The sequence below is a fragment of the Dasypus novemcinctus genome, chromosome 3 (genome assembly GCF_030445035.2).
Source record: "Dasypus novemcinctus isolate mDasNov1 chromosome 3, mDasNov1.1.hap2, whole genome shotgun sequence".
NCBI lineage: Eukaryota > Metazoa > Chordata > Mammalia > Cingulata > Dasypodidae > Dasypus > Dasypus novemcinctus.
This window is the reverse complement of record NC_080675.1, coordinates 45,905,823-46,021,881: the sequence shown is the minus strand read 5'-3', so window position 1 is coordinate 46,021,881 and position 116,059 is coordinate 45,905,823. Positions and strand designations below refer to the sequence as shown.

Sequence of the window (116,059 nt, the reverse complement as noted above, 5' to 3'; positions counted from 1 at the left end):
AATGTGCCACACTGATGAAAGAGGTTGTTGCTGTGGGAGTGGGGGGTGGGGAGTGGGGTATATGGGAACCTCTTATATATTTTTTTTTAAATTTATCCCCCTCCCCATTGTCTACTCTCTGTGTCCATTCACTGTGTGTTCTTCTGTGTCCATTTGCTTTCTTGTCAGCAGCACTAGGAATCTGTGTCTCTTTTTGTTACGTCATCTTGCTGCATTAGCTCTCTGTGTGTGCAGCTCCACTCCTGGGCAGGTTGTACTTTTTCCGCATGGGGCGGCTCTCCTTATGGGGCACACTCCTTGTGCGTGGGGCTCCCCTACGTGGTGAACACCCCTGCGTGGCACAGCACTCCTTGCACGTATCAGCACTGCCTGTGGGCCAGCTCACCACATGGGTCAGGAGGCCCTGGGTTTGAACCCTGGACCTCCCATGTGGTAAGCGGACGCTCTATCAGTTGAGCCAAATCCGCTTCCCTATTTTTTAATGTAACATTATGTGTGATCTACATCTTTAAAAAAAAGATAATAGCTGGCCCATGCGCAGTGCTGATGCGCGCAAGGAGTGCCGTGCCACACAGGGGTGTCCCCCGCGTAGGGGAGCCCCACGCGCAAGGAGTGCACCCATAAGGAGAGCCGCCCAGCGCAAAGGAGGGAGCAGCCTGCCGAGGAATGGCGCCGCCCACACTTCCCGTGCCGCTGACGACAACAGAAGCGGACAAAGAAACAAGACGCAGCAAAAAGACACAGAAAACAGACAACCGGGGGAGGGAAGGGGAATTAAAATAAATAAAAATAAATCTTTAAAAAAAATAAATGAATAAAATAAAATAAAAAAAAGATAATAAAAAATAATAAAATAAATAAACTTAAAAATAGACCTGATCTTTTGTGCACAGAGAGGTGTTTCTTTCTATGTTGTTGCTTGATTCGATGAGCCTAACCACAGAAAGGAATTGTTTTCTTCTCCATTATTCAACCCCCTCCTTTGTTGGTAATTACAGCCAGAAAAAGAACTTCTCCAAGTAATTCATACAGCTTTTGAAGACTCTCTAGTGCTGTCCCGTATACCAAGATCCCTGCATTCCACCTCCCACTCTTTTCTTTTTACAACTCCACATACAATATTCTTTCTGTTCACACAGTTTGCTAGCTAACCTCTCCGTGAGGGGTCTGTCCATGTTCAGGCCAGGTTGTGTCTTCAACCTGCTCCAACGTATTCTACCATCCACCACCTATAACTAAGAGAATAGCTGCCTTTTAATGACATTGGCTTTTACAGTTAACAAAGTCCTTGGATAACCACATGATGCTTCGTTTAAACACCAACTCTGTGAGGCTGGGGTTATCCCCATTTTGCAGTTGGGAAACTTGAGTTCTCCAGGTTCTTACTCACAGGAACACAGGTTATCTGATTTTCTGTAGATCCATGCCTGTCTCCCCTCAGGTGACTTATTTCCTACCTTCCTAATCTTGGGTCTTGGAATGTCCCCATTCTTTCACTGCTAGTATTTCATAGACTATCCCAACCTGCCCAGCCCTTCCTTACACATCCCACCTCAACCAACCCCACACCATTGTCTAAAATACCGTCCAAGGGAGAAAATTCTTGACAGGCTTCTTAGCTTCTTTAGTTCCATGCACCTAAAAATATTTTTGGCCCTACAATACATTTGTCCTTTTGTAATAAGTGAGACTGATCTTACCCAAGTGTATTTATCTCCTTATGAGAATGCCCCTTAATGCTTTAAGGGGCATTGTACCTGAGGCACAAGGAAATATAAGCATATTTGCTCTCACATGATGGTGGAGATGGTTGTTGGTGGTGAAAATGATGAGGATGAGGATGAAATATCTACCATTCAATCAGCAATTTCTTGTAAATCCTTTGCCTGCATTATCTCATTTAAACCTCAAAACAATCTTACAAGGTAGATTCTATTTATATTCCCATTTTATATATGAGAAGATTGAGTCTTAGAGAGGTTAAGTCACTTGCCCAACATCACACAGCTAGTAAGTAGCAGACAGTTCAGACCAGATCCATTTGGCTCCCCAGGCCAGTCTCTGAAATGCTGATCTCCCTAAGGCTTTCTACTCTAGTTGAGGAGAGAAGAAAAATGCATAAGAAATGACCTACACTACTGTGACAACTGGCAAGTGACAAATGAAATGGAGATTGAGAGGTTTGTGGACATTCAGAGGATAAGAAGTTACTTCCCTGTGTGCTTGGGTACTTCTTGGAGTTATTTACTGTAACTCCCAGAGCACCTTACCTGAGCTGACCGAATTTCAGACACCGAGGTCTATGATTATCCCTGGGACCTCGTGTGAATTCTAAAGTCCCCATGCCCAGCCTTGCATCCTTTCCTCAGAGTCCATCATTCATCCACTCTGGCGCTGTGGAACCTGCATCCAGAGCACCTATAGTCTGGACACTAAGACTCCATGTGCTCTGCCTTTCAACCTTACCTTGAGGTTGGAGGGAAAGTACAGGACTTCTAGAGGCAGGATGGACAACACAAGTGCACCAGAACCAGCAGCTTCGAAGAGCCTGCAGTGGGGATGGAGCCCAGACTTGGGGTCAGCCCAACCACTTGCCCACTGTGTGTCCTTGAACACTTTCTTAACCTCTTTGATCTTTATAAAAGGTAAATAATGCAAGAATCTTGCCTATAGTATTGTGAGGATTCAAATAAATTAATTATAAAGTGCCTGTGACATTAAAAATTCTCAAAGAAGAGTAACTTTAAAACAACTAGCTTTCCTTGGGGAAAAGGGTCTCATAGATGTAAGGAAGTCTTGGCCTACAGGAGGACAAGGAGCAGGTTTCCTGATTAGGGATGTGTGGGCTCGGAAAGCGGAGGCAGCAGAGGAATACCCTGCATGGACGTAGCCTGGAAACTGAGTCAGAGAAAGATCCCCCTAGCATCTGATCCAGTTGTAAGAGAAATTTACACGTTCTTGGATCAGAAAGATCACCTGGCTCACTTGTTTAAAATACAGATTCCCAGGTTTCATCCTTTCCCACCCCCTCCAGCAGGTTCTCAACTATTCTCAGGTCTGGGGTGCAGGGTTCAGCTCAATTTGAGTAGTATCTTTCCCTCTGGGGAAGTATGTAAACACTATAAATCAAGTCTTTCTTTTTTGTTGTTGTTTTTTGTCAGGTTTTTTTTGTTGTGGTGGTTTTGTTTCTTCTTCTAGTCGTCTAATCCCATAGTTTTTCTTTTCCTTCAGTTTCTTTTAATTTTTTTTTTAAATTAGAGACATTGTAGGTTTACAGGGAAATCATGCCTAAAATAGTTTCCATATACCACCCTATTATCACACCTTGCATTAGAGTGGTGTATTTGTTACAATTCATGAAAGGAAACTTTTATAATTGTATTCAAAATATGTGTGTGTGTGTGTATACATATATATATATATATATATTTTTTTTTTGAGAAGCACTTTAGCTGCAGGAGCTCAGAAACATGTTTTCCACAACATACTTGGTAATTTTTTTTTTTTTAAGATTTATTTTTTCTTTATTTCTCTCCCCTTTCCCCCTCCCCATTATCTGCTCTCTGTGTCCATTTGCTGTGCGTTCTGTATCCACTTGCATTCTTGTCAGCAGCACTAGGAATCTGTATCTCTTTTTGCTGCATCATCGTCACACGTCAGCTCTCCATGTGTGAGGCACCACTCCTGGGTGGGCTGTGCTTTTTTTGCACGGGGCAGCTCTCCTTGCAGGGTGCACCCCTTGCACGTGGGGCTCCCCGACACAGGGGACACCCCTGTATGGCACAGCATTCCTTGTGCGCATCAGCACTGCACGGGGGTCAGCTCACCACACAGGTCAGGAGGTCCTGCGTTTGAACCCTGGACCTCCTATATGGTAGGCAGATGCTCTATCATTGAGCCAAATCTGCTTCCCCCTACTGGGTAATTTTAAGATCAGGGAAGTTTGGGGAATACTGTTTTAAGGTTTTAAATGTGCTTATACATCTACTATACAATTGAATCTACGCTGTGCTAAGAGGCAGGGCAGGTCTCTCTTCCCATTTTACAGGAAAAGTAAAGCTTAACAAGGCTCAGTGGTGTGCAGGAGCTGTTTGCACTGGCTCTGAGAGCCAGTTGTTAAATATTCAGGGAATTTGCAATCCAGTTATTAAATGGCCATGCTGGCCAGAGAGAAGCTAAAGGGTACAAAGGTCTGTTTTCTTTGAAATAGTACAGGGCATTGATTGAACACTTCTCAACTGTTCTCTGGTTCTATGGCTCAATTTGAACCCATAGAAGGCTTTCTCGTTAAGGAAATTTGTAAACATTAGAAATCAGTTTTTTGGGGTTTTTTTGAGAGCCAGTTTACCAGGACACCACCGAGCAAAAATAAGTAATTTGATTTCCTGTTAATAATACAGCCCAAGTCCAGATGCTTTCGCCTGCATCTATTCTCCTTTATTGTCCCTGGAAGTTCCAGTCCTGTATAGATTTATTAAGGGCTTTAATTCTATAACGGGACAATGGCTTTAGAGTTGGTTCAGATTTTCTAGTCCAGAGAATGTGTTGACTTTACCTGACAAGGCCACAACTCCCTCTAGTGGGTGGAAAGGAAAACGACAAGCCGAATTTGTTTTAAATCAAAAAGCTTTGAATGATTTTTCTGTATATTATGTGTGATACGTGTAATGTGTTAAAAGAGTATATAGTAGCTTGTTCAGCTAATTTCTAAGAGCAGCACAAAAGTTTCCTTCAATATTTCATTAATTTAATATGTATCATTCACTTACTACGTATCAGATGTTGAGGTACAAAGATGAATAAAAACAAATACATAAGTAAGCCCATGTAACTGTAAAAAAGAATGAGAAAACCTGCCACAATTATGCTTATATGGAAAGATTGCCAAAATACATTACGGGGAAAATAGCAGGGCACAGGGCAATAGGAATAATATGTTACAATTTACAAAAGAAGAAGAAAACATATATTCTTATAAAATATCTCCAGAAAAAAACACCCAAAAAACTATTAACTTGGTTTCCTTTCTAGGAGGGGAACAGGGCATCTGGAAAATAGGGACAGAGAGAGTTTACACTGTACTCCTTTTTTTTTAAAATTTGAACCAAGTGAAGGTATTTTCTATTCAAAAGATAAACACTGAAAATTAATAAGACAAAGGTGAATGAGGTAGGACCAGCATTCATTTCCCCGGAGTCTAGAGGAGGCCATACACACAGAGACACAGTGCAGCGTGACCAGTGTCATGACAGACTCCTGTGTGCTACCGAGCGCGCGGAGCAGACACCTGCTCCAACCCTGGTGAGGTCAAGAGGAAGAAAGACAAGCTGGCAAAGAAGAGGGAAAAACGAGCAGGTGCAAAGGAACAGAGAGGAAACCTTGCCCACCACTGACCACACAAGGAGCAAATACAAAGTGTGTTTTATATAACAAATATATTTAGCTAATATATCTTTGAAATGACAAAACTGAAAAGTTTATGTAAAACTATGGTTTACTAGGACTGAAAACAAAGTACCAAAGATGATTGAATTATATTATTATTGTGCATGTCAGCGTGTTCCGTTGATGGACAAATAATAATAACGTAAAAACATACATAATTCACAATTACTCCATAAAATTAAATCTTTGTTTCAAAAATTCACCAATTATTTTGTTATAATTGAATTTTCATATAATTATGATCTGTTATCTAAAGGATTAAATATAAATGTAATTTTTCCAAAAGGATTAAAAAATATGAAAACATTTTTTATCAAAAAAGTAAAGTGCTAAAATAGAAAGGTTAAATTTTTTTAACATGTTTGCAGAAGTTGTTTTTCTTTAAAATATTAAGAGCTGTTTATGCAAATTAAAAGGCAAAATACAAGTCATAATTCATGAAGATTTTATTTAATGATTGATTTTTTAAAGATACTTAGATTATATAAATGTTGCATAAAAAACATAGAGGATTGCCAAATGCCCCGCTCCCCACATCTCCCACACTATCCCACATTAAAAATATCCCTCATAAGTATGGTACATTCATTATAATTGATGAACAAATTTTGGAGCATTGCCACTAAGCATGGATTACAGTTTATATTATAGTTCATACTCTCTTCCATCCAATTCTGTAGATTATGGCAAGATACATAATGGCCTGTATCTGTCATTGCAATGTCATTCAGGACAATTTCCATGTCCAAAAATGCCTCTGTATTACATCTGTTTTTCCCTCTCCCTGCCCTCAGAACCTCCAGTGACCACTGCCTCCACATCAATGATATTTCTTTTTTTTTTTTTTAAGATTTATTTATTTAATTCCCCCCCTCCCCCGGTTATCTGTTCTCTGTGTCTATTTGCTGCGTCTTGTTTCTTTGTCCGCTTCTGTTGTCGTCAGCGGCACAGGAAGTGTGGGCGGCGCCATTCCTGGGCAGGCTGCACTTTCTTTCGCGCTGGGCGGCTCTCCTTATGGGGTACACTCCTTGCATGTGGGGCGCCCCTACGTGGGGGACACCCCTGCATGGCAGGGCACTCCTTGCGCACATCAGCACTGCGCATGGGCCAGCTCCACACGGGTCAAGGAGACCCGGGGTTTGAACCACGGACCTCCCATGTGGTAGACGGACGCCCTAACCACTGGGCCAAGTCCGCTTCCCATTGATATTTCTTCCATTATTAGAATCACAATAAGTCTATAGTAGAAAACCAGTAAATCTACTTTATTTTTTTTTAAAGATTTATTTTTTATTTATCTCTCCCCTTCCCCCCCCACCCCCAGTTGTCTGCTCTCTGTGTCCATTCGCTGTGTGTTCTTCTGTGACCGCTTCTATCCTTATCAGCGGCACCGGGAATCTGTGTTTCTTTTTGTTGCGTCATCTTGTTGTGTCAGCTCTCCATGTGTGCAGCACCCTTCTTGGGCAGGCTGCACTTCCTTTCACGCTGGACGGTTCTTCTTACAGGGCGCACTCCTTGCATGTGGGGCTCCCCTATGCGGGGGACACCCCCGTGTGGCACGGCACTCCTTGCGCGCATCAGCACTGCACATGGGCCAGCTGCACACAGGTCAAGGAGGCCCGGAGTTTGAACTGCGGACCTCCCATGTGGTAGGCGGATGCCCTATCCATTGGGCCAAGTCTGCTTCCCCCAGTAAGTCTACTTTAGTCCAAAGTTTGTTCACCAATTCTGAGGACTCTGGAACAGTGATGTCCACTCCACCAATATCAAGATTTTAAATAAAAATTATTTGAAATTAAATTTTATTCACTACATTTTTTAAAAAAATTAATTATATTGTGTTAAATATTTTATAAAAGTAAAATTAATCACATTTCTGGCATTTAATATTCACCTGGTTGATACAGTGAAGAATCATGCATGTTATGTCTTGACCTACATATATGCAAATTTAAGAGTTAATATGAAGAGCTTACTTTTGCAGAATGTTACTGGCCTGCTATGTGCAACTGTTGCAATACTCTGCTAATTCCTGAGTAGCTCCAGATCCATGCTGCGGAACAGGAAGAAAGCAAGAAAATGGGGACTACTGGGAAAAGACGCTTTATTAAGGAAGAAACAATGTGCATTTTAGTTCTCAGAGAAGAATTAGACAAGTTAATCTGTCTTTTTCAAATCTGTTCTGTCCTTCAAAGTAGTGTCCATCTCTGCCATCAACAGCAGCACAGTCCACAAGCCTTGGTGGGATTTGGACACAGCTGGAATTTGTTTCAAGGACATGGGGCATAGAAAAAGACAAATAAAAGGTTCTTCTATTCTCAGTTTATTGAGACTTCTTGTCAAGAAGGAAGGGTGGATTTTGTCAAATTATTTTTGTGGTCCTGCTGAGATGATGATAATATGTGGTTTTGGCTTTTTTCTTTTTTAAGTTTGTTATTGTGAATTACATTCTTTAGTTTTTTAATGTCAAACCTATTTTGCATTCCTGGGATAAACCCCACTTGGGCATAATGTATTCTCCTTTTTTATATACTGTTAGGTTTGATTTGCTAAAATTTTCTTGAGAACTTTTGCATCTGTGTTTCTGAAGACTTGATTGGTAGTTTTCTCTTCTTGGGGTCTTCAGGTTTTGGTATCAAGGTAATGCTGTCATCCTAGAATGAGTAGGGAAGTATTGTGCTCTTTTCCCCCAACCCCCATCTCAATTTTCTGAAAGAGATTGTGTAAAACTGGTAAAATTTCTCCTTAAACATTTGGTAGAATTCACCACTGAAACCATCTGGGTCTGGGACTTTCTTTGGGGAAGGTTTTTAAGTATAAATTAAATTTACTTAATAGGTATACAGCTTTTCAGGTTATCTTTCTTCTTACATAACTTTTGGTAGTTTGTATCTTTCACGAGATTTGTCCATTTCATATAAGTTATTGACTTTACTGGTATAAAATTGATCATAATATTCCTTTATTATTCTTTTACTATCTGTAGAATCTGTCTGACATCATCTTTTTCATTTTTATATCAATTTTATTGTTCTTTGCAAAGAACCAGTTTTTCAGTTCATTGATTTTCTGTTTTCTATTGTATAAATTTCTGCTCTAATCTTTACTATTTCCTTTCTTCGATTTGTTTTGTGTTTCTCTAGCTCTTCTTTTTCTGTTATCTTAAGGTAGAAGTTGTGGTCATTGATTTGAGATTTTTTTCCTAAATAGGCATTTTAGTGTTATAAATTTCCCTCTAAGTCCTGTTTCAGTGGCATTCTACAAATTTTGATATCTCATGTGTTCATATCAGACTGTTCAGAGAACTTTCTAATTTCTCTTTGGTGTCTTTTTTGACCAATGGGTTTAGTTTCCAAACATTTAGAAAATTTCCAGTTATCTTCTGTTATTGATTAGATATATTTCTATTGATTTCTAAATTAATTCAATTGTGGTGAGAGAACATATTTTGTATGACTTGAATGATTTTAAGTTTATTGAGGAAAATAGTATGGTCTATTTTGTTTAATGTCCTCTGCATACTTGTAAAGAATGAATATTACACTGTTGAGTGAAATGTTCCAGAAATATCAGTTAGATCATGTACAAATATTTGATAACTTCGGTTGAAAATGTTTTTCAGGTCTTCTAAATACTTTCTTCTACATGGTCTACCAATTTTTGAGAAAGAGATATTAAAGTCCCCAGGTATAATTATGGATTTGTTTATTTCTCCTTATGGAATAATCAATTCTTGTTTTATATATTTTGAAGTTCTGTTTGTTTGGTACATAAATTTTAAGGATTGTTATGTACTCTTTATGAAATGACCCACTCATATTATGAAATGGTCTTTTTTACTCCTGGTAATATTCTTTGCTCTGAAATCTACTTTGTCTAACAGCAATATACTTCTTCCAGCTTTCTATTTGATAAGTATTAACATGATATATCTTTCCCATCCTTTTACTTTAATCTATTTGTGCTTTTATATTTAAAGTACTTTTCTTGTAGCCAGTTTTTTTATATATAAGTTGACAATTTCCAGTTTAAATTGAGGGTTTAGACCATTTACATTTAATGTGATCATTGATATGTATCTTAGTTTGCCAGGGCTACTATGACAAATACCATAATTTGGTTGGTTTAAACAACAGGAATTTATTGTCCCATACTTTTGGAGGCTAGCAGTACAAACTGAAGGTATCTTCAGACCATGCTTTCTCTCAGCTTGATCACTGTCACTTGGTGATATCTGTCTCCACTTCCAGTTTCTACTTCTGTGTCCAATTGCCTTTGTTTACAAGGATTTCAGCCATATTGTATTAAGGCCCACCCTCATTCAGTTTGGGCACACCTTAACTAAAAATATCTTCAAAGGCCCTATTTAAAAAGAGTTCATACCCACATTCTGACTCACCTTAGCTAATAAAATATTCAAAGATCATATTTATAAATGGGCTCATACTCACAGAACCAGGAGTTAGGACATAAACATGTCTTTTGCAGAGGATATTATTCAATCCCCAGCAACATGGCTGGGTTTAAATCTACCACTTGCTATTTAATTTTTGTCATGTTTGTGAAATATTTTTATTTTTCCTTTTTTCCTATGTTCTTTTGGATTAATTGAGTACTTTAAATGATTCCATTTTATCTCCTTAGTTGATTTAACAGTTATAACTCTGCTTTCTTATTTTAATGGTTGCATTAGCATTTACAATATACATCTTTAACTTAACAGTCTACATTCAAGTAACATTACATCACTTAGAGTACTAGAGCCTTTCAATAGTATACTATTATTTCTCTCTCTACTCCCACCCCAGCCTTAGTGCTATTGTTGTTACACTCTTTGCTTCTACACACAGTATAAACTTTACACTACACTACATTTTGATTGTTTTATGGTTTGTTAAAAATTCAATTATCTTTTGAAGCAATTTAAATAATAAGAAAAATATTTTATATATTTATACATATAGTTACCATTTCTGTTGTGCAGGTTTATGTACAGATTTCCATCTGGTATCATTTCCTTCTGTCTGAAAAAACTTAAGTTTCTTAGAGTGTAGATAATCAATTACTTTTAGAGTGTAGTTGGTTAATTTTTCAGCCTTTATATGTCTGAAAACCTTTTATTTTACCTTCACTTTACAAAGATATGTTCACTGTGTAAAAAATGCTAGGCTGACAGATTTTTTTTTTTTTTTTTGGTACTTTAAAGATACTGCTCCATTGTCTTCTCAATTGCATTGTATTTGATGAGAAATCTGTTGTCATCCTTATCTTTTTTTTTTTTTTTAAAGATTTATTTATTTATTCAATTTCCCCCCCTCCCCTGGTTGTCTGTTCTTGGTGTCTATTTGCTGCGTCTTGTTGCTTTGTCCGCTTCTGTTGTCGTCAGCAGCACGGGAAGTGTGGGCGGCGCCATTCCTGGGCAGGCTGCTCTTTCTTTTCACGCTGGGCGGCTCTCCTCACGGGGCGCACTCCTTGCACGTGGGGCTCCCCCACGCGGGGGACACCCTTGCGTGGCACGGCACTCCTTGCGCGCATCAGCGCTGCGCATGGCCAGCTCCACACGGGTCAAGGAGGCCCGGGGTTTGAACCGCGGACCTCCCATGTGGTAGACGGACGCCCTAACCACTGGGCCAAAGTCCGTTTCCCTGTCATCCTTATCTTAATCCCTCTGTTCATAATGTTCGTTTTTTTCTAGCTGCTTTTAAGAGTTTCTTTTTATCTCTGAGTATCAGAATTCAACTGGAGAATGAGAACCAGTAAGAGGAATATATGACAAGTTTTACTACAAAGAATTGGCTTACGCAATTGTGGGACCAGCTAGGTGGGCTTGAAATTCACAGGCAGGTCATCAGGAAGGACACTCTGGAGTTCTCATGCATGGGCACAGGCACAGGCTGAGGTTATATTCCACAGGCAGAATTTCCTCTTCAGGGAAACCTCAGCTCTGCTCTTAAAATCTTTCAACTGATTTAATCAGGCCAACCCAGGTTATCCAAAATAATCTCTTTTACTGAAATCACATCCTAAAAATACCTTCATAGCATCACCTAGGTTAATGTTTGATTGAGTACTGGTGACTGTAACCTAGCTAAGTTCATACCTCAAAAAGACCATCACAGAATACCCCTTGTCAACTTGGTGCTTACGACCATCTCCTTAAACCATACATAATCTCCAAATAAAGATAATAACGAAGTCCTAATATGACACAAATATCATGCATACAACCAAAATCACACTGATTTCATTATAATACTCTTTTGTGTAGTTTTCTTCCTGTTTCTTGTCTTTAGGGTTTGTTAAGCTTCTTGGATTCAACCACCATGTCTTAAAAAAATTACAAATTTACTAAATTGCTCGAAGTTGTCCCACATTTCACTAATGCTTTGTTGGTTTTTTTTTTTTCATTTTTTCTGTTTCATTTTGATTAGTCTCTTTTGCTGCATCATGTGGTTCACTCATTAATCCCTCTGCATTATCTAACCTGTAGTTAGTCTTATCCAGTGTATTTTTCATCTCAGAAATTATGATTCTCATCTCCAGAAGTTTAATTAGGGTCTTTTTTGTATCTTCCATGTCTCTCCTCATTATATTCTATTTTTGCTTCAGTGTTTTGCACATATGGGATACATTGTAATTGTTTTAATATTCTCATATGCTAGTTCTACCATTGGTGGCAGTTCCGGGTTGGTTTCAATTTATTTTGCTCCACGGTATGGGTCATATTTTCCTGTTCTTTGCTTGTCTCATTACTTCTGATTGGATGCCTCACATTATGAATAATACCATGTTGGGTGTTAGATATGTTTGTATTCCTAAAAATAACTTTGAACTTTGTTCTAGGATTAATTTAAATTACTTGGAAAGAGTTTTAACCCTTTGGATCTTGCATTGAAGTCTTGCTATATGGGGCCAACACAGCATTTACTTAAGGTTAATCATACTCACTATGAAGAAAAGCCCTTATGAGTACTTTTCCCAGTGTCCTGTGAATTATGAGATTATGAGAACTTCCCAGAAAGAATAGTGGGAGCAGGCACTCTTCCCCAGCTCTGTGAACTCACCAGACACTGTTCCCTCTATTCTTTCAGGTTATTCTTTCCTTTGGCCTTGGGTAGTTTCCTTACATATCTGCCTGATTGGTATTTGGCTGAATACTCAAATGGGGCCCTCTGCAAATTTTCAGAGTACAGCTCTTTACTCTATGGTATTCTTCCCTGCACTCTCTAGCCACTTCGGTATCCCCAGACTCTCAGCTCCATCTTCTCAACTCAGGATTCCACTGATATTTGCCTGGGTTACCCTTCTCATTGTGGCCTGGAAACCCTGCAGGCAATAAATGGGGTAATCATGAGGTTCACCCTGTTTGTTTCCTGTGTTTCTGTCATTGTCTTTTGTAGCCTAATTTCCAATGTCTAGAAAAGTTTCCATTTATTTTGTACTGTTTTAGATGAAAGTGTAAATTATATTTTTATTATTCCATCTTGGAAAGAAGCAGAGCCTGAACTGATTTTTTTCCCAATTGGATTTTGATGAAAAGCAGAATTACAGAGCATTACAAAGAATAACAGCTACTGTTTTAAGAATTAGCTAAAATAAGGACTAACCTACTAAGTATATCCCCAAAATTGTGTTTAATTAAAAACTGATATATAATGAGATTTCAATCAGCAAATTTAAGAAATTCATATCAGATTTTAAATCCAAATTTTTTAAGTTTTATAGAGTTTTATCTCTACTTATACATATCTTACAGCAGTTATGATAAGTTTATGAGAAAAACAGAGATGCCTAGTTATAGCTGAAATTTCAATGGAATGTCCCAGAAAACTTTCAACCTATTAACTATACACAATCCAAGGACATTTACAAATTTTCCATTTAGAGAATCAAGTCTCAGTGTTGCAAATCAGATTTGTTTTGTTAGTTTTGAAAATCTTTTGTCTGAAATGATATTTTGCCATGTCTTAGTAGGTGGTATCACCTGCCTCTGGATCACTTGATGTCCTCCTCCAGAAGGAGATCTAGAATTAGAGAAGCCAGGAGAGTATGGAGGAACTTCCCCTGTTGAGCTGTTTTGGGAAAGGAAACATCTTCAAGTGGACAGTCCCTGGTTGATTTTCACATACATATTCAATCATAGTCCCATTTATCACTTTTGTTCATGGCACTTCACAATATAATTAGTATTTGCACCTTACTATTTTGGTATCACTATTTACAATAGTTACAGTCATCTTCAGTTGCTATTTAATTCACAGTGTCCCACACCTGTAATTAGTATACTAATTACATAAGACATTTAAAGCATTTATTATATTAAGACAATTGAAGATTAATCCTAAAATGTTATTTAGGTATATTATTTGTTGTTCTCCCCATCATCACCACCACCACTATAAGTTTTTGCAGAAAGTGAATTTTGGTTCAGTTTTTATCAGAATGCCATGAATTCTAATGAAATTTAGACTAAATTAAAGATATTTGACCATACTATAGAAATCTCACCCTTGTCTAAGGATGATATCTAAACTGAGTATTTTTTGTTTTGTTTTTAAATTTATTTTTTAATTGTATTTTTTTGAAGAAACCTACATCATAAAAAATGTTACATTAAAAAATATAAGAGGGAAGCGGACTTGGCCCAGCGGTTAGGGCGTCCGCCTACCACATGGGAGGTCCACAGTTCAAACCCCGGGCCTCCTTGACCCGTGTGGAGCTGGCCCATGCGCAGTGCTGATGCGCGCAAGGAGTGCCTGTGCCAAGTAGGGGTGTCCCTGCATAGGGGAGCCCCACCCGCGAGGAGTGTGCCCTGTAAGGAGTGCCGCCCAGTGTGAAAGAAAGTGCAGCCTGCCCAAGAATGGCACCACACACACGGAGCCCTGACACAGCAAGATGACACAACAAAAAAGAAACACAGATTCCCAGTGCCACTGATAAGGATAGAAGTGGTCACAGAAGAACTCACAGCAAATGGACACAGAGAGCAAAGGACTAGGGGGAGGGGGGTTGAAGGGGAGAGAAATTTAAAAAAAAAAAAAATTAAAAAAAAAAATATAAGAGGTTCCCATATATCCCACACCCCACCCCACCCACTCCTCCCACATCAACAACCTCCTTCATCATTGTGGCACATTCATTGCATTTGGTGAATACATTTTGGAGCACTGCAGCACTGCATAGATAATAGTTTACATTGTAGTTTATACTCTTTCCCAGTAAAAGTCCCTCAGAAGCTCTTAAAAAGGGCAAGCCACTCTTATATAATTCTACCTTATGGGTTATGGCAGGGTATATAACGTCTAGCAGATGCAATATCATTTAGGATAACTCCAAGTACCAAAAATGCCCCCACATCCCATCTCTTCTTCCCTCTCCTTGCCCTCAGCAACTACTGTGGCCACTTTCTCCACATCAGTGCTACAAATTCTTCCATTACCAAGTATTTTAAGTAGACAGAAACAGGCTAGGTATAGCCAAGTCTGTGTACATAACACTTTTTGAATTCAGTGTATATATGGAATACAGTCATGGTTGCTGTTAATGTCCTTGTCTGCTAAATCTGTTGGGACCTAAATCATGTTCTTTAATTATACTCTTGGTCTGTATATATAGTCTCATATTCTAACATTTGTGCCTGACTCCGTGTATTTTCATTAAAGCAGTTTATGACATCTACATACTCTTCATAGTTCTAGTCTCAAAGTCTGTCTAGTCTTTCTCGGATACTCCTACACCCTGAAAGCAACAAAAAAAATGAAAAGGTCACATCTATCTTCTGCAGTTTTCATGAGGCAGCATTCTGTCCTGAAAGGATAACACCATTGCTTTATTTTTATAGAAAAGTATCGTGTGATTCAATTACATGCCTGAGTCTATAAATTGCCATTGTTAGCATCTAAGAGGGAGGCCTCATTTGAAGGCCTCTCAAAAAATAACCAACACTAAGGAGGAAATTTTCCTCCAGAGTCAAAGATCATGCCAGTTCAGGGGAAAGTATCTGACAGGGAAAATGGAAGGGAAAAGGACAGACTTCAGGAGCAGTCGAGGTAATTACCTGGTCACATCGCGGAAAGGCGGAACCCTAACAAATTTAGGGCTCCAGCAGCAAAGGAAAAGGAAATGGCTGTTGGGTAAAGAACTGACAATATCTGCCACACTTACAATACCTCCTTGAGATCCAGTCAGGGACTGCCCCTTTAGAATCCCTGCATTTGAATGTCATGTAATAAAGGATGGAGTAACCTTAGTAAGTTTGTACCTCAGCCAGGGGCTATTATAGAAGATCCACAGAAACCCCAAAATAACAGCAATAAAAAGGCAGTGAAATGTTCCAAGATGAAATTAGCATCGTGTGTATTACTAGGGGATTTAATATACAATTCATCATATATTTAATGTACAATTATAGAGACTTCTGATCTAAAGTAGAATTACATAAGAGTGGCTTGCCCTTTTTAAGAGCTTCTGAGGGACTTTTACATACAGAACTTCCATTTGCTTTAGCAAGGCTGAACACAGCAGTATTACATCTTTCTATCTTGCCTCTGTCCTCAGAAGTCCTTATTAAAGGCAACAAAATGGGCATATTGATTTCAAGATCTCATTTACAGTGCATTCAAAACACTTAACAATTGAATCTGTCTGCCCTATTCCTGCTTCCATGTTCCTGATCGTTCTCTGTCAATTACCTAGTATACACTTCCCTGCAAAATGAAGTCATTTTTTGTATTAGATTTTTGCCCACAGTTTTCCAGAATCATTTCAATTTACAGCCATAGAGGGCTTGAGGATGTTAAAATTACAGAGAAAGAATACTGGCTTAGGGATTGGTTTAAAAATAATTATGGAGCCCTATTCACTTAAAAGGGGTTAAGTGATACCAAAGAAAATTATAGTAATGCATTGAATAACTTATATTACTTTATAAAACTCTAACTTAAATTGATGTTTAGGGCCTCTTGACATTTTAAAACTTACTGTCTGATCATAGCTTTTAGAACAATTTTAGAGCAATTTTGCTTTACATTTTAAAAACCTACATTTTTTCCTAGCTTCTACATTCTCTCATTCTGTTACCAGGCATTGCACAATGACATAATCAATGATGATTAACATTAGAGACAAAGTCTCACATATTTCACACGTGTGCTGTGAAATATGTACTAATCCTAAATGTAGTGCAATGCATTATTTATGAAAACACAACTAGAAAGCTATGTAAACAAATTGTATTAGGAAATATAGAACACAGATTTTACCTTGGTCAAAACAACTATATTCATATAGAGAATAAGTGTGTGTAGTGGGGAAAGAGTATGTCATTCCCTCTAACAAAGTAAAAGGATCTTAAAACATAAACTCACAATCTCTGACCATTTATTTCATATTACTGGTTCAATTTATCTATAAGAAACAGATGTGACAATCTTGTCAGAAAGCATTAAGGACAATTTAATTATTAAAGTAATTATTTAAAGCACATTTATATTCCTTTCGATGTTCTTATCATCTTACCTGTGGAATCAAATATAGGGTTGAAAGATCTGTAATTATTCAAAGATAGGTCCATCTGTAAACTGCCTTTGAAATATTAAATTGAGATCTGAGAAAATGGAGTAGATGTACTTCTCCTTATTCCTTCCACAAAGTGCAACTAAAACCCCTGGAAATTTTATACAAAACAAACCTAAGACTTGGATAGGTAGAGAGTAGAAAGCAAACAAGCTAAGGTCATGGGGATCCAAGGAGTTACATGGTGATAATTTCCCTGTCTTTTTGTTGTTTGCGTGTGTTGTGTTGCCTCATATATACCAGACTTGGAGTGGAACAAGGAGGCATTCCAAAAACACCAATAGGTGCAGACTAAATAGAATTTTTAATTTAAAAAATAATAATAAATTTAAAAAACACAAAACAACCTTCTCTGTCTAGAGAAAGGACTAGGAAAGTAGAAGCCTAGCAAGCTAGCAAGACAGAAACCTTTTAAACAATAACAACTCTACTCCACCCAACCACCACTGGGGAAAAAGAAAAGCATTCCTATACCCATACCAGTAAAGGCGAAGTGGGAAGCCTAGACTTCTATAATTGTGAGGCTACCAGGATGGTGTTAGAGGAGAGAAAGTAGGGAACTAGGATTTTCATTCCCACTCACTGCTAATGAGCCCCGCATCTTCATGGGGAATCCGGACTTCCATCCCCATGTGGCAGTAATGAAGCACTGCTCTGTTTTCTCACCAGAGTGTTGTCAGATACAACATAATAAAGAGGCAGGACGTTCACCATCACCCAGCCACATCCACTGCAGTGTACACAAGACCACACAAGGGAGCCAGAACTTCCACCCTGCCCAGCAGTAAGGAGGAGCCTGGCCCGCTCAGGTGTCAATGGCGTCTGAGTGGGGAACCTGGACTTCTATCTCCACCTGGCAATAATTAGGTTACACCCCCTCTTTCCCCCTGTTGGAGCAGTGTCAGAAAAGTCAGCTGAAACAGAAGGTTTAATAGGATTCAAGAGTCTTATAACATAATTTGAAAACATGTAAAGCTTAATCAAAAACCATTCATCACACCAAGAACCAGGAAGATCTCAAACTGAAAAAAAAAAGATGAATAGAGGCCAACCCCAAGATAGTAGAGATGATAGAATTTTCCGACAAAGATTTTAAAGCTGCCATCATAAAAATGTAACAAGCAATAATATATATGCTTGAAACAAATTTTAAAAATAGAAAGCCGGGAAGCTGATGGGGCTCAGGCAAATGGGCTCCCGCCTACCACATGGGAGGTCCTAAAGAAGATAGGCTGGTACGACGAGCTGGCGCAGCAAGATGACACAGTGAGATGATGAAACCAAGAGACACAGAGAGGAAAAACAATGAGAGAAACAAACAAACAAAAAAAAAATCAGGGAGTGAAGGTGGCTCAGGGGATTAGGTGTCTCCTTCCCACATGAGAAGTCCCAGGTTCAGTTCCCTGTGCTTCTGAAAGAAAGAAGACCAGCACACAACAAACAGACACAGCACATGCAAACAGTGGGGGAGGGGGGAATGAATAAGATAAATCTTTAAAAATCAATAGAAAGCCTCAGCAATGAAATAAAATGATGTTTCAGAAAATAAATATAAGCTATAAAGAGAACCAAATAGAAATTTTGTAACTGAAAATACAACAACTGAAATAAAAAACTGGAAGATAGAACAGTCAAAATCACCCAATCTGGGGAAACGGACTTTGGTCCAGTGGTTAGGACGTCCGTCTACCACATGGGAGGCCCGCGGTTCAAGCCCCAGGCCTCCTTGACCCGTGTGGAGCTGGCCCATGCGCAGTGCTGATGCGCGCAAGGAGTGCCGTGCCACACAGGGGTGTCCCCCGTGTAGGGGAGCCCCACGCGCAAGGAGTGCACCCCATCAGCCGACCAGTGCGAAAGAAAGTGCAGCCTGCCCAGGAATGGCGCCGCCCACACTTCCCGTGCCGCTGACGACAACAGAAGCGGACAAAGAAACGAGACGCAGCAAAAAGACACAGAGAACAGACAACCGGGGGAGGGGAGGGGGTAGGGGGGGAGGGGAGGGGGTAGGGGGTAGGGGAGGGGGTAGGGGGGAGGGGAGGGGAATTAAATAAATAAAAATAAATCTTTAAAAAAAAAATCACCCAATCTGAACAAAAAAAGAGAAAATAGACTGAAAAAAGGAATCAGCAGTGCATCAGGGACCTATAGGACTATAATCAAAGATATGAAAGGAGAGGGAAAAGAAGGCAGGACTGAAAAAGTACTCAAAGAAATAATGGCAGAAAAATTCTCAAATTTGGCAAGAGATAAAAAATACAAATTCAAGAATCTAAGTGAACCCCAAACAAGATAAAACCCAAAAATCCATGCCAAGACACAGCACAATTAAACATCTGAAAATTATAGGAAAAAAAATCTAGAAAGCAAAAACAGAAAAATACTGTCTTACCTTTAGGGGAAATAATTTGAAATGGCAGTGGGTTTCTCATCAGAAACCATGCAGGTCAAAGGGAAATAGCACAATACTTTTCAGATGCTGAAAGAAAAGAACTGTTAACCCAAAATCGTATTATCTAGCTAAAAATCCTTCAGTAATAAAGGAGAAATCAAGACCAAATAATCAAGAAATGCATTTGTCAAGTAAACCCTTTAAGTTTAGATAGATAGATAGATATAGATAGATAGATAGATAGATAGATAGATAGATAGATAGATAGATAGATAGGTAGATATCACTCATAAATGAAATTAGGACAAATACTGTGCTATCACAGTAGTTTGCTCTAAGTCACTATTTAGAATTTTTCTTACACATTTAAGAGTTGTAGTCACCAAGCATCTTAGGCTACTGAGTGTGACTGAGACTCTCATTTGCCAATGGACAACAATAAACTCACAGTAATACTAGATAATTTGTATAATCAAAAAATGATTTGGTCAAAGTACCTTAGCAAGACATAAGCCATGAAATAATGCCATCAGCCAACAGAACCTAATCAATATTTATAGAATACTACGCCTAACAAGAGCAGTTTTCAAGTGCCGCTAGAATTTATACCAAGGTATATCCTGGACCACAAAACAAACCTCAACAAATTTAAAAGAAATGAAATTATGCCACGTGTGATATTTGACCACAGTGGAATACAACTAGAAATCAATAAGAGAAAGATAACAAAAAAATCTCTGAACACTTGAAAACTAAACAACATGGATTGAAAACTAAACAACATGGATTGAAAACTAAACAATCCATGGGTCAAAGAAGAAGACTCAAGAGAAATTAAAAATACATGGAGGCAAGCAGACTTGGCCCAATGGAAGCGGATGTGGTTCAACTGATAGAGTGTCCACCTACCATACAGGAGGTCCAGAGTTCAAATCCAGAGCCTCCTGGCCCATGTGGTGAGCTGGCCCACATGCAGTGCTACTGCAGCAAGGAACGGCATGCCATGCAGGGGTGTCCCCTTTGTAGGGGAGTCCCATGAGCAAGAAGTGCACCCCACAAGGAAAGCAGGTCTGCACAAAGAAAGCACAGGCTGCCCAGGAGTGGCGCCGCACACCACCTGGAGAGTTGATGCGGCAAGATGACTCAACAAAAAGAGACACAGATTCCCAGTGCTGCTGAGAATGCAAGCGGGCACAAAAGAACACACAGTGAATGGACACAAGAGAGCAGACAATGGGGTGCGGGGAAGGGGAAAGAAAGAAATAAAATAAATCTTTAAAAAAAAGAAAAGTAATTTTATACAAAATCATATGTACATAATTGGGCCTATAATACATAAAAATGCAAAACATATCATTTGTTTGCCAACAACATCACAAATGAGGTGGGTTAGCAATAAAGCTGTAATGGGCTAAAGAAATTTTAACATATGGTAAAATAATATTAATGTATTATTCAGTTTTTAACATTAATATATAATAGGTATAACAATAACACAAATATGTGGGAAAGGAAATGAGCTATCTAGGAGTAACATTTCTATATATTAATGGAATTAAGCTAGTGTCAATCTGAAGATGATTCTAAGTTAAAATGTATATTGGTGAAACCTAGTGCAACCATTAAAAAAATACAGTGAAAATTCATTAATGAAATTAAAATACTACATTATAAAATATTCACTCAGTGCAATACAAAAACCAATATAAACCTGTAACAAAGAAACTAATAAGTCATTTAAAATCTCCCTGTGAAAGAAAAGCTCAAGCCAGATGACTTCACTAATGATTTCTATCTGATAGTTGAAGAAGAAATATTACCAATTCTTCACAAACTGTTCTAGAAAATAGCAGATGTAAAACACTTCCCAAATCACCCTGCAAAACCTGATAACAAAGCCTGACAAGGATAGCATAAGAAAAGAAAACTACAGACTAATAGCTCATGAATATAGATGTTTTTAAAAATCCTCATCAAAATATTAGTAAAAATAATCAGCAATGTATAAAAAGGATTATACATCATGACCAAGTGTGGTGTGTTCTAGGTATATAAGCTTGTTTCAGTATTTTAAAACCGATTAATGTAATCTACCATATTAATAGTCTGAAGAAGCAAAACAATGTGATCATGTCAATTGATGCAGAAAAAGCAGTTGACAAAATTCAATATCCATCCAAGGTAAAAAATTCAACAAAATATAGAAATAGAAGAGAACTTTCACAACCTGATAAAGGGAATATATATTACAGGTAATATCACACATAATGGTAAAGAGTCAATGCTTTCCCCTTAATTTTGGGAATAAGACAAGGATATCCATTTCTGACACTTCTTTTCAACATTTTACTGGAGGTTCTAACCAGTAAAATAGACACAAATTTAAAAAAAAGAAATTGGGAAGTGGACTTGGCCCAGTGGTTAGGGTGTCCGTCTACCACATGGGAGTCATCGGTTCAAACCCCGGGCCTCCTTGACCCGTGTGGAGCTGGCCCACGCGCAGTGCTGATGCGCGCAAGGAGTGCTGTGCCACGCAGGGGTGTCCCCACGTAGGGGAACCCCATGCACAAGGAGTGCGCCCCATAAGAAGAGCCACCAGCGAGAAAGCAAGTGCAGCCTGCCCAGGAATGATGCTGCACACATGGAGAGCTGATGCAACAAGATGACACAACAAAAAGAAACAGATTCCTGTGCCGCTGACAACAGAAGCGGACAAAGAAGATGTGGCAAATAGACACAGAGAACAGACAACTGAGGCTCGGGGGGAGGAGAGGGAAGAGAAATAAATAAATAAATCTTTAAAAAAAAAAAAACGAAATTAAGGAAATTTAGAATGGAAAAGAAGTAAAACTGTATTTATTCAAAGAAAAACCTGATCCTGTATGGAGAAACTCCTAGAGAATGCATTAAAATGCACATACAAAATCACCAGAACTAAAAAAAAAAGAATTGTTCAGTTAGCTTGTGAGATAGAAGATCAGTGTGTTAGTCAGCCAAGAGGGTGCTGATGCAAAATACCATAAAATTTGTTGGCTTTTATCAAGGGTATTTATTTGGGGTAGAAGCTAGTGACCAGGCCATAAGTTATTTCCCTCACCAAAGTCTATTTCCATGTGTTGGAGCACATGACGTCTATGAGGGTTCAGGCTTCCTGGGTTCCTCTGGGCTCAGTGCCTCTGTTTTCTCCACACGGTCAGCTATAGACTATGAGGCTCTCTAGGCTTTGCCTCTCTCCATAAGGTCAGCTCTATACTATCAGGTGAGTGGCTCTGTCTTTCTCCCTGGGGTTTCTGCCGTGTCTAAGGAGCTGTCTCTATTTCTCTGTATTTTTCTCCTGGCTCAGGTCCTCTCTTCCCAGGGTTTGCTTCACTTTCCTCTGCGTGCTGACTTCCTGGGGCTCCAGCTTAGCATCAAACTCCAACATCAACTCCAACACCAGAAACCTTCAAGTCGTTCTTTGCCATGCCTTTTATCGCCCTAATGATGTGGCCCAACCAAAGCCCTAATCATAACTTAATCACACCCTGGTCCATACCAGATTACAGACATAATCCAATATCTATTTTTGGAATTCATAACTATATCAAACTGCTACAGTCAGTATACAAAAATCAATTATCTTGCTATGTACTAGCAATGAACAATAAGAAAACGACTGTAAGAAAACAATTTCATTCACAATAGCATCAAAAGCAACAAATATCCTGAGGAGCTCTGCTGCATTTCCCAATGGAAGAGCAAAAGTCCCCCAAGTGCAAGGGCAATTACCAGTAAAGAAGAATGGTCCAATGATGGATGCTTGATAATGATGACTATTCTTATGAACATGTTGCACCTGAAATTTCAACTTGGCCTAGTGTTGCAGGGTGCCTAAGAGTTATCTCCTGTTGCTCCATGTTGCTCAAATGTGGCCACTCTCTAAGTCAAACTCAGCATATAAATGCATCACCCTCCCCCCAGCATGGGACATGACTCCCGAAGATAAGCCTCCCAGGTGCCGAGGGATTACTACCAAGCACCAGCTGGTGATGCAACGAGAATAAGACCTGAAATGAAAGGGGAAAATGGTAAAGACAATGAGTTTATATGGCTAAGAGACTTCAAAATGAGTCAGGAGGTCAGCAGAGGGGTCACTCTTATGCATTTCTCGCAGGACCTCAGAGACAGCCAAAGTACAAACCCAGGCAGTGGTGCTCGTGGGGGCTATGGAGACACCCAGGTCCTATGGTCATGGCAGATGGCTCTGGAATTCAGTGCCTTGCCAGTGGGCCCTACTTTGGAATTTGTGCTCCTGAATGTGATGGAGTTGTACTTAGATGTGACTTCTCTACACAAGTCTCTTCTGTCCCTTTTATTGAACCTGTGGTTGGTGCTGGGGTTGGTGCATGCCCAGGTGACTTGAATGTCTGGGTTGTCCATATGCCAGCTGGGCCCTGAGTCTTCATGGTGTTGCAGCACCTACTCTCCAGTTTGTTGGACTTACTCAGGTCAGGTGACAGAGAGGTGAGGATGGACAACCACCTCACCAAGGAATCAAGAGAGCTGCAGGCATGAGAATCCCACCCACCAGCCATGTGGGATCGAAGCCTCCTCTCAACTGAGAGGTGGAGTGGGCATTGCCACCCTAGGATCCTCAGGATGGAGGAATGAAATATGGATTAGAGTGGACTTACTGGTATTCTACCATAGAATTATTGTGATTCTAGAAATGGAAGAAATTGTATCATTGATGTGGAGACAGTGGTCACAGGAATTGCCCAAGGCAGGAAGAGGGAAAAGGAAGTATGGTATGGGGGCATTTTTGGGACTTGGAGTTGTTCTGAATGACATTGCAGGGACAGATGCAGGACATTATATTTCCTGCCATAACCCACTGAATGGAATGGGACAGAGTATAAACTACAATGTAAACTATAATCCATGCTGTGCATAAGTGCTCCAAAATGTATTCATCAATTGCAATGAATGTACCACACTAATGAAAGAAGTTGTTGATGTGGGAAAAGTGGGGTGTGTGGGGTAGGGCATATGGGAACCTCCTATATTTTTTAATGTAACATTTTGCATGATCTATATATCTTTTAAAAATAAATAAAAATCTATTTAAAAAGCAATAAATATTTAGGAACAAATTTTAAAAAACAATATGCAAAACACGTATATTGCAAACTATAAAACATCACTGAACAACCAGCAAGACAGTGGAAGAGCAAGGAGCTCCTAGAGTCAGCTCCTGCTACAGGGCAGTTAGCAAACACCCAGAGCTCTCTGGAGCTAGCTGAAGCACCTGTTTAGGGGCTGCATGAGACCAGAAAAGCATCTTCACATCCTTGAAGGAGTGGAAGGAGGAGACTTCCTATCTGCAGAGAAGACTCTTAAGTAGAACTTCCCATGCCCCGGACGCTGGTGCCCATCCTTAACTGGAGGCATGAGCCGCCTCGGGAGCTGTTCCGTGGCTGGAATTGAAAGCTGCACTTCCCAAAAATGGGGGAGGAAGAGACGGTTGGGCACCAACTTCAGCTACTGATGAAAAAATTCGGCGGACTAAAATAGAATTCTAAGAACAGCTAAGTTTGAGCCTGTCCAAGTCAGAAAGAGGCTGGGAGCTGCCATCTTAACTCTGCACCTGGCACAAGGGGAAGCGGGGTGGACTAAAAATCACAGTGCTGGTGGGGCCTGGCTTCTTTCCATCCTGGTCAGATTGCAGCTCTAGCCTTGGCTCCAGCCCCACCTCTGGCAGGGAGAAGCTGGGGGACATGCACCAGCCTATCCAAGTACTGGCCAAGCTGCAGAGGCCAGTGATTATCCTACTCTGGCAGTGTGAGCTGTCCCAGCAGCTATTCTGTGGCTGGAATTGGAAGTCCCATTTCCCAAAAACAGGGGAAGGAGACTGTTGGCCACCGATTTCGACTACTGATTAGTAGACTAGTTATAACCCTAGGAACAGCTAGGGTGTGAATCTGTCCAAGTTGAAAAGAGTCTAGTGGCCACCATTTTGACTCTCTCCCCAGCATGAAGAGAAGCCCAGGTGACCAAAAATCACAGTGATAATACGAACTGGTTTCTTTCACCCACATCAGCCTGCAGCCCTGGGCTATGCTTCAGCCCCACCTCTGGCAGGCAGGAGGCTGGCAGGCCCTGCCCCAGACTATCCAGGTAACTGAGGTAACTTTGGCTGGCACAAACTGAATAATTAAAAGTCTAGTGGGCAACTGCAGTCATCTTGACCCGCACTGCATAGATTGCTGCCCACACCAGCAGCTCCACCCCCACCCCAGTCAGGGGAGAAAGGGGCATCAAGCTTCATTAGACTCTCTGGGCAACTGCAGTCTAGGCCTACATGACTCGGATTATTCCACACAGCTGTGACTCTGTCCCTACCCCTGGAAAGGAGAAAGTTGGGAGACGCTTCATCTGTCCCTGGGGCAAGGAGGGCAGCTTGAGCCTCTATAACTTATAGCACAAACTACATCCTTGGCACCTACTGCACAACCAGCAAGGAAGAAAGGGCAGGAAGCCCTAATCTAAAGAGAAAAACTGCACCCAGAATAAATACTCTAGTAAGCCAGATGCCAAGACACCAACAAAAAATTGCAATCCACACCAAGAAACAGGAAGAGATGGTGCAGTTAAAGGAACAAGATAAGCCTCAGGTTGACATAAATAAGTTGAGACAACTAATCATAGATGTTCAAACAAATCTCCTTAATAAATTTAATGAGATGGCTAAAGAGATTAAGGATATTAAGGAGACACTGGATGAACACAAAGAAGAATTTGAAAGCATACATAGAAAAATAGCAGATCTTATGGGAATGAAAGGTGCAATAAATGAAATTTTAAAAACATTGGAATCATATAATAGCATATTTGAGGAGGCAGAAGAAAGGATTGGTGAGCTTGAAAAAATGGCCTCTGAAAGTGAACATACAAAAGAACAGATGAAGAAAAGAATGGGAAAAAATGAATAAGATCTCAGGGAACTAAATGGCAGCAAAATGTGTGCAAACATAAGTGTCATGGGTATCCCAGAATGAGAAGAGAAGGAAAAAGGGACAGAAGAAATATTTGGAGAAATAATGGTAGAAAGTTTCCCAAACCTATTAAAGTACATAGATATCCATGTCCAAAAAACACAATGTACTCCCATCCAAAAAAAATCCAAATAGACCAAGACACATACTAATCAGAATGTCAAATGCCAAAGACAAAGAGAGAATTCTGAGAAGAGCAAGAGAAAAGCAATACATACCATATAAGGGATATCCAATAAGATTAAGTACTGATTTCTCACTGGAAACCATGGAGACAAGAAGACAGTGGTCTGATATATTTAAGATACTACAAGAGAAAAACTTCCAGCCAAGAATCTTATATCCAGCAAGAATGTCTTTTAAAAATGAGGGTGAGATTAGAATATTCACAGATAAACAGAAACTGAGAGAAGTGCTAAGCAAGAGACCAGATTTGGAGGAAATACTAAAAGGTGTGCTAGAGTGAAAAGATAAGACAGGAGAGAGAGGCCTGGAAGAGAGTTTAGAAATGAAGATTATATCAATAAAAGTAACTAAAAGAGTGGTGAAAATAAAATATGACAGATAAAACTCAAATAGTCAGGAATAAACTTAATCAAAGATGTAAAGTATTGTATTCAGAAAACTGCAACTCAATGTTAAAAGAAATCAAAAAAGCCCTAAATAACTGGAAGAACATTCCCTGCTCATGGACTGGAAGACTAAATATCAATAAGATGTCAATTCTACTCAAACTGATATACAGATTCAAAGCAATCCCAATAAAAATTTCACCTGCATTTAAAAAAAGAAAAGAAAAGAAAACATGATTATCAAATTTATTTGAAAGGGTAAGGGGTCCTGAATAGCCAGAAACATCATAAAAAGGAAAAGTGAACCCTCTTCTCCAGACTTCAAATCATATTACCTAGATATAGTGGTAAAAACAGCATGGTACTGGCATAAAGACAGGACACATAGACCAATGGAACCAAATTGATGGTTCAGAAACAGACCCTCACATGTATGGTCAAGCGATTTTTGACTAGCCTGCAAAACCCACACAGCTCGGGCAGAGCAGTCCATTCAACAAATGGTGCTGAAAGAACTGAATATCCATAGCCAAAAGAAGAAAAGAGGACCCCTATCTCATACCTTATCCAAAAATGAACGCAAAAATGAATCAAAAACCGAAAAATAAAAGCAAGAACCATAAAACTTCTAGAAGAAGAAATTGTAGGAAAATATCTTCAAGACCTGGAGTTATCTTAAGGAAGATAAGAGGAGGACTGAGATGGACTACTGATGTTTAATGTATGTAGAAGTTTTAATTAGCTTTACTGTAAAAGTGTCGAAATGTTAGAGTGGATGGTAACAAATAGTGAGTAACAGCTAGTTTATAAATGGGGATGTGCTGAAAATGGTAGTCTAGGTATATAAACGTCAATTGACAGAATGCTAGAGAATAATCTAGGAACTGAATAGCACAGTAAACCAAAAGGTGGATGAGAATCATGTTTGATGGTACAGAAGCAAGTGTGTCCTTTGTGAGCTAGAGCAAATGTACATCAGTACTGCAGGATGCTGGGAATGCGGAGAAGCATGGGGAAAATACAGCTGGAGTGACCTATAGACTGTGGTTAGCAGTAATAATATTCTTGCATCTATGCCAAAGATGTACTGTTGATAATGTGGCGGTAAGGAAAACGTGAGCCAAATGTACACTATAGACATGGTAACAATCAGATGATATTATCTTATCTGTAACAAATGTTATACCACAGTGTGTTATGTTGATAGAGGGGAGTTATTTGGGAATTCTGTACTTGTGCGTGATTGTTTTATAAGTTTACAATTTCTGTCATAAAAAATATATTTAAAAAATAATAGGGAAGGCTGGGTGAAAAACACACCAAATTAAGATAAGGACTATAATTAGTAGTAAGATTTTGACAATATTCTTTCATAATTTGTAACAAATGTCTCACAACAATGCAAGGTATTGGTGGAGGGTTGATGTATGGAACTCCTGTATGATGTTATGCATGTTTGCTTTGTAAGTTCACAACTTTTACGATATATTTATTGGTTATGTATGTTCATATATAAATGATATAAAGATAATAATAGGGTGGGTTGGGGGAAAATACTTTGGTTAGTAGTAATATTTTGAGAATGCTCTTTAATCATTAGTTTAAAAAGTTTAACAACAATGAAAGGTATTGGTGGTAGGGTGAGCTATGAGAGTCCTGTATGATGATATATATGTTTGTTTTGTAAGTTCACAACTATTACTATACACTTATTGTTTGTGTATCTTTATGTATGAGTGATATACTTCAATAAATTTAAAAAAATAAACATTGCTGAGAGAAATTAAAGGTGTAAACAAATCGATGAACATTCCTTAGGCCTGGATGGGAAGACTCAGTATTGTCAAGATGGCAATATTCCCACAAAATACCCATTGATTCAGTGCAGTCCCTATCAAATTCCAGCATGATATTTTGTAGAATTCAACAAGCTGATTGTCCATATAAAAAAGCTTATATGAAGAATCAAAGGACCCACAATAATCAAAGGAATTTTGGGGAAAAAAACAAAGTTGGACAACATATACATCCTGATTTCGAACTTTCTAAAAAGCTACAGCAATCAAGACAATGTGGTACTAAGATAAGGATAGACATATGGATCAATGGGACAGAATTAGGAGTCATGATTACAATTATGGTCAAATGATTTTTGACAAAAGTGCTAAAGCAAGTCCATGGCTAAACAATAGTCATTCCAAGAAATGGTGCTGGGACAACTAGATAGCCACATGCAAAAGATTAAGTTGGGACTATAAATCAGCCTGAATCAAGATGGCAAAGTCAGTGAAGCAGACTTGGCCCAATGGATGGGGCGTCCGCCTACCACATGGGAGGTCCGCGGTTCAAACCCAGGGCCTCCTTGACCCGTGTGGAGCTGGCCCACGTGCACTGCTGATGCACGCAAGGAGTGCCCTGCCATAAAGGGGTGTCCCCCGTGTAGGGGAAGCCCTATGTGCAAGAAATGTGCCCTGTAAGGAGAGCCGCCCAATGCGAAAGAAAGTGCAACCTGCCCAAGAATGGCACCACACACACGTAGATCTGACACAACAAGATGACGCAACAAAAAGAAACACAGATTCCCGGTGCTGCTGATAAGGATAGAAGCAGTCACAGAAGAACACACAGCGAATGGACACAGAGAGCAGACAACTGGGGGGGAGGGGGGGAGGGGAGGGGAGAGAAATAAATAAATAATAAATCTTAAAAAAAAATAGTAATAGGAATAAGAATACCAGTACTTAAAATTTTAAAAAAAGATGGCAAAGTGAGATGCTTCAGGCTCCATCCCCTCCTCCCAGAAGCTTTATACAACCAGCAAGAACTGGCAGAAACATCTTTATAAAAGATCCAGTAAGCAGTAACAGTGCAACCACCAAATCAAGGAAAAAGCCACTGAAAAGTGATAATATTTATGGCACCTGACTGGCTCTTTCCCTATTCCCTCATCAGCTTGGCATGAATCCAGCCCACATTCCCAATGTAGATCTTTTGTCCTGGTTTCAGAAGGAGCAAAGTAATCCTCAGGGACATACTGGGAGTATATGCATGTCTGACCCAATCTGCCTGGTGGTGACCTGACGAACCTGCTGTTCCAGAACTTGCCCTGGGTATAGATAGGAGCTCACAGAGCTCTCCTACGGAAAGCTGTGGGAAAGCAGTCAAGCAGCTACCTGGGGCAAGAGATTGCTGGCTGTAAGAAATACAACGCAGTGCCAGGAATTGTGAGAAAATGGTTTCCTAAGGAAGAGGGGACATTTGATTCCATGTGTAGCAGTTTGAGATTATTGTATGAATTCCAAAAAGAGGAAGATTATGTTCCTAAACTAATCTATTCCTCTAGATGTGATACCCTTTGATTGCATTAAATTCAGATGAGATGTCTTCGATTGGATTATTTGATAGGATCGATTTATGGCTTTTTGATTGGTCTATGTCAGTAAGGCAGAACTCAGGTTGGGTCTCCTCCCCCTTGCTGGGTCTGATATTAACAGAAACATAGAGAAAGACTAACTGAGAAAGACACAAGAAGAGAGATCTCTGTCATTTTTTATCCTGTCATGTGATAGAAAGAAGACTCAAACAACCAAGGCCCCAGAGAGAGATGAGTCATTTGTCTGATTGTTTACAACTGAAATAGGGAAGAGAGAGAACAGCGGAGATTGATATAGGAAGCCCTAAGAGACAATCCTATGCCAACTTGGAGGTGAAATTGGGAAGAAACTGGAACAGCTGAGCCACAGAGAGGATGCCAGGAGGGAAAGGAGAGACCAGACAGAGATCACCCACCATCTTGTTTCAACATGTGGCAGTTTACTTTGGTAAGAAAGCACCTCTTACGGTGCCTTGAGTAGACTTCAAAGCCTTGGAACTGTAAGAAATAGATTTCTGGTACTTTGCATCAGCCGCTCTTTGGCAGACTAATACACCATATAAACAGAGGAATTCCTAGGACCACGTGGGCATGCCCAAGACAAGAGGCATGTGCAGAAATGATCAGGTAGGTCCCTCCCCTTTGACCTAAAGCTATTCACCAAACTCACTGCATGGATAAACCCTGACAGAGAGCACTCACACAGGTCAATCTGCAAATACTGGGAAAGGTGTTCTCTTTTTTTCCATCTTTTTGTTGTTGTTGCTCCTGACATTCAAGGAAAGTTCTTTCCTAACACTAGCTGAAAACAAGCTTCAGGAATAGATGCCTCAGTGTCTAAATTCCAGTGATAACCCATTAAAATATCAAAATCCAGGTTTCAACAAAAGATTACAAAACATATAAAGAAACAAGAAGTGATGGCCTACATAAAGGAGAAAATTAAAGCTTCACAAATCATCAAGGATGAGGATCAAACCTCGGACATTCCAAAGACTTGAAAAAAAAGTTCCTAAATATGTTCAAAGACTAAAAGAAAACATGTACAAAAACTAAAGGAAATCAGAAAAACAACAGATGAACAGCCAACCCATTTCTGATATATTGCTTTCAGTAGCCTAGCAAACTAGAACACCCTCTTTCCTGCCATTTGTACCTCCCATCCCCAGGTAATCACTGATCTGCTTTCTATATATTAATTTCATAGATACAGTGTCACTATATATTAGTTTGCATTTTCTAGAATTTTATGTAAAAATAATCATACCGTAAGATGTGTTTTGTCTGGCTTATTTCACTCAACATAGTTATTTTAAGATTCAACCAAGATTTTGTGTATATGAATAGTTTGTTTGCTTTTATTGCTAAATATTCTATAGTATGGATATATGATAATTTGTTTATCAAGTCACCTGTTTATGAATATTTGAGTTGTTTCCAGGTTTTGACTATTACAAATGAAGCTATGTGAACATTTATATACAAATTTTGTATGGGTATGTACTTTTTCTCTTGGGTAAATACTTAGGAATGAAATGGCTAGATCATATGGTGAGTATATAGGAAGTTTCTTTGGTTGTTTGTTTTTAAGGGTTTATTTTATTTGTGTATTTCTCCCTACCCCCTCCCCCACTTGCTGTCTGCTCTCTGTGTCTGTTTGTTGTACCCTCATCTTCTTTTTAGGAGGCACTGGGAACCAAATTCAGGACCTACCACGTGGGAGGGAGGCACCAAATCACTTGAGCTACCTTCACTCCCTACTTGTTGTGTCTCTCATTGTGTTTCCTCGTTGTGTCTCTTCATTACGTCATCTCATTGCATCATCTTGTTGTGTCAGCTCACTGCACCAGCCCGTTGCATCAGCTGTCTTGCTTGTCTTCTTTAGGAGGTACCAGGAACTGAACCTGGGACCTCTGGTGTGGTAGGCAGGTGTCCAACTGCTTGAGTAATATTCACTTGTATTAGTCAGCCAAAGGGGTGCTGATGCAAAATACCAGAAATCTGCTGGCTTTTATCAAGGGTATTTATTTGGGGTAGAAGCTTAGTTACCAGGTCATAAAGCATAAATTACTTTCTTCACCAAAATCTTTTGCCACATGTTGGAGCAAGATGGCTGCCGATGTCAGTCAGGGTTCAGGGCTTCCTGGGTTCTCAGGGTTCATTTCTCTCCAGGATCAGCTTCTCTTGTTTTCTCCACAAGGTCAGCTGTAGACTATGAGGCTCTCTAGGCTTTGCCTCTCTCCACAAGGTCAGCTGTAGATTATCAGGCAAACAGCTCTGTCTCTCTCCCAGGGCTTCTGCAATGTCTAAGGGGCTGTCTCTATTCCTCTGTGTTCTTCTCCTGTGTGTTCACTTCCTGGGCTCCAGCTCAAAGATCCAACATCAAAACTCCAACTCTGTCCTTTGCCATGCTTTTTATCTGAGTCCCCGCCCCTAGCCCTACTGACATGGCCCAATCAAAGCCCTAGTCATAACTTAATCATACCCAGATATAGACCAACTTACAAACATAATCCAATATCTATTTTTGGAATTCATAAGTATATCAAACTGCTACACTGCTTCCCATATCTTTAACATTTTAAGAAACTGCCATACTACTTTCCAAAGTGATTGTACCATTGACAGGCCCACCAGCAGTGAATGAAAGTTCTAGTTCCTGCACATCTGTGCTAGCCATTGGTGTGCTATCTTTTTAATTTTTCCCATTCTATAGGTATACACATGGTATCTCATTGTAGTTTTAATTTGCATTTCCCTAATGACTAATGATGTTGAGAATCTTTTCATATGTTTATTTTCCACATAGACGGTCATATCATCTGTGAATAAAAACAATTTTACTTCCTCCTTTCTAATCTGGATGCCCATTATTCCTTTTCCTTGCCTGATTGTACTAGCTACAACCTCCAGTACAATATAGTGTTGAATAGAGTGGTGAGAACAGATATGCCTGAGCTGTTCCTGATCTTATGGAAAAAAGCATTTAGTCTTTTACCATTAAGTATGATGTTAGTTGTAAGTTTTCCATAAATCCTTTTTTTAAGTTGAGGAAGTTACATTATATTCCCAGTTTGTTGAGAGTTTTTATCAGGAATGAATACTGGATTTTGTCAAATGCTTTCCTTGCATCTAATGAAATAATACAGTTTTTCATTTTTAGTTCATTAACATGATGAATTACATTGAATGATTCTCAATTGTTAATTAAACTTTGCATTCCTGGGATAAACTTCACTTGGTCATAATATATCTTTCCTTTTACATATTGTTTGATTCAGTTTACTAAAGTTTTGTTTAGGGTTTTGCATCTATGTACATAAGGGATATTGTGGGATATTGGTCTGGTGTTTTCTATTTTTATAATGTCTTTGTTAGGGTTTGATGTCAGATTGGTGCTGGTCTCATAGAAAGAAGTGTGAATTATTCTTTCTTTTTAAATATACTTGAAGAGTTTCTGTAGAATTGGTATTTTTTCTTCCTTATATTTTGGGGGGAATATACCATTTCACTTTGTAAATAATTTTCAAAATAATTTATTCAGGAGGTGCCCTCTAACCAAAGCTGAGGCAATTTCAGCATCAAAATAGTGATAGTAATGGATTATAACCCATTGAATAAAGCTAGAATCTATGAATTCATGCTGATAATTAGTAATTAATTGATAATTAATGGAGTAGCATTCTAAGTAATAAATGTAGAATGAATGAGTTATAAAGTCACCATTTTGCCATCATCTCATTATAATTGATCCAGGCAAGATCATCAAATAATTGCTAAAACAATGTATAAAAGTTTGAAGAGGAAAAAGATATTTACATGGTCTAAAAATATCTCCCCCACAGATCACTTATTAATTACAGAGGGAAAATTGAAAATTTTACAGTGGAGAAACCTAGCTGACACCACCTTACCTGAGTAATAAAAGTCAACATCACCAATAGTGGAACAAACTGACATCATGTGCCATCAATGTGATGCATTAAGGAAAAGAATATCATTTATATGGTATTTCTACCAAAACAGCACAATCTGAACTTAATATAAGACAAATTTAATGATTTGTAAAGCAACTGGCTGTACTCTTCAAAACTGGCAATGGCATGGAAGACAAAAAAGGCTGTTGTAGAGGACCAGATTAAAGAAGACTAAAGAGACAAGAAAACTAATGCAAAGTGTAAACCTAGATTAGTTCCTGGGCTGGGGAGAAAGTTGCCAAAAAGGGCATTATTGGGATGTTTTAGTTTGCTAAGCTGCTGAAAACAATATACCAGAAATGGGTTAACTTTTATGTAGGGATTTATTAGCTTACAATCTTACAGCTCTGAGGCCATGAAAATATCCAAATCAAGGCACCATTAGGCAATGCTTTTTCCCGGAAGAACTATTGCCGGTGATCCTGGATTCCTCTGTCACATGGCAAATTAAAGGCAGCGTCTGCTGGTCTCTCCTTCTTTTCTGGGTTTTGTTGCTTTCAGCTTCTGGCTTCTGTGACTTTCTCTCTGTCTCTTTCTATATATATTCATCCCATTTATAAAGGACTCCAGGAAGAAGATTAAGACTCACCCTGGGCCATACCTTAATTGAAGTAACCTAATTAAAAGGCTTTTAACTGGAGTAACTTAATCAAAACTTTCTCTTACAATAGGTTTAAACCCACAGGAATGGATTAACTTTAAGAACATAATTTTCTGGGGTCTATCCAGCTTCAAACTGTCCCATGGGACAATTGACAAAATTTGAATAAGGACCATATATTAAATAACAGTATTGTATCAATGTTAAATTTCCTAAATTTGATGATTATGTGATGGTTATATAAGAGAATATCCTTTTCTTTGGAAATGCACACTGAAACATTAATGTGCAAAGGGTAATGGGGGTGAGGGTGGGCGAAGCAGACTTGGCCCAGTGGTTAGGGTGTCCGTCTACCACATGGGAGGTCCATGGTTCAAACCCCAGGGCTCCTTGACCCATGGGCAGCTGGTCCATGCAAAGCGCTGATGCGCGCAAGGAGTGCCCTGCCACACAGGGGTGTCCCCTGCATAGGGGAGCCCCACGTGCGAGGAGTGTGCCCCGGAAGGAGAGCCACCCAGAGTGAAAGAAAGTGCAGCCTGCCCAGGAATGGCACCACACACAGAGGGCTGACACAACAAGATGACGCAACGAAAAGAAACACAGATTCCCAAGCCGCTGACAACAACAGAAGCGGACAAAGAAGAACACGCAGCAAAATGGACACAGAGAAGAGACAACTGGCGGGGAGGGGAGAGAAATAAATTAAAATAAATCTTTAAAGAAAGGGTAATGACATCTACAAATAGTTCTCAGCTTGTTCAGGAAGAAAAGAAAATACAGTGAATATACATATATAGAGAGAATTATAGAGCAAATATGGTAAAAAATTAAAAATTAGTCAGCCTGGGTAAAGGGTAAGTAGTTGTTTTTTGTATTGTTCTCATTTCTGTAAGATTGAAATTATTTCAAAAGAAAAAAATACGTACATATATATTAGCTGAAAACTACTTTGCGATTTAACCTCCAGAACTATCAGGTTTCAACTCTTCTCCTTATTACTAGTCTAAGGAAAGAAAAATATCTTGTCCACATAAACATAGCTATAGTGCCCTAACAATAGTTTCTATGAAAACCAAACTAAAAAGTTCTAGAACAACGTATTAAATTTCTCTTAGATATGAGACATAAATTCCAATAGGCCAACTCTGATTTAGGACACTGGATCTTACTATCAGTAACTTATTTTTACAAGTTGTTTTAATTCATTTCTATTATCACAGCAGCCCATCTAGCACAATGCAAATATTAGCTCAACATCACATTGCCTAGACTAAGACCACATAGTTACTACTTGAATATGTAATACTTCCCTCCTCTACATCTAGATTTTCCCAAATCTCTCCCTTGTAGCAGTTTCTCTATTTTTTAGGAAGAAATACATAATAATTATTCAGGAATTTCCCAGAAAGAGAAATAGTTATAATAAGAATAAATGGTAAAAAATAAAAACAAACAAACAAAAAGAATAAATGGTGACCAAAAAGACAAAAAAGTAGCTTACTGAGATAATTGTGTTCCTGTGGGGTCAAATAGCAGGTTATGCCAAAATGGAAAAATGACTCATACTGAAACTCAGGTGTTGGTGCTGAAATCATTTAAATTTTTAAAAATAACTTGGATACAAGAAAACATGCAAAAAATGTCACTAATCTGTACTATATTCAGAAAATACCTTTTGTGTGATTATGTATTTTTTAAAAAAGATAATAAACTTGTTACTTATAAAAATAAACTGATAAAAAAGAAAATGCCAAAATAAACAATGGCATTATTTAAATACCTGTTGTGTCAGAAATTAAACCAAAGTATGGCCTAGTATAGTCTATAGATGATCTATTTCGACCAATAGATAAGAAATATTATGAGTTATATGAATGTAAATAGGGGCTTTTAGAAATTAATGGGCTTGAAAATAGTTTTCATAATTTCTTTAAACAAGGTCCCTGCAATGCATTTTTTTTTTTTAATTTCTCTCCACTCCAACCCCCACGAGTTGTCTGCTCTCTGTGTCTATTCACTGTGTGTTCTTCTGTGACCGCTTCCATCCTTATCAGCGGCACCGGGAATCTGTGTTTCTTTTTGTTGTGTCATCTTGTTGTGTCAGCTCTCCGTGTGTGCAGTGTCATTCTTGGGCAGGCTGCACTTTCTTTCACACTGGGCATCTCCTTATGGGGCACACTCCTTGTGCGTGGGGCTCCCCTACACGGGGGACACCCCTGAGTGGCATGGCACTCCTTGCACGCATCAGCACTGCGCATGGGCCAGCTCCACACGGGTCAAGGAGGCCCGGGGTTTGAACTGCGGACCTCCCATGTGGTAGACGGATGCTCTATCCATTGGGCCAAGTCCGCTTCCTCCTGCAATGTTTTTGACAGTTTGGTTTTAAAAGGTGTTCTTTATAAATAATACCTAGAGATAAATTTTAATATTATCCAAATCTGAATTATCCAAGAGGCAGTTTTATTGTAAAGAGGCAGTTTTATTGTAAAGGGGGAAGATGGAGATGCTACCCATTTTAAAAACTGACACTATTTCTAGATATGGGTATTACATTTTAAAACAGACAAAAATTTCTACGACCATTCACATATATGGTCTTTCCTCATTGCTAAAGCAAATACCATGCAATGGGATGGCTTAGACAATGAGAATTTATTGGGTCATGGTTTTGAAGCGAGAAGTACATATCAAGGCATTGCTTTCTTCCAAAAGACTTGTTCTGGGGCTGGCTGCTGGTAACCCTTTATCCTGGGCTTCTCTGTCACATAGCAATGCACACATGGCAGCCTCTCCCCGCATCTCCCTTAATTTCCAGGTGCCGGTGACCTTCAGCTTCTTGCTTCCCTCGGCTTTCTATTTATCTGAATTTCATTCTGCTTGAAAAGGATTCTAGTAATAGGATTAAGATCCATCCTGATTAAGCTGGGACACATCTTAACTGAAGGAACCTCATCAAAGGGTCCTACTTCAATGGGTTCACACCCGAAGAAATGGATTAAGTTTAAGAACAGGTTTTTCTGGAATAAATAGCTCCAAACCACCACAGTACGCATTAAACACAGGAATATGAAGGCTATGCACCTACTCCAGATTCATCACTATCTCTGAAAAGAAGGGAGGGTAGGCTGGGAAGTTCAGCCTGTACTTGAATATGGGTCCAAAAATAGCAGTAATCCTGATATCTTTACCACTCATAACTCCAGACTCTCACTTGGGAAACCCCACAACCCCTACTCTCCAATAATCAAGGCATTTAATGCTCAAAGGCAATGGGCTCCAGGACTCTAGGAGTGGCAAAGACTCTGATCAGTTCCTGATCCTCCCACCTGTTGTTAAATTCTAAATATCATTCATCCCAAGAGAGGGGGGTCAAAGGTAGAAAAATGTCTTCAACTCTTATCAGTGAAGTTTTGGTTCTTAAAAAAGTAAGTGAAGGGAGCAAATGTGGCTCAAGCAGTTGGGTGCCTGTCTCCAGGTCCAGGGTTTGGTTCCCAGTGCCTCATAAAGAAGACTAGCAGATGCCCCCATGAGCAGATGACACAACCAGCAGACAATTCAACCAGCAGGTAATGGAAGTGGCTCCGTTCTTGGTGACTCCTAAAGAAAAGATGAGCAGACAGACAGGGGAGCCACTGGGGAGGTGGGGGGATTTTTTAAAAAATAAGTAAAACAAATTTGAGGGAGAACTGTCAACATTTATTAAATTTGTATGGTGGATAATGGGTATTTTTCTATTTGTTGGAAATTAAATTTAAAAACTATAAACCAAAAGTATAACCAAGTTGAATTTTAAATTAACATAAGAACTCCAAATATAAGATGACGAAAACTATTTCATGTGCTGTATCATAGTTTAATATATATATCTTTTAATAAAACTTGATCTCAAAATAAAACATTAGTTATTTTAACCTGTTGAAATCTTTTTGTATTCTAATCAAAGTTAGGAATTAAATGGGGACAATTGAAATTAAGATTATCATTAATAATTTGTTAATATAAACTTGATAATTTTAAAACTGATATTAAAAGATATTTCTTTACATTTTTATTATATTCTCTACAAAATGGAAAATTATTTTTAAACTTTGAGGGGATGCGTGAGATTTCATTTACTTAAAAGGATATCAAGTACTAAAGAAAGACTGTCATTTTGTATTGTATCATTGACTTTTTAATGTAATACATTTCCTTTCCTAGCCAAAAAACTAAGCTAATAATCATTTAAAGCCACCAGGGAGAGAACATAATCCACTCCCCTAACCACCAATCACATCCTGCAGCTCAGACTTAATCTCCTAGGAGATATAAACTAAAGCCTCGGTGGATCTTTCTAGAGACTTAAAAAATATCAATGGAAGGGGCATCCTCTGATAAAAGAGGATATTCAATTTCCAGAAGGACTCTTATTAGGGTCCAGGCCTGATAAACAAGGCTGTAAACCTAGAGGATAATATGGTACACTAGAAAAAGAATAGGAATTAGACTATTTGGTTCTGCCACTAAATTACTGTGACCTCTCTCTAGTAATTAGTTACCTAATCGGCAAAATGACTGGGTTGGAACAAATTAACTCAAAGTTCCTATTTTTCTATTGTTTTGTGAAATTTCTGAATCACCATAAAGGTGAAAATAACTAAAATTCATTCTGAAGTTTTCTTTAGATTCAAATGTTTGACTGTTTCTTGTTCTAGAGTCAAGAATAAAAAATGAGAGATCATTTGATGTCATCTCTTGCATCTTTTACAGCCAAAGAAATGGTAAAGGCGTTAACAGACAAATGTGCAAACAGAACTGGCCTTTCCCTTCCCTCTAGAACTTAGCCATGTGGGAGACTGTTTCACCACTGCCTTCTAAGAGTGGGGAAAATAATAAAGGCCAGGGTATGTGATTCACCACTGGGCTACTTTTCCAAGATGTGTGAGATGATAGTGTTTGACTTCTGTTAGCATAGCCTCATAGGGCCCTTTGCTGGATCTGAGTGGTTTAAAAATTGAGGGTCCAACAAGCTAGATACACAAGGAGCATGAAATAGGCCTAGAAATGGTGACTCAAGGTGCTTCCAAGGGGAGTTTGCCCACGGCAGTCAGGCAGAGTTACTGAGGTCTGTCCAGCGCCAACAGCAATGTCTTCAAGGAGTATCCACAGTGGTCCCTCGTACTTAGCCAACCTCAGAGGGAGCTGACGGTTGAACATATGCTGCTTGGAGACAAGATGTACCTAGTTTCTAAAGAGAGCATCAGAACACTGTTAAGATTATAACAGATTGAAGCAGCCTGCCAATAGCTATACATGTACATACATACATAATTATACATATGATGTTACACTGAAAAAAGTGCCCACTCGAGGGACACAAATTTGACTCATTTCTTTTGTGATGCATGATACTCATATTCCAAATACAGTCTGTCTCATATTAGGGCACTATTTCTTTATAGTTGAGGAAATTGAGACTTTCAGATATTTGAAACTACCATCAATTGAGTGGATCATATTTCCTTGAAAAGGATATCAGATATTTTTAAGGCAAAACAGGATATTCAAGAAACTCCCAGGAGGGGTAATTGACACACAACCCCCTAGAGTGTATTCTGTGAATTGCAATTCCCAAAATGGGAATAATACAACTAAAAGATGTTCTGAAATATGTCTACTTAAAGAGAAGTCATAATTTACACTACTTACACTCTGAAAACCCAATATACTAGTTTAAATTCATTTGCCAGAATTGTCACAATCACATAGCCCTTGATTTCTTCTTGGCTAGCCAAGGGGAAGTCTGTGCCATAGCAAATACTTTTTGTTGCACCTATATAAATACTCTAGGACAAGCAGAACAGTCTGTGACTCTAATAAAAGTAAAAGCCACCTGGGTCTCCAAAACAGACCCAGCTGTATTCATTGCCTGGATTTTATTGTCTAGACACCTGACTTTAAGAAGTTAATAGAACTATAATTTTGCTTCTGATAATTACCTCTTTGTGTTGGCCCATGTATCTGGTTCTAAGTCTTAAAGCTAATTGTTTTAGTTTCCTAGGCTGCTGAAAGCAGATATCATGGAATAAGTCTTAAGCAATGGGACTTTATTAGCTTCTTCCCAAAGACCAGCTGCCAGTAATCATTGGCTCCTCTGCCACATGACAAGGAACATGGTGGCATCTGCTGGTCTCTCCCTTCTCTTCCATGTTTTATTGCTTTCAGCTTCTTGCCTACATGGTTTTCTCTCTCTGTCTGAATTTTATTGTCTTATAAAGGACTCCAATAGTAGTATTAAGACTCATTCTAAATGAGGTGGGTCACACCTTAACTAAAGTAGCCTTGTTAAAAGGTCCTACTTGCAAAGGGCCCACACCCACAGGAATGGATAAAATTTAAGAACATGTTTTTCTGTGGCACCTATAGCTTCAAACCACCACACTGCTGTACAGCCATTGTCATGTCAAATGATTCAACATCTCATTGTACAACAGAAAAAGAAAGAGAAGTTGACCCTAGTTCAACTACAGACTAAATACTCTTGATCACCTTCTGATTCTGATCAGCAAAGTCTTGACAGTAGTGAGACTCTGGATATCATGGATTATTGTCCTGTGATGGGCAGGACACGCCTGCCCCTTGGCCAAAAAAGTGCCTAAAAAGAGAAAAGCAGCTCCTGACATCTGAGAGCTGTTGTGACATTATCAGCTAGGTCTTAAAATTTTTAGGAGCTAACCTGGCAATTACTAGGCCTTGGCGATTCTTGTTGAACATAAAAATTTTCAAAGAAAACCAATATTGGGCCAGGCCATACTGTAACCATAATGGATCAAGTTTACTGTAATCATGTTTTAACAAAAGCATGAATATTGCTCAAATCACAAAAATGAACAAATATCTCCCTAACCTGGCTAAAAGTGACTATTGCCTGAATAACTAAAGCTTTAGCCTCACTCTGGTCTTCCCTTCTTGATAAAAATTATTCATGCACTCTCCCTTGCTCTCTGAAAGAATTTGACCCAGAGAAAATCTGTTTGCTTACACTCTCCACGAAATCATCTAACATGAGCCCAATCCTATAAGTCCCTTCCAATAACCCTACTGAGATGCCCCATGGTTTGTGATAGCATGTGGTCTCCCCCATGTGTTGCAATGAACATGAAATCCAACTTGTCCAACTACAAGTGTGTTTGCTCACTGGAAGACGTTGACAAACCAAAGAAGAAAATCAAAGAACTTAAGTTTTGGCAGATGAAAATGTAGAAGAAACTTCTCAGTGCTAAAACTGAAAAATTACCAGGACAAAGATCTTTTTCACTTTTTTCTTTCCTTGCCATTTTGTGAATCTTGTGTTCTATTAAAAACTTAATGAGTTGTTTTGTTTTGCTTTTTAGATTTAACCCTCACCCCGTTGTTGTCTGCTCTCTGTGTCCATTTGCTGTGTGTTGTTCTGTGTCGGCTTGTATTCTCATCAGGCAGCACTGGGGATCTGTGTCTCTTTACATTGCATCAGTTCTCCATGTGTGGCACCACTCCTGGGCAGGCTGCAGTTTCGCATGGGGCAGCTCTCCTTGCGCAGGGGCACCTGTATGTGGAGGCATCCCTTTGTGGACTGGCACTCCTTGCACGCAGCAGCACTGCGCGTTGGCCAGCTCACCACAGGAGCCAGGAGGCCGTGGGTACCAAACTCCTGGACCTCCTATAAGGTAGGCAGATGCTCTATTTGTTGAGCCACATCCGCTTCCTACAATTTAATGAGTTTTATTCCTATTGCCTCTAAGAAACATCAAGTTATGGTGGGCCAAAATATATTCCCAGAGGCTTGATCATTTACTTGTAAGTCCTCCAGTATCAGTTCAAGTACCACTTCCACCAAGATGTTTTCCTTGAGTCTGGCAAAGTGAGGATAATCTCTCTCTCTCCTCCTAACTCTTATAGATAGTGTATTAGTCAGCTAAAGGGGTACTGATGCAAAATACCAGAAATTGGTTGGTTTTTACAAAGTATTTGGGGTAGGAGCTTACAGATACCAGGCCATAAAGCATGTTACTTCCCTCACCAAAATCTATTTTCACGTGTTAGAGCAAGATAGCTGCTGATGTCTCTGAGGGTTCAGGCTTCCTGGATTCCTCTAGGCTCAGCGCCTGTTTTCCCCACAAGGTCAGCTGTAGACTATCAGGCAAACAGCTCTGTCTTTCTCCCTGGGGTTCCAGCTTCAGCATCAAACTCCAACATCAAAACTCCAACATTAATGGGAAGTGGATTTGGCCCAATGGATAGGGCATCTGCCTACCACACAGGAGGTCTGCAGTTCAAACCCAGGAGCTCCTCGACCCATGTGGAGCTGGCCCATGCGCAGTGCTGATGCACGCAAGAGGTGCCGTGCCATGCAGGAGTGTCCCCCGCATAGGGGAGCCCCACGCGCAAGGAGTACGCCTCGTAAGGAGAGCCGCCCAGCGTGAAAGGAAGTCCAGCCTGCCCAGGAGTGGCGCCACACACACAGAGAGCTGATACAGCAAGATGACACGACAAAAAGAGACACAGATTCCCATGCTGCTGACAAGAATAGAAGTGGACACAGAAGAACACAGCGAATAGGCACAGAGAGCAGACAGCTGGGGAAGGGAGGAGAAGGGGAAAAAAAGTGGGTTTTGTCAAGCACTATGACAGCATTAAGAAAATGATCCCACGAAAAGTAAAAATTACTCTAGCAAATGTGAAAATCATTTTTTGGGTCATTTTTATGTGAAATTCTTAGGACACGTCAAATTTTGGCTCTTCAGCACATACTTACCCCTTCAGGAAAGAAACAGAAATGAGAATTCCATTGTCTATTCCTAAACAAAAGATTATTATCTGAAAATTTGGGATTCTAACTCCAGGAAATCCTTTTACAGCAGGGAAAGTATGTCCCAATTATATATTAGCAATAACAGAATCAACAGGAAGAAATCATCTAGTTGTTCTCAACCTGTTCTGCATGTTAGAATCTCAAAGATAACTTAAACACACACACACACACACACAGCTTCCCAGACCCCACCCTGAGAACTGACTGATCTTAATTGATCTAGGGGGGAGCGTAGGCATTTTTTTAGGAGGTACCGGCGATTGAATACAGGACGTTGCACATGGGAAGCAGGTGCTCAACCACTTGAGCTACAGTTGCTCCCCTAGGCATATTTTTTAAAAGCTGCCCACATAATTATAATGTGAGGATAGGATTGAGAGCATCTGTTCAGCTATTTTATGTGCGATAAAATTCAGGCAGAGAGAAATTAAGTGATTTTTTTCAGGAATGAGGGTCAAAGTTATCAACTAAACCTACAGAATGTAATATTTGTGAAGAACTGTATCTGTTATTTATTGCTGCTTAAGAAATTACCCCCAAAACTTACAGGCTTAAAACAACAAACATTTATTATTTAACAGGAATTCAAGAGTGTCTTAGTTGAGGGGTCTGGCCCAGGGTCTCTCACGAGGTTGCAGTCAAAGTTGTTGGCCAGGGATGCAGACATCTGAAGGCTTCACCGAGGCTGAAAGATCTGCTTCAAAGATAGCTCACACAAGTGGTGTTTTGCGGGAGGCCTCAGTTCCTTCCTGGCTGTTGGGCATAGTACTTCTAGATGTGTCCTCCTCACTTGGCAGCTGGTTGACCCCAGAGTGAGGGATCCAAGAGAGAGAGCAAGAAGGAAGTAATGATGGCTTTTACAACCCATTCATTTCAGCTATATTCTACTTGTTCAAAATGAGTCACTAAATCCAGCCCATATGCAAGAGGAAGACAACTAAGTTATACCTTTTGAAGGGAAAGTATTAAAGAACTTGTGGGGAAACGGACTTGGCCCAGCGGTTAGGGCGTCCGTCTACCACATGGGAGGTCCACAGCTCAAACCCCGGACCTCCTTGACCTGTGTGGAGCTGGCCCATGCGCAGTGCTGATGCGCACAAGGAGTGCTGTGCCATGCAGGGGTGTCCCCCGCATAAGGGAGCCCCACACACAAGGAGTGCGCCCCATAAGGAGAGCCGCCCAGTGTGAAAGAAAGTGCAGCCTGCCCAGGAATGGCGCCGCCCACACTTCCTGTGCCGCTGACAACCACAGAAGCGGACAAAGAAACAAGACGCAGCAAACAGACACAGAGAACAGACAACCGGGGGGTGGGGGTGGGGGGTTAAATAAATAAATAAATCTTTAAATCTTTAAAAATAAATAAATAACTTGTGGATTTATTTTTTAAAGTATCACAGGAATACTATTTATTTTCCCTACGATAATGAATTTTAAAATTATATTCCCTAGCCCTGGGTATATAAGGATGAATGAGAGGCAAAACTCTTATACAGCTTGTCTCCTACTGTTATAGCACAGATAGTAAACAAGTACTAACAAAAATTAATAAAATACCTTTAAAAAGTGATGTGGTATGGATAAAATAGGGTTCAGTAAGAGTGACCAAGGAAGGTAAAGAAGGGAACAACTTTTGATAGTATGATGAGAAAAGGCTTTCTATGGATATATTAACATTAACATAAATGGGATACCATACATTCTATTAGATAACCTGCTTCATCATTTAACAAAGGTCTCTTTCCTATCTCTACTTCTATATTTACCTTTCCTTTAACAGCTGCATCATCTTGATGGGGATTTGTATTAATTTTTACAATTGTAAACAATGCAGTGATAAACACTCTTACACATACATGCTGTGTACATACATAAATATTTCTGTAGGATAAACTCCCACAGGTGCTGGTCAAAGGAAGCATAGGCTTAAATTTTACATAACAAACTGCTCTTCAAAAAGATTTTAAAAATTTACACTCCTGTAAAAAGGAGGAAACACTTTCTTTCTGTATTGTGAGTTTGAATAAACGTTTCTATTCCCTTAGAAATGGACCATTATCGGTCTTTATTTTACTTGACCAATTTGCAACACTTGACATGAATTACCCCTTCTTCAATGAAACATTTTCTTCACTTGTCTTCTAAGGCAGCAAGCTCTCCTGGTTTTCCTCAAAGCCTCACTGGACTTTCCTTTTCAACCTACCCTCCTTGTTTCTCATCAACTTGAATTCTAAACATTCAAGTGTCCTAGGGATCAGACTTTTATCTTCTTCTCTAGCTACACCCATTCCCTTTGGCAGGACCTCATCCAGTCTCATGGATGAGATATATCCACTTGGATGTCTAACAGGCATCTAAAAACATCTAAAACTGAATTCACAATCCTACCGCCAAAATGTTACCCTTCCATAGTGTTACCCTAGAGAAGCCTCTCTTACCACACTTCTAAAACAGCACTTGTCCCTCTCCTATCACCACTTCCTATCCTTTTAGAGGGGCTATTTTTAAAAAATAGCATGTATCAATGTCTAAAATTATAGTATATATTTCTGTACTTGATAATTTCTCTACCACCAGGATATTAGCGGAGGGCAGGAACTTTGTTGGTTCACTTTGATTACCTGTAATAGCTATAGTTGTGCTGTTGACACACAGTGGCCACTCAATAATTATTAGCTCTACGAATGAATGAATTGTACAGGTCATTCATAGATACCATAGTTGAAAATTAGGCTGTCGAGGTGGCAAAGGTAATATATTAATTTAGAGATGAAACACCCAGGTTTGGGGCCTAGCCCAAGCGCAGCTAACACATTTAAGCAAGTTGTCCTTCAAAGTCTATTTCCCAATCAATCAAGTGGGGTTTTTGCCACTTCCCCAGCAAACAAGACAGTTGAAATACTCAATATCTTTTTGGTATTACAAGTCAGGAAAGTTTAACTACCTGCAACTTACCAGGAATATCTGCTTCAATCTCCCCTTCATTTCTCCTGTGTGGGTATCACGCAATTTAAGTGTACATCTTCAGAAGCCCTTTAGGTTAAGTTATGCCTCTAATGAGCCTACTTATACAAATATTGAGAATGATCAACTAATGGCAATTACCAGAAAAAGAAAATGACCAAAGATTCTAATTATGGTGCTGGTTGCACAACTCTCAATATTCTAAAAAATCATTGAATTATACACTTAAAAGGGGGGATTCATGGTATATAAATTATATTTCAGGAAAGTGAACTTGGCCCAATGGATAGGGCATTCGCCTACCACATGGGAGGTCCGCGGTTCAAACCCCAGGCCTCCTTGACCCGTGTGGAGCTGGCCAATGCGCAGTGCTGATAAGAGTGCCCTGCCATGCAGGGGTGTCCCCCACTTAGGGGAGCCCCACGCGCAAGGAGTGTGCCCCGTAAGAAGAGCCGCCCAGTGTGAAAGAAGGTGCAGCCTGCCCAAAAATGGCGCTGCACACACGGAGAGCTGACGCAGCAAGATGATGCAACCAAAAGAAACACAGATTCCCAGTGCCACTGATAAGGATAGATGCGGTCACAGAAGAACACACAGCAAATGGACACAGCAGACAACTGGGGGATGGGGGAAAGGGAGAAAAATAAATAAAAATTAAATCTTTAAAAAATTATACTTCAATAGAACTATTAATAAAAAGTGAGATTCTCTAATTCCATATACAGGGCTCTAAGATAACCTGAGATTTAGGAATAAGGTAAAAGCCACCTACCAAAAGCCCAAAAATGAACCAAATTTAATAGAGGAGCTCTTCCATTAGCTAAAATAGGTCATACAAAGAAAGAGTTTCTGAAAGAAACCCAGATTTTTGTCAGCATCCAAGTCCAAAGTGACCAGAACTTATCTTCAGAACTCTATTGGGATGACTGTTTGGAAACAGCTGAGCACTTTAAGAATCCAGCCAGGTTCTACTGAAAGAATTATCCCTTGAGCAGAGAAAGCTGTTTTCCGCCTCAGCACCCTGCTTTACCAGTCCTCACAAGTATCCGGGCTGCCTCTGTCCTCCTGTCATGGTTCCCAAGCAAATGCCCAATCCAGTTTCTTCTTCAAGTGGGCGCGTACGGAAACGGAGTGCCCGCCCTTACTGGGTAACAGCCAACGCATCGGGTGCCTCCAAAACTTGGGTCAACTGGCATCTATTTGGTAAGGCCCGGGTCTGTTCTCCAACCCCCAATCTGTAAAGGATCTGACAGATTACAAAGCTCCAGCTTTTAACATTCCTCCCAGCTCAAAAGGGTGTAAAACAGTAGCCTTCAGCCTTGATCGAGAATCAGATTCTCCAGAGGGGATTTTAAATGCAATTATGGGCATATCGTCCCAAACACTCCGAATTAGAACCGGCGTGGGGAGCCCCGACTCAAGGTGACTGCGCCGGTGTGTGAGAAAGCTGAGCCCGAAGCTGTCCCTCACGCTCCACACTTGGCATCTAGAGCTCAGTGAGCGCCTTCACCAAGCTCCGCGGGGGAATTTGGCCGGAACTCGCCCCGGACAGCTGTCACAGTTCCTTCCCACCCTCTTGCCGGGATCCGCCCCTAACTTCCCCCGCGAGACCTCCCGCCCCAGCTCCGCCCCCCCCGCTCTGCTCCCTGATTGGCTGGGATCGCCCCCGCACCTGGCGTCTACCCAGACTCATTCTTTAGAGGAGGATTCGCTGCCGACCCAAAAACCCTAACTGGAATGGCTCTTCTCACTAGCCAATTACACCCGCCAGCCAATTACCTCCGACTTCCTTCACGTTTCCTTCGCCTTCTCCCGCCCACAGCGTCAACCCTCTCTATTAGGCACCGGTGTGTACGGCTAGCCCAGCCTGGCTGTGCGCAGTCGCAGTAGGACGAACTTGCTGGGCGGAGGCTACGCCCTAGAGTTGGACTGTCCCTGGAGGCAGGGGAGGGAATAGCATCTGCAGTTTTGGCTGCGTTCTCTGGCGAAGTCCAGAATGGGAATTCTGAAGGTGAAAGTGGTCTCCGTGTCAGCAGCTTCCGTGCCGCTAGAGTGTCTTGGGTCGCAGGCGAGGGCTCCCAGTAGGGTGTGCAGGCCCCAAATGTTCCTTTTCTGTGGAAGGGGACCTTTGCAGGGGAAGAGCGGAGCTGAATGGGTGGGGAGGGAAAGGTAGAAATCTTAAGTCTATTACACCTGACGACATGTACTGTGCACTCAAGGAGACCCGGGCAAGATTAGTGTTTGCCGGTGGACTGCCTCGTGGTGTGCCTGCTGGCTCCTGTCCCAGAAGGGGCAACAAACTCCTTTATCGGGCCCGTAAATATTTCTGCCAGGGTGTTGGGGCTGCATGGACCACCATTGTTGGAACTCAGAAGTCCAGGACAACACTCTTCCTCTATTTATTTTAGATGAAATTCACGATAAAAACACAACTCACCAACAATGAAAAAGACAAACAATCCAATTTAAAAGTGGGCAAAATACTTGAATAGACATTTCTCCAAATATGTTATACATAGGGCCAATAAGCACACGAAAAGATGCTCACCATCATTAGTCAGGGAAATGCAAATTAAAAAGGGGAATGGGTCAGGGGAGCCAATGTGGCTCAGTGGTTGAGCACTGGCTTCCCACTTACGAGGTCTGGGGTTCAATCCCTGCTCCTGTACCTGAAACAAAAGGCGGGTGGGGGAGGGAGGAAGTGGTAAAAATACTGATAACTGAAAAGGGGGAATGAGGGAAAGGGACTTGGCCCAGTGGTTAGGGCGTCCGTCTACCACATGGAAGGTCCGTGGTTCAAACCCCAGGCCTCCCTGACCGGTGTGGAGCTGGCCCATGCGCAAGTGCTGATGCACACAAGGGTGTCCCGCGTAGGGGAGCCCCACACGCAAGGAGTGCACCCCATAAGGAGAGCCGCCCAGCGTGAAAGAAAGTGCAGCCTGCCCAGGAATGGTGCGGAACACACCGAGAGCTGACACAACAAGATGACTCAAAAAAAAAAGAGACACAGATTCCTGTGCCGCTGACAACTGCAGGAGCGGACAAAGAAACAAGACACAGCAAATAGACCCAAAAACAGACACAACGAGGGGGGGAGGGAGGGAGGGGAGAGAAATAAATCTTTAAAAAAAAAAAGGAATGAGGATTTAATGTTTAATCGATGCAGAGTTTATGTTTGGGGTAATGGATGGTGGTGATTGTAGCACAATGCTTGAAAGTGGTTAAAATGGGAAATTTTTATGTTGTATATATGTTACCAAAATAATTTTTAAAATTCACATGAAATTAACCATTTTAAAGTGAACAGTCCAGTGGCAAATAGTACCATCATAATATTGTGCAATCACCACGTCTATATAGTTCCAAAACATTTTCATCACCCCAAAAGGAACAAGATTGGAGGCATCTGGGAATGAACCCAGAAAGTTGAGAAGCAGGTGCTCAACCACTGAGCTACACCCACTCTCCCCTTTGTTCTTAAAGACTTTTAATTTTTTAATGTCTTCATGAGGTAGTTCTTTCAGAAACTGCTGCACCCTGGCACCTTGACCTTAATGGTAGAGCTTGACTCCAGGAGCTGGTATACATGCTTGCAGTTCCTCAGAGGGGAAGCCCTGGAAGGCAGACAGCCTGCCAGGCTCATGGAGTTAGCCCTGTCCGCCTAGCTCCTGTGTACTGAGGCTGCAGCAGGTAAAAGCTGGCCCTTGGGCTGTGGCCCTGGGAGAATTCTGAATAAGAAAGTGGTTCTTAGAACTTAAACAGGTTAGGCTGCAGGTGGGGACTCTGGCAGGGTCCTTTTTTGCCAGTCCAAGGACACTTTTTAAGAGGAAAGGTAAGTGAGCTTCTTTCACTTGCAGCAGGGATCTGGAGTCTGGGGAAAGTGTCCCTTCATTCCCTACATTTGCAGTTCAACTTCCTTGGTATTGAACTACTGGGCATCTTGGTGACAAATTTACATATCCTAAGGAACACTCAGTAATTTCTATCACAAAGAGATGCCATCAGAAGGAATAAAGAACAATCTAACCCTGAAACTGTAAACTACCTGGAGCTAGTAGTTCATGCACTTTCCTAACAGATGACAAGTATCATTGTGTTTCCCTCTAAAACTAGAAATATTCCATGGCATGCCTATGAGATCATGACAGTACACCTGGGTACCTCAGCACACGGTTTAGGAACCATGACTGTGACCATTTAAAAGGTAACTCTCATTGTGTCCTTACTTCTGTAAGGACCAATGTAACCTGACCCCTTCCCTGAGAACCCCTGAAAAACTAGGCACAACAGGAGACATTTTAAATGACCACAGCTGGCACTGTGTCCCCACAAGCCTGATCTGTTCCGACAGAAGACATCTTGGGTAAATTTTTAAAGTGAATAGCTTTCTATTTTAATAGAAAAAAATAGAAAGAGAGCTGTTTTCTATTTTATATGAAATAAATTAGAAAATATACTATTTTTTAATTATTTCATTAACCAAGAGATCAGCCTTCCATTAGGAAAACAGTGGTAGATGTAGTAAACACTAATTAATTTAAAAACAATACAGTATATAGTACATTTACGAGAATTCTCAATGGCTTTTCCACTCCTCAACATTTCATGTCTGATTTCCACAAACTCAATTAAACAGATAAGCTAGTTGCAGAAGCTAGAAGGTACTTTTACATGGATTTCTAAGAGGGATTGCATACCCAATAAACTGTTCATTCTAGAAAAGTTTAACAATGGATGTAATATTCCAACTAAGAACATAAGTTCTAATATCCTGCTTAAAATAATTAAATATGGATATGTATTATATATTAGAGGTAACAATGTAGACTAAACCATAAATAAAATTATAGAAAAAAATATGACAAAGAAAAGTGAAATGCCAAACATTATAGGAGAGAAGAGATTCAAGTGGAAGTTTTCCAATGCACTTTATTACTATTGTAGCCACTTCAAGATGCTGGAGTAAATGTCCATATCTGCTGAGTTCTTGTTGGCTGAATAAAAATGCAGAACTTCTTTATTTGTTTTACTGACCAGTCTCACAATCAGAAGGAAACTTTGATTTGCTAGCTTCTTCATAAGCTTGTATAATAAGCTTTAGTTGATTGATGACTTCATGGTCTGCAGTTTTCATGTTAAATCCCAACATCTTCGTAATGGTTTCTCGAAAGTCAACAAGCTACAAGAACACACCACACACACCAAGACATAGCATAACAATGAAATAGATTTGAGAAAGTTAGTCTTATTAAACATTTCTTTATGAAATGTAGCACATTCTATATACAAACAATATTTTCAAGCTCCTAGGAGAATAATGGTCTCTTCTATTTTTACTTAGAATAAAGAAAGCTTTATTTAAAATTCCCTTTGCATTTTAAGATTTTTTTCCTACTTTTATGAACTAAGCCTAATTTTGTTGCTATTGTTCATCCATAATTACTTTTCTGACTTCTGATTTGTATGCTATTAGCAGTCCCCTAAATACATATCTCTCCACCCGTCCTCCAAAAGCCATAGTGGCTTTCTCAGGTGCTCACTTCCAAGGTGACAAAGGAAAGAATGATCAACAGCTGTGCCAAAAAGGGCCATGGCCACTAGCAACCTATTTGCTGCACAAACTATACCTGCTGCATGCCCAAGAAGAAGGTCATTAAGAAGTTCATCATTTGAAATACAGTAGAGGCTGCAGCTGTCAGGGATATTTCCAAAGTGTCTTCAATGTCCATGTCTTCCCAAGTTAGATTTGAAACACATTACTGTGTGAGTTGTGCCATTCACAGCAAGACAGCCTGGGACCATTCCCATGAAGTACAGAAGGTCCAAACATCCAAACCCCAATATAGTGTTTCCCTAGAGCCTCCACCAAAGCCCATGAAAGGAGCTGAGTCATTAAAGACAAAAGAAAAACTAGTCTCTGGTAAAAAATAATAATAAAATGGAAATTGTTCCTTTTTAGAAAAAAGGGTGCACACTGGAAGGTACAGCTGGTTTCCACTGAGGTAGAACAAGATAACCTTACCCTCCAGAAATGGGAAATCCATAAATGGAGAAAGTCTGAGAATTGGTGGCTAGGAACACTGACGACTAGAAAAGGAAAAGGAATGGATTTGGAAGCATGTGGGACCAGAAATGTCAGTTTCAGAAGGCAAGGTTTCTGTCAGGGGAGGGAGGTACTTGGAAGGGGAAGGTCTTCCTTGGAGATTTGGTGGTAAAGGAAAAGAAAAAGCGAACAGTGGAAATTAAGGGACTTATATACTAACTAGAGAGTATCTTAGAATCAGGCATCACATAAACCTCAACCCCAAAATAAAAGGCTTGCTCTAGTGAACGGTAGAAACTGCACTTTGCTGTGCCAACAGAAGAGGATGATATTGAGAGTTAAACCTAGTAAGCAACCCCTCCCCCACAACTGCGCTGAATAGAAACATTTGAAATTAATTGTAAGACCAGGACAATTCAAAAGATTTCAAAATGATTAGAGAAATGGCAAGCAATAGCCATACAAAATTACCTTAGGAAAAAAAGAGGGCAGTAACCCATGCAATGAGAGAAAATATTTGGAAACCATGTATCTAATAAGATTTTGATTTCCATGCTATATAAAGAGATCATACAACTTAACAATAAAAGAGCAAGCAGGAAAGCAGCTGTGGCTCAAGCAATCGAACTCGTATCTACCATTTGGAGTACCTCCTGGGACCTCCTGGGACCTCCTGGTTAAAAAAGAAAAAAGAAAAGAAAAAAGGTATCGCAGACCTGTGCAGTGAGGCACAGGCCCCCTGCAGGGAAGCAACACACCAAAAAGACAATGACACAACCAAACAGGAAAAAAAAAAAAGAGTAAGCAATCCAATTTTAAAAAGGGCAAAAGACTTAAATAGACATTTCTCCAAAGAGGAAATACAAACGGTGAAAATTCGCATGAAAAAAATGTTCAATATCACTAGCTATTAGAGAAATACAAATCAAAACCACAAACGGTGAAAAATCGCATGAAAAAAATGTTCAATATCACTAGCTATTAGAGAAATACAAATCAAAACCACAATGAGATATCATCTCACACCACACAGAAATGCCACTATTAAAACACACACACACACACACACAACAAGTGCTGGAGAGGATGTGGAGAAATAGGAATATTCCTTCCCTGTTGGTAGGAATGTAGAATGGTACAGCCTCTGTGGAAGACAGTTTTGCAGTTCCTCAGGAGGCTAAATATAGAACTATTGTATGACCTAGCAATCCCTCTACTAGGAATATATCCAGAAGAACCGAAAAGAGTGATACGAACAGACATTTGCACACAAGTGTTCATAGCAGCATTATTCACAATTGCCAAAAGATGGAAATACAATCTCCATCAACTGATGAATGGGTAAACAAAATGTTGTATACATATATGATAGAATACTATGCTGCTGTAAGAAGAAATAAAATTGGGATACAGTGGGACACAATGACAACATGGATGAAACTTGAGGACATTATGCTGAGTGAAATAAGCCAGACACAAAAGGACAAATATTGTATGGTCTCACTAATATGAATTAAATACCATAGGTAAACTCACGGAAGTAAACTCTAGAGTATAGGTTACTAGCAAATAGAAGGTGGGTTGAGAATAGGAGATGATGTTTAATGTCTGTAGAACTATTATTAAGGTTAATTGTAAAAGTTTGGAAATGAATAGAGCTGAGAGTAACACATTATTATAGAACTAACACAGCTGATTTATAAATGTGATTATGGCTGAAAGGGCTAGTCTAGGGATGTAAATGTCAATTGAAAGAAAGCTAGAGAATAATCTAAGGGCCGAATAACAGTGAACTCAGAGGTGGATGAGACATACAAGAATGTTCTATGAACCAGAGCAAATGTACGTCACTATTACAAGGTGGTAAGAATATAGTGATGCTAGTCAATAAAAAATAAAAAAATTAAAAAAAAAAAAAAAAAAAAAAAAGAATATAGTGATGCATGGGAAAAATATAATTATTGTAACTCATGGCTATAGTTAAGACCAATATTGTAATATTCTTGCATCAATGTTAAAGAAGGTAGTATATCAAAGCTAAGGGTCAATAATAGGGGGATATGGAACTTTTTCTATTGGACTAAGAAAAATGTTCAAAAATTTACTGAGGCAATGACTGCACAACTCTGATGAAAGTGAGAGCCACTCCGTGTACACTTTGGATAGCTCGTACAGGCATGGGACTGTAAAACACAGTGCACCACGTGATGGATGATGGACTGTGGCTAACAGTACAAACATGAGAGTGCTCTCTTATGAACTATAATAAATGTACAATACTAATTTAATAATAGGTTTGTATGGAAAAAATATACCAAGTGTAAGCTATGGACCATAGTTAGTGGTAATAGCCTGAAGATATTCTTTCATAATCTGTAACAAATATTCCACCACAATTTAAGGTGTTGGTGGAGGGGTGATGTATGGGAATTCTGCACATTATGCATGATGGTTTGTAAGCTCACAACTTCTCTAATAATATATATATATATTTTTTAAAATAGAGGACAGTATATTCTAACTGTTCAGGTGAGGAATATAGCCCCCATATAAAACAGCCATGAAGCACAGGAAATGTGTTTGACAATACACACTGACATGAATAAATATCAATTAAACAAGGAATGTAGACATGGCGGGGGGATGACAAACTCCTCTCTTTACAATCAGAAATGTAATAATTCAGAAAATAAATGGACAATAAAGACGCCCAAGATGTCTAAGGATATGGATGAGGATGATGTGACAATTGAATTCAGGCAAGAATAAGGCAAAATCTCCTCAGAAATGAAGAATGAATTACAAGGTAGCCAGTGGAGAAGAGATTGACTGAAAACATAAGGGACAAATTGATGACAGAAATAAAAACCACCAAGAAAGTGAACATGAAGGTGTTTAAAAAGAGAGAGAGATAGAAAGAGAAAGTGATAATATCATAACTTTATTTTTTAGGCATGTCTTAAAGTAATTGGTTAAGGTTTCAAATTTCTGAAGCAACTAATATATGGGGATGTGACAAATAATTCTGCAATTGCTTCAAACTGTCAGTTACCTTTTAACAGATTCTCTTAACATACCTGCCTCAAAAGTACAATAAAAAGCTAAGCAAGTTTAGAATTACTAGCCTCTTGTTCTGGAAAGTGACCCAGCCCCAAACAACATGGTTTCCACTGAGTGTCCATTCTCTCACCTGACCTTATGCTCCTGGTGGGTTGTTAGCCAGGTAATATGTACCCAAACTTAAGCTAAAATAGTCATATGTCCCATCATTGACCACTATTTATTAAGCAAGGATAGGCACTTGACCTAAGCTGGGCCATTGAGACCCTTTCTTGAAATTCTCTCTTCAGTCCCTGAAACACTAAATACCAAACTCTGCAGTTGTCAGTGGCCATGTCTCCTGCCATACGAAGAAAAAGAAATTGGCGGGGAGACAGACTGAAGCTGACTCAAAGAGAGACTTCAAGATGGTGAGAAGGGGCCTTAAAAGGTTCCAGGTGCTGATCCTGGGGCCAGGTGCATCTCTGCCTTTACAGAGGTTTTGGATGTTTAACTCGTCTTTGATTTCATAAGTCAATAAATTTCCTTTTGTCTACGTTAGAGTCTTAGTTGAGCTGGGTGTTTATTCCTTCAACTACGAGTCTTAATATAGTAATAAGAAAAAAGAACCTCTTGTTCTCGTCCTGGCACATACTGAAGTGTGCTCTTTGCTGGAGAGAGCACGTGGGTGGCAGCGTTGAGCATCTGCTGGGCAGGCTCTATGTCTGGTTGTGCTTCTTGCTCTTGCTCTGCAGAGTCTAGTGTTGTTTTCAAGTTGTCTGTTTTCATAACTGCCTTCTCTTTCATCATTTCAACCTTTATTAAAGATTGTCTGAGCTTTTCAATTGTTTTTTCCTGTGAGGACACAAGGTCCGGGGAAGGGAGATGACAGATTAGATCTTTTTCTAAGTAAGAAACTGGCAGAACAAGCTCCGCCCCCCCTTGTCTTCCTTCTTCCCTTTCTTTTTTTAAAAGATAGACAATGGAAAAGAAAGGAAACTCCACAATTTCTAAATGAAGAGGGCATTTCTCTACCAACCTACTAATCAATAACAAACATTCACTCAACCGTTTTTCTAAACTGGGCACTTTGGGATTTAAAGAGATTTAAACGTGTTACTCTATGGTCTTAAAAGTCTTACAATCTATGCTAATGAAATACATAAACAGAGAAACTGACTTTGTGGTAAGAGAAATATTGCTGATAAGCTGGCAAATCAGTTAATCAATAAGCACTTAGCCTACCTTTGGCTTACAGCATAAAATACATTTGAAACACTACAACCGAAGCTTGATATGGATAGATTCAAAGAGAAGCAAAAACAGTAGCTGAAGTTTCAAATTATTACCCCTACAATATAAGGCTAAGTGAAGTAAAACTATAATCATAAACTATAGCTTTGTTAGAACTGTAACAAAAAAGCAAAAGAATTATAACCAGGACATTTAGGATACTGATTACCTTTGAAGGGTAGGGTGGAAGATACGTGGGGCTTCAGTGTAATACTTTCTTAAATTGAGTGATGGATTCACAGGTTTTCAATTTTATTCTATATGCTTTAATATTCTATATGTATTCTTTTGTATGTATGTAAAGTAGTTTCAATATATTTTTTAAAGGCCAATAAGAAACATGGAACCAAAATAGTAATAGACAAAAGTGTAAGTGAATTTTTGAAAGTCTCCCTTCATCTACTTACTTTAAGGACATTTACTTTTGTCAGTTGAGTTTTCATATTTTTATTTGACAATTTCAAATCGGTGAGCTGCTTCTGAAGTTTTTTTATTTTCTCCTCCAATATTTGAGTTGTAGTGGTCTGCAAATTTTGCTGTATATTCAAAGATAGTTGTTGCATGTCTTTTTCTGGCTGTTTGAACTTCTTGTCATTCTCAGCTATTTGGGAATTTTTAGTGTTGGAATTTTCCTTTGTAGAAATCAAGGGTATTGAAATAAAGAGGCTGTACTTTAAGATGGCATTTGACACGAGCAGAAGACCAGATCTACTCTAGGCTAAAAATTTCAGGCTTAGCAAATATTTACACAAGTAAAATATTTTTTTCACCGGAAACACGTATTATTAAAATAATTTGAAAAATAAAATAATACTAAGAGCAATAACTTAGTGCTGATTAGGGCACAGCTAAGCAGACAATTTTACAAACGCCAGGAGGTAGCATAAATTAGCCTGAATGTTCTGGAAACAATTTAGCAATCTATGTGAAAAACTTTAAGGAGCTCACATTCTTTGACTAGTGCTCCACTTCTAGGAATGTATTATTAAAAAAATAGTTAAAGATTTTGATAAAGATTCATGCAGAAAGATATTCTTTACAACATATATATAAGAGGAAAAATAGAAACAATGCAAATGTGAAAAAATAAATTACATATAGATTATTATACATTAACTAGAAACCAACTTTTCAAAAATATCGATAGAGAGAAAACACTAATATTATAGTTAAAGAAAGAAGCAGGATTACAGAAAACTATGCCTATCTCATTATGTTAAAAAATTCATAGGAAAATAATTAGAAGGAAATATACCTACATGTTAACACTGGTTATCTCACAAGTGGTAAGATAACTGGTGATTTCAATTTTATTCTTATTTAATTATTTTATTATATAATCAATATATAATAAATTATTTTAACATTCTGTACTTTAATTTTCGTAATGCACATGAACTAATTTTATGGTGAGAAAAATAAGTTATTCTAAATGTTATAACAAAAATTTTTATGACAAATGTTGTAATCCAATGGGAAATAAAATAGGTAATGTATTATTTATTACTTATTACCTGGGCATGATTAAGTTATGATTAGGGCTTTGATTGGGCCATGTCATTAGGGCATTGAGTCCCCACTACTTGGTGGGTAGGGACTCACAGATAAAAGGCATGGCAAAGGACAGAGTTGAGGATTCTTAATGTTTGAGTTTTCATGTTGGAACAAGGATCAGAATAGCTCCATTTTTCTCAGTCACAATACTGGGAACTAGAAGATAATGGAATAATGCCTTTAAACTTCTGTGTAAAAATAAATTCTAAACCCAACTATCAATTAAGTGTGAGAACTTTTTAAAAAGCCACCATTCATGCAAGTACTCAGGAAACGTGTATCACTCTAAGGTACCATTTCTTGGGAACTTATTGAAGGATATACTCCACCAGAAAAAAAAGTAAGCCAAAAAAGAGGAAGACATGAGATTCAGGAAAGTGTAACCCAAGTACAATATTTGAGAAGAAAAGTCACAGGATCACAGCTGTGCCCAGGTACTTAGAGCAACCAGTCTAGACTGAAAAAGAAAATAATAATAACTGAATAAATATGTATTTTAAATTTGGATACTCTCAGATTGGATTACAAAATAAAACACAATATATACTGTCCATAAGTGACACTTTAATGACAAAAACAGAGAAAGGCAGAAAATAAAAGGCTGAAGAGATACATCAGGCAAATATGAACCAATGGAAAATTATACTAGCAATCATGATATCCGTAAATAGAGAATTTCAAGCAAAATATTACAGGGGACAAAAAATGCTTATAGTGGTTAAAAGAACAAAACAGAAAAAAGATGTAAGTATCATAAATTCATATACCCCAGCAACCTCTAAAGGCACAACTGACAGATCTGCAGGCACAAATGGATGAATCAACATCACACTTAAAAATTTAACATCTTTTTCAGAATCAAGCAAACAAAAATAATCAAATATACTGAAAATCTGAACAAGGTGAATTCAGTGCTCTAGCGCTTTGTATAGAACGTAACACCCAACTGAGAACAGTCTTTACAAGCAGACATGGAACAGTTACCAAAATAGACCATGCACTAGACCACGTAGAAAGCCTCAGTAAACTCCCAAGGTCATAGGTCTTCCACCATAATGTAATAAAATATTACATAATGTAATAAAAAATTATTACCAAAAATAGCTTTTTTTTTGCATTTGGAAACTTAAATATATGTTACTAAATAATCAGGTTAAAAAGAACTTATAAATGGGAAGCGGACTTGGCGCAATGGATAGGGTGTCCACCTACCACATGGGAGGTCCACGGTTCAAACCCCGGGCCTCCTTGACCCATGTGCAGCTGCGCCATGCGCAGTGCTGATGCGCGCAAGGAGTGTTGTGCCATGCAGGGGTGTCCCCCACATAGGGGAGCCCCACATGCAAGGAGTGCACCCCATAAGGAGAGCCGCCCAGCGTGGCAGAAAATGCAACCTGCCCAGGAATGGTGCCACACACATGGAGAGCTAACACAACAAGATGACGCAACAAAAAGAGACACAGATTCCTGGTGCCGCTAATAAGAATAGAGGTGGTCACAGAAGAACACACAGTGAATGGACACAAAGAGCGGACAACTAGGGGTGGGGGTGGGAAGTGGGAGGATAGGAGGGTGGGGGGAAGGGGAAGGGAAGAGAAATAAATAAAAAAATAAATCTTTAAAAAAAAGAATTCATAAAGGAAATTAAGAAATAATTAAAATGAAAGATAAGGGAAACAGTACATGTCAATATTTGTGGACTAGAGCTACAAAAGTTCTTGAGAGAAAAACTATAGTTTAAATAAATGCATTTATCAGGAAACTTGAAAGGTTAAGCATAAGCCAGCTACTCCTCTTCTTTCTCTTCCTATTCTTTTTCCTTGCCTTCCTTTTCCTTTCTGCACAATTCAGTCCCAACAAGGTAGACATCTGTACCAGAATGAGAAGGGAAATGCTGTGGCTCAGAGCAGGCTGTCAGAGGCCAAGCAAGACAGAAAAAGTATCTGTATAGGAAGGTCACCCTGCGGAAGGACTCAAAACCTGGGCAGGGAGAAGGCACCACACACATGGACGACTAGAAGTCAACAAGAGGAGACAGGAATCCAATAAGAAACATGGGTAATGAAAACCAACAGGTGGTGTATTGAAGAGGAAAGTCAAAAGACTGAAAAGCATAAAGGAAATCCTCCAACTCAGCAAAAGAGAAATGCAAATTAAATGAGCCATCACTGTATACCCGATGGAATAGCAAAAATCGGAAAGCTGGTTAATGTCAAGAAATTGCATGGATGTGGAAACCCGAGATCCCTCATGCATCCCTGGTGGAATGTGGACTGATGTGACCATTCTATGAAACTATCTGGTAGTACTTGGTCAAATTAGGGGTATGAATACCTTAGGAGTCACCAATTCCTGAACGCATATCCCTGAGAAAGTCTCCTACAGGTACAAGGATGTTCATAGCAATGTTTCCTGTGATGGATGTAACCTGCGTATTCATCACTAAAGGAGTGAACAGGCAAAATGCAGCAGATACGCACACTATTGAATTCCATGCATAATTAGACGCAATGAAATAGATGAAAAAATAACAATATAAGATGAATATTTAAAATACAACGCTGAGTAATAGAATGAGATGTTTAATACAATAGCAATTAGGCAAATTAAAAATATATGCAAAAAAATCACATTTAAAAGAACACACATAAACTGAAGCATGCACATTAAGCACATTAGACTGATTGCCTTTGGAGAGAAGGGAATGGAAAATGGGGCTAAAAAGGAATAAATAAATAAGAGATGGAGCTTCCATAGCTCATGTGTTACAAACTAAATAGTTGGATTAACTCAGCCTTCTGCAGCTGACTTCTGAATTGTGACAGGGAAACAATTCACAGACAAAGAAATCCAAGTGGTCAACAGCAAAAAAAAAAAAAAAAAGCTCAATCTCCCTAGTAGTCAGGTAAATATGAACAATTTATCATTTCACCCCAACACATACATACACACACTCAAGAATGACTACATCCATTGCCTGCTAGGATATGAAAAGGAGACAGGCACTCTCATATTGCTATTGGGAAAGTGAACTCTTTCCTGCCTTTTGGAAGGTAGTATTCTGGCAATAGCTATTAAAATTTAAAATATTTATACACTGTAACTGCACATTTAAAACTCAACACATAAGGAGAAAAGAAGCACCCAATATGGAAAGATAAATATATTTTTTAAGTACTTAGTGCTTTATTATTTGTATTGGCATGAAAATACAAATAATTTGATAGTCCACCAATAGAGAACTGACTGAGTAAATTGTTATATAAATATTGTAGAATACCCTGGAGCTATTAAAGGAATGAGTTAAATCTATATTTTCTGACCTAGAGGATGCCCAGTAGGTGCTTAGTTCTTACTAAGTAAGAAGAAGAAGTTGAAGAGTATTTTAACTAGTATGGCCCCAGTTTTGTAAAAATACCACATCACATATATGTATTTGTATATTTTCATAATCATTATAATAGTTGTGAAAGATAAACACATTGATTACTGAGGTAAGATAAAATGTTGGGGAAGATTATTATTGTTTTCTTCAAACCTTTTATCATGGTTTCAAGGGTTGTAGAAAGCATATATTACTTATATATTCTTCGAATTTAATATAGGACTTAAAAAATTTGCTTGGAAACTAATCATTATCATTTACAAATTCATGAGCAGAGGTAGACATTGGATTCATCTTGGACTCTGGAGCACATTGTTGACATCATTTCATTAATTGCTAAAAGTTTTTTTTTTTAACTGGATGCTCAATAAATAATGAATAAATGAACTGAAATGAATGAATGAGAAGTAGGAATATACTTTGGCCCATAACAATAATAGAAATATTATAACACAGGTTTGAGTTTGACAGGCAATTCTAAGAAGTAGAGAAATAGAATCAAGATCTCCTGAAAACAGTTTTGCATCTTACCTATTTCCATCTCACTTTTAGGATCAGCTTTGTTCTTACTGATACAGGGAAACAAAGTTGAAAACGTAATGGTCTGTGTACTGATTATTGAGGAATATCATCAATGATCCCCTCCCTAAATACCCATCTTATCTAGCTTTTAGTGCCTGAAATTCCACCACTGGGGATTCATTCCTTTGAGTTCCTTTCCAGCTAATTCTTTTTTGAAAGGACGTTAAGGAATACATTAACAAATGCCCTCACAATAAATAGAAAATATGTACACAAGAGAGAAATGTAAGACATATAAAGAGAAGAGGCTTTTTGTTAAAAATCAGAAGCATAACTTTAAGGATTTGAAGCAAACTTTCCTCCTTTTACCAATGTTAAGAAAAGTATAAATAATATTAACTTTACACATTAGGTAAAGTTAAAGTTATTAAGATTATAATAAAATATGATTATTTTTATTGTCTAAGAAGCACCTATACTTTAGGCAAGTCTTACTTTGTTCTTGTCGAAGTCTAATGTTCCTTGAAAAAAGTCATTAATATCAATTTTTCCTTCCAGACATTTCAAGGATTTTTTTTGTTCCCTATATTTTTCTTCAGCTTGGGATGATTGAACAGTTTCTTCATAAAGATGATGTAGCTCTTCCAGTTGTTTAGTGAGAATCTGAATTTCCTGCTGCAGATCTTCAGTTTTCTGTAGGAAAAAAAAAAATATATATATATATGTATGTATATATGTATGTATGTATGTGTATATAACTTCCTGGTGGTTTAAGTTTCTACTTCATTTTCAAAACCATATGTCTGTTCTATTTATATTGACATTGTAGTGACTTTAAGTTACTAAACAAATTAGGAAAGACTTTTAAGAAGATTTGACATATTAAAGTTGATGTTAAAAGAACAGAAAGCTTTGATATACAAAACTAAGAAATTTTTGTTAGTGCTGAGAAATTAGGTTGTGTAATGAATTTTAACAGAGCAAAGGTGAAAAAAATAATTGGAACTCTACAATGAACAGACTTACTGTGTACCAGGTTTCACTAACACACGGAATCTATCAATACTTATCTTCATTTGAATTTTAGGGTGAGGAGTCATGAAATTTTACGAAATTATTTGGACACACTAGGTGGACATGTATCCAATTAAGCCTGCTGATTGAATCATTTGATAGACTTGACAAGTAAATTCAAACAACTTGATTGAATTCATTTTATTGCACAGACTGAACTGACCAGTGTTTGCTTATCAAACACTATCTTCCCCATAACATCATTTTTAAGCTAACAGTCAGTGAGTTTACTCTGCACTGTCTAAGCACTTATCATGTGTTAACCAGTTTAATCCTTACAACCCCATGTGAGAAAGAAACTGTACCATGGGTCCCTGTCCCCCATTTTATAAACAAAACCAAACTAGAAAGAAATAACCCGCCTAAAAGCACACAGCAGGCAGAACTAGAATGCACACTCTGTGCTCTCGACTGCTACATTATGCTACGGTTACAACAATGGATAACCTCTTCTTTCAAGACTGTAGTAATAAAAATAAATTCAAGTTTAAAATTCAGAGTCACAGAGTTTACTGAGTTGAATAATAGCAAAATCTACATTAAAAACAAACAATTTGAAAGGATAACTTTTCTGTCAATATACTTACAGACTTCCAAGATTGCTCATTTGCACCAATTTCCTGAATCTTCTCTTTCACAGCTTCCTCTGTGGCTGGTACTAGGCCAACACTATAGCTCAGAAGAGTAGCCAACTGGTTGAGGAGAGTCTGATATTGGGATTGTGAAGCTTTGGTTTCCCAGATGAAAGAATATGGAGGTCGTTCTAATTCAAATATTTGTTTTTCCTTACAGATCAAATCTTGTTGACATTTATCCCCAAATTTCTGTTTACCCTTTGGTCCATCAGAGTGAAAAATATTATCTTTCTCAAAGTTCTTATCCAAGATAGCTTCATCCTTATCCTAAAAATGCCAATAAACATATTAAACATCCCATTTGAAATTTATATGAAGATATCTACTTTCCTTATTTTGAAATACAAATAGAGTCATAACGTGAAATCTTAGTAGAAAAGGCTCTCAAGTAGAAAGAAAATGTTATAGTTAAGAGAAACAAGGGCATATTCAAAGAACAATATGGAACAGCAAAAGATGTTGAAATGATGACATAGAGAAGTTATTTTTAGAACATAGGTAATTTAGCTTAGAAAAGCAGCTAACCAAACAGCTGCAGCTAATGAGGGTAAATTCATTACAGAAAAATGTGAGCTGATAAATGTAGAAAGAATGATAGAATTTTAAGATGCAACATATTGCAACTCCTAATGAATTAATTGATTCAGACAAGGATCATCAATGAACGCTAAAACCATTACATGAAAGGTTGGCAAGAAACTGAATATATTCGTAAAGACTTAATTATGGTTAAAGAACTTCATTTAATGATAATCATGATAATGTAAAACTATAAATGAAAGAAATCAGGGAGTAGATGACAGTAAGAATGGTAAAAAGAAGAGGGAAGAGAATACAATCCTCATTTTATAAAACAAAATTGTATCATTAATCAAGAAAGAAATTTTAGTATAGTAATTCAAGCCACAAAGATAATTTGTGGGAGGAACTATAAATAATATACCTATACTGTGAGGATAAGAAAAAGGAGATAGAGGACTGGTTTGGGTGAGCTGAATCTTAATCTGCCAGACTAGGAAGTCTATCATTTCTAAAATTAATGAATGCCCCTCTCAATTAGAGGTGGAGTGGACATCATCATCCCATAATCCTCAGGTTTGGGGAATGAACAATGGACTAGAGTAGACTTAATGGTTTTCTACTATAGACTTATTGTGATTCTAGTAATGGAAGAACCTATGTCATTGTTGTGGAGGCAGTGGCCACTGGAGGTTCTGAGGGGAGGGTGAGGGTAAAAAGGTATACTATGCGGGTATTTGGGGGACTTTGGTATTATCCTGAATAACATTGCAATGACAGATACAGGCCATTATATATCTGGCCATAACTACAAGATTTTGTGGTAAAGAGTGTAAATTACAATGTAAACTATAATCCATGCTTAGTGACAATACTCCAAAATGTGTTCATCTATTGTAATAAATGTACCACACTAGTGATGAATGTTGTTGATGTGGGAAAATGTGGGAGGGGTAGGGAGCAGGGCATATGGGAATCCCCTATATTTTTTATGTAATCTGAGTACTTTTGAAAAAATTTTAAAAGTATATTAAAAAAATATGGGAAACGGACTTTGGCCCAGTGGTTAGGGCGTCCGTCTACCATATGGGAGGTCCGCGGTTCAAGCCCCGGGCCTCCTTGACCCGTGTGGAGCTGGCCATGCGCAGTGCTGATGCGCGCAAGGAGTGCCGTGCCACGCAAGGGTGTCCCCCGCGTGGGGGAGCCCTACGCGCAAGGAGTGCGCCCGTGAGGAGAGCCGCCCAGCGTGAAAAGAAAGAGCAGCCTGCCCAGGAATGGCGCCGCCCACACTTCCCGTGCCGCTGACGACAACAGAAGCGGACAAAAGAAACAAGACGCAGCAAATAGACACCAAGAACAGACAACCAGGGGAGGGGGGGAAATTAAATAAATAAATAAATCTTTAAAAAAAATAAATAAATAATAATAAAGTTAATGAATAAAAAAATAATAGTATAACTATACTCACAAAAGAAAAATAGAAAATTGACATAGGAATAAGGCTAATCATTGCAGCCCCATTTATAATAGCAAAACAAACAAAACAAAAAACAGTACTGGAAACAACCCAATTTTCATAGTAGATAACTTGCTGAATAAACTGTGATACATCCATATACAAGGGAGTACTGTGCATTTGTAAAGTTAATAACAAACATCTCAATGTATCTCCAGGATATAATGCCTAGTGAAAAAAAACCAAAGTGTAAAAGAGTAAAGTATGTTATGTTTTGTGGTGTTGGGGGAGTGAGTAAAAGTACATAAGTACTTATATATATATTTGCTTATATATTTTTAAAAGACAATGGAAGGATAAACTAAAAACAATTTTTAAGAAGTTACCCAACATGTACCCAACTTATACACCAATGTCCATAGCAGCATTATTCACATTAGCCAAAAGGTAGAAACACCCAGGTGTCCATCATCAGATAAGTGGATAAACAAAATGTAGTATATACATACAATGAAATCTTATTCAGTCGTTAAAAGAAATGTAATTCTAATACCACAACATGGATGAAACTTGAAAACATGCTCAGTGAAATAAGCCAGACCTAAAAGGACAGCATTGTATGATTCCACTTATGTGAAATATCTAGAATAAGCAAACTCATAACGACATAAAATACATTAGACATTATGGGGGTAGGGAGAGGAGGAATGGGGAGTTTGTACTTAATGGGTATAGAGTTTCTATTTGGGGTAATGAAAAAGTTGGGGTAACGGGTTGTGGAGATGGTAACACAACATTGTAAATATAATTAATATCACTGAACTGTATACTTATAAAATGGCTAAAATGCAAATTTTGTGTTACATATATATATGTTACTATAATAAAAAAAACTTAAATACCCATAGGGAAATGGAGCAAACAGAGAAAACAAAACAAAACAAAAAAGTTAGATCCCTCTAGATGTATCATGTTTTATATTTTAGACTTTGCAATGTTTTACACTTTAAACACACAAACTAAAACCCAATTGTATATGACATAACTATGAAGAAGAATTATTTCAAGTAAATCTACAATGTAATGTTTTCACTATACACTCCTGTAATAAATTCTAGGGACAAAAAGACCCCTAGGATAACCTTTAACAGTACTCAGTGAGTCTATTGTTAGCATGGATATTGGTATTATAATTTTGAAAGTATTATATATGTGTGTGACAGTTTGAGATTATTTTTGTGAATCCAAAAAAAAGAGAAGGATTATGTTTGTAAACTGGTCTGTTCCTCTGGGTTTGTAAACTGGTCTGTTCCTCTGATCCCTTTGATTGTAATAGATTCAGCTGAGATGTCTTTGATTAAATTACTGTTAAGATTAGGGTTTTGATTCAACCATGTCAGTAGGGCATGACTCAGGGTTGAGTTCCTGCCCCCTTGGTGGGTCGATATAAATGGACACTTACTCAAGGCAGCACCCAGAAAAGGAGAGAACTTAGTTATTTCTGTCCTGCCACGTGACAGAAAGGAGAAGGGTCAAACAGCTAAAGCTCCAGTAAGAGAGAGAAGCTATTTGCCTGACAGTTTGCAGCCAAAGAGAACACAGCAACTGAGTAGCTGAGAAGGCCCAAAAGACCAGGCAGAGCTCGCCCACCACCTTACTTCAACATGTTGCAACAGACTTTGGTGAGAAAGCAGCCTTGAATTTAGGGCCTTGTAACTATTAAGTTTTTTTTTGGTTTTTTTTTTTATATTTGATTATGTTTGTTTTTTTGTTTGTTTGTTTTTAAGATTTATTTATTTATTTATTTAATTCCCCCCCTCCCCCGGTTGTCTGTTCTCTGTGCCTGTTTGCTGCGTCTTGTTTCTTTGTCCGCTTCTGTTGTCCTCAGCTGCACGGGAAGTGTGGGCGATGCCATTCCTGGGCAGGCTGCACTTTCTTTCACTCTGGGCGGCTCTCCTTATGGGCGCACTCCTTGCGCGTGGGGCTCCCCTACGCGGGGCACACGCCAGCATGGCACGGCACTCCTTGAGCGCATCAGCACTGCGCATGGGCCAGCTCCACACGGGTCAGGGAGGCCTGGGGTTTGAACTGCGGACCTCCCATGTGGTAGACGGATGCCCTAACCACTGGGCCAAGTCCGTTTCCCACTATTAAGTTTTTACCCCTAATAAATACCCTTTATAAAAGCCAACAGATTTCTGGTACTTTGCATGAGCACCCCTTTGGCTGACTAATACAATATGTTACAGAGTAAAGCAAATTACTGATTAAGTCAAGTCATTAGGAAGCAAAAGTATAACAAAATATACATATATGAAATTAAATTTTTTTCTATATCTAAAAAATATGTATTTCCTAGCATTGTTCACTGAAAAGACCTAGAAGCAATGATGGCCAGTAATAATAAACACCAGAATGTGGTCTCTAAATACCATTTTCCACTAAAAGGAATAAGTGTCCTTGGACAAATGACCAATTTCAGGTCTGGGGTAAGTGGTCATAGAACAGCTTATCAGGACCAAAAGAAAAAAATGTTCAGATTTTGTGGGGTTTATGTCAGAAGGACATAGGCACTAACTTAAATGGGGCTCCGAGTCTGGACAATTTGTGCATCAAAAAGAATAATGACATGTATGAATATAACACTTCTGAAACTATTTTGTGTATATTTTAGGACTGAGTCAATGAATAGATAAATGTTGTAGGCAGTTAGGGTTCTCACTGCGGAAGAAGAGAGAGACAAAGAGGGAAGGGGGAAGGGAAGAAATAACATTGAGTTAGATTGGAAATGGGATGATCAATATAAACTTAATTTTCTAATATATATAATACAAATAAACATACATTTTATTTCCTAGCTCTCTTGGCTGAAACCACCTTAAAGTAATAACATCTCAGTAGCAAAGTGCACAGGTAGCTTCCAGAGCTTTGTGTATAAATTGCACTCCCCACTAAAAGTACCAGGACTTAGAGAAATGATTGATCCCAGGGATGGGATAAAGAAGGTACAAGGATGAGTATAGAACATCTTGTGCCAGAAAGGAAGTGATCAAAATTCAATAGGGATCTAACAAAAGGACATAATAATCAGCCTGAAGGGGTGCCTACCAGGCAAATCTGTGAAGAATTGAGCATAAAAATATCTTTATGAAGTAACATCTATTAAAATATTACATAAATATTTCCAAAATTTACCCTGTTAATTTTGTATTATTATCTTTAAAATACTGTTGGATTCTTTATTTTGCTGTATCTTTATTTAAGGATGTTTCATCAATATTCACAATTGTTGTATCCACAGTGCTGTATGTTCATTTAGTTCCTGTGTTTGACCTGCTCTACAGAAGTTCATAGCATACTTCAGCATCCCCTACTTATCTCTTCCCCTGTGGTCCCAAACCTCAGTGTTAAGTATCAACGGGGAAATTGTTAGAACTGCATACATTTAGCCCCACTCAAGGGGGAAAAAATAGTAATGGATTATAACTCATTGACTAAATAATTTACATATGCATACTGATAGCTATCTAGACAAATAAATGGGGGAGAAAGGAAAGCTCTTTGTAGAGTAAAATGTCAGCTAAAAATAGAGAAGAAATAAAAGAGTGAGAAATCACAAGTTTACAACAATGATAGTAAACCATGATTCAGGCAAAAATCATCAATGGATGCTAAATACATGAGGAGAATTTTGATAAGAAAGAATATTCCCCCCACTTTGGCACTTTGGGCCAAAGTGTCTCTTCACAAATATTTCATTAATTGAAAAAGGAAAAACAGTAACTATACACTGGAGAAATCTGGCCACACCTTAAGCAAGTGATCAAACTTAGCATCAACAATAAGGAACAAATAGACAGGACATGCATCTGAATAAGACACCCTGAGTGGATGTGTCATGATGATGGGAACGAGTGTTGCTGGGGGGGGCAGAGGTGGGGGGGGGTGGGGTTGAATGGGACCTCATATATATATTTTTAATGTAATATTATTACAAAGTCAATTAAAAAAAATAAAAATAAAATAAAATAAAAAATAAAAAAAAAGACACCCTGAGAAAGATAAAACATTATTTGTGTGGTATTCCATCCAAACATGAAAAACCTGTATCTAATTATGAGGAAACAAAATATCGAAAACCAGACTGAGGGACATTCTGTAAAACAACTGACCTCTTTTTTTCAAAATGACAATATCATGAAAGAAAGGCTAAGAAACTAATATAGATGACAGAAATCGTAAATGACATGACAACTAAATGTAAAAAAATATTGTCTTAAATTTCAAAATGTATGTAAGAATCCTAGAATCACTTTTAAATGAATGTGTAACCATTAGCTGCCTAAAAGACAAGAGTGTCTTCTGCTCCCACATCCATCAACCAAGATACCTTTTTTATTCTTTTTTGCTCTTTGTTTTATCTCATCAATGCTTCACATTTCTTTCCCTCAACCTTTCCCTTGTCCCAATAATCATGAGCATCCATTGTAAATACAGCAGGAGAAAATAAAAGCTAATACTTTTAATTCTCCTTCCCTTATCTCCCGAGGGAGAACTCTACCTTTTATAAATTCTACCTAGTCCTATTCCTACCTTTTTGCCACCTTCAGCTCTGGGAGCTGAGTAAACAAGTTCAGTTTCTGGGCCTCTTTTCATATGAAATTTCATATGAAATTGGGAAATAGAAGGACAGCAGGATTTGTTGAGTAATGACGTATTTGTATCACTAAAAGCCTTTTTTTAAAAAAGTCAGAATAAAAGAGAAGAAGGAAAGTTCAGAGCTGCATGGGCTCTAGATCTGGGAGTTTTAGAAGAGAGTTAAGTGAAGGAAATGGGGGGGGGGGAATGGAAAATGTTACTGTAAATTGCTTGAGAGAGGCAAATTAGGATTGGAATTGTTTTCAACTCTTCGAAAGTAGTTGCTTAGTTTTTTAACAGAACCCCACACATAAATTGGATTATGTAGGGCCTTGCTTTACAATCAGATTATATAACAAACTGTTACAGACTATAGATTTTGAAAAAAACACTTTCACCATATCCTTGACAACAGTCTACCTCCCACCCTAATTCACCAGGCTTCTATAAAAACTTCTACTCGCATTTTAATTGCTATCTATCGGGGACCAGGCTTGCCTTTTCCCAAACAATGCCAAATCATAGATTTCAAAGGCCAATGTAGATGACCCATCCAACAATTTAACTTTCTGAATTCTGTGCCTCCATAGTTCAAATGATTTTTACCTACATTCCTCTTCAACCATCCATATGCAGATCTAAGGACCTAGATTTTGTCACTAACATGAACCAATCTATATCAGAAATTTAAGCTCCAATATTTCACTCTACTCCCTCTCCTCCCACTCTCTCACAGCCCCATTCACTCTTTACCTTTTCTTTGATATGACAGAGACCTTCTGACTCTCATTGCACTTTCTCTCCATGCATCTAAAAAGGTTTCCCAGTGAACCATGCTGTACTGCTTCTGTTGATTCTTCATTTAGAATAGGACCAACAAACTACTCAACATTTACCAGTTATCTCCTGGAATAACACAATAAAAATCCTATTTCTTCAAAAACCTAAAGAAACGTAAAAGAGATACCACTTCACAATCCCACTAGAATGATTATTGGGGCAGTCTGAGATTATTTTATGAATCCCAAACAGAGAAAGATTATGTTTATATACTAATATATTCCTCTGGGTGTGATACCCTTTGATTGTATTAAATTCAAGGGAGGAGCCTTTGACTAGGTTACCTGTTAAGATTGCTTTAGGGGTTTTGATTCACCTATGTCAGTAAGGCCACTTGCTGGGTCTGATATAAACAGACTCACATGGACAGACACACAAGAGAGAGTGCTGTAATTCTTTGATCTTGCCGAGTGAGAGAAAGGAGAACAGCTGAGGCCCTGGTGAGAGATAAGCCATTTGCCTGATAGCTTACAGCTGAAATTGGGAAGTGAGAAGAGTAGTCAGGACTGATACAGAAGGCCTGGAAAGAAACAAGTCCTATGCCAGGAAAGAGAGGATTACAGGATCACTTAAGCACAAAGCTTCAAGAGGCTGGGCCCATGGAGCTCAAGAGGAAAGGGTGAGCCAAGAGGGGAAGGCTGAAACCTGTGCAGAGATCAGCAGCCATCTTGCTTCAACACAGGCAGCTGACTTTAGTGAGAAAGCAGCTCTTATGGTGCCTTGAGTTGGACTTTTCATAGCCTTGGAACTGTAAGATTTACCCCAAATAAACCCCTTTTTAAAAAGTCAACAGGTTTCTGGTACTTTTCATTGGCACCCCTTTGGCAAACGAATACAGCTATTATTTAAAAAAAAAAAGAAAAGAAAAGAATGTGTGGATGACAATGTGTAGAAATTGGAACATATAAAATGTTGGTGGGGATGTAAAAACCTCTGTGGAAAAGTCTGGTGGTTCCTCAGGAAGTTAAACATTGAAATATCATATGAACTGGCAAATATACTTTTAGGTATCTATTCAAAAGAATTGAAGGTAGGACTTAAATATCTGAAGACACTATTATTCACAATAGCCAAAAAGTGGAAGCAATCAAGTGTCCATCAACATATATGTGGATAAACAAAATGTGGTATATACATACAAAGAAATATTAGTCAGCCATAAAAAGTAATGAAGTTCTGATACATGTGACAACAACCTTGAAAACATTATGCTAAGTGAAATAAGCCAGATACAAAAGGACAAATATATCTTATATGAAATACTTAGAATAAGCAAATTCATAGAGACAGAAAGCAGAAGAATGGTTACCGGGGGTGGGGAAAGGGAGGAATGGAGAATTATTGCTTGATGAGCATGCATTTCTATTTGGGATGATGAAAATGTTCTGGAAATAGTGGTCAAAGTTACATAATATTATCAGTGTACTTAATATTACAGAATTGTTCACTCAAAACGATTAAAATGATCTTTATATTGTGCATATTTTACTACTATAAAAGAACTTTAAAAAATCAATCAAAACTTGTTCTTACCTTCATTGTAAACATATTAATGAAATCTTCTGGTCCTTTCATATTCATACAAGAGGGGAATCTGTTAGCACCTGCTAACTTTGTTTCCAAAAGATCTGATTTATGTTCTGCTTTTTTCCTTTCAACAAGGAGTATCCTGTGTAAGATAACAGTAGGTCACACTATCATGAAACAAATCAACCAATATTCAATTTCAACTAAAAATAATAAAAAGAAATATTCCTCATTTAAAATATACTAAACATATGTATCAAGTCAACATGTATATCTTATGAAAATAGCTATCCAGTTATCCAACTATTTCTAAAGAGAGATGGAATGGCAGAGAAATGGAAAGAAAAACAATCCAGTGTTAAGTATTTCCCCTATAGGACGTCAGTTTTGAAACTAACCTTTTCAAGGGGAAATTTGGGTATGAATTATCTGCCTAGCATTATGGTGATAATCACGAGGTTCTACATGTATATAAGTTCTAAGCACTTTTATTTTAACAGTAAGGAATTTAACAGTGAAATTCTTCAATGAAAATTTGATGAAGAGAAAAGGAATTATATATCATGATACAGTGATAGAGAATAGTATATGCAAAACTTGTTTTATCATTGGATATATTTTTTAAAAGGCTAATTGCTTGTTTCTTGTATTGATTATTGTGATCGTTTGACCCCCAGACAATCAGACCCCCAGAAAAATATGTTCTTAAAGTTAATCCAAACTTGGGTGTGAGCCCATTGTAAGTAGGAACTTTTGGTGAGTAGGATCTTAAGCTATGGCCCACCTCATTCAAGATGGGTCTTAATCCCCTTCCTGGAGTCCTATGTAAAAGAATGAAATTCAGATGAAAAGATACATATGGAAGCAAGAAGCTGGAAGCAACAAAACCAGAAAAGAAGGGAGAGAGAAGCAGATGCTGCCATGTGCCTTGTCATGTGACAGAGTAGTAGCTGATCCTCAGGAAGAAAGCATTGCCTGATGATGCCTTGATTTGATATTTTTCTCAGCCTCAAAACTGTAAGCTTGTAAATTAATAAACTCCCATTGTTAAAGCCAATGCAGACTTCCAGGAAGATGGAGTATTAGAGAGGCACAGGAGTAATTTCTCTCCCAGAAAAATATCTAGAGAACAGGCAGAAACTGTCTAGAAAACTGCTCTAGGGCTCTGGACACCAGAGGAAGGCTGGACATCCCCCAGAAGAGAGACAGATGAAGAAAAGGAGATTCAGCAGGGAAGATCCATGAGTAAATCTGCAGCTGCAGCAGCTGATGCCCATCTCCCCACACCCCCAGAGCAGACAGCAGTGGGTCCTCCCGCCACTGACTGGCAGATACAGACTGAGGGGGACACAGGGATCCACTTCCCCAGGAAAGAGGAGAGGAAGCATCTCAGCCTATGACTGATCCAGCTTTAGGCCAGCAAACTTGTTCTGCAGCATCCCATGGGTCATGCCCTTTCAGGCCAGGTGGGCCTGCAACATTGCTCTCTCTGGGAGCCAGCAGGGAAGCAAAAAGAACCTTCCTTCTCAAACACACTCCCTACTAACCTGGACTGGTTGCTGAGTAGAAATTTAATTTCTCCCAAGGAAAAGGGAGGGTACAGCCAGCCAAGGGAAGAGAGCAGCTTCTGATCAGTAAGTTTGAATTATGAGAATTTGCTCTGAGGGAGAGTTTTCTGGGATATTGATTCTGCAGTGCCCTCCCAGGAGGGGTTCCAGTGAACACATTCACCCTAGGGTTTGAGCAGTGAGGTCTGCTGAAATTACTATCTGCTGACAGGCCAGGAAAGTGCATGCAGAGAAAGAAAAACTAAATAAATTAAAATGACTGTCTGGTACATTTACTGCCCTCTTCCCCAAAGCCCTGGAAACTGGTCTGAATGACACTACTGGGCGCATGGCCCTGGTATGAGCAGTTAAACAGGGGCAATCCTAAAGAACTAGAGCATGCTGAAATAAGAATCAAAGAACATTAGTAATACACACCTACACAGCACTAAATTCCCGGCAAGAGAGACAAACTGATCATCAGAGTAAACTCAATATCATAATCAGATGCCTAGCTACAGCAAAAAATTACAAGCCATACTAACAAAATGGAAGATAAAAGTCAGGCAAAGGAACAAATCAAAGCTCCAGATGAGACACAGGATTTGATGTTCATACAAATCTTCTAAATCAAATTGAGGAGTTGAAGGACATTGTGACTAAAGAGATAAAAGACATTAAAGGAGACACTAGGTGGGCAGCCAATGTTACTCAGTGGTTGAGCGTCAGCTTCCCACATTCCAGCATACGAGGTCATGGGTTCAATCCCCAGCCCCAGTACCTCAAAAAAAAAAAGCACAAAGAAGAATTTGAAAGTTTGAATAGAAAAATAATAAGGCTTATGGGAGTGAAAGACATAAAAGAGATAAAAAAAAAATACATTAGAGGGGAGTGGATGTGGCTGAAGCAGTTGGGCATCTGCTTCCCACATAGGAGGTCCCAGGTTCAGTTCCCAGTGCCTCCCAAAAAAGACAAGCAGATACAATGAGCTGACACAATGAGCAGGGAGCAAATGTGGCTCGAGTGGTTAGGCACCCACCTCCCACATGGAAGGTCCTGGGTTCAATTTCCAGTGCCTCCTAAAGAAGATGAGCAGACAATGAGCAGACACAACAAACAGACAATGAGCAGACAGACAGGGGAGCCATCTGGGGGGTGGGGAATACATTAGAGGCATACAACAACAACAGATTTGAAATCATAGAATAATCAGTGATGTAGGAAAAAAAACAGCTGAAATTGAAAAAAGAGAAGAACAGAGAAAGTAATAGGAGAAAATGGAGCAGGCGCTCAGAGAGTTGAATGGTAGCACAAAGTACAAAAGCATATGTGTCATGCCAGAAGGAGAAGAGAAGGTAAAAGGGGCATAAAGTGTATTTGAAGAAATAATAGCCAAAAATTTCCCAACTCTAATGAAAGACATGAATATACATGTCCAAGAAGCACAGCAGACTCCAATCAGAATAAATGCAAATAGACATACTCCAAGGCACATACTATTCAGAATTGCAAAATCCAGAGATAAAGAGAAAATTCTGAAAGCAGTAAGGGAGAAGCAAAGCATCACATTCAAGGGGCTCTAAATAAGACAGTACAGATTTCTCATGAGAAACCATGGAGGCGAGAAGACAATCATATGATATAATTAAGATACTGAAAGGGGAAAACTGCCAATTCTTTATCCAGCAAAATTATCCTACAAATATGAATGTGAGCTTAAAATATTCAGCGATAAACAGAAAGTAAGGGCATTTGTAAACAAGAATCTGGCTCTGCAAGAAACACTAAAGGGAGTTCTACAGTTCAAAAGTCAGGAGAGAGAAGCTTGGGAAGACTATAGAAATGAAGACTACCAGACAGAGTAATGAAAAGGGTAAAAAGACAGACAAAAACAAAATATGACATATGAAAGCCAAAGGATAAAATGGTTGAAGTAAGGAATGTCTTTACAGTAATAACATTGATTGTTAATGGATTAAAATCCCCAATGAAAAGATATGGGCTGACAGAATGGATAAAGAAACATGAATCATCAATATGTCTTCAAGACACTCACCTAAGACCAAAGGATACAAATAGGCTGAATGTAAAAGGTTGGAAAAAATATTTCATGCAAACAGTAACTATAAAAAAGCAGGAGTAGCTAAATTAATATTGGACAAAACAGACTTTAAAATGCAAAAAGTTATATGAGATGCAGAAGACCATTATATACTAATAAAAGGGACAATCTACTGGGAAGGCGTAACAGTCATAAATATCTATGCATTTAACCAGGGTGCCCCAAAATACATGAGGCAAACTTTGTCAAAACTGAAAGGAGAAATAGACATCTCTACAATAATAGTGGGAGACTTCAACATGCCACTCATGTCAATAGAATAACTAAACAGTAGTAGATCAACAAGGAAACAAAATTTGAACAATATGATAAATGAGCTAGACCTAACAGACATATACAAACATTGCATACCAAATCAGCAGGGTATACATTATTTTCAACTGTTCATAATCTTTCTCCAGGATAGACCACGTGTTGGGTAACAAAACAAGTCTCATAAATATAGAAAGGTTTATATTACACAAAGCACCTCTCTGATCACTATGGGATAAAGCTAGAAATCAACATTAGACAGGAGAGGGAAAAAGTCACAAATATACACAGGCTAAACAACATACTCCTAAATAATCAGTGGGTCAAAGGAGAAATTTCAAGAGAAATTAGTAAATATCTTGAGACAAATGACAATGAGAACACAACTTATCAAAACTTATGGGATATAGCAAAGGCAGTGATGAGAGAAAAATTTACAGCCCTAACACCTGTGTTAAAAAAGAAGAAAGAGCTAAAATCAAAGCTCTGAAGACCTGGAGAAACTAGGGGGAAAAAAACAGCAAACCAATCCCAAAGCAAGCAGAAAGAAAGAAATAACAAAGATTAGAGGAGAATAAATGAAATTGAGAAGAACAACAACAAAGAAAAAAGAGAAAATCAACAAAACCGAAAGCTGGTTCTTTGAGAGCAACAAAATTTACAAACTCTTAGCTAGACTAACAAAGAAAAAAGAGAGATGATACAAATAAATCAGGAATGAAAGGAAGGATGTTACAACTGACCCTACAGAAATAAAAAGGATCATAAGAGGATATTATGAGAAACTGCATGCCAACAAATTAGACAACCTAAATAAAATGGACAAATTCCTAGAAACACACAAACAATGACATCGACTCTACAAGAAATATAGGAACTCAACAAACAAATCACAAGTAAAGAGATTCAATCAGTCATCAAAAATCTTCCAACAAAGAAAAGTCCAGGACCAGATCGCGTCACAGGTGAATTTACCAAGCATTTTAAGAAGAATGAATACCAATCCTGTTTAAGTTCTTCCGAAAAATTGAAGAGGAGGGAAAACTACCCAACACACTTTATGGAGCAAACATCACCCTAATACCAAATTCAGATAAAGATACAAGAAGCAAAGAAAATTACAGACTAATCTTCTAATGAACATAAAAGCAAAATTTTTCCACAAAATACTTGCCAATCAAATCCAACAGCATAGTAAAAGAATTTTTCACCATGATCAAGGGGATTTTATCCCTGGTATGCAAGGGTGGTTCAACACAATAAAGTCAGTCAACATATTACACTACATTAACAAATCAAGGGAAAAAAAACATGATCATCTTGGTCAATGTAGAGAAGGCATTCAGGGAAGCGGATGTGGCTCAACTGATAGAGTGTCACCTACCACATGGGAGGCCCAGGGTTCAAACCCAGGGCCTCCTGACTCTTGTGGTGAGCTGGCCCATGTGCAGTACCGATGCATGCAAGGAGTGCCCTGCCATGCAGGAGTGTCCCCCACATAGGGGGACACAGCAAGATGATGCAACAAAAAGAGACACAGATTCCCCATGCCACTGACAAGAATCCAAGTGGACAGAGAAAGACACACAGTGAATGGACACAGACAGCAGACAATAGGGGGTGGGGGGAAGGGGAGAGAAATAAATAAAAATAAATCTTTAAAAAAAGAGAAAAGGCATTTAACAAAATCTAGCAAAAAGGGGGTGGGGTGTGGGGAGGAGTTGATATAGCTCAACTGGTTGAGTGTCTGCTTCCCACGTACAAGTCCTGGGTTCAATCCCTGGTATCACCTTTTAAAAAGTCCAGCATCATTTCTTGATAAAAACTCTTCAAATTATAAAAGTTGAAGGAAAGTTCCCCATTATGATAAAGGACATATATGAAAAACCCACAACTAACATTATACTCAATGGGACCCAAAAGTTGAAAGTTTTCCCTCTAAGATCAGGAACAAGACAAGGATATCCATTGTCACCACTGTTATTCAACATTATCCTAGAAGTACTAGCTAGAGCAATTAGGCAAGAAAAAAGAAATAAAAGATATCCAAATAGGAAAAGAGGAAGTAAACTCTCACTATTCATAGATAGCATGATCTGATATTTAGAAAACTCTGAAATATCTACAACAAAGCTATTTGAGGTAGAATACCTCAAAGTGGCAGAATACAAGATCAACATGCAAAAATCAGTAGTGTTTCCATACACTAGTAATGGAGGATAATAGCTGAGGAGGAAATGAAGAAAAAAATTCCATTTACAATAGCAACAAAAAGTTTCAAATATCTAGGTATTAATTTAACTAGGGATGTAAAGGACCTGTATTCAGAAAACTACAAAACAGTGCAAAAAGAAAACAAAGAAGACCTTAACAAATGGAAGGACATTCTGTATTCATGGAGCAGAAGACTAAATACCATGAAGATGTCAATTCTACCTAAACTGATTTATAGATTCAACACAATCCCAATAAAAATTCTAATAACCTACTTCTAGGAAATAGGAAAGTCTATTACCAAATTTATTTGGAAGGGAAAGGAGCCCCGAATAGGCAAAAACATTGTAAAAAAGAAAAGCAAAGTCAGAGGGCTCATGCTTCCTAACCTTGAAGTGTAACACATAAGTATAGTGCTCAAAAGAGCATGGCACTAACATAATGATAAACACATTGATCAATCAAAATGAATTGGGTGTTCAGAAATAGACCCTCACTTCTACGGTCAACTGATTTTTGATAAGCCTTCCAAGTCCACTTCAATGGGACAGAACAATCTCTTCAACAAATGGTGTTGGGAGAACTGGATATCCATATCCAAAAGAATGAAAGAGGACTCCTATCTCAGTCCCTATACAAGAATCCATTCAAAATCTATCAAAGACCTAAACATAAATGCCAGGACCATAAAATTCCTAGAAAATAATGTACAGAAACACCTTCAAGATCTTGTGGTAGGTAGGGGTCTCTTGAACCTTACACACACAGCACAAGCAACAAAAGAAAAAAAAAAGGTAAATGGGTCTATCTCGAAATTGAACACTTTTGCACCTCTAGGATTTTGTGAAGAGAGTAAAAAGACAACTTACTCAATGGGAGAAAATATTTGGAAACCACACATCTGACAAGGGCTTATGCATGATATATAAAGAGATCCTACAATGCAACAATAGAAAGACAAATGACCTGATTAAAAAATGGACAAAAGTCTTGAATAGACATTTTTCTAAAGAAGAAATACAATGGTGAAAAAAACACATGAAAAAATGTTCAACATCATTATTAGGGAAATGTAAATTAAAGCTCCAATGAGGTATCATTTCACAGTTAATAGAATGACCACTATTAAAAACAAAACAAAACAGAAAACTCCAAGTGTTTAAGAGGATGTGGAGAGATAGAAACTCTTATTCACTGCTGGTGGGAATATAGAAAGGTAGTCACTGTGGAAGTCTGTTTGGTGGTTCCTAAGGAAGTTAGATATAAATCTGCCATGTGACCCAGCAATACCACTCGCTACCTGATATATACCCAGAAGAACTGAGCAGGGACATGAACAAACATCTGCACACTGATTTTCATAGCAGCATTATTCAAAATTGCCAAAGAATGGAAACAATCCAGGTGTCCATCAACTGATGAATGGATAAACAAATTGTGGTATATATACCCAATGGAATATTATTCAGCTATGAGAAGACATGAAGTAGTGAAGCACGTGACAACATGGATGAACCTGGAGGATATTATGTTGTGTGAAGCAAGCCAGACACAAAAGGACAAATATTGTATGATTTCACTATTATGAAATGAATATAATAAACTCATGGAGTTAAGAGCTAGGCTATAAGTCACCAGAAAATAGAATGAAGTTACAGAATGGAAAGCTGAGGTTTAATCGGTGCAGAATTTTTAAAAAAAGGTTGTTTTTAAATATTGGGAAATGAATGGAAACGGTGAATGCGCATCATAGCATTTGTTTTGCAGTGCTAACACAGGGGTATGATAGTGTTTGAAAGGGAAAATCTAAGGTCATATATATTACTAGGAGGAAAGCTAAAAAAAGGAAATATGAGACTGTATAGCATAGCAAACCATCATGAAAAATGAGTAAGGTTAATAGAGCATATGTAAGAATGTTTTTTCTCTAAAATAGAACAAATGTACATTAATGTTACAAGATGTTAATATCTGAATGGTATTTGGGTGAAAGCAAAACTAAAGCAAACTATGGATAGCAGTGTATAATAATATATTAATAACTTCCATCAATGGTAAAAAAAGGAAGTATACTAAATGAAAGAAACTATTAATAGATAAAAAGTACTACATATTGTTTGACTTCATCTATATAAAATGTAAATACAAATAAATTATAGAGACAAAAATAGTTTAGCAGTTATATATGGCAAGAGAAGGATAAAGATATTGAAAGATGACTGCTTAGGGATAGGGCTTTTTGTTGTTTGTGTTTGTTTTTTGTTGATTTCTTTTCTTTTTCTTTCTTTTTTTTTGGAGTGACAAAAATTCCCTAATATTGACAGAAATGATGAAAGCACAACTCTGTGATTATAACAAATGCCACTGATTATACACTTTAGATGGACTGTACTGTTAATGAATGTGTTGATAAAATTGATTAAAATATTTTTAAAAAGCCAATGCTTAACATGGTATCTGAGGAACTTAGCAAAGTAGAACAATTATCAATTGCTAGATATCGGTACTATTTTCTAACTGGAAGCTGTGTTAAAGCTTTAGTCCTAGTTCCATGCTTTTATGTCCTCTTCTAAAATTGCATCCAACAGAACCAGTGAGTTTACATCAGGTTAAAATAAATTATCCAAATTATCTAAAGAGAACATTTTAATTTAAAAATTATATTAGAGACATGAGGGACATATTCAAAAGATCTAACATACCTGTAATTGCAGTCCTGTAATAAGAGTAGAGACAGAATAAGACAGAAACAATATTTTAAAATGAATAATTCCCCCCAATTTTTCCAAACCTGATAAAAGACATTGAGAAATTCAATACACTCTGTAAATCCCAAGCAGGATAAATACAAAGAAAGCTACACTAAGCTACTTTATATTCAAATTGCTAAGAATTATAAGCAGATAGAGAATAAGCACGTATTATCTTAAGGTATCTTTTGTACCTTAAAAGGTACAAAAATAAGACTGATGGCTGACTTTTCAACAGAAACTAAAGAAGGTAGAAGATAACTAAAAGACAAATTAAAGTGCTGAAAGAAAAAACCATCAACCCAGAATTCTATATTCAGTGAAAATACCTTTCAAAAATAAAGATGAAAGAAATATGGTTTCAGAAAGAAGAAAGTAGAAATTACATCGCCAGAAGAACTGCACTATAGAAACAATACGCAATTTTTTGGAATGAAGGTCAATGACCCCTAGTGGCTGCATAGAGCTGTAGGAAAGAATAAAGAACACCAGAGAGGGTAAAACTAAATAATTTTTAAAATATTAAAACATTAATACAGGAGAAAAATGGAATAATAAAAAACTTGATCATTCCAAAACAAGGAATAAAGTTGAAACATGAAACAACATGGATGAACCTTGAAGACATCATGTTGAGTGAAATAAGCTAGACACAAAAGGACAAATACTGTATAAACTCACTGATATGAAATAATTAGAATAAACAAATTCATAGAGTCTGAAACTACAGTACAGGTTATCAAGGGTCAGGGTGGAGTGGGGTAGGGAATGGGGAGTTATTGTTTGACTACTTACAGAATTTGTTTGGGGTGATGGAAAAGTTTTGGTAATGGATGGTAGTGATGGTAGTGCAACATTGTGAACGTAATTAACACAACTGAATTATATATTTGAATGTGGTTAAGAGAAGAAATTTTAGGCTGCATATCTATTACTAGAATAAAAATTTAAAAACAAAAAACAAAGCATTGTATAGCATAGTTGACCCTAATGTAAACTATGGACTATAGTTAATAGTACAATTATATTCTTTCATTGATTGTGACATAGGTACACACTAATACAAAGTGTTAATAATAAGGAAAACTGTGTGGGGGGGGTGAGTATATGGGAATTTTGTATTTTCTGTATGGCTTTTCTATAAACCTACAATTTCTCTAATATAAAAATATGGGAAATATTAAAATAGGAGAAAAATGGAATAATTAAAAGTTTATTAATCTAAAAGAAAGCAATAAAGGAGATATATAGATTTAGCTATATATCTTAGGGGGAAAAAACAAGAACATGTTCTTTTCTTTTTTTAAAGATTTATTTATTTATTTATTTCTCTCCCCTTCTTCCCCCTTCGCCCCAGTTGTCTGCTCTCTGTGTCCATTCGCTGTGTGATCTTCTGTGACTGCTTCTATCCTTATCAGCGGCACTGGGAATCTGTTTCTTTTTGTTGTGTCATCTTGTGTCAACTCTCCGTGTGTGCAGCGCCATTCTTGAGCAGGCTGCACTTTCTTTCGCACTGGCTGGCAATCCTTAAGGGGTGCACTCCTTGCACGTGGGGCTCCCCTATGCAGGGGACACCCCTGCATGGCAGGGCACTCCTTGTGTGCATCAGCACTGCACATGGGCCAGCTCCACACGGGTCAAGGAGGCCCGAGGTTTGAACCTTGGACCTCCCATGTGGTAGGCGGATGCCCTATCCATTGGGCCAAGTCAGTTTCCCAAGAACATGTTCTTAATCTTAGTCCATGCCTGTGGTTGTGAACCCATTGTAAACTGAACCTTTTTAAGATGTTCTTTTTAGTTAAGGTGTGGCCCAACTGAATGAGGTCAGGCCTTACTACTGGAGGCTTTATGAAGAGAAAGCCACATGGAAGAGAAGGAAGGTGGAAGATAATGGAACCCAAAAGAGAAAGGAGAGGACATCACCATGTGAGAGGAAAGCCAAGGAACCCCAAGGATTGCCAGCCCATTGGAACTGCTGACCCTGGAGGGAAGAAAGCCTTCTAGCCAATGCTTTGATTTGGACTTTAGAACTCTGGCCTCTGAAACTGAGCCAATAAATTCCCATTGTTTAAGCCAATTGTGTGGAGGTTGTTACAGCAGCTGGAAAACTAAGACAGGAATAATAAAGAAACAAAGAAAAGATGGGGAAAATGACCAATCAATAACAATATGGTAGACTTAAATCCAACAATTTCAGTAACTACTTTAGAAGTAGATGGTCAAAACATTCCAATTAAAAGATAAGATTATCACAAAATAAAAAAACTATTGATATATATTTTGGAAGAGACATACTTTAAATATAAGAACACAGAAGGATGTACATTTAAAAAAGGAAAAATATATACCATGCAAACATTAACCGAAAGAAATTTGGGGGAAGCAGATGTGGCTCAACTGATAAAGCAAACGCCTACCATACAGAGGGTCCAGGGTTCGATACCCAGGGCCTCCTGTCCTGTGTGATGAGCTGGCCCATGTGTAGTGCTGCTGCACACAAGGAGTGCGCCCTGCAAGGAGAGCCGCCCTGCATGAAAAAAGCACAGCCCACCCAGGAGTGGTGCCACACACACAGAGAGCTGACGCAGCAAGATGACGCAACAAAAAAGAGGTGCAATTTCCCGGGCCACCGCAGGGGCAAATGGACACAGAAGAATGTATAGTGAGTGAACACAGGGAGCAGACAACGGGCGGCCGGGGGGCTGGGGGGAGGGAGGGAGGAAGGGAGAGGAGGGGAAAGGGGATAGAAATAAATAAATCTTTAAAAAGAAAAAAGTTGATGTAGCTGTGTTAATATCAGACAAAGTAGTATTATAAGCAAGAAGTAATTACAAGTAAAGCAAGAAGAATTATGAGAGATAGAGGGACAGTTCATAATAAAGTGACAGTTCAGCAGTAAGAAATACAAATACTAAATTAGAATGCAAATATTTTCAAAATATTTAAAGTAAAAGTTAATGGAACTAAAAGGACAGAGATACCAACCAGCAATCATGTTTGTAGATTTTAACATACCTCTTTCAGTAACCAATTGAACAAAAGCAAACAGCTTTGGGCATAAAAGTTAGCCCTAACTAATATTAGCTTCCTGTACTAACAGCAGGAGGAGCACAGTTAAAGGACCTGGGATCCAGGCAGGGCCTAAGAAGAATCCTCTGTCTAGAGTCTCTTTCAGAGTTCACTCCATAGGAGCTGCTGCCAGTATTTCTCTTCCCCTTCCAACACAGATAGAACAGTGAAATTCTCTTTCATTAAAAGACAAACACAAAAGGTCCCTAGAAGGAGCAGATGTGGCTCAAATGGTTGAGCTCCTGCCTCCCACACGGGAGGTCCCAGGTTCAGTTCCTGACGCCTCCTGAGAAAAACAGAAAACAAACAAGTAAAACAAAACAAAACAAAAAACAATTCAGGGAAGCCAATGTGGCTCAGTGGTTGAGCGCTTGCTCAGATAGCCAAAACAATCTTGAAAAAGAAGAACAAAGTTGGAGGATCTATACTTTCTGACTTCAAAACTCACCGTTAAGCCACAGTAATCAAAACAGTGTCATACTGGCACAGGTATAGATACATAGACCAATGGAGTTATTGAGAGTCCAAAAATAATACCACACATCTGTGGCCAATTGATTTTCAACAAAGCTGCCAAGACTATTTGATAGGAAAAGAACAGTCTCTTCAACAAGCAATGGTGGGAAAACTAGATTTCCACATGCAAAAAATATTAAATTGGACCCCTACTTCACACTATACACAAAAATTAATTCAAAGTGGATCTATAATCTAAATATAAGAGCTAAAATCATAAAATTCTTAGAAGAAAACATAGAGGAAGATCTTCATGACCTTGGATTTGGCAATGGAGTCTTAGATATGACACCAAAGCACAAGTAACAAAAGAAAAAGAACATCAAAATTAAAAATTTTTGTGCATCAAAGACATTATCAACCATTTCACACACACTATGAGGGCTATAATATTTTTAAAAATAGAAAAGAACAAGTATTGGTGAGGATGCAGAGAAATAGGAACTCTAGTACATTGTCGGTGGGAATATAAAACGGGTAGTCACTGTGGAAGACAGTTTGGCAATTCCACTTCTAGGAATATACCGAAAAGAACTGACTCGAACAGGTATCTGTACACCAATGTTCATAGTAGCACTGTTCGCAATTGCCAAAAGGCCAAAGCAATCCAAGTACCCATCAACTGATGAGTGGATAAATAAAATATGGTGTATATATATATACAATGGAATTTTATTCATCCATATAAAAAATGAAGTTCTGATATAGGCAACAACATAGATATACCTTGAATATAGACGGTTGAGTCGTAAAAGCCAGACATACAAAAAAGACAAGTATTATGATTTCACTTACATGAAATACCTAGAATAAGCAAACTCATCAAGACAGAAAGTAAATTACAGATTACTGGATGCTAGTGGTGGTGGTAATGGGGAATAGGGAGTTACTGTTTAATGGGTACAGAATCTGTTAGGGTAATGAAAAATATTTGATGATGGATTATTGTAGTACAAAATTGTAAATATAATTAATATCACTGAATTGTATACAAGAAAGTGCTTAAAAAGGGAAATTTTGTGTTGTACATATGTTACCACAATAAAAAGAAAAAAAAAAAAGACATCAAGAGAGTGAAAAGACAATCTATAGAATAGTAAAAAAATATTTGGAAATCATATCTGATATCTAGAACATATAAAGAACTAATATAACACAAAAACAAAAAGACAAACCATCCAATTTAAAAATTGTCAAAGCCTTGAATAGATGTTTCTCCAAAGATGATCTACAAATGGCCTATGAGCTATGAAAAGATGCTCAATGTCAACTTTAGTCATTAGGAAAATTCAAATCAAAACAGTTTGGTGGTTCCTCTAAAAGTTAAATAGAAATACCATATGATCCAGTAATCCTACTCCTATGTATATACTCGAAAGACTGAAAACAGGTACTCAAACATGTACATATATACACATATTCAGAGTGGCACTATTCACAATATCAGAAAGTGGAATCAGTCCATGCACCCATCAATGGATGAATGGATAAATTGTGGGATATACACACATTGGAACAGTATTCAACTATAAAAAAGAATGATGCACTGATACATGCTTCAGCTTGAATGAGCCTCAAAAACATGCTAAGTAAAAGAAGCCAGACACGAAAGATCATATATTGTATGACTCCATTTATAAGAAATGTCCAGAATAGGTAAATCTATTCCGACAGAAAACAGATTGATGGTTGCCAGGGGTTGGAGAGAGGGGAAAGGAGGAATAATTGGTTGTGGGTATGGGATTTTGTTTTGGGGGTGATGAAAATGTTTTGGAAATAGAGGTGTACAAAATCGTGAATGTACTAAATACCAATGAATTATTCTCTTTAAAATAGTTAATTTATGCTATTTGAATTTTACCTCAAATTTTTAAAAAAAGGAATGAAGTACTGATACATGCCACAACATGGCTGATCCTTGAAAACATTATGCTAAGTGAAAGAAGCCAGGCTACATATTGTCTAACTCTATATTAATATGAAATGTCCATAATAGCAAATTCAAAGAGACAAACTGTAGATTAGAGGTTGCCTGGCGCTGGGGAGGCAGGAGAATGGGAAGCGACTGCTAACTGGTTTCTTCTGGAGGAAATAAAAAATATTCTGGAATTAGATGACAGTGATGGTTTCATAACCACTGAATTGTATACTTTAATAGGGTAAATTTTATGATGATATGTGAATTATATCACAATAAAAACATTTTTACAAAATATAATAGTGTTGGATCATTTATTAAGTGAAATTCTTCTACATTTAAATTCTGTGATGAATCAGGAGTACAGAGTACATACGCTATTTGCAAGCTGTAATAAGAGGCATATTTGAAAACAAAGTAGAGAATTCCCTACCTTACACGGTTTTCTAGTTCCATAATTCGTTCAGTTAAATCCCAGTTGCCTCTTTCAAGAATCTGAATATTGGTATTTTTCAAAGTCTTAATTCTGATTAGAGAAGCATTAATTTCCTTTAAGTCCTTGATATCATCTTTGAGGGACATTATCTGATAAGATTGTTGTGCATTATTTTCTTTGTAAGTTTTTAGCTCAGACTTCATCTCTTGCAATGAAGTTTCTTTTATGAGAAGTTTGTTTTGAAGATTCCTGACCTAAAGAGAAAGGGAAAATATTACTTAAAATCATTTACAATTTTGATTTTAAAAACTCATAATTTAAAATCATGATGGATGTTTTAAGTTTCGCATTATTATACAATAAAATGAAAACTATCAAATTTAAGTGTCCTCCAAAATTCCAGTACTTGATACATTTTAAAAGTAAAATCAAATTGGCACATAGTGCTGGAATAAGTGATTGATAAATAAATGGTAACAACAGCTATTTCTATAATTTCTAACAGGGAAAATAAACCAAAATACTTGATGCTTTGGGCCATAGACATTTTGCTTCATGATGTGTCCTAAAGGGCAGTGTGCTTCCAATCCTCTCTTCTAAAGAAGCCTGGGTTTATACCACTGGGTTTCTGGCCTTACTTGTGCTCACCAGAGAAATGGGTGAAGAGTCAAGAAAATTAAAGAAGGCTGAAACTGAGTGTGTATTTTTCAAAGGCAAATAAAGGAAAGAAGAGATCCTAAAGTTAGTTGTGAAGGGAAGCAAGAGTGATGGTTTGTAGAAAGGGAAGTGACAGAGGAGAGCAAACACACTCTGCTGTTTGAGGAAGATGCCAAGGAGGAGGCTTGGAAGGACAGGGGCAGTCGCTGCTGTGAGGTGAGGGGTTTATCTTTGGGTAAGCATTTTAAAAGTCCTTGCTCTTATGTCTGTTAAGTGAACACAGCACATTGAGGTACTGCTATATGCAGGAACCCATTAATTATTAACTTTTAATCTAATTTGTTAATCAAATAATTTACTAGGCTGTGTGTGATCCTGAGAGTAGGATCGGAATGAGATTAGGAAAATAAAAAGCAAATTTGATTTTATTGGACATTATAAAAGATCATTAGCTTTATAACCAGAAAAAGGTCAGGGATATTTTGTTACTGAAAGAAATTGCATTAACTAGAAGTACTATAATCCCTAGCAGCAAAGGCAGCATGAAGACTGAGTACTTCGAAATAAGTCTTTAGTCCAGTATGCATATATGGTGCCATTATCTATCTATCTATCTATCTATCTATCTATCATCTATCTATCTATCTATCTATCTATCTATATCTGTCATCTATCTATTATCTATCATCTGCGTCCCCATCTATCTATTTAAAATCCTGTGAAATTAAAACAGTGAATTGAAGTTTTTATGTTCTTACTCAAAGCATACCTTTGTGCCTTATTGGTTTCTATTGCATCGCCATTTAACGCACACAGAGAGTGAATGCAGAGAGTTTACAGATGGAGGATGGCACTGTAGAAAGACTTCATGCTTGGGAGGAACAACACTGACTGTGACCATAGGCAAATCAGTAAAATTTTCTTACCCCCCTTGCAAAGAGGTCGTAAGAATTAAAGATAATATATATCAAGTGCCTAGTCTGGTATCTTGCACAAATTCAACCCTCAAAAAATTGTGCATACAATTAGTACACTAAACTGCAGTTTGCACTCCCTATGAATCTGCAACAAAATCATCCAAAAGCACCCCACAAACTTCCCTAATTAACTGCAAAAGCAACTAAGCCGCTGAGAAGAGAGCTACCTGAAATGGAGCAGGAGTGTTAGAGGGCACAGATAAGGTCCTGAAGAGGAAGTGGGAAGATTTGAGCTCAAGCTAAAAACACGTTTCTCTCCCTCACTGCTGTAGCAAGAGTCCTACATTGAACTTGCATTTAATAGGCTCACTTTCACATATAGAACTCTATGGTACTGCGAGCCATCTCGGTGTAAGGACGGCTTTCCAGGAATGCTCCTGCTATTTCCCTTGCCTTCCCCAGCATTATGCCTGCAGGGGCAGGCCCAGAGGTGACATGGAAACAAGAATGTGTCCTGCACGCACCAGCACTGAAGTATATGAGCCCTGGAGGACAATCACAGTATGACATGGACAGAGCCAGGAGATGGTCTGGATTATTCTTTTCAGTTCTTGACATGTGTGGTATTTATTTAGAATGAAAATTCATACCTAATTTTATATTGCAATATTGTTTTCTCTTCCTTATAGAAGGTCCCGAATTTGTATAAGCTTCTGCCCTGGGCTTTCCTCAGATTTCTTCCCTTGGCTCCCCTCTTTTTTTCCTGTACTTTCCTAAATTGCATTTCCAGATGCCACAACATGGGCTGCTATGTACACAGGCTGAGTCACCTCCCCACGCAGACTTCACTCCTGAATTCCTGACTCACTGTGCAGTTACCTGCTTAAATGTCCACATAGATCACCCACCGGTGTATCCAAACACAAAATGCAAACATTTAAATTCTTTTTCTCCACTCCCCACCCGCAAAAAGATGTTCTTCCTATGTTCCCTCTTTCAATGAATAGTACCGTCCTCATTAGAATCTTTTTTTTGCAATTTTTGTTACTTTTTTTTATGAAAACAAAAACAAGTGCCTCAGAAGAAGCATCCATTATTACCAAAAACATCAAAGAACACTTTCTACTCTTTTTTTTTTTTTGGTTTTGTTGTGGCCAGGCAGCAATAAACAAGACATATGTGTAAATCAATGTGATGACTCATTTTCACTAACTGACATTTACAAAGACATACCAGGGGAAAAAAAGAAGTTTAAGAAAACTTTGTTCACTTGCATGTACATCATACATAAGAGCAACATTTCAAATATCTGTATCTATGAAATCATCCTGAAAGTGTTATGACAATATTGAAGAACAGTGCCAACTGGATTTGATAAATTCTATATTATATTTTGTTTTTCCTTCAACAACACAAAAGATGTAAACATGGTTTCTAAAAAATGCATCTCACAGTTTGGAAATCAGATGAAGTGTCCTTGGGATGAGGAAGTTCTAGAATTCAATGAACTTTTCATGGCCAGGCCCTAGCCTCTGGGTTGCCCTGCCTTCATTGCTCAGAATGCTTTGTAATTCCATTTCCTACACATGACCAATCTTCTTTTTTTTTTTTTAACTTATTGAAATATATCACTCATACATAAACATACATAAACAATAAGTGTATAATAGTTGTGAACTTACAAAACAAACATATATAACATCAAACAAACATATATAACATCTCACCCTACCACCAATAACTTGCATTGTTTTTAAACCTTTTTAACTAATGATTAAAGAGCATTGTCAAAACATTACTACTAAACAAAATATTTTCCCCTAACCAATCCGATTTATTATTATCTTTACATTATTTATTTAGGAACATACAAAAACAATTAAGTATATGGTAAAAGTTGTGAACTTACAAAGCAAACATGCATAACATCATACAGGGGTCCCATCCATCAACCCTCCACCAACACCTTGCATTGTCATGAGATGTTTGTTACAAACTATGAAAGAACACTGTCAAAATCTTACTACTAATCATAGTCCTTATCTTACATTTGGTGTGTTTTTCCCCCAACCCTTCCTATTATTATTTTTTAAATATTTTTTATGACAGATGTTGTAAACTTATGAAACAATCATGCACATGTGCAGAATTCTCAAACGACACCCCTCCATCAACATACCACAAAGTGGTGTGTCATTTGCTACAGATAAAATAATATCTGTGGAAAAATATGGGAAAAATACAGCTGGAGTGACCTATGGACTGTGGCTAGTAGTAATAACATAATCTTGCATCTATGCAAAAGATGTCCTGTGTTGATACTGAGGCAGTATGACCAATCTTCTTTTAAAAATATTGTTCCAGAAATTGGAAGCCACTCAGTACACTGTGGATAGAATGTACAAGGCATGGGACTGTATACTACTGTGAACCATGTGGTAGAAGATGGATTGTGGTTAATAGAACAAATATGAGAGTTTTCTTTCATGAACTATAACAAATGTACACTACTAATACATAATGTTAACAAAACGCGTGTATGGGAAAAAATACCAAGTGTATGCTATGGACCATAGTTAGTGGTAATAGTCTGATCATGTTCTTTCATAATCTGTAACAAGTGTTCCACAACAATAAAAGGTGTTGGTGGAGGGGTGATGTACAGGAATCTGCATGTTATGCATGATTTTTTGTAAGCTCACAACTTCTCTAATTAAAATGTTTTTTTAAAATATTCCATTTCTCCCAAAAAAATGCATATTAACAGCTGCTCCATAGTCTAGACCTTTAAGCAATCTCATAGAGATTGTTACCATAGAGAAAATGGAAATGGTAAATGACTCAATCTGGTCATGTTTTTGAGGACATTCCGGCAAAATTCTGAAGAGAAATTAGTTTCAATGTCTGAACTAGTGTGGACAAAAGACCTTTAAAAATTACAGCATCCAACTACTTAGAATGGACTACAATGATTAGTATCATAAAAAACATAGCCAATTCTCTCTAGAGAAAAGGAATGATATGTTAGAAGATTCTGCCTCATATAATATCATTTGATAACAAAATACTTGGAAATGTTTGAACTTCTGCTCATATATTTTCCCTCTTCTTAACTTTTCATATGAGGGAAACTTTTCATTCTTAGTCTTAGCAATTGTAAAGAAGCTATAAAGTACATCTTGAGCACCTCCAGTCCTTTCCTTCAGGCATTCATTTGTCAGTCTCTAATATTAAATATATGATTTGCCACAGCTGCATATTACAATCTGCTTATTTAATTATAAATTAATTTCATTAGAATAATTGTTGTATATTAAAGTTCTACCTAGAAATACCCTTTAAAAAAGAGATCAGATGTTCTATAAATGGGAAGTTTTAAATTCATTTAACTTTTTTATAAAAAATCAGTCATTCTTGATTCACCTTTTTTCTTATGTTCCCCCTTAAGTCTCTAAGTCTGTTAATAGTATCCCTACTATACTTATTTTATTACTCTTTCCTTCCTTCCCATGCCTGCTGCAATGTTCTCCCTGCCTCCAAACTTGTATGTATCTAAGTCATCTTTTCACTCATTCTACAAATAAGTCTATTTCCTTCTATGTTCCAAGCATGTATTAGGCTCTAAGGAGCCAAAGAAGACTAAGTACTCCCAAGATTTTCCCAGCTTGGTCAGGGAGATCAATTTGAAAACAATCAGAATAAATCCTAACAGGTACAATAATGCTAACATGAACACAATGATGCAAGAGTACTCACAAAGGCTATCTAACTCTGCCTTCAATTGTCATCTCAGATCTTATATCATTCCTCTCCTGTTGCACCATAACCTGAAATCTGCCCACTTCCCTAGCAACAGCTAACAGCACAAGACCACAAGTCCGCCCACAAGTTTCTGCCAATCCCCAGCTGCCCAGTAGCCCTCACTCCTCCTGCTCTACCCCGCCCTCCTCATTCTCTATATAACCCACTGCACTTCCTTAATAAAACGGACTTGCGCACAGACCTGGTCTCCGCGGCTTTCTTCCTCCCCTTGCCGTGCGTCCTCCACACCTGAGAGCCCCTCTGAGGCTGTCTGCCGCAGCCTCAGACGCCGCTGCGGTCTAGCCTGACCCCTCCAGACCCCCCGTCAGCGTCGGGGTTAAACAAACCCCAGCCGCGCTCTCCTCAAATATCCGGGGTGATTCCCCATTGACTACAAACTCATCTAGTTCCTCTAATTGCTCCAACCTACTTTTACAGCCCTAGACTCTTCAACCCCTGTAAAATTCTTTACATCCTTCCAGGTTCACCTTAGCTGCCACTACCTCCAAGAAGCTTATCCTCTACTTAGCGCTCCAGGCAGTCATTACCCGCTTTGTGTTTTCTCTCATTGTTTATGTCTATCTTCTCACTTTCTAATTAAGGACCACTTATTTTTCTATTCCCACCCCCCAAGTGCCTCTTTTTAGTACTTCACACATGGCAGAAACTCAACAAATGTTGGATTAAAATTCTATTTCTGTCAAAAGTACTATGGATCCCAACTTCTGATAGTCACAATCATTGCTCAAGTCCTTCAGCATCACCTTGGGGTGATGCTCGACTTAGGGGACTCTTTGCCCTGCAGTGGTTACTATTCATATGGGAGACATGTAAATAAGGCCCCGTAGAGTTGCAATGCAACGGTCTTACCAGAACTATGCTAACCACTCATTTTTACTTAACCTATTGTGTAATATTAGGTATAGTTAAGACACTCTATTTGTTTCTTGGAGAGCTCTTAAGGAAAGCAGAAGTCTCATAATTAGGTAGAAGACTAGCCACAACATTGACTTCTAGATCTAATTTAATTTTGCTTTTAATGACCACATGTTGTCAATTAGCCTTCCAGAGGACTTGTTCTAGTTTTCTACTTTCTCCTTATTTGCAAACTCTGATTTTAAAACACTCTTGTATTATTTTTTATGTCAAATAATTCAGGTGTTCAATAGTTTGATGTTGGATTTGGAGATAATAATCCAGAAACATGTTCAGCACTTACCTATATTAAGGGTACTTAAAAAACTGAGATGCAGCTTACTCATGAAAATTAATTGTTCAGCTAAGGCTTGTATCCAGGATATGCAAAGAATGCTCTAAACTCAATAGTAAGAAAGCAGACAACCCAATTAGGAAAATGAGCAAAATACTTTAATAGAAATTTTACCATTAATATGGTCTGTGCATGAATTCAAACTTATCTAATTCTATATTCAAGTTTGCCTAGTTTCTGGAAAGCCAATTAAGTGATATAGGCTCTAAAGGGCTTTGAATATTCAGGATGGATGCAGACTGAATGTGTATTCAAAATTACATCCTGACGAAATGTGGGCAATATGTTCATTCAAGCTTACCTGGTATGTGGTCGATATGTCAATCCAAACCTACCTGGTATCCAAACAAACCCCTAAAACTCTAAGAAACTAACAAAGAAAGTCCTTTTTGCATAAAAGCACGCTTGACCCCCTGCTCCTACACCTTCTTATAAAAGGGACCTAGAAATTCTATTCAAGGCTCGGTTTTTTTGGACAGAAGTCTGCTGGGTCCAGCTGGGTATTAAATAAATCTTCCTTCTCAGAGATTTCTCATGTCCTGGCCTTCAATACAACAAACACCCAACTTCTCTCTGCTACAACATCTCTGGGGGCTCATCTGCAAAGGCCAGAGATGGCAAAGTTGAATGCCCTTCTCAGATGCCTCCGAGAAGGCTGGGAGGGCCCAGGTGAACCCCAGCCAGTGAGCCCCTGGACCCCTTTAGTCCAAAAAGAGGTTGTGGACTCTGCCGGCGCTCTTGCAGAAGAAACCGGAGGCACCGGAGAGTTCGAAAGAGACCCTGAGAATGAAGCAAGGAGCTCTGTATGCCAGATGGGTAAGACCCCCGTGGGCATAGTGCAGGAAAAGTCTAACTCTGGAAGTTAGGAAGGGAGCCTGATCAGGTCTCGAGAAGACCCTAGTACTCCTGAGGAGAAGGAAGGAAACCATCTTCTCTAGGTCCAAGAAAGGAAAGAAAAATGGGTGGCCATGTGCGTGTACTGTGGCAAATGAGTGAGATGCAGAGACATACTTCTGTGGGGCAAGAAGAGAGTCCCGATCCGCAGTTCTGTAGTGACCTCATCTGGTCAAGGACAGTGAAGGCACCCTCCAGGGCCCTTCATCCAAGTTGGGGGTTTATACTGACCTGCTAAGGCTAATAGGTGCCGTAAGTTCCCAAGAGGGGGGAGGCTGAGTGAGTGTTGTGCAGTGCTGGTGCAGGGTGGAAACATGGGGATCACACAAAGTAGGACCCCTCTAGGTAGTAGGCTGAAAAACTTACCCCAGGCATTCCATGGAGATTATACGGCATAAAGTTTCAGCCAGGGAAGCTTAGAATGCTTTGTGAATTAGAATGGCTGACTTTCAGCATGGGCTGGCCCCAGGAGGGCATCCTTGACCCCTGGATTATCCATAAAGTCCACAATGTGGTAACCGGAAAACCAGGATACCCTGACCAGTTCTCATGTATTGATGCCTGGCAGGACACCGTGAGTCAAAATCTGCCCTGGTTAAGGAAATGTGCAATTAAAGCAGCCAGGATTTACCTGATACAAAAGCCCAGAGGTGCTTTCCAAGGAACCAGACCAAACAAGCGCCTTGCAAAGGTTCCAGAGAAAGTGAGCTTGAAATCTAGTTCCAACCCACCCATTCTATAAGGGCCAGACAAAAATGACCTCCTGCTGCCCTATGTGGTTGCTCCTACTGTGCCAGTACCAAGAATGGGGACGAGCCACCTTCCCCAAGCAGCGCAGCCTTGCTGCCCCTGCAGCTGCTTTCTCCAAGCAACACAGCCCAGCTGCTCCTGCCTCAGCTCCCACTGCAGCTCCCTCCGCTGTTCCTGCAGCTGCACCTGCACCTGCTGCCACTCCCCCTGAGCAGTGTGACCTTGCTGTTCCCACAGCTGCCCCTGCCACCACCTTCTCCAAGCAACACAGCCCCACCATTCCCACAGCTGTTTTCTCCAAGCAACACAGCCTCTTCATCCCCGCAACTGTTGTCTCTGTCAATCTCGGCCCCTGGCAGCTTAGTGCTGTACTCGCAGGCACAAGTGCCAACCATAAGTCAGGAAGGAGCTCCTGAAAGACAGCAACTCAGATCACAGGTAGTCCCAGGGACAGGTAGAGCAGGGAGAAGGGTCACCCTCCAGCTACCTCTTTGTGGAGCCTGACCTCCAATTTATTATGATGCCTATGGCCAGATCCAAGGAGGAAACAGAATGTTTGTGTACCAACCCTTTGCTACCGTCAAGCTCTTTAACTGGAAAAAGTCACACCCCACCAAACTCAGAGAAGCCTAAGGCCATGATGGACCTCTTCCAGTCCATCATACAACCCACAAACCCACCTGGGCTGACTGTAAACAACTCCTCATGACCTTACTCAACTTCAAGGCAAGAACGCGAGTCACACACGGGGCTCTAATCTGGCTCAAAGAGCACCCACCTGAGGGAACCCTGGACAGTAACCAATACGGTTTCCAGATGAAGACTCCCAATGGGATCCCAATGACATGAGCAGGCTCAACCAACTAGAAACTTTCCATAGGGCCTTAGTCAAAAGGTTCAGAACTAGGAGCTGAAAGGCAGTAAACATGGCAAAGACCACCCAAGTCCTACAGACTCTCAATGAAAGTCCTGCTCAATTCTACAAGCAACTGTGCGAGGCATTTTGTGTATACATGCCCTTTAATCTGGGGCTCCCGAAAGCCAAACAATGGTCAATACAGCATCTGTTGCCCAATCACAGGTTGACACCCAAAGAAAGTTACAGAAGTTAGATGGGTTCACTGGTATGAACATTTCCCAGCTCATGGAGGTAGCCACCAAAGTTTATTTCAACCAAGATGTAAAAACCAGGAGAGAGGAAAACCAGAAAATGAAAAAGTAGACCTCTTCACAGCAGCAAGTGTCGAAAGAAGCAGCAAGTGTACCCCTGCCCCAAGGAGGAGGGGCCCACCCCTAGTGCGAAATCAGTGTGCACACTGCAAGGAGGAAGGGCACTAGAAGCAGGTGTGCCCCAACAGGCCACTCGACCCCATCACCCCCAAGAAGATGCCAAAGCATTAGCCAGTAGAGCAAGAGGGACACCACAAACTAAACCCCGGGTTCGCAAAAATTCCAGAGGAAAACCTGCAAATCTAGACTTGTGGGAATTCAGGGCTTTGTTGAGGACTATTAGAACAAACCAGGCTCCTATTCTCTCAGCCCTGCAGAGCCTGTGGTTGGAGTCCAAATTGGTTGCCACACCATACATAAGATGTTGACACTGGGGCTCAAGACTTTGTAATGACCAGGCCAGTGGAGCCCTTATCAAAAAGACAAGCCACTCCCATAGGGGCAACTGGTACAAGTACCCAGTAGCCCTTTCTCCAAGCCAGGACCTGTAACACTGGGGGTAAAGAAGTTACTCACAAGATCCTGTATCTCCCAGAATGCCCAGTCCCCTTCCTGGGTCAGGACCTGCTGTCTAAACTACAAGCTCAGACTACCTTTTATGTCATGGGGCAATCCGTATTTGAGACCACCAAAGCCTCCAACAGTAGTGCTAACCCCCTCTCTGCAGGAGGAATGGAGATTGTTCTGCCTCAGCAAAGCTGGCCAATTTAAGGCCACATCACTTCTCTTTGAAGATGTGCCCAAAGTATGGGCAGAGGGCAACTCAACAGGGATGGCACACAACATTCCTCCAATTATTGTTGAAATAAAGCCCACAGCTAGTCCAGTGAGCATAAAGCAATGTCCAGTTCCATGTGAAGTGCAAGAAAGAATCCGGTTACATATTCAAAGATTGCTGAATGAAGTGAAGGCATGCTAAAGCCGTGTCAGTCTTCATGGAATACCCCACTCTTCCCAGTTAAAAAGGCCAATGGGGACTACCACCCGGTCCAGGACGTGCAAGTGGTCAACTCAGCGGTAGTGACCCTACACCCTGCAGTCCTCAACACTTACACTCTCCTCAGCTTGATACCCTCATCAGCAGTCTACTCTTCATTCCTGGATCTAAAAGACGCCTTCTTCTGCATTTGAATAGCACCCTGGAGTCAAACAATCTTCATCTTTACATGGGACAATCTGAGCTCTGGTGAAAAGCAACAGCTAACCTGGACATGGGTCCCTCAGGGATTCCAAAATGCACCCACTATTTTTGGACAAGCCCTGGCCAGTGATCTCAAGTCCTTTAAACCAGAAAGCCATAATTGTTTTCTTCTCCAACATGTAGATGACCTCATCCTTGGAAGTCCCACCTACCAAGACTGTGCTAGCAGAACCCATGCCCTCTTAAAACATTTGCAACAAAAGGGTTATCAGGTGTCTAAAAAGGAAGCCCAAATCTGCTTACCTCAGGTCAAGTATCTAGGTTATAAAATAGCACAGGGGCTCTGTGAATTAGGACCTAAAAGCAATCTGTAGCCTCCCTGAGCCCAGCACTTGCAAAAGTTGAGAGAATTCCTCAAAGTGACTGGATTCTGCTGCATTTGGATCCCCAGTTTTGGAGTCCTTATGTACCTTTTGCATGAACCCACAAAGGGGGTAGATTGTGAAACCCTGCTCTGGGAAAACCCACAGAGAGACGCTTTCACTGCTCTAAAACGAGCCCTGATGGATTCACCGAGCCTCAGGCTTCCAGATCTCAGTAAACTGTTCTACTTCTATGTTCATAATTGCCAGGGCATCCCAATAGGAGTACTCACGCAGTACCTGGCTTCCTGGCAAAGACCTATAGCCTACCGATCCAAAACAACTGGACACTGTAGCTCAAGGATGGCCCTTGTGCCTGCAAGCTATAGCCGCTGCAGCAACGCTGACACTAGAAGCCATGAAATTAACTCTTGGGCAGCCTATGATTGCTCAGGTTCTGCATGTGATAGTCACAATCTTAGAAGTCAAAGGAACACACTGGCTTACTAACAGCTGCCTGGTTAAATATCAGATCCTAGTATGTGAAAATCCGTCCATCCAACTGGAAGTCGTAAAAACTCTGAATCTTGCTACCCTGCTGCCTGTTGAGCCAGGGCTTCCAACCCACAACTGCCTGGAGACATTGCAAGAGGTGTATTCCAGCAGGCTGGACCTCCAAGACCAGCCACTACCAAATCCCAACATCGAGTTCTTCACGGATGGGAGTAGCTTTGTTCAGGGCAGTGACTGGCAAGCGGGATATGCTGTGGTGACCTCCGAAACCATAGTAGAAGCCCAGCATCTCCTGGGTAACACATCAGCACAAAAAGCCAAACTCATATCCTCACCTGAGCCCTACAACTTGTGGCTAGAGCCAAGATTACCATCTACACAGACTGCAAATATGCCTTTCTTACCCTCCACGCGCAGGGAGCCTTATACAAACAAAGAGGACCCATTAACTCAGGAGGAAAGGACATTAAATATGGCACACAGATTCTGGAACTACTAGAAGCAGTTTGGGAGCCCCCAAAGTGGCTGTGATGCACTGCAAGGGACACCAGACAAGCCACAGCCCCATTGCTTAAGGAAATTGGAGGGCAGATGCTGAAGCAAAATGAGCCACATGGGAGAGATCCCTATCTGAGGACCTGGTCGCTGCCCTCAGTCCCCAACCTCTTAATTATCAGAAACTCCACTATACGCAGCCTGCTCTCATCCTGCAGCCTCTGAATCACCAGGAGCCATAATATACTCTAGCCGAGAGAGGGTGGATACTCTCTGAGGTGGGACACAAGGAGCAAATAGGTGGTGGACATTGCCAGATCACAGAATAGCTGTGCCTCGAATATTTTAGCCACAGCCATAATAAAGGATTACCACGAAAACACACACTTGGGAAAAACCCATCTTAAAGAAGTGTTAGAAAGATTCTCCTACATCCCAAATCTAGCCGCTATCACCCATGCCATATGTCAGCAGTGCCTGACGTGCAAAACATAACCCTCGCCAGGGACCCACGGGAGCCCCAGGAGTCCAACTAATTGGCAATATGCCTCTCGAAGATCTAGTCATTGATTTCACTAAAATGCCATGATCCAGAGGCTATAGATATTTCCTAGTCCTCATTTGCACCTTTTCTGGCTGGGTGGAAGCCTTCCCCACCCGGACCGAAAAGGCTGAAGAAGTGGCCAAAGTTCTGCTCAGGGAATCATTCCTCCACATGGGCTACCCTTCTCAACTGACTCTGACAACAAGGACCCACCTTTGTTTCCAAAATCACTCAAAATATTGCCAAAGCACTGCACATCCGATGGAAACTGCACACCGCTTACCATCCTCAAAGCTCAGGGAAAATAGAGTGAATGAACCATACAATAAAGACTTACATTGCCAAAATTTGACAACAAACTGGGCTAACATGGGTGCAAGGGCTCCCAAGTATCCTCCTCCAAGTTTGAGCCAGCCCAAGCCAAAAGCTAAGCCTAGCCCCTTATGAAAGCCTCTTTGGGGGCTCCCCTGCCAATCCAAAATATAGAATGGGACCTCAGAGGAAGAGGAACATTATCAATAGCTCAGCAAATGATCAGCTTAGGAAAAAACCTACAAAACCTGCATCACTGGGTCCAAGAAAGGGCTCCCATTAGCTTAAGCATCTCCATACACCCGTACAAACTGGGAGATGCAGTCTGAGTCAAAGACCGGAAATGAGCTCCACTAACCCCTTGATGGTGAGGACCCTATCTTGTCATTTTATCCACCCCCAGTGCAGTTAAAGTAGCTGAAATCACCCCATGGATACACCATAGCTGGGTCAAACAAGCTGCCCCAGAGTCCTAGACCTGTATTCCAGACACCCACAACTCAACCAAACATCTTGCAAAAGCACAAAATGCTGAGCCCTGCTCCAGTCACACCTTGGAAGCTGACTGGTCCACACATGGCTGAAGGTTGAGGATGGAACACCAAGCTCTGTCCCAATCATATCCCAGAAACAGATTGGTCTATGCATGGTCGAAGAGTAGGAATCCGGTTTAATCCCAATTACAATGTCCCTCTGGTTATTTTCCCTACTCCTAGCCCTGACCCTCCCTTGGTTCCAGGTCGGCACCACAGAGTGTGAGCCATGCATCCAAGAAGTGCGAATGGGGCCCGTTTCAATACTATGTTAATATATCACAGCCATTACACCAGCAAGGGCCATATAACCACCTGCCAGGTTCAGGGAATTTCCTATCGTGTCTGTAATGTATCTGGCCAAATAAGCTGCTTTGACCCCAAACCCCCAACAGTATCCTGTCAATGGGAAATAAGAGCGTCTAATCAAGATGGGGAGCTACTTTAACTCCACCCCAGTCACTAGCCAGAACCAACGAGCGTCCCTCCTATTTGATGCACATCAGGTCATAGACTCCGGGATACCATGGAACACAGACTGTGGAGAGCTCAGCTGGGAACAGGAAAATACTCATAACAATAAGCATTTGTGCACTCCAGAAATGAAAAACGCAGCCCTAGGCGGGGGCTCTAGTGCAAATACGTAGGTGTATACTACTGCCCCTGCTAGTCCTGTGTCACCTGGGACACAAATACAACTAGACAAACAGCCGTCCTCACCAAAGGAACGGCCCCAACTAACTGTCTACATGGTCCACATAACCCCTTAAACCTCACCATCCTAAACCCTGAATCCTGGCCGACCCGGGGAGTCCAAATGGGCCTCTGCATTGACAGTAAAGGAGTGGTCCCAGGAGCCTACATCTGGGTCGGGAATCAGGAACACCCACTCACAAGTAAAGCTTACTCTGTGTTCCACTCTTTTTAAGAAGAAATGAAAAAACCCTTTTCCATTCCACAAGTAGCAAAAAACACCTCTTTATAAACCTAACTGAGGTGGTAGGGGCAGCCTTAAATGTCACCTCATGCTTTGTGTGTGGAGGTACTAATATGGGAGAACAATGGCCCTGGGAAACTAAAGAATACAATTACAGTCAACCATATAGTGAAACTGGCCTCCCAGCCATGCCCCAAGATGGTATGTGGCCCCTGCAAACTTCTGTCATAGGAAAATATTGTGCTTCAAGGGTATGCCTAAACTCCTCTATATCTGTTGGAAACCTAACACATATGGGGGAAGATTCCAAAATCACACCACCAAGACAACAGAGCCTTGGGGAACTCACAGTGTGGAACCCCACCGCAAAGGGCCCCTTTGCCGCCCCAAATTGTCTGTACTGGATTTGTGGGAAAGTCGCATTCTGAGAACTTCCCCAAACTTGGTTTGGTGCTTGTATGCTCAGTACAATAAAACCCTCCTTCTTTCTCATTTCCTTAGCAGAAGGGAAACAGCTGAGCCAACCAGTATATCAAAACATAAGAGAAAAAGGGGCTGTCATTACTTGGGCAGATGATGAATGGCCCCCTGAGCATATAGTCCAGTACTATGGGCCAGCAACTTGGGCAGAGGATGGCATGTGGAGTTATCAAACCCCTATCTACATGCTAATCCGAATCATCTGCTTACAAGCCGTGGTAGAAATAACTAATGAAATCGCCCATGCTCTAATCTTACTAGCCCAACAGCAAACTAAATTCAGAAACTCTATCTGTCAAAACCATCTCACCCTAGACTATCTCTTGGCAGCTAAAGGGGGACTTTGTGGAAAGTTCAATCTCTCTAATTGCTGCCTTGAACTAGACAGCACCAGAAAGGTTATCGATGAAATTACAAACAAAATGGTAAAAACTGCACATGTTCCAGTGCAAACCTGGAATGCTTGGAATTTAAGTAGTCCCTTTGGAAACTGGCAGTCAATAGCAGAACATTTCAAACTTCTAGTGGAAACAATTGCCTTCCTCATAGGAGATTGCACCATACTCCCTTGCCTCTTCCCCTTCATCATAAACAGGATATGCACCCTAAGAAATAGTACAGTGAAAACACAAACAGCCGCCCATCTCATGGCTCTGTATACTTAACAGTCAGTCCAGAGAGACTCCGACAATAGTGATACCAAAGCTTAACAACGTAAAGCTTACATCAAAGGGGTGAAATAATATGGCCTGTGCATGAATTCAAACTTACCTAATTCTATATCCAAGGTTGCCTAGTTTCCGGAAAGCCAATTAAGTGATATAGGCTCTACAGGCTTTGAATATTCAGGAAGGATGCAGACTGAATGTTGTCAATATGTTAATCCAAACCTACCTGGTATCCAAACAGACCCTAAAATTCTAAGAAACTAACAAAGAAAGTCCTTTTTGCATAAAAGTGTCGATTGACCCCCCCACACCTACATCCTCTATATAAAAGGGACCTAGAAATCCTATTCAAGGCTTGGTTTTTTTGGACAGAAGACCACCGGGCCCAGCCAGCTGTTAATTAATCTTCCTTCTCAGAGATTTCTCGCATCCTGGCCTTCAATACTGTAATGACCTGACTTCTCTCTGCTACAACACCATAAAGAATATACAGATGGAAAATACCTTTTTATTTTCAGCACACTTCATATTTCAACACAATGTGCTCAACATTGTCAGTCATTAAGGATATGCAAATTAAATCCACAATGAAATATCTCTACACATGTATCAGTATGTTTAAAATAAAAAAATAATGACTATACCAAATGTTGTTTAAGATCTAGAGAAAGTGGATCACACATACATTACTGGTGGGAATGTAAAATCATACAACCATTCTGGAAAACAGTTTGGCAGTGTCTTATAAAACTGAACATGCATACCATATGGCCCAGCAATTGTACCCTTAAGCATTTATCCCAGAGAAATGAAGACTTATGTTCACACCAAAACCTATACATGAATGTTCACAGAGTTTATTTGTAATTATTATTATTTTTTTCTATCTGGTTGCATCATCATCATTTTGGTGTATTGCTTTGCCATGCAGAGGTGCAGGCCCCTGCGTCTCCCTGCACCAGGTAGGGGCTCCGAGCAGGTCTGGGATGCTTTTTATCTTTTTTTACCAGGAGGTCCCAGGGATCCAACCCAGGTCCCCCATATGGTAAATGGGAGCACAATTGTTTGAACCACAGCCACTTCCCATGTAATTATTTTTAATAGCCAAAACTGGACTCAGCCCAGGTATCCATCAACAGGTAAAGAGTTAAACTGTGGTACATCCATACTGTGGAATACTGCTCAACAAAAAAGAAGAATGGACTGTTGATTCACACAACAATTTAGGTAAATCTCCAGGAAGTTATGCTGCGTGAAAAAGCCAGTCCCAAAAGGTTACATATGTATGATTCCACTCATATAATATTTCTTAAGCAGCTTTATTGAGAGATAATTTGTAAGTTCACCCACTTAAAGTATACAGCTGACCACTCAGACTATTCACAGAGTTGTGCAGACATATTACTGCTTTTTTTCCACTTTTGTTTTTTTATATATAATGCATATACCATAAAATTCACCATTTTAAAGTACACAATTAGTGGTTTTAGTATATTCACAAGGTTGTACAACCATCACTATATTATTCCAAAATATTTTCATCACCTCAAAAGAAACCTCATACCCACTAGCAGTTTCTCCCATTCTCCCCTCCCCTTAACTTCTAGAAACCACTAACAAGCTTTTTGTCTGTATTGATTTGCCTATTTGGGACATTTCATATGAATGGACTAATATAATATCTGGCCTTTGTGTCATAGTTTTAGCGTTCATCCATGTTGTAGCACATATCATTCCTTTTTGCTTACCTATATATCAGATGATGGACATTTAGGTTGTTTCCACTTTTTGGCTTTATGAATAATGCCATGAACATTCTTGTACAAGATTTTATGTGAATATGTCTTTTCATTTCTCTTGGGTACATTCATAGGAATGGAATTGCTGGATCACATGGTTACATTTTTGAAATGACAAAATTTTAGAAATGGAAGTGCAAACAGTGGTTGCCTGGGATTAGAGAAGGGAGGGAAATGGGTGTGGATATAAAAGAGCAAAACAAGTGATCCTTGTGGTATTGGAACTGCCAAGTCTTCACTGAAATATGAATATGTGAACCTTTACAGATGATAAAAGTGTATAGAACTTAAACACACAAATGAGTACAACTGAAACTGGGGAAATATGAATAAGATGGATGGTAGCAGTGTCAATTTCCCGGTTGTTATACTAAAGTTTTGCAAACTGGACAAGTGGTTAAGTAATCTCTGTATTATTTCTTACAACTGCCAGTGAATTTATAATTATCTCAATAAATATATCAATTAAAAAATAACAGATTCTGATATATATTTTCTTAGCTGAAAAATTTACATTGTCTCCATTCACTTCCTTCAGAGCTGGCTGCACCTACCTGATTTTTACTATTTGCCCTATTAATAAGCAAAAGGAAGGAAAACATCTTACCTGCATAAATGCAGTCATATTGCCCTCACAAATAAAAGGTTCAATAAAAAACAAATTCAAAAGTACTGAACATATAATAATCCCTTTTATATCAGGCTTGTCCCAAAGAGCTCACTTGCAGATGTTTCTCCACTATTGGAAGAAATACATGATGGCTATTTTTGTACGTCCGACAAAGAGATAAAATCAATTATAAAAAAAAGTTAAAAATATGTGCAGTGAATAGGATAAACTGTCTTATCAAGACAATTGTGTTCCTGTGGGATTAAACAATAGGAAACGGGAAAGATGACTCATGCTGAAGCTCAGGTATTCCATTATTAAGTTAAGAAAAAGTAACTATATAATATAGGGGAATCATGCAATAAACATAACTAATTTGTATTAAATCATAAAATGCCAATATGAATTCTGAAATACTTAAAAAATACATATAGTACCTAAAACCAAGTCACAATATGAACTTGCAGAGCCTTCAGATACCTGCTTTGACTAGCCGACAAAAAGTCTTTATAATTATATTTGCTGTGCATGTAGAGAGTTTCTTTAAAAATTGCTTGCCTAATTTATTTTAAAAAGGAACATTCTACTTTTTTGACAATTTGTTTTTAAAAATTTTTATGAGTTATACAGAGACACAAATTTAACTAAATCTTAAATTATCAAAAATCCCAAACTTGTTAAGTACTAACTCTTCTGAATGTAAAAGAGAAGAAGGATGCTATTTTTTTTGTTTACACCAATAATTTTTAAAACTGCCCGTTTTCAGAGATTGGCTCCATATTTTTCTGGAAGAAAACACAAATGTATGAAATCTCTCAAAGATGTTGTAATATTTACTATATCTATTTAAACTCCATTTAAATTCAAGCTTTACTCACCTCTGTATACTAAATGAGGGTAAACATTAGCATAGATAAAATTGTAAGATATATATTTATTTACCTATATACGTATATTTATTTTTTTTAGATTTTTTTTAAATTTTATTTCTTTCCCCTTCCCTCCCCAGTTGTCTGTTCTCTGTGTCTATTTGCTGCGTCATCTTCTTTGTCCGCTTCTGTTGTTGTCAGCGGCACTATACCTATATTTATATCTATATATCTATAGACATATAGATATAGGACTCAGGCTGGACTCAGGCTATTGATAGCAGATCATGCAGAAAAAAATGTAGTAAGATAGTAGGTAAAAAAGAGGCTCTGGAGAATAAAGCCACCCTAGAAGGCTACTAATGCAACGGGCCAGTCAGGGACCCAAATATGGAAGCACTCCGAGAGGTTTACTGACAGGTCGCATTAAGGCAGTAGAGACAGAAACAGCCACATCATAGTACCCTTAACGGTGACAACTGCCTCTGGGCTTTCAACCTTGGTTACCTATGAGGCTGTCTTTTGCAACAAATGTCCTGAGGATAGTTGGGCTCAACTAAAGAATTTCTACAAAGCACTCCAGTCTTCATTGCATTTCCTACAAATGCTGGTGTCTTTCCTTTTGATCTATTAATGTTACTTAGATCAGGTATTAAATAAGGCTAGCGGGTATGCTAGTGGTCTATTTAAAATGAGAATTCATTCTTTCCATTTAAAAATATTTTTAAAAAAAATTTTTTTTACACGTAACATAAATTTTGAGAGCATCAGTTATTAAGCAATGTTAGCCCACCAGCAAGCAGCAGTCAGTTCAAAGGCATTTAACTATGTCTAAATTAGTGTTCCTCAATGCTGAGAGAGTTAAATATTGATTTTAAAGAACTGAGTTAAGATAATATTTTGAGCCTTTTATTGAGATGCTTCTCTCCCCACTTTCACAAAGGATATAATTTCACATAGTGTTTTATTTTTAGATAATCTATATACCTCAGCCGAAAGATTCTTGTTTCTCACCAACAAACCACCAAGATCAGGATGGCCTGTGTCCGCTGCCTTTTTGCTGTTTGTGATTGGGTTACTGGAGGGAATCACTTCAAGAGGTGGGTCAAAACAAGCCTGCAAAGAGAAATTGCAATTAATTACCTACAAATGTGGTTAAGCAGTCTTATAGCTCAAAATCAAAATGTTTTGACCCACACAAATGGAAATCAAGTTCCTCTAAATAGGATGTAAGCTTGAAATAGTCATTGTGAGGTGCTACTCTAACAAACACAATAGGTCTCAGGGAAATAGCAACCAACATGTTGCTCTAAAAGGCTACTTTAAAAATATATATTAATAATAAAAGACTACTTTACATTTTTTCTAAAAGTTATTACTTACCTGACAAGTTATAACACCAGCTATAAGTAAATGCAGCACATCTAAATAGCCAGTTTCTGCGATATAGGAACCAATAAAACACACATAAGATATCTGAGGAAATGTTACTTCACTTTGAGGAAAGAGTTCCTAGTTTTTGCTTTATTTTTTATTATAAATCAATTCTTATGCACTATATCTTCACACAAATTGATTTCAAAACAAACAAACAAACATGAGTTTAGTAGATCAACATGAATTTTGTTTCAGCTGTACCTAAACTAAAAATGAAAAAAAAAAAAAAATTCACGGATCAAAAGTATCTACCTGAACTACAATATCCCCCCCTATTGTCAAACAGGTGTAATGTTTCAACAAGTTACTAGTATAACTTTCAATACAAAGTTTACATAATTTAAATGAAACCAAGAAAAAAACCATGTTTTTAACCTAGATTGCTAAAAAAAAAAAAAAAAGTATAAATGCATTACATGGTGCATAACGTACTAAAGGCATAAAATATATTTTTTTGAAGGTACAATGTTTTTAAAATAATTTTATGCCTTATGGACAAGGGCTTGCCCAGAAGAATACAAAATTACTATTTAAACATCTAAAGAAATGAAAGAGAACTTTGAAAATACAAATAAGTCACAAGAATCCACAAAGAATAATTAAAAATTTTGGAAAAAGAACCAAATAAAATGTCTAAAAATAATAACTGTAATAATTTATATTCAAAAAATGCAATGGACACATTAAAAAACAGATTAGACCCAGCTGGAGAATGAATGAATTTAGATAAATATGAAGGAATTATCAAGAGAACAGCACAGAGGGAAAAATAAACGTTAAATATGAAGGAGAGGATAAAGACAGAGAATAAGGTGAGAAAGTCTAACATGTAATTGTAGTCAAAGAAGAACATATGGGGATGAGAATGGTATGAAGCAATATTTGAAGAACTAATGTCTGTAATGGTCCAGAATTCTTGAAAGATACCACCTCAGCAGTCTACAAATCCCAAGAAGAATAAAGATAAAGAATTCCTTATCTACACACAATAACGAAACTGCAGAACACCAAAGAAAGAAATCTTAAAAGCTGTCAACAGAAGTGACAGCTCATTAGAAAGAAATGACAATTAGATTGATGGTTGATCTTCTCAACAGCAATACAAAAGCCAGAAAACTGCAGAATTATATCTATAACGTGCAATGAAAAGTATTTCATATATCAATTCTAAAAGGCATATTTTTTTCACATTTTCATATCTCTAAAATTGGGGTACCTCTTAAAACTGATGCCACTTCATATTGTGCCTAGCTTAACTGCAGCACACAATCCATCCCAAGGTGGGGAAGGGGACAAAGGTACCAAAGGGTTTTCAAACTATTATCAGTGAAGTTTTATTTCTTAAAAAAAAAAAGTGAAACAACTTGTGGGGGGATAAATACCAATGCTTATTAAATTTGGGTGGTGGGTAACAGGTAGGAGATATAAACTAAAGCCTTGGTGGATCTTTCTAGTGGCTTAAAAAATATAAATGGAAGGGGCATCCTCTAATCCAAGAGGATATTTAATGTCCAGAAGGATTCTCATTAGGGTCCAGCCCCAATAAAATAAGGCTATAAACCTAGCGGGTAATATGGTATACTAGAAAGAAAATGAAAGTTAGTTCTACCACTAAATTGCTGTGACCTCTGTCTAGTGATTAGTTTCCTAATCCGCAAAATGACTGGGTTAAATCAAATTAACTCAAAGGCCCTTTACAGTATATTTTCTATTGTTTTTTGATTGTGGGTCTCAGTGAAATGTCAGAACCAAAAGAACCAAAATAAATAAAATCCATTTAGATTCAGATGACTCACTGCTGCTTATTTTAGAGTTAAGTCAGGACTGAAAAGAGGTAGGAGCTCTCTCAACTTCACAATTTGTATCATTCACTAGCAAAGAAATGTTAACAGTGTTAGCAGAGACAAACAGCAAACAGAACTGGCCTTTTCCTCCCTCCTACCTCTCAGTTGTGTGGGAGACTGTTTGACGACCACCTTCTAAGAGTGGGGGAAATATGCCAGGGTACATGACTCACCACCGGGCTAGTTTTCCAAGATGTGTGAGATGACAGATGCTTGGCTTTTGATGGTGTATCCTCTTGGGGCCCTTTGCTTTGGATGGTAGCAAGTCTTCCTGGATCTGAGTGGTTTAAAAACTGAGGCTCCGACATGCTAGAGATACAAAGAGCATGAAATAGGCCTAGAAACGGTGACTAAAGGTACTTCCCAGGGGAGTTTGCCCACGGCAGTCAGGCAGAGTTGCTGAGGTCTGCCCAGCGCCAACAGCAATGTCTTCAAGGAGTTTCCACAGTGGTCCGTCGCTGCTTAGCCAGACCTCAGAAGAAGCTGACAGTTGAACATGTGCTGCTTGGAGACAAGATGTACCTGGTTTCTAAAGAGAGCATCAGAACACTGTTTAGATTATGACAGGTTGAAGCGGCCTGCCAGTATTTATGATATCCTCATAATATCATAATTAAATGCGACTTGCTAATCTTTAGATACCTGACTTGTAAGTTTCCTTCATTTTCAATTTCTCAGCCTATCAGAAACACTAACTATATCCCTCAAGATTTAGCCAAAAGATAAAATTAAAATGAGTTAATGTAGCATATGATAGCTCATATCGCTCTTTTTTTCCAGAGAAAGGTAAAATGTAAATTTACGTTATAATTTTTATCAATTCACATTCCCAAGAACTTCAACTGCCTTATCCATTTTCCCTAACCTGTTCAATTCAATAACCATATGGCCTATTAAGCAATAGAATGGAGATTTCCTTTTTTCTTTTTTAAAGATAAAGGAATGTATTTTGGAGAAGAAACAAAAAGCACAGAATTGGTAACAACTGTGAACGGGAAGTGCTATCGTATGTGTTTCCTCTGCTGGATCAAACCATCCCAAAGAATTCTCACAAGAGGGGAAAAAAATCAAGATTGTGAGTTTGAGGAGCATGGAACAAAAAGCATAGAAAAAGGCACTAGATCAAAAATAGATTCAATAACCCTCCAGTCTTTTGGAAATTCCTTCATTACTTCACTCTTTACATTTACAGGTATTGAAGACAACTATTAAAATGCAGACTCTTATGAGTCTTTAGTCTCTTCCTAATTGTCTTTGATACCTAAGATCAGATAATCAAAGAAGAACCTGATAATCAAAGAGCAGCTTAGGTTTTATGGATGCAAAGGCCAAAGAAATTGCCCCTTAGTCCTGGAGAAAAAGATCTTCTTTACTTTTATGTTTATTTCCTTGCCATTTTGTGAGTCTTGTGCTCTATTAAAAACTTTAATGAATTTCATGCATATTACCTCTGAGAAACATCAAGCTATTTTGTGTGGGCCAAAGTGTATCCCAAGAAGCTTAATCATTTACATACAAATCCTCCATTATCAGTTCAAGTACGACCTCTCCAAGAATCTTTCATTGATTTCTACAAAAAAGATATTTTCTCTCCTTCTAATTCTTATAGAATATGGTGTATATCTTTCTTTAACTAATTCTATATGGTATTTTGTAAAAAATTTCTCTCCTACTAGACTAAAGGTAACTAAGTATAGGATCTAGTTCTGATTCATCAGTATCATCCCATGGTAGACATCAAAATATATAGGTTGAACAACTATCAGAAAAAAAAGTAATACAAAATAAATTTATATAGATCGTGATAGTACTGTTCTCCAAAACTAACCTTATAAAAATACAATTATTATAGGTTTATGTATGTCTATTCTATTTTTATACGTTCATAAAATTTATCAATAATTCAATAAGATACAGAAAGATACCTATGCTTAGATATCCTATGCTTCCTCTAGCAGAAAGTAAAAACCACAGTTTTTACCATATCAGGTACAAGAGAAAATTCCAAACCCAAGGTCAATTCCCAGAAGAGTCCTGAATTGCACAATATGAGTGGCTGCCCTGAATGATTTGCCAATAGAATGTTGGCACTTCAAAAACCTGTTGCTAGGTGAACGCATCATAGAAGTACAAGGAAGGTAAGAGGGACCTCTTAAAGTGATCAAATAAGACATGTGGTTCATTTCTCTAATTAATGAAAGAGAAACACAAAGTGGTTTTCATCAAATATTAGTAAACTCTTCTTAAGAAAATGAACCCACCAAAAGTAAAAGTAAACTGTTGTGGGAAACTGACTTACCTATAAGTTGCTTCCTGTTATTGTAAATTACCTTATTATAGATGTTGCAAGTTGCTTCCTGTAGCAAACAGCTGCTCCTTAGCTTCCAAATAAATATGATGTGGAAACGAGGGCAGAGACTCTCAGTTTTAGAAACTGTGAAGCCCCCTGGTCCCATCTTTGTTTCCTCTCTTGTGTCTTTCTTTCTATCCTTTTATTTCTTCAGTTCTGCATCGCTTTCCCTTCGTGCAGACCTATTGCTGAGCTGGTCTCAGCAGTAAACATTCCAATGAATATGAAATTTAAGGCATTTCTTCTGTGAAATTCTTAAATTCAAATTTTTGAACTCCAATACATACATCTGATCAAGGAAGAAGTACTTTGGGAGGAGAGGAAAATGATGATTCCACTTGCTATTCCTAAAGAAAAAGATGACTTGTCTGAAAAAACTGGAATTCTAATACTAGGGGAATATTTTTACAACAGTAAAGTATGAGGGAGCTGAGGTGGCACAATAGAATGAGCACCTCTTTCCAACTCTGGAAGGTCCCAGGATTGGTTCCCAGAGCCACCTAAAGAGAAGACAAGCAGACACAGAAGAACACACAGCAAATGGACATAGAGAGCAGACAACGGGGGGGGGGGGGGGGGAGAAATAAATTAAAAATTAAAAAACAACAACAAAAAAAAAACCCAGTAAAGTATGTCTGCCCCTATTATAAATTTTTCCTTTTTAGCAGTTTTATTGAGACATATTCACATACCATACAATCCATCCAAAGTGTACAATCAATGACTTTTAATATAGTCACACATAGTATTATCTATTTATTTATATATTCATATATAGTCTCTATATATTTAGTATACTCTCATATAGTACAGTCGATACATTTCCAAAGAATTTTAAACAACATTTTACCAATTCTGCACTGATTAACCCTCAGCTTTCCATTCTCTACCCTCATTCTATTTTCTGGTGATCTATATTCTAATTAATAACTCCATGAATTTATACAATATATTTAGTTCATAATAGCAAATCATACAGTATTTGCCCTTTTGTGACTGGCTTGCTTCACTCAATGACTCAAAGATGTCCTCCAGGTTCATCTATGTTGTCATATGCTTCATGACTTCATTTCTTCTTACAGCTGCATAATATTCCATCATGTGTATACACCACAATTTGATTAGCCATTCATCATTTGAAGGACACCTGAGTTGTTTCCATTGTTTGGCAGTTTTGAATGATGACACTATGAACATCGGTGTGCAGGGGTCTGTTTGTGTCACTACTCTCAGTTCTTCTGGGTATATAACTAGTAGTGGTATTGCCACATGACATATGGCAATATGTCTATATTCAAGTTTCTTAGGAACTGCCAAACAGTCCTCCACAGTGGCTGGACCATTTAACATTCCTACAAACAGTAAATAAGCATTCCTTTTTCTCCACATCCTCTGCAACACTTTTAGTTTTCTGACTTTTTAATAGTTGCCATTATTTTTTTTCTTTACGTGTCTTTTTTTTTTTTTAAGATACATAGATCACACCAAATATACTTGCCATTCTAGTAGGTGTGAAATGATATCTCATTGTAGTTTTGGTTTGCATTTCCCTAATCACTAATGATGTTGAACATTGTTTCACGTGCTTTTTCACTATTTGTATTTCTTCTTTGAATAGATGTCTATTCAAGTCTTTTGCCCGTTTTTTAAAATAATGTAATTTGTCTTTTAATGTTGAATTGTTGCATTTCTGTATATTTCATAGATATTAGACCCTTATCAGACATGTGATTTCCAAATATTTTCTCCCATTGAGTCCTGTTAGGTGCAGAAGCGTTTAATTTTGAGGAGGCCCTATTTATCTATTTTTTTCTTTTGTTGTGTGTGCTTTGGGTGTAAGTTTAAGAAATTACTACCTACCACAGATCTTGAAGATGTTTTCCCACATTATCTTGTAGGAGTTTTATGGTTGTCACTTTTATATTTAGCTCCTTAATCCATTTTGACTTAGTTTTTGTGCTAAGTGTGAGATAGGGTTCTCCTTCTTTCTTTTGGTTAAGGATATACAATTCTCCCAGCACCATGTATTGAATAGACTGTTCTGGCCCATCTGGAAGGGCTTGACAACCTTGTCAAAAATCCCTTGACCATAGATGTGAAAATCTATTTGAGTTCTTTTTTTAAAAAAAAAAGATTTTTTTTTTTTTAATTTATTTATTTCTCGCCCACCCCAGTTGTCTGTTCTCTGTGTCTATTCACTGCATGCTCTTCTTTGTCCACTTCTGTTGTCAGCAGCACAGGAATCTGTGTTTCTTTTTGTTGCATCATCTTGTTCTGTCAGTTCTCCGTGTGTGTGGTGCCATTTCTGGGCAGGCTGCACTTTCTTTCGTGCTGGGCGGCTCTCCTTACGGGGCGCACTCCTTGCACATGGGGCTCCCCTACGCGGGGGACACCCCTGTGTGGCACAGCACTCCTTGCGTGCACCAGCACTGCAAGTGGACCAGCTGCACAAGGGTCAAAGAGGCCCAGAGTTTGAACCGCAGACCTCCCATGTGGTAGACGGACTCCCTAACCACTGGGCCAAGTCCGCTTCCTATTTCTGAGTTCTTGATTCAGTTCCATTGGTCAGTCTGTCTATCTTTATGCCTCTACAATGCTGTTTTTACCACTGTAGCTAAGTAATATGCTTTAAAGTCAGGAAGTGAAAATCCTCCAACTTCATTATTCTTTTTTTTCTCCTACACAAATGTCTTTTCTTTTTTAACAATTGAAAATTTTAATAATCAGCAAGGCTTCTTAATAGAATTTTTTTTTATCCACTTTAATCCATGTTTTATTCCTCCACCTTGAGGACCCTGGGATGGCAATGTCCACTCCACCTCTAAATCGAGAGGGGGCTTAGATCCCACATGGCTGATAGATGGGATTCTCCTGCTTACAAACACAGACTCCCTTGGTTCCTTGGTGTTGTAGTTGACCATCCTCACCTCCTTGCTAGCTGCCCTGGGTAAGTCCATTGAACTGGAGAGTAAGTGTTGCAACTCTGCTGAGGCTCAGAACCCAGTTGGCACATGGACAGTCCAGAGATTCAAGTCTCCTGGGTGTACACCAGCCCCAGCACCAACCGCAGTGTTCAGTAAAAGTGACAGAAGAAGCAGGTGTAGAGAAGTCATATCTGAGTTCACCTCCATCACACTCAGGAGCACAAATTCCAAGGTAGGGCCCACTGGCAAGGCACTGAACTCCAGAGCCATCTGCCATGACCATAGGGCCTGGGTGTCTCCATAGGCCTCAGGAGCACCACTACCTGGAGTTGTATCTACTTTGGCTGTCTATGAGATCCTGCTGAAACATGTGTTAAGTGGGACCGCTCTGCTGACCTCCCAAATCATTTTGAAGTCTCTTAGCCATATAAACTCATTTGCCTTTACCATTTCCCCTTTTATTCAAGGTCTTTTTCCAGTTACATTACCAGCTGGTGCCTGATAGTAATCCCTTGGCACCAGGGAGGCTCATCCCTGGGAGTCAGGGCTATTTGTGTATCTCTTACCCTTTCAAAAATTTTTATAATTGGCTTTTCCATTTCGGTAAAAAAGACTTT

General features: G+C 38.8%; 1 protein-coding gene and 1 long non-coding RNA gene across 5 annotated transcripts; both read right to left on the bottom strand.

Moving 5' to 3' along the window:
* Nucleotides 1-44,338: 44,338 nt before the first annotated feature.
* Nucleotides 44,339-48,308, bottom strand: LOC101414390 (uncharacterized). Of its 2 annotated transcripts, none has more exons than XR_011648329.1 (3): nt 47,529-48,308; nt 46,748-46,782; nt 44,339-44,592 (listed from the first exon to the last, which is right to left on the bottom strand). It is a non-coding gene; the product is annotated as an uncharacterized lncRNA (long non-coding RNA). The 2 variants fall into 2 exon arrangements; XR_188923.4 differs by having other exon boundaries at nt 46,748-46,854; nt 47,529-48,307.
* Nucleotides 48,309-51,665: 3,357 nt separating this feature from the next.
* LOC101416418 (coiled-coil domain-containing protein 170-like) lies at nt 51,666-112,225 on the bottom strand. Of its 3 annotated transcripts, none has more exons than XM_004477343.2 (10): nt 112,150-112,225; nt 110,342-110,697; nt 107,875-108,003; nt 88,103-88,359; nt 73,288-73,423; nt 64,254-64,568; nt 63,088-63,285; nt 57,539-57,763; nt 56,469-56,693; nt 51,666-51,935 (listed from the first exon to the last, which is right to left on the bottom strand). In XM_004477343.2, the coding sequence occupies exons 2-10, from the start codon at nt 110,474-110,476 to the stop codon at nt 51,783-51,785; spliced, it is 1,773 nt and encodes a 590-aa protein (XP_004477400.2). In that variant the 5' UTR covers nt 110,477-110,697; nt 112,150-112,225; the 3' UTR covers nt 51,666-51,782. The 3 variants fall into 3 exon arrangements, with proteins under 3 accessions (XP_004477400.2, XP_058150914.1, XP_058150915.1); XM_058294931.1 differs by having other exon boundaries at nt 112,094-112,215; XM_058294932.1 differs by lacking the exon at nt 57,539-57,763.
* Between the last annotated feature and the right edge of the window lie 3,834 nt (nt 112,226-116,059).

Coding starts and splice junctions, on each gene's coding strand:
- LOC101416418 (XM_004477343.2), bottom strand. CDS start 110,476: ATGTCGGAGCCTCAGTTTTTAAACCACTCAGATCCAGGAAGACTTGCT. Junction 108,004..110,341: donor CTTGGAAAACTAGCCCGGTG/GTGAGTCATGTA, acceptor TTCTCTTTGCAG/GCTTGTTTTGACCCACCTCT. Junction 56,694..57,538: donor CAAAAGTAAATGTCCTTAAA/GTAAGTAGATGA, acceptor GTGTCCTCACAG/GAAAAAACAATTGAAAAGCT.